The sequence below is a fragment of the Eupeodes corollae genome, chromosome 2 (assembly GCF_945859685.1).
Source record: "Eupeodes corollae chromosome 2, idEupCoro1.1, whole genome shotgun sequence".
NCBI classification, from domain to species: Eukaryota; Metazoa; Arthropoda; class Insecta; order Diptera; family Syrphidae; genus Eupeodes; species Eupeodes corollae.
The window spans coordinates 80,356,897-80,501,075 of NC_079148.1; the positions used below are offsets into that span (position 1 = coordinate 80,356,897).

A 144,179-nucleotide genomic window follows, 5' to 3' on the forward strand; every position below is an offset into this window, starting at 1 on the left:
GCCTAACACACGCACAAAATACAAAACATAATTAACATTAAACATGAATAAATTCATAACAACAAAAGATAAAATAAAGACGTTCACGATAGTAGAGCACTGGTTCTAAACAATTATTTTAATCCCACCTTATTTAAATTTAAATCTATCGATGAACAGTTTAAATTATACAAAATGCTCATTCGACTTAAATATTCATTTTTCCCATAGTTAGTTCTATGGAAGTCAATATGTATAAAATCAAATGTACACAAGATTATTTGCTATATGCATCAATCACCGTTAATGAGTTGATGAACAAATATTAAATCATTATTAACACGCCTTTGATGGAGAGATTGCAATTGAAGAAGCTGAATACGATGTTCATAGGGAAGCAGATCATAAGGATCTTCCCAAGGAAGACCCTTTAGGGCAAAGCGAATGAAATTATGTTGAATTTATTCAATATGTTTTCTATAAATATCGTAATAGGGAGTCCATTCTTGCGATGCATATTCAAAATGAGGACGGACATGGCAATTGTACAAAGAAAGAGTAACATAGGGATCATTGAACTCCTTTGCCAAGCGTTTTATAAAACTAAGCATAGAACTTGCATTGACAATAAAATTAATGTCATGTGTAAACTCTAAGTTGGAACAGAAATAAACACCTAAATCTTTAAATGTGGAGACGCTACAGAGTTTTTCCTGTGATATACAATAATCAAATATACTAACGATTCATTTTTTAGTCAAAGTTATCGTCTGGCATTTTAAAGGGTTGAATGCAAGTCTATTTTTTCCACATCAAAATGTGAAACCATCAATGTCGGCTTGTAAAAGGATACGATCATGGGTGGACTTTACAATCTTAAAAATGTCCATGTCATCAGCAAATATGAGAACTTCCCTTGAACGTAGACATGACGATACGTCGTTAATTGACAGGATGAACAGAAAATGGCCAATATGGCTTCCCTGGGGAACACCAGATTGAGCACCAAAATGTTCTGAAAGATAATTTCAAAATTTTACCTCATAGGATCTGTTTTCAAGGTATGATTTGATCCAATCTAAGAAAAATGGTGGAAAACCAAGAACTTTGAGTTTAAATAAAATAATTCCGTGGCTAAGTTGGTCAAAAGTCAGTTACACAAAGTCAACTTCATAACCTTGTTGTAAAGCGTTTGAATATAATGTTTGAGAATGTGAGGAGATTAGTAACGGTTGACCTTTTTTTCATAAAACCATGTTGCTGTTCGCAAATGAGATTTTTTACTAAAAAATGCTACACTTTCACAAACAACTTGTTCAAACAATTTAGAAATGCAAGAAAGCTTTGCAATGGGCCTGTAGTTTGTTATATCCGCCTTGTTACCTTTCTTGAAAATTGGTGTTAGAAATGACTTTTCCCATATCCTGGGAAATTTGCCTGTTTTTAGAGAAAGTTTAAATAAGAACGTAACTACACTTTTTCAATACTACCGGGGATGTGACAACAGCTAGTTTGCGAAAAGGAGTGAAGATTATGAAAATATACTTCATCAACTTCTTGAGGGATATTAACAATGACTCACGGAAATTTGTTGCGAAAGCGTTACAGATATCAACAGTTTTATCTAACGAAAAGTTCCTTCGATGATTTGTCAATTCCTCGTAAGAGGCAGTAGCCGTAAAAAAACATTAGTTGGCACAGGCAGAGATTGAACCCAAGAACTCTAGCATACAACCCTGTGCACTAATTATCACAACACGGGTATCACTTACCCATGAGAGTTAAATCACTTACTATTGAAAAATTGTTATGAGTCAGTTTCAGATCACATTTGTACGGTGATTTCAAAAAACGGTGATTATAAACATAGTAACCTTAGCCATCTTTTTAAAAAATCTAAAACAGTAGATATACATATTTTGATTTTGTAATGCTTAATGAAAGTTTTATGTTGCCTCTATTTAAAAGAATCGTTCAACTTGATAAATAATAAACAATTTGATAAATAATAAAGATTCCCAAACAGACAACATAAGTTTAAACTTTAAGGTGTGGCTACACTAAAAAAAACGAACATTTCGGTAGGGTTTTCCATTTGTTTCAAAAACATTTCAGACATTTTTTTTTCGCTTTCTGAAGCATTTCTGAAATGTTTCTTAGTTTCGAATTTTTGCATCTACATACACATGTTTTTTTTGTAATTTTGTCTCCTCCATCTCCTTTACAATTTGTATTTTGGAAATTTGAGACAAACCATAGACTTTTTTATTTTGTTTTTGAAATTTTTGTTGCTCCTCACTTCTGAAGACATTTTATATCCATATGTTTATAACCTGTCACCCTCTGTCTACATATGTAAATGCTTGGGAAACAAATAAAGTGCCCTATTAGGTATGGAAAACATTTCACAAACCATCAAATGAGAACAATTTAACCAAGTTCCAGATTCATTTACATTAAAAAAAAAATAAAACATGCAGTTTTTTTTTAATTGACACTTTGGACTGTTTTTGACATCACACCATTTAATCCTCCTGCTCATACTTTAAGGTTAAAAAGAGATAAAGTATTAGAAATCCATTTCAAAATAAATGTTGGGATGAGAAGGAGCGAGATAAAATGTTGAGAAATCATAGTATTTTCCATACAAACAAAAATGACATATGGGTACTACAGGTTCGAGATAGGTTCCACAAATATTTAGGCTGATACAGGATAGAGAGGTGACTCTTCTACAGTCGAGACATCCTCGCACCGAGAGCCTTCGTTTCAGTAGGACTGTTTCCGATATCGACCGAAGAGATAGGGTGAGGCAGGAGAACCAGTTTTGGTGGCTTCAAATTGAGGATATCATTTAAGGTTGTCTAGGGCGTTTGGTTTTGGCCGGCTTACAAAGGTTTAAGGATCTAGGTCTAGTTTTTAAGTAGTTTTAAGTAATTTTAAGTAGTATTATTGGTTTTGGTTATTTTTAAGTAGCTTTAGTAATATAATTGGCTTTGGGTTTTTTTATTTCGTTTTAAGTTTTATATAAAATAAAAAATAATGATAAAGATAAGGATACCAAGTTTATTGTTCATTAGTATTAAAATTGTTTCTTGACCAAAAGGCAGTAGTTATAAGATAATGAATTAACCTGGAGCACCCGCATAGGGCCATTAATACATTTTTAAGTTTTTGATATTTACGCTAGTTTTTTAAGAATGTTTGTCCAGCTTTAAGATAGTTTTAAGCTTTTGATACAAACAAAATAGGTTCCACATCAAAGCAAATTTTCAATTAAGTTTTCAACACTATGGTAGCTTGTCTTTATAAAATATAACAAATCAAACCTGGCAACTGGCAACCATGTGGTTATTACAAAAATTAAATTAACTGCTTCTAGCATCTTTTATACTCCTTGGTACATTACATATCTACCTCTGCTTATTTCTTATGAAAACCATCGGTTGGATCTTTATATTGTGTGTGTTGTACCAACTTTTTTCACCGTGCATATTCTTTTTGAAAGTTAAAAGCCGTTTTGAATATTACAGACTTTTAATTCAATTGTGAACATTTTTTCAGAAGCACGTTTTCCAATTAAGTTGCAGTGTATACACAGCTTCAAGGACCTTAGTTTTAAGGAATATTCATTGCTGTTAGCAAACATATAATGAATACTAAGTAGATGTTTTAAATTGATTGACAAAAAAAAATAAGATAGAAAGTTTGACGACTATACAAGGGATTTACCCTAAAACGAAATACATAAACTAAATAAAAACCCCAGAAAAATGCAGGCCAATGTACGTATATTTCCTCAGGGTTCCCGGAACAATGACATTTTTTTATTCTTATTTTCATATTCTTTATGTTTGCAAATAATTAATATGGTAAAAGGTTCAAGCTTTAATGGGCGGACAGCATGTCCTCAGTTCAAATAAAAAATTCTTTCTTTTGTTACAGAATTGTCAAATATATTTAATTTCATCCTAAAACATTAATTCTTGGTCACAAAAAAAAAATAACAAAAGGATTAAAATGTATATTGCATTTTAAATACATAACCTACCTAGTTAAAGGTATTTTTTAACTTTAGAGGATTTTTTCACTTAAACAGCTGCAATCTATCACTACAATAAGTTCTGTTCTAGATTTCATTGGACTTTAAATTATCTCATCATTTTTCACTTGTCAATCAATTTGATTGCACGAGCACTTTTCTTGCAATATACCGTTAACAATTGTAATGCCATATTTGTTTTAGTATTTCTAAAGCAAACCAATATAATAATCTAAGAAATACCGTCCTAAAGCACGAAGCTGCGAGTACTTGATAAAACTTAACTTTAAACAGAAACACTACGTCCTGACCGCGACGTACATACGTTTGATTTAGAAATTTCATACCATCAAAAAAGGACTCTCTTCACTGTCACCCGCTGCTTGCTGCCGTACGCTGTACCGATAGTAAAGGACCAAATCATACTACTACAACTTGTTGGCATGATGACATTTTAGATGTTTTGTTTTCGTATTTTTTAGTGGTTAGCAACCCTAAAGCCTCTTATATGCTAGTTTTGACTCATGGAAATCAGTTTGAAGTCAATGCCATCATGTTCGAAGAAAAAACAGACATGGAAACTGGACCGAAAACTGAAGTTCTTGTCAAAAAGCTTTTAGTGAAGCCAAAAATCTGCTGAAGATATCCAAAGCATCCTTTTGTTTGTAGTGTGTAAAATAAAGATTTAGGTTGAAGTAAGAGTATAAGAGAATTGTTAGGAATCTCTTCAAAGTAAGCCATACAAAAAATTCTTGGGCATCTCATTTTCATTCCGCTGCAAAGCATGCCTTGCGATGAACTTTGATGTTATTTGGTTTTGCGCAGAGTTACTGCTATTCCATTATAGGAGCAAATTATTATAAAAAAGAGGCTGGGATGCGACCCACACTGATAACTTCCCATCCCGTCTGTCGATTTGTCTTGCTTAAAAATTTGTCTATATGTACTCCTATCAATTTTTACCAAATTTACGTACTATTTTTTGTAGATTTTATTTTTTATGAAAAAACAGACTGTTTATATAAAAATTACTGAATATCGAAAACAATATTTTCTGTGAAATAAAATAAGTTTGAAGCCAATATTTTTAATTTTTGAAAAGCTGTTTGAGTCGAAAGTAAATTTTTACCAAGTTTTAGTATTGTTTTTTGTTTAGAGTTTTATTTTTTGTAAAGAAACTGTTAATTTGATTTTTTTCAAAATTTTATCGAATGTTGAAAACAATATTTCTTATAAAATAAAATTAGTTTAAAGCCAATATTTCAAATTTTTGAAAAGATATTTGAGTCGAAAATTTTTTGTAAAAAAATTGTAATTCGATTTTTTTCAAAATTTTACTGAATGTTGACAACAATATTTTTTGAAAGATAAAAGTAAATTAAAGCCAATATCTCAAAGTTTTGAAAAGATATTTGAGTCGAAAATCAAATTTAACCAACTTTTATTAATTTTTGTTTTAGGTTTTTATTTTTTGTAAAAAAACTGTCAATTCGATTTTTCTCAACATTTTTCAGAATGTTGAAAACAATATTTCTTATAAGATAAAATAAGTTTGAAGCCTAAATTTCAAGTTTTTGAAAAGACATTTGAATCGATATTCAACTTTTACCAACTTTGAGTAATGTTTTTTTCAGATTTTTATTTTTTATAAAAAAACTGTCAATTCGATTTTTCTTAAAACTTCATCAGATGTCAAAAACATTATTCTTTTTTGCACAAAATTGATTTGGAGATGATATTTTTGTCGAAAATTTTGGAGGTGACAAATTTTGTTCAGTTTTTTTGATTTATAAAATGGATTTTTTCAAAAAATATATTTCTTTGATATCACGTTACAATATATTATATAAAATTTAATTCAAGTCTCTAGCGTTTTTGGTTCATAAGATATTTAGGATTAACCAAAATGTTCACCTTTTTTCAAACTGCTATGGTAAAAAAAACCACCCACGCAATTTTCTTGAGAGACCTTTTTGCATCTTTCTGCCTTATTATCTTATAACAAAATTTATTTAAAATCGATATCTCTTCTGGTTCTTGAGCTATGGACGACGAAAAAAACGTCGCGAACGTACGGACGTACGAACGCACAGACATCTTTCTAAAATTCTTTTATTTCGACTATAGGGACCTTGAAACGTCGAGAAATATCAAAATTTTCAATTTGACAAATCGGATCCATTACAATAACTTCCTATGGGAAGTTAATAAGTTACTTAGATATTTAAAGTTGATGGACATTTTGCACACAAATTAAATACCTGTGCACTGCAATCTATTCACTTGGAATTGATAAAGAGATATTGCGAATTTTGATCAGTTAAGCACGCAAATGTCAAAGAAAAACCGGCATTTGCGTTAATTTATGTTACCGATAGGATTACTTTTTCTAGTGCTGATGAATTTGGTACTGGTTTTTAACTAACTTTAAATTAAGAAAATGCATAGGGCAACACTTAATCTGCATTTCAACAATTGTTATTTTTTATTTTCGAAAAAAAGCTCTTGCGAGCTCTCGAAAGAGACTTTTATATTTGAACTTGAGGGCGGATAGATACTGTATGGCTATATAAAAGTATGTATGTACATTTACAATACACAGCGAGAAGCCTTTGTCTCCAAGCTGATATGTTGAGAATAATATTCAACAAGTTTTCAATATTTAATATTTCTTTCTTCAAAACATAAAAATCGCATGTTAGTTTCTCCTAAGTAACAGAGCAAGGGTTGAGTTAATGTGCTTTTGTATTTATTGCTGCTTTATTTCTTCAAATTATCATAGATGCATGAGAAATAAAAAAATATAAGTACCACTCTGCACAAAGGATACAATATATAATTTAAAAATTGTGTATACGCCCTATTGTATTAAATGCCATTTTTTGGATATGACATTCTTTGTTAGAAATTATCTTAATTTGAAATTGAAATCATAAAGTTACAAATTAAAAGCAATTCTGACTCAAAACAGTATTTGTCTGTCTTAAGCGAACTCTATAAATATCCCTAAATTAAATTTTAAAGAAAAACATTTCTTACTTCTCTTGGTATACAATTTAATGTTAGGTTATTTTATCTTAATGTCATTTTCAGCGTAAAAAAAATAAACTAAAAAAAGTTTTAGGTGTGTTGCGGTGTTTGTTTTCACACGCTCCACGCCCCACGGACAGGGTGGTCAAAAGGCATAGAGCGACCGATTATTTTGTAGTTTGGTGCTAAGAACAAGGAACGCAATCTCAACCGGAACCGATCTTTCCGTGGTAACTTTCTTTTAAGCAAGCCACGGACACGATTTTTCGACGTGGGGCAAAGTTACAATCATCTTCTGGCATGCTATCAAGAGTACGAAGGGCAAGCGATATAAGTCCAGCATTCGGAATTTACTGAGGGGATATTAGAGCCGTACAAGTGGTATGGCGAGTGCGCACGGATAGCTAAAAAGAAAATTCTACTGTGGACATTTTAGTTTTGCTGCGATTTACGTTTCAATTCACTGCTATTTCCTTTTTGTCAAGACAGATCCCTGGTCCTGTTTATTTAACTATCCTCTTCTTCTAAGTGAGTGACTTACATATATTAATAATAACTTGTGGAGTATATGAAAATATGAAAAAAAATACCATGTTATAAGTCTAAGTATTTATTGATTACGATTTAAAGGAAATAATACTACGTTTCCACCGGGCACTAAACCGAGATTTAGCTAGATTTGTCACAAATCTCCTTGAAATCTCACAGATTTACAATAGAAATTTTAATCTCCTCAGATGAAGATTTCAAATAAAACTCATTGAAATCTACTTGGAAACATTAGTTTGTGAAATCAAACAAACTTTTGTTTCGGAGAATAATTGTTGAACCGACCCATTTAAATGCCAATTTTGTTTATTGACAGATGAAAATAACAACAAAAATTATCTGCCTCACCATATGATTCAAATTGAAAACAATAAACAATAAACAACTCAAAAACGAAAACGAAAGAAATCAAAAAGGAAATAAAATGTAAGTATACAAAAATAATAAATACATAGGTACAAGAATAAAATATAACTAATTACTTATAGATGATGAGTGAACAAAAACAAAAAAAACAGCGAAAAACCTGGGCAACAGAGGATGAAACGGTTTTGTTGGAGTTGTGGGCGGACAAACAGGCTGAATTGATCGACAAGAGAAAAAATTCTCACGTTTATAAGGAAATGGCAGAGATTTTGGTAGGATCACAACTTATCGAATCGGTATAGGTAAAGTTCTTTTTTGTTATTTTTTTAGATTTATTATTAACTTCTTTTCACTACCAGGAAGGAAGAGAAATTGGTTGGCCCTTCTGTAAATGCAATTCTGGAAAAAAGACCCCTAAGTAACATTGAAAATCTACAAGAGGACAGCTTTATGGGTAACACAAAATATCTACTTAAGAAATCATTTTGTTAAAATGTATTATTTATTTCAGAAACAATTTTCTCCTCTCAAGATTCATCTCAAAACTCATTGCCGGAGATGTTTTCCGCTCCTGCCACTGCATGCCGTTGTTCCGTCGGCTGCTCCGTCCGTTTCCAGATGAACCGGACCGTTCATCTTCATCAAATTCAACCGCTGGAAAAAAGAGGAAGAGAAATCAAAGAGATGAGGAATTTCAAAAGCAGGATGAAATAATATTAGAAAATTTCAAACTTATAAGAGAAACGGATGAGAAAATAATATTGATTGAGGAGAAAAGAAACCAAATACTAGAAAGAATTGCAAAATCTTGCGAATCTCTTCAACAAGATTTTGCACTTTCAACCCAGAGGAGTTTCTTGAGATAAAATTCAAAAAATAGTGCAGTACGCAACAAGATTTGATGATAAGGTTGGTGTTTTCGATTTGATTGTCTAGCCCTTTTCCGATTCTCCGAAACCTAGCCTTTAAATGACCAAAGGCATTCTCGACAACTCTTCTGCTCTTTGATAGATAGTAGTTGAAATTTTTTTCAACTGGAGTTAAGGCAATGCTAAAGGGATATGGTTTCATAAGAACATCGGAAAATTTAAATGCCGAATCTCCAATAAAAACGACAGGAACATTAAAATTGCAAAGGTTTCTTGACATGTTCTTTAGTATAGGATTCTCATGCTGTATTCTAACGGAAGAATTTTCAAAAATTTGGGAATCGTTGCACCGGCCTGGACTACCAACATTTATGTAAATGAATCTATATCTAAATTAATTGAACATAAGAATAAATGAAGGTTCTTTTATAAAATGTTTACATGAAATCGACAATGGCTAGCAGTACCGTCGAGTACCAACCCTTATAATTATAGTAATTCTAAATTCTAAAACATACACGGAAGACTTATTTTGAATGAAAACATTGTACAAAAAGGATTACCAGGGTTATATATCTTGAAGTTCTTCAAAAATAAAAATCTAAACTAATTTTTCAAAACAGTATTTTTATAAAAAAAAAAACCTAAATATGTATACAAAATTCTAAAAAAAAATTAATGAGCACGGGTTTTCGATACATTAATCTAAAGCAGTTATACTAGAAAGTATTTCAAATTTTGACGACAATCTTCATGCATAAGTCCTGGACCTGATTGCGTACCTTAATTTATGCTGAAAAATGTGCAAAACATTTAATATATCCGTTATTTGTCATGTTTAATAAATCTACTAAATGCTGTCACTTTATAATCTCATGGAAGTACGCCTTCCTCAAACGAACCCTAGAAAATGTGTCAAGCTCTTAAGGCCCAACTATAATAGGTATAAGCTAGCATATGCGCGCATAAGTAAACGTGCGAATACAAAGAATCTCAAAAGGAATGAACATAATGGAGTCTAGCTCCGTTTCGTTCAATTTTTCTCAGTTTCGTTAACCTTAGCACACTTAAGCAAGAGCGATCCCAGTCGCTCGCCGCATAAGTAAAATCTGACATTTAGATACGTGAGCAAAATTGCATTATAGCTATGCAGTAATTTCGCTAACTTAAGTGAATTATCGTTGGGTTTTTGACATAAGCTTATGTTTGCTTATGCCTATTATAGTTGGGCCTTTAGTCTCTAATTTTCGACCTATAATTAAACTGTCTGTCATTCCCAATTTGTTTGAGCCTCTTGTTTGTAATATTCTTTTCTGTATTTTCTCTTCTGTTTTTGTGATAATCAGCATGGTTTAATAAAAGACAAAATTGACTGTAACAAATCATCTTGGGTTAACCACATTTTTTTATTGACGTCTTCGAAATAAATCTACAAGATGACTACGTATTTACGGACTTCAGTGAGGCATTTATAAATGAAGCCATACTGTGCTTTTCAGAAAATTGAAAAAGATGGGATTATTTCTTGGATTTCATCATACTTAAGTGACAGATGTAACAATTTTGATTTTAAAAATAATAGTTTAAGTAAATTTTTAGTCAACTCTGGTGTTCCACAGTGATGCCATCTTAGTCCACTGCTATTCGTCTTATTTATAAATGGCCTTGCTTCCATTTTAAATAATTCAATGACGTTATAAATCGCGGTTGGCGTACAAATATTTTAAACTGACTATGAACTACCAGGGCGAGCTTAGAAAACTATGGGAGTTATGCAATACTAATCGTTTATTATTAAACATTGACAAGTGTAAAACGATGAGTTTAACAAGCAAATGTAACTCTATCAACCATGATTATCTTCTAAATTCGACAAAAATCTTACTACATCTAAAAAAGTCGAGAACTCAAAGATCCTTATGTTATAAAAATACTTAACGTATCATTTTTAGTTGATCCGTCTATGGTCCTTATAGTCCAATTATCCGGTTTATAAATATTTATAATGCCAAAAGCTTTGTTATTAATTCAGTTAATGAAAAATGAAAATATAAAATAATAAAGCTTTAAAATTATATTTTTTATATATGATAAAAGATTTTAAATGTGTTTGATCAAATTTAATGGTTTCTGACTATTATATATCATATACAAATACAATGTATATCATATTTAACAATCAAACTACAGATTTTCATTCAGTTTTCATCGATGTTTGTAATTTTGAGACTTCTTTCGTACGGTATCCACTTGTCTCTGACTTTAACTGTTAAAAAAATATAACAAACTTTAGTTCAGTAAACAAAAAATACAAAAAATACAATAATACAAAATTATTTTATATTATTACAAAAAAGAGATATGATATGATAAATAAGGAACACACATACATACATGTATGTGTCCAATGAACTAGATTATTTCACCACGTTTTTTCGTGCAACCAGTGAACATTTTCGTTTTCACCACAGACAATTTTTCAACACTGGAATTTATTCTTTTATCAAAATCCCAAATATCAATAATACAACTACTAAAAATACACAAATAAGATCTGAAATTGATCTTGTGCCATTTTTTATTCTTTGTGATCTCCTTAAGGGGACGTTGCAAGGGCAAATCCATTTAAGATTCAAATAAATGTTGGGATAAAATTAAAATTGAGGTTCTTTAGTAGGTCTTATTTAAATATTTTTTGAGTTTAAGGTGTTTTCTCGCCGGAATATTTGAAACATATTTATCTTACATACCTAGCTGTTAGTACGCCGCCGTACTACCAATTCAAAAAATACTTGTTTTAGGCTAAAAAAAAAACCAAATACAAAAAAATAAGGGTTCACCCCGAAAAACAAAATATTTATTTTTATAAGTAAAAGGTGTGTCTTCGCCTAAATATTTAAAACATGTTCTATTGATACCTTTAACTGTAATCAGAAGGAAATTCGTACTGCGGTAATGGAAAGTCGAGCCAAAAAGTTCCATCCGAAATGCAACAAAGTCATATTATCAAACTCCGCCAGAGATATTCCATTAGCCTCATTGTATCGTGTAGATACAGATGTTTAATTCCAGTAAAACTTCCTCTTGTCACCTGAACCTGAACATTGGCATCGAAGAACTGTCAAAAAACAACTTCATAACAGTAAACAAATACCTAATCTGAATCTTGTTATTTATTTAATCAAAAATCTGAAAATAAATATAAATTAAGTTCAGCTCGGCCTGTTTCTCCAGTAGGGTTCATCTCTAAAAAAATTAACATAATTAGAAAACATATTATTCTATCATTTAATCTGTGAAACAAGTTCTATGTTCACGAGCTCACTCCGACTCGATTCGTATGACTCAAGCTCAGCAGTTTGAAGGAGTGTTCATAGCTTTTGTTTATGTTTCGTTTTTATATCAATCAAATTTTTATCTGTCCATTAATTGTAATTCCATAAGTGCATTTACTCATAGAATTTTAGTATGATACGACTATACGAGTCTTTTTGAGTGTTAGAAAATTTCTAAAATGAATAACGAAATGGGGATATCAACAAGCGAACTCAAACGCAATAAACAATGGCAAGAAAATATACCAATTCGACAAAGAGGAGCCACTGTTATTGATGATTCTGATGATAAGTTTTTCGTTCAATACCAAGAGATAGCTTGGACAGGAGTTTCAATAATAATGCGAACTATCACTGTGATAATGAACATCAATTTGGCCTTAAGCTATTACCAAAATGGTAAAATCAACTGTTTCATTTTGACGACTGCCAGTATCGTTATACCAACTATTGTAACAACTCTAATTCATATCAATATGTAATTTGATTAAAGTTAACTTGCTTTGCTAAAATATACACATAATAATGAACATTTGTATTCGATGTTCATTGCAGGTATCTTCAAGATCGTGATTTAAATAAGGAAACCTACAAAGTCACCTGGATTACATTTCTTGGCTCGTTTTTATTTCGGTGAGTTTATTTAAAATCCAACTAAATATATACAGTTTGTTTTAAAAGTATACAATTATATGCATCCTTATAGGTATTGGGATTCGCTTATTTATGCTATACGCTGCAAAAAAGCCGAGTACAGATGTGACATGGAGTCGCAAAAAAAGTAAGAACCTACTTTTTAAAATGTGTTGATTTTATTCAAATCTTGGGTAAATAGAATGTTTTAAAATCGGTAAACTTTGTTCCAAAACATTATTGTTGCTACTTTTCATTTCATCATCCAATGCCATTTCTTCCAAACCCGACTGTTCCCTTTGTCAACAAAAAAAAACATCCTTCGTCCATACTTACATACATTCTACATTTCACTTTCACCTCAAATGAAATTGAAATCGATTCAAAATATAAAAGGAGTTCTGAGATTCACTTTTACCGATATTGATTTCATTTTTTTCAAACTCAAAACGAAGTGAATTTCTGTGGTGTTCTACATTTCGATATTTGCGATTTTCAAGTGATTTGAATTGGACCAGATTAAGTTGGTGTGATTTGAATTCGACAAGATTCAATAGTTTTAAAACTGTGATATTGTCACTAAAAGAAAATAAACCTTAAGTTTTTTATAGAATGCTCTTGGTTTGTGACAAATTGCAGATTCTACTATATGTTTGAGGAAAGGATTTTCCAACATATCAAATGTCTTCTCTATACTTTCTTTTGAAAACTTTCAAACACCCTCGATACATGAAAATTGCTTATCGCGAAGAACCACGATCCTACTGCAGTGTGCATCAATACAGTGCAAATAAAAAACAATATTCTAAATTTATTTTATTGAAAAACAACACAAATATAGACATAAGAAATTATTACTATTATGACAGTGAACAAAATTGTTTATTGACTGATTCGATATTTTATATCAGCTGCTTTATTTCACTTTAAGTTATTTCGATCCAATCATAGAACCTTGAAAATAATTTCACTCGATTTTTAATTTAGATTGGGAACCTACATATGTATGTAGGTGAATTTGTAAAAAAATACAAGTACTAATATATTACAATTCTCTTATTTGTTTGCATTCGAAAAACACCCATAATACGATTGCATCTTTACAGACTTTAACAAGGCATTTGACAAATGAAGTCATGAATTCTTCTTAATAAATTAAGTAAAATTGGGCTTAACAAACGTTTTGTTATGTATGTAGATGTCGTCATACCTTGAAGATAGATATTACAACGTCATGTTCAAGATTAATCCTTCATGTCTATTTAAAGTCAATTCTGGTGTACCTCAAGGGAGTCATCTTGGTTCAATGTTGTTTATTTTATTTATTAATGATTTGCCTTCTATTTTAATAATTCTATATCGCTATGTATGCAGATGATGTTAAAATTTTTCGAAATATAACCTTCATCCAGGATTCTTAAAAGCTATAAAAAGTGTTTGATTTTAAATAATGGAAAATGTAAGGCAATGTGTTTTACACGCAAGCGTAATAAAATAAATTATGACTATATGTTGAATTCGTCACATTTGAATAGAGAATTCAGTTTTTCTGTTACGTTGTTAAACTAGACTCAAAATTAACGTTTACTATAATTATATTAGATATAACAAACATAGCTAACAAAACAATTGGTTTTCGCAAAAGATTTCCCCGAGAGTTCCGTAATACATTTATTTAAATTATATATGTTTCTTTTGTCTGGCCAATTCTTGAATACGTTGGCGTTGTATGAATGCCATACTGTTCGGTTCATATTGATAGAATAGTGAGAATTCAACGTAGATTTTTAAGATTTTGTGTTCTTTTTTTTTCCACTGGTCTGATAGACTGTTATTACTGCCATATCCGTAGTATACGTGGAATGATGGTTAGTGCGTAGAAATGACATGCCAGAGGTCTTGGGTTCAATTCTTGCCTGTACCATCTAAAGTTGTTTTCACTATTACTGCCTCTTGCGAGGAAAAGAATTACGCAAGAGTAATTGTTGTCAGAAAAAGTGCTCTCTCAAATTACCTGTTCAAATTTGGCCCAAAACTTGGGGTTGCCTCCATTTCTGAAAACATTACTCGCACATAGGAATAGCTGAGAGCTATTATCCATAGTTCCCAACCTCCATACAATTAAAGGCTTCTCTTAGTAAGTCTTCCATCTTTTGCTGGTCACATACAATAGTTGCAGTTCTGGTTTGTAGCTGGTGTATTAAATAGAACGATTTCATGTCCCTCTCTTGCTTGTCGATTTTATTGCAATCTGAGTCGGGCTATCTTAAAGAGAAATTTAGCCCTTACAACGTTTTTTTAGAGAACAATGGCGCTTACACTCCTCTTAATAATTAATCATTAATAATTAATAATTAACAAATTGTTTATGCTATAGTTATAATTTATTTTTTTCCTATAAGTGGTTAAAATTATGTTAGTTTTAAGTTTAAGATTAAAGTAAATATTGTAAACTTAATGTTAGCATTTAACGTATTTAATAAATATATTAACAGCCAAATATTAGATACCAAAGCTTGAATTTAAATAATAAAAATATGATTTCTTAACTAAATAGCTGTCTAATCTTTATAGATTTTACAAACTTAAGATTCGAGAAGAAAGCGATGTCGCATTTATACGCATTTTCGATTGTTTCTTGGAAGCGGCTCCTCAGAAAATTTTACAAATAACAATCGTCCTCTCAATGCCAGACAAAATTTCCCGTAAGAATTGCAAAACGAAAAAATATCAATCAAATTATTAAATCTGCCTATACCTATTTACATATTTTTTCGCATAGCTTTACAAATTGCGGTAATTTGTGGGTATTTTGGAACCATGGCCTGGTGCTTGTCCGATTATCATCGTTGTAATCGATATGCTCAAATAGATAAACACAAAATGGAAACTAACGGGTTTGTTCTGCAGCTTTGCTGGCATTTTTGTGTTTCAGGTAATTGTGTTTTTTGTTTAAATTTGTGAGGAAATCTTATTATTTTTTTATTTATGAATATTTATTACAGTATCACGCATACTTTGTTTGTCATTAGTTGCTAGTTTATTTCCAATTTGGACCCTTTTTGGTTGCATAATGCATAGCATATTCTTTGGAATCCTAACTTACCTAATAGACCATCCACAGTTCTGCGCAGCTTCGTTTGGAAAATTTATGTTTTGCATGATTTTAGGCATCGTGTATTTGTTCACTTTTATAATGCCAAAAGATGGACGAACCAGAAATAAATATATCATTTATTATACAATGAATTCACTGGAAAATATTGCATGTGTTGCACTATTTATTTTGTTTTCACCGCAAAACATGCGTTCTTCGACTTTATTTTATCCTCTATGTATTCTTTCGGTTGCCTTTTATTACATTGGTATTTTGTGTATGGTTTTATATTATACACGATTTCATCCAAAAATTACAGCGCAATCATCCAGTAAAATGTGTTTAAGATAAATTATTATTTAGATCATAGAAAGTTAGATAATTATGTTTGTATGTAGTGAAAATAAGTGTAATATAATTTAAGTAAACTACCTCCCTTTGCTTTAAACATCTCTAGATCATTTTTTATGACCTGAACAAAATATTTTAATTTGTTTGTGTCAGGTATTGACTATGTCATACCAAAATTGGAGTAGAATAAAAAAATGTCTTTTTAAATGATCTAAAGTGTATCGCTTTTACAATTTATAATTTCCATAATATTGTTTTTATTTTTTTTAAATATATTTATACCTATGCATATTTGTTCTGTTAAATGATTATGTTTTGTTTAAAAATCATGTTGATATTCAAGTCTTAAATTAAAAAATCAGCATATTCCTGTCCATCGAATACATTTATAAATTGGTTGAAACTTTAAAGTTACTGAAAATTGATTTTTCTTAATGAATGGTCAATATCCGTTTGCAAAAGTAAGCATTGTGATGGAGCGGGATATTTTTGTAGTAAGTATCAACGACATTCATATATGTACATACATACATACATGCATACATACATACATACATATGTAACTATAACTGATTGTGCAATTATTATTAAAAATTTAAATAATTCCTCTATCCTCCTCTTGCAGTGGTTGCCAACATTTTTGGCTATACCATGTAAATTAAAAACATATTGGTTTAATATGCGAAGAGACATCTGTAGAATCTCTTATAAGTAAACAGATTTTAATGTCGCTCAATCGATAATTCTTAAATCTGTAAAAAAAAAAATGATTTGTTTTATTTTGAAGCATGTTTGACCTATATTTTTAAAAAATAAATGCAATAAGATCGATTTAATGTCAAGTATTTTTTCGAAAAGAAACAAGAAAAAGTATATTTATTCCTTATTGTTTTTGAGGTATGTATTTTTGTTAGAAGAAAAAAAATCCTTGCATAGATAATATTTTGAAGGGTCCAAGAAATACGATTTTAAAAATTCTTTCGCGGCGAGTAGAGCATGTCATAAATAGATTTGCGCATGAAAATCGTTTGACAGAGCGATGGGAATTTTTACGTGTGACGTAAGCCTAATAAAATAAATTGGTGGAGCAACAGTCCGTTGTGAACCAGGGCCTAGTGACTTACAACTCGCAACCATTCCTGTGTGCGAGTACTGTTTTCAGGAATGGAAGGGACCTACAATTTTAGGCCGAATCCGAACGGCTAATTTGAGAAAGCACTTTTTCATGACCAGAATTACTCTTGAAGGAATTGTCAATTCCTCGCAAGAGGCAGTAGGCAGTACCCGCGAAAATTATTTTTTTTAAATTAAGGTGGCACAGGCAGGGATTGAACCACTTTTTTTTCAAATTCATTTTTATTTATTCAATCTTAAACCTATCTTAAAGCTAGACAAAAATTCATAAAACTAGCCTAATTATCCATAACTTACAACTAACTTAATGGTCCCATACGGACACTCTAAGTTAAACTATGACACTAACTACTAATGCCTTTCGGCCCTAAGATCTATTTTACTTCAATTTAAGTTTTATTTATTTTGTATTTATTAGAAAATTATGGGAAAAAACTAATATCAAGGTCCTTTTTTATTTTTACTTAAAAACTACTTAAAAAAAGGTCCTTAATATAAAACTTAAAGCTAACTTAAACTACCTATTCTACCTATAAACTACTTAAAACTAGAACAACCACAGCAGCAAATCTAACTTTTTTTGTTTTTATATTTATTGTCTTTTTTTTGTTTTTTTTTTTAATTTTATTTTCCTTTTTTTTCTTTAGATTCCATGTTTTTTTTTATTTTTTTTTGTTTTTATATTTTTTAATTTGTTTGTATTTTTTTGTGGTACCATGCCTATTCTACTTAAAACTAAACCCTAAAACTATAAAACAAGTATGTAAGCCGGCCAAGGCTTAAAACCCCATCCCGACTACCCAATATCAAGTGCCGATTGAAGCCACGCTGCAAGAGAATTCTAATAACCTCAACCTTTCGGGCCGTTCTGTACTCAATTAGATCGTGCTTTGTAAGACTACCTATCAGATCGCTGGTGTAAATGCTGAAGAGAATCGGCGAATTCACCGCTCCCTGTTGAAGACCATTTTTAATTGAGAATGTTGTGGTAGAAGTTACCAAGCCTGCTCAGTTTTAGGTAAAGACCCTCTAACCATACGGTGTCAAAGGCCTTTTCCAAATCAACCAGAACAGCACCTGTGCATTGTTGTTTTGATTTATTCCATTGGATATCAGAAAGGAGTTAAGACGTAGCATGAATTGTGTCATGACCCGCCTTGAACCCGAACTGTTTATCCGGAATTATTTTGTTGTCCGCAGCCCACTTAATCAGAGCCCTATTAATGATCTTTTCGAAAACTTTGCTGATGCTCGGAAGAAGACTTATCGACCGAAGATTTGACGGGTTGGAGTTATCCTTTCCCTTTTTCGGGAGAGGATGAACCACAGCGGTCTTCTAATGTACTGGATAATATGCATTATTCAGTGCGTTGTTGAAGAGTGTAGTGTAAATGTCAATTGCTTCCATCGGTAAATGTCTTAGTACAATGTTGGTTACACCATCGACACCTGCTGACTTTTTATTTTTTATTGAATTGAAGATGTGCTGAAGCTCAACCTTCGTTTTTGAGTCTTGTCAGTAAGCCACTCATGTGCCTACGTAGTGCGTCAATAGTCGCGTTTCTGTAAGCGTCCATTTGGTCCCGTTCTTTGTACTTTGGGATTGTCCATTCGATCGTTCGTTTTATTGTTTCGTCCATCTGTTGTAAGTGTTGGTCAATTTCTGTATTTGTCAGGTTTCTGTTGTTTGGTGGGGCTATGTCACTCGAACGAAGTTCTCTCGCTAAGGCGTTGGTGAAACGAGGCCAACGCATCTTACTGTAATTATAAGAATGCGTTGCAACGTATTCCTCCAACTCCACGCGTTCGTTCGGAATCTGCATTACAGCAGCCAGTCCGCAGTGATCACTGTCGTACTCGACTGTCTGTAAGCAGTTTCGAGGGTGATTACCCACTTTGTCTGTTACTGTCAGTCTAGTGTCGTACAGCAAAAGATCCAGAAAGGAGCCGCTTCTTGGATACGATGGCTTTTCGGTAGCCAGCAGGTCGACGCCATATTCAACGCTGTAAAGATTCATCAAATTAAAAAGATGATTACCTCTGGGATAACTATGTTGATTTCCCCAATCTTCATGTTTTGCAATTCATTGTTGTATATGACTTTATAAGTCCAACGCACTAACCATCATCCCACGGGTAAGCCTAATACAGAGCTAAAAAAACATAACATTAAGCCTACAGTAAAGCAAGGGGCGGCAGCGTTAAATTTTAGCCTGTATGTCCGCTGTAGAAGTTGGGAATATAGAATTTATTTATTAATTTACTTATGTACAAAACTCTGTACTTGAACATTTTAATGAAAAGTTTGATTAAAAGCACGGAAAAGTTGGGCGTAAGCAAGCAATTGATTTGATAATGCCAAAACAACGATCCCAAGCACAAAGCAAGTATTATGCAGTTTTTGTTGATATGGAACTCATTGGCGTCAGGTAAAAAGTTCTTAAGTCAAAAAATTGCATTTTAGGTTTTTGATTGCTCTTTTCCTTTATACTAAAAGCTTGACTTTACAACAACTGCTTCAGACAAAAAAACAGACAAAATAAAAAAAAACTCATTCCACCGAAATTGTATTTACTCCTAGACGTTTGTATCTCTTTTATCTATCGATTGATAGACAATTAAATCTCTATCATATATGCAAATTGAGCTCAGTAACGATCGGTGCAAGTAACAAAATTAATTTCTAAATATGGACGTTTATTATTTTTTCCACCGAACCTACAAGAGGGAAAACATAGCTAAGTAAGTGGAAACACTTTTATAGCGGATTTTCTATATGAAAGAGTAACAGTTTATATCTAGTATTAATTAATTTTTAAGCTTGAAAATCTTTCTCCTGATATTTCCTTATTTAAATTTTTTGAGATTCAGATGATGCTGCTTAAATGGTTTTATGACAACAAAATGTATGTTCAGTATTACCCAAAAATAAAGCGTTAATTGAATATAGAAAAGTTTACATTTAACAATAATAATATTCAATATTAGTAAATTTCCTCTATTGAGGAAACCGGTCAAAGAACAATTTTCTCCGATTTGTACAAAATGTACGCATTTTATATCATCGTAACTGTTCAGGTACACAGAAATTTCCGAAACAAATTTTATGCACGTGTTGGTATGTATGTTTACATTATTTTAGTTCCGATTTCCTCCGACATGATGATGTAAAAATGTATTCCGTATGCAAATTTTTGTATGAACGACAAAAATCTTCCGATCGATTATTAGGTTAGGTTATAGTGGCTGTCCAAGATGGAAACGGACATACTTAGGCCAGTTTAATGGCCCATTGTGATACCACATGAATCTTGAGACTTCCTCCTAAGCTCAATGGAACCAGCTTGAGTCCCTTACGAAACGTGAGAGGCTGATTATACCGATTTAGATCGTTAAGATCGTTAAAGAAGAATTCTCCTAGGTAATTTTTGCGTTTTCGAGCTAGAGCAGGGCATGTGCAGACAAGATGAAGAACCGTTTCTTCCTCTTCCATACAGCTTCTGCAAAAGTCATTTGAGAATACGCCTAGTCTCGTGGCGTGCTTTCCTATTAGACAGTGTCCGCTTATGACTCCTATTATCGAGCTTATATGCGATCTGCTTAGAGAGAGCAAGCACCTTGCACGTTTTAAATCCAGTGTTGGCCAGATGTTTTTTGTGACTTGACACGTGTTGGTGTTGTTCCACCTGGTGCCTGCCCTCCTCACAGCGTCTGGCATTAGCAGCAGTTTACAAGTAGCGATTGGTATGCCAGTACTTGCCAAACGTGTGGTGCCTTACTATGGAATGGGCCTGGAATGTCTCTATGGCCCGGCACCCAGCAAAGGTGAATATTAAACTGTTGCGCCATCTTCATTAGAGATGATCAACAGTTATGGACTGTTATAGAGTTTGTAGAGACAGAGTTCAGATATTTGATAGCGGCCTGGCTATCAGAGAAAATACGGATATCAGATGTTGATATCACGTTTTCTTTGAGCCATGACAGGACTTCCTTTATCACCAAAAGTTCCGCCTGGAACACGCTGCAATGATTGGGAAGGCAGAATGAGAGACTTAATTTCAGTCGTTCAGAGTACACACCTCCACCAACCCCTTCTTTTGTTTTTGACCCATCTGTGTAATGGATTGACTCATCCTCCAAGAATGTCCTATCCTCCCAAAATGATCTGGTAGGTATAGAAATCTGGAAGTTTCTGTCGAATTGTAGTTGGGGGATGGTAAATTCTGTGTGCTTTGGAATTGATTCTACGTACCTTAGAATTATGGAGTGGCCAATGTTGTTGTTAGTCCATTGAGGCGAATAGCAGAGCTTGCAGATATTTATTTGCTAAATATGTCAAGAGGTGTAAGGTAGAGCAAGGTGTCCAGTGCGACAGACGGGGTCGTGCGAAGCGATCCGCTTATACATAGGCAGGCTGAACGTTGGACTTTATTTAACTTATCCCTGTTTATACCTTTATACCTACAGTAGCTTTTTTGACTCTTTCCTGTACGTTGCGTTTCTAATTTAGTTTTTTGTCTAAGACAAGACCCAGGTATTTAGCCTCGTCTGAGAATTTTAATTGGATTCCTTTAATTTATTTATTTATTTATTTACGTCTATAAGTAAAGGTAAAAAGTAGAAAACGCCGTTTTTAGTCTTTTGATAGTTATATTTTTATTGACTCGTAAAGTACATAGGATAGGGTTATGTATGGAATAACACATCGGACAAATGGCCTCCACGGCTTTGCATGCACATGCGCACTCTTTTGTTGAAATTTTCCATGACCATTCTGCATAAATGTGGCTGAATTTCGTTGATGCAGCGTTCAATCTCCTCCTTTAATGCACGGGTGGTTGTGGGCTTGTTGACATAGACTTGTGATTTCAAATAACCCCATAAAAAGAAGTCTAATGGTGTTAAATCACACGATCTAGGAGGCCAATTTTGATCACCGAAACGAGAGAGTACACGACCTGGAAATGTCTCATGCAGTAATTGAATTGTTTCACGGGCTGTATGACATGTGGCACCGTCTTGTTGAAACCACATATTGGACACATCAATATCTTCCAATTTTGGCAGGAAGAACTGTGGAATCATGTCGCGATATCGAGCACCAATAACAGTTACTGCTTGACAAGCATCATTTTCAAAAAAATATGACCCAATTATGCCTCCATCCCAAAATCCACACCATACAGTCACGCGTTGTGGATGCATTTGTTTTTCGACAATAACATGTGGGTTCTCCGAACCCCAAATGCGGCAATTTTGGCGATTGACAAAGCCATCAAGATGAAAATGTGCTTCATCGCTTCGGATTATTTTGCTCGAAAAATCAGGGTCCATTTGTTGATGTTCAATAATCCATTCAACGAACTCTCTTCTCTGTCCATGGTCATTAGGCTTCAATTGTTGTGTTAATTGAATTTTGTAAGCATGAAGACAAAGATCTTTGGTGAGTATACGCTGTAGAGAGGTTCTTGAAATTTGCAATTCTTGTCCACGACGTCGAATTGAGGTTCCTGGATTGTCAGCAACACTCTCACGCACTGCTTCGACATTCACATTTGAACGGCTTGTTTTTGGACGACCAGTATGTTTGGCGTCTCCAACGGATCCAGTCTCCATGAATTTTTCAATTAATCTCTTCACAGCTGACGAAGTTAAAACACTATTCCGACCATATTTTGTATGAAATTTTCGAACTGCAGCCGCCAAGCTTTCACTATTTTTGAAATATTCTTTAATAATGAAGACACGTTGTTCTATCGTGTAACTCTCCATTTTTAATAACCCTATACTGTTAGCTGTCAAATTGCTTTTTTTTCAGGGTTGCCAACACTTCACTGCACAAATGGCGGCAAATTCAAATCTTGCGTTAATTTTGGGACACCCTTTATTATGACTCTCTTAGACTAAGTACAATATTTCTTAAAAATAATAAACTATAATATATATATACAAGATAAAAATGTATACAAAAAAGAAAAAAGATTGACATACCTTTAGACAATGCCTTCCAAGGCATTTTGCAAGAGTTCTTTTAGGATGTTAAGATGCTTTTCTGAAACTGCTATAGCAATATATGAAACCCTCCACATCCAGACTAGTTAGGATTTCATTCACCACTAGGTTGCTGAGGAGAGGGGATAGAACACCACCTTGAGGTGTCCTTCTACTAACGAATCGTCTACTGGAAGAGTTGCCCAGTTTTGAGTTAATTATTCTGCTAGTAAGCATTAAATGAATTTACTCCCGAAGCAAACTCTCTACATTTAAAGATGTTAGTGCAGATGTGATTGCAGATGTGTACACGTTGTTAAAGGCACCTTCGATGTCAAGGAAAGCAACCATAGTGAACTCTTTATGATGGAGGATGATCGATAATTACTATAGGTGTGAATATTTGTCCCGTGGTTCGGAAATTCTTGCAGAATGACTTCAGTGTATTAACTTGATACGTTTGACACATGGTCAAATCTGGTGGAACACAATTTTCTGAAAAATGGATTTTAAGCAATTTAATACTTTGAACTCCACGAGTCTAAGAAAACTTTCCAACCTGTACTTTCGTAGTTCCAAATTTTCATAATTCCAAATACCAGTACTCAGAAATTAGATACCCAAATTAAAGCTGACTTGTTATCGATATACACTGTGTACAGCTCTCATCACTAGTTAAACTCCGAATCAAATTTTAAGAAGAAGAAAACAAAGCAAAACTGAATAAAAACGCTTGCGCGAATGATATAAACATCTACTAAAGAATGTAGAGATCTATAAAGAATGGAATCCTTCATACGTATCACCCTCCAACCCCCATTTGTTTACATTATTGTATTTTTAATTTTGACATTATTAGACATAAATAATGTGAAATGAAACAAAAAAAAACATGAAGCACTATTTTTTCAAAGCCAAACGCACATAACGGGTAATATGGTTTTGTTTTCACAGCAGATTTTTTCCAATTGGTGCTTTTCACAGATTGCAGCTTGTGGAAAAAGAAATGTTCGCTTAATGCCCTCATTATGAGTACCGAAGCGAATGTTCGCTTTGATTCGAATGTTAAGCAATTTTCTTTTTTTATAGTATTATAGTTCGCGAGCTAAGCCATTCGCCAATATCATTTTATTGAAATAAAAATGAATGGCTAAATAATGACTTTTAATTCAATTAGTATTATATTTCTCAGATTGTGTTTTTATCTTCCGACTTATTTATTAAAAAACAGTGGCATTGTTAAGCAACATTGATTTTTTTTGTGAAAATAACGATAATGACAGAAAGAGGGAAGAAAGGATAAAGATGGGCAGATTAAGGACAATCCCTTAGAACTCCCAGAACAATTGTTGGTACTCAATAAATATAATTTTCACAAAAAGATTAATCAGCCCTATCAGGAGTTTCGCCCGAATGTGATTCCAGCCGAAAAAAAATTCTCTTTTTATATTCCCTTACTCTGAGTTTCACCCGAAAAAGAAGTGATGTTCGAAAAATTCCCCTTATCAGGAGCATTCAATTCGGGCGAAATATAACACACTTGACAGCTAAAATGTTCACTTAAATTTTGGTGGCGAACAGGAAGGCAACAACGTTAAAATGTAAGTTTTTCGACGAAATTGTTTATTATTGCAAACATTTATTTATTTTTGTTTTATTTTCATGGATATATTTCTTGTTACGGCACTTACGGAGGATTGTGCTAGCCCAACTTGGTAATCATTAGCGACAACTTTTTGGCATCCACCCTCTGAAAAAAACCGCAAACAAGCGGCAAGTTTAACAATGGGTGGTATTCCAAAGGATTGTACATTTAAGGGCAATGCGTCTGTTAAGACCTCTAGAAAGTACGTAAAGGCTGCCTTATTAACTCTATAGAGCTTTTGAAATCTGAAGATTATTTATAATTAGAGATTAAATAAAGCTGAAAATGTAATTCCATTCTTACAATGGTTCAGGTAACTCCAACGGATTGGAATGATCTCTTAACTGCCTCCGAACAGTTCGACGCAGTGTTGCCTCTTCTTCTTTTTCTTCCTCAAGCAAAACGATATGCATGGCTATGCTCTGCATTTTTATATTTTTAAAATTATTGTTAAGAATTCACACTTTTTTGCTTTTTTGCAATACAAAACCCAATATTCGATTGATGTAATCCTTGTAAACAACAACTGTCAAAGCAAACATTCAGATGGTAGGTTTGTTCATTTTCTGAATACGAAAAGGCACCCTACTTAAAAACGGAGGGGATATTTTGTATGTCCGCTTACTCAGAAAGTTTTTTTTTTGAAGAAATCGATTGGAGAGGGATTAAAAATCGTAATTTTAACAGAAAATTACAACACCTCATTCGTTTTATACTTTTTTATATTCAAGAAAAAACTTAGGTCCAGATTTCATTCTCTGTTTCCATAACAGAGGTGGAAAATTTATTGAGAGCTCAGTTTTTTGAACTTACCTATTTTTCGAAGTGAAATTTTACTTAGGGAGAAGAAAAAGGGAATTTTTTCCGTGTGGAATCACATTCGGGCGAAATTCCTGATAGCGCTGATTGTTTTACAAAACTTTTCCGTTTAATGTAAGGTAAGCACTTTGAAATTTGTTGTTCTCTTTTTCATTTTCATACTTCGTGAACACTGTCATCAATTTGTGGAAAATTAATATTAGCTGTAAGCGTGTGTGGTATATTGATATTAGCTGTAGAAGTGTGCGTGTGAATCGCCATTTCAGCTTTTAGGCAAACCGGAATGACAGATGGATTCCGGTCTTCATATGGAGTGTCTTTTATTTAGAGTGTCTTTGACAAAAACCCATTTGACATTTCTTATTGTCTCATTTTCCTTACAGAAACAGAACTTCACTGTTTGTAAAAATGAAAACCCATCTACTCAAACTAAACTAGTTTTCTTTCTTCATCTCTTGAGTTGAGTTGTTTTGTCGTAGTCGTTCTCGTTCTCGTTGTCGGATTCGGAATCTGCGGAATGTTGTTTAGTAAATTATAAAGCCCATAACTTGACTACCATATTACACACGGAAAGTAAATTCAAGTATCTAAAAAGATTTCAACAAGATTTATCCGTGAATTTGTTAGCATTGAACATTAAATTCAAATTTTCCAATTGATTGTGAATTGAATTTATATTGTGCCCACCTACGCAATTTTTACCTAAGTCCCGAAGGTAAGTCTGATTAATTAATTTGTATTTATATTGCATCAACCTACAGTTAGTGTTAGTCAGTAGTAGGTATAGTATACATTATTCTTAGCTTCGTTCAAGGTTAATTTATTTAACTTGCGATTGATATACCTAGGTAACAAGATCAGTTTAGTAGAGAGACTACCTACTTCATCAAACAAAACGTTTGCGTTGTCAGGACATTCCTTTTACTTAGGTACTCCCATTGCCAGCAGTGCAGTTTGCACTCCTAAGAAGCCAAACGCAAACCTGTACATGACAAAAAGTTGATAGTCATCTTTCACTTAATCCCTGTTTGGTTTTGGGTTTATGTGGCGTGGGGGAAAGCAAAAACTTTTAAATTGTGTACATAATGTGCGAAAAGAGCTTGACTCCAAACAACAATATTTTCAGGCAATGGATGGTTCTGGTTCGTCTTCATTGTCGTTTGTTTTTATTTTTAAGTTTATTATTGTTTAAGTGGACGATTTTAAATAACGAATCTTTTCCGAGTATTTTGTACAGAATTAAAAAATGGAACAAAAGATATTTTTTAATTTCAAAATCAATGTTAATGGTTAATAAATTTTAAATTTAGAGATGGGTTATTGCAATTCAATATCTTTTCTTCCGCTGACCTACGTTATTTATATATCGGAAAATTTAGAGCAACCACACTCATGATACCTAAGTACTCTTTAGTAAATAAATAAAAAGTTAAAAAAAAGGTTTAAAAAATGCCGGTTGAGAAAAACAAAAACTAAACAACACTTGCTGTGTTTATGCTTCGACGCGAGAAAAGTCAGCATAAAATAATGTATACAAAACACATTGTACAGTTCACGTCATTTTTATATATGTGTTTATGTAATTTAAACCTTAATCGAGCTTCATGTGTGGCCAAAACGAGAATATGCAGTGTTTTAAATCCAATAACGTGTAAACTTTATTAGTCTGTTACATAAAGTTGTGGACATATAATTAAGCCACAAAACGAGCAAAAACATTTTTTTTGTTCAAATATTGAACCTCTGCACTATCTTAGATTTCTTTTCTGTAACGATCGTTGACAACTTTTCTTGGTAAGATCAGTCGAAAACATCATAAGGCCATCTAATTGATTCCAGCTCATTTTATTATTTTATTCATTGGTTTTAATTACAATGTTTTCAAACCATCTGTTTATTTATTTTAAGTGCATTTTAACTGAAATAGAAAATGTTTTAAATGGACAAAAGCTAAGCTTCATATTTTTTAAAAATATATGTAGGTACATAATTAGAAAATGTATGACGACGAAAATTTACTGTTTAGGATAGAAAAATTATTAAGTTCGGCAAAACAAATCGCTTCTCATCTTCGGTACAAATAAGAAGCCAAACCAAGATAAATTGACTTGTTGGAACATAGACGTAAAACAAATGTGTCGCAAAAAATATAAATCGAGAACATCGATTCACTCGAAGCATCTTCTCAAAAGTCCGTTTTTGTTTGGACTGAATCGTTTAAAGTGACGAATCTAAGTTGAAATAGTTTAGAAATGATGGAAGATGAGGTCAAGTGTCCTTCACTTAAACAATTTAAATGTACCAAAAAGAAGTCGGGTCATCACTTTTGGTTTTCGGATGTTTCACCTCATATGTAAAATAAAGGTATAAATATTTATAAAAAAAATACTGATTTTGTCGATGATATCAGAACGTCAAATCCTGGTTAGTATCTGATCTTATTAAAGTTCCACAGTAGCCTGCTCAAAGTTCTTTTAACTAAAAAAGATGTGTTTAATTTTAGTGGTTTAATTATATTACCACAACTGTACCTACCACATACAAGTAGGTAAGTAAATATCTCGAATGGAAAATCCTAAACAAGAATATCTATTTCGAACTACCACGTTATATTTTGTTGTTGAATCAAGAGCAAGGCCCTGTTATGAGGTTATAATATAAGTAAACAATTTTCTAGGACAATAATCCTACAATGAGGGACTTAATAATATTTTGTTTGTGTATATTGGAAATTTCATCATTTAAATTATCAAATAAAGAGTTTGATTACAAAAAAATAAATAAATAAATACTTATATGCCTTAACAATTACAAAGTTTATACCGGCTTACCTAAATTTACATTTGATCTTTTATTTTTGTTTTGTATGCAAATTGCTTACAAATACTGATCAGTACTCTCGTTAATCTTCTTAATTTACTCGGTTGAAATACTAACACAGATGTTTTCACACTCCTTTTTGCTTCACCAAATTTTGGGTTTTAATAAATACCTGTTACATTATAATTCACTTACTAAAAAGTTTTTGTTTTTCTAAGTTTGTCTTGCATAATTTTGTTAAAAAGTCTACTAAAAAAAACTTGCGAATGATAATTCTACAAAAAAAAAAGTAAAACAAATGTTTTCTTTTTTCTCGTATCTCATATGTATCTCCATATAGTTTTTTGTGAGCTTAGTTTGAATTAAAACGAATTGCGTTTGAACAATAAAATATAGTTTTAAATGATTTAAAAAAGAAGTTTTTTGTGTTGCCAATTTGCAACTATGTATGCATGTAAATTGTTCATGGTAGTCCTCTGTTTTTGTGATTAAAAAAAAAGTTACAATTTATTGTTTAAGTTCCTAATCGCCCCTTGTTTGGAAATATACGATAATTTATAATAAGTATATATGTACCTAATATACATCGTTTTTACAAGAAAAATCTGAACCATTGTTCAAAGCTTATCAATTAAATTAAAATTAAAACATTTTAATTATTGAATACTCTTTGCTATTCATAAAACATACATAAATAATTAATGTACTAATTAATAAAAATGAATTAAAAAAAAAAATGTGCGTTGGACTGTCATGCCAGAGGCATTGGGTTCGATCCCTGCCTGTGCTACCTAAAGTTTTTATTCGCGGATACTGCCTCTTGCAAGGAACTGACAAATTCTCCAAGGATAATTCTTGTAATAAAAAAGTGCTTTCTCAAATTAGCCGTTCGGACTCGGCATATAAACTTTAGGTCCCCTCCATCCCTGCAATTACTCGCACACAGCAATGGTTGAGAGTTGTAAGTCACTAGGCCCTGGTTCATTCATTCAATAACGTTTAGACTTTTACTGAAATGATGAAGAATTATAAATATTTCTTTAAACGTGTGTAATACATTTTATTGTATGACCTCATATTTACATATTTAAATTTAATTCTTTCAGAATGGTTGACAAACATAAAACTGGGTTTTATGTTTTTAGTATCCTACAAATGTCCTATTCTAAATGCATGCAAATGTGTTTTTTGGATAAAGTGCATCTGGTAAAGGTTTTTTAAAGCTAAAATTGCCAAATTGCATCAAGTTGACCAAACTTTTCTGCATTTACCTTCAGCTAATCGGTTAAGCACTCTAGAATTATATGCGTATGCCGATCCGTTATTTACAAAAAAAACGGAAACCAAATTACACAAGCAAAAACCTTAAACCCTCAATACCTTCCTACTGAATCAGTGTCTTTGAAAAGTATAGTTAACGCTCTCTATCTGATAAAATAGCCTGATTGCGAATTTGTCAAAAAATAAAAGGTATACCAAATACTTAAAAATTCATAAAAAGATTAGAAAACAAACAAACTCCAACAGGTTTTTCTTTCTTTAGCTTTGACATCTTCCGTCCTCCAAGTATTGTTAATATAGTTTGGTACAATTGTAAAGTTTTAAAATATTGGCTTAACCCCATGCATTGTCAACTCTAAGGCTATACCGCTAAAAGGTGTTCAATTTCTCTAACTCTTTTTGTAAATACTCTAATAACGTAATCAAAAAAAGCACACACCTAGATCAAAATAGCCTCAGATAAGCAGAACAAACACAAAATTAAAACACTTAACAATAATGAACTAAATATATTATAAATATCCCACTCCACCTACTACATACCAACAAGTACTCGTAAAACACCAACGCTGTCCTTTGCATTAATACTCAGCTTATATTAGGGAAAACTTTAATAGTTATTTTCATAATTTGCACGAACTGCAATTATTGTAAATCAATGACTACAATCCTTCAATAACAATGTACCTCAAACAATGTACAGCCTACTTCTACAACCTAGAAACTTACAACTTAGCAAAGCAAGGCTCTGCTCTACTAGTTCCCAATTCCATTCCCCAAAAACGATTGGCCATCAATTCCAACATGTTATTAAAAGCCACAGAAATCTTCCTAAACTTTTACACATGTAGATTTAACAGCTGTTTCTTGTAAAGCATCGTGGATAATCAGCGAGATGATCGCTTTGAAGCGATCATCTCGCTGATTTTATACAAAACCTAAGAAATTGCACGCCAGTTACATTTTAAACTGTCTACGCTAACTGAAATTATTCCAAAGGCTTCAATACTTGATCTTGTCCGTACGCAAAATGCGCCATAATTTGGTCTGTGCGACGCCCAATGTCCGTTTGATACGGACGGCTTAACCTCAGTGATATTTTTACTAAACTTGTTACTTTGTAAAAGTTGGATTTAACGCTTTTAAAGTTGCGCTCACAAACTGAATTTCGGTAAACTATTTTTGAAAACGTTACTCTTTCGTTCACGATTATGAAAATGTATAGTTTACTAAGTAAATTGACAGTGACAGTTCGATGAGAAGTGAAAACCTTCCAAAAATAAATTCAAAGTTATGAAGTCCTGAATGGAAAACCCAATATTATACTTTAAAATATCGTAAAACATAAATAATGTGTAGAATATTAACTATTTGAAAATCATATGAAACTTATTTTGATATTTACATACATTTTAATTACATAATTTTAAAAATACAACAGTTACTCATAGTTATGTTTATTTGAACAAAAAATATCAAAACATTTTTGAAATAAAAAATGTAAATAATAATAAAATGTTAACTATGTAAATGTATGCATATGTATCATTTCACTAGGTATTTTAAAAATCTAAAATAAATATGTCATTCTGTGTTTTTAAATCATGATAAGTACTGAATGTCTTATCTCTCGCAACAATGTTAAACTTGACTACAGTGAGAAAGTACTGAAAAATAAAATTTGTTCATATGAAATTACTCAAAAAGCAAACAATGATAACGAAATTACACCTGCTCTATAATATGTAAACATGTACATATGAACAATGAACATACATATGTATGTTAAAATTAAATATCCAACCTTTTATTACATTTCGCACAATAATTCGAGTAGAAAATAGAGATGCATTTCTTGGGCGAGAAATTGGTGATAAGAAGACGCAACCACCAGACCGTTAACCACAAGCTGACGCATTATTGAATGCAAATTGAGTTATAATAAGAATAACATTGATGTATACTAAACATTTGTAAACGTTATATTTGTATATTATTTACATTGTACTTTTCACACATCTAATTTATGTGTGTCAAGATACAATATTCAAAGCTAAAAAATGATTATTACACAATGAAAGATTTTGTTCACTTTTTCTTATTATGAATTCTCTTAACAGACCTTATACCCAAACAAAATGAACTTGTATGTACCTATAAAAAAGAATTCAAAGGAATCAGTTCATATGTAAATAAATAATTAAAAAAAATGCACTTTCACAAAAACACTGGATGCACAATAATATATTTATATATGTATAGTGGCTCATGGCTCATTTGATACATTTCCTGGGTTTAAAATTTATGTTCACAGTTGCTTTAAAGAGTTAATTTTTGATTTTTTTATTTGGTTTTCGCTCAACGAAGAACATCTAATTTTTCACAAAAATATTGATTGATTGATATTTTTTGGTTTTACTTTTTGTAAAGTGACTTACTAATAATTTGCATATTAAATAATTTCGTCCGTAATTCTAGTTTAACCAGTCTGCGGACAAAAATTGTTGTGCGACAACCTGTAGCTTAAAAAAGGAACGAATTGCTGTTTTTTTCTAATGCAATCACACTTGAGATTAAGACAAAACGGTTAAAAACCAATTTAAAAGGATACAAACAATTAAAAACAACAAGTTATCCGTATCATAAATAATCAGAAAGGTGTTTTTATGTTTTTCCAAAATTATTGCTTTCCACTATTTGGGTGAATAGGGCAATTTCACAAGTACTCAAATTACACATTAGACATTTTAAGATTGTTCTGCAAACCTTAGTACATTTAAATTTGAAAATAAACACTGCATGAACAAAGCTGTAAGCCACTATACAATATGTGCACATTCTCCTAATGCAACTTTCTTTCTATCAATATTACTCAATTCAATCATAGCTATTTATAATTTAGTATACCTACAAACATACAAAAATGTCTCGTAACAACAGCAAAACCAATGGATTACGATTCCTATGGATACCTGGAAGAAAATCGCATTCCAAAGGACGTTATAATGCAACGAAAAAACGTATTGATTATAGTTCAAGTCAAAAAAGAAACGAACAGTGGTCGCTCGGAGGCACCAAGAATCAACGAAATTTATTGTAAGTTTTTAACTTTAATTTTTTTACTACAAAAGTAAACATTAAATTCTAACTACTTAATCGTGCAAGGAATGCACGGATTTTATTTTCAAAATTTTGTAAATATAAACAAGACCTTATCATCAATCATGATTCACAAATAGTATATTGAAGGTTTTTTGAAATCTTATCGCCATCAATTACTTGTATGCATGCATCAAATCACAGCTCATTTAAAATGTTATAAATCCTGCGGTATTGAGAATTTGATAGTAACAAACATTGTCCATTCGTGCAGTTAACATTTTTTTCATGAAGTTAACAAATCGATAATGTGTAGATGTATGTACATAAATTAATAAAACATTAATAATAAAATTCATCTCTACATACCTATTTTCATTTATATTTTGTTATTATTTAAACCAGTTTGTGTCAATTACCATAAAAAAAAAAAATTTAATTTTTTTTGTTCTCAAATCGAACAAAACAATAATTTCTTTAATTATTTACATTGAACTTGCTTGCAGAAAAAATATGAGCATCTTTGGTATAACTTATTTAAACAAAAACTGAGATTGTTGAGTTTTGTTGGTTTTTATTTATATTTTAGTTATTTTTCTGTAATAACAAGTACTTATGTTGGCACCACATAAATCCGCTGCCCCGGATGGTATCCCTGCTATTGTTTTGAAGAGGTGCTCTTCAACGTTGGCTTCTTTATCCATCCTACTATTAGGGTCTCGTTCCGAGTAGATGGAAAACCGCATTCGTCCAGCAACTCCTCCTCCCTTTCTAATTATCGACCGATTGCACTTACATCCTTTCTTTCACGGAAACGCTGATTAATTATCACCTTATAAAATATCTCGAAAATCGAAGGCAGTACGGCTTTCGTAGCAATGTTAATTATTTTTTACCAATTTGACAAAGAAACCTTTTTTTCTTGACTAAATTTCCAGACAACTTTCCAATACAGTTGATTTAATTGCAATAAGTCAATATTTTGGCAGCTGGCCAATGAGATACTAGCAACTTGCCTTTCTTTTAAGTACCTTACTTCGTCTGAACCTGCCTATTTTCCTTGACTTACTTTCCAGTCAACTTCCATATTCGTTTTTAGACTCACATCCCTCTTCTTCACATGTGATATTGCAAAGACAAAATATGTTAAGCTAATTTAATTACAACCTATATTTTACAATAGGGAATAGGAAACCGATTGGAATTGTATCGTTGAATCACTACACTCCACTTGCCATTATCTATGGGTGGCAGTTGCATCAATACTCTCGGTATGTGTACCACCAACCACCTCTTGTGGAACGACCACATATGTCGCCAAAAGCGCCGCATTCATTGACGTAGAGTAAAAAGGTCTTAAGTCAAAAAATGCTATTTAGGTTCTCGATTAGGTATAACGGCCTTTTTCGTATCTTTCGTTTAATACTAAAAACGTAAGTCTAGAACAACTGCTAAATACCGTATTAATTTAGTCCTTAGATTATAGTGCATACAAATTCATATTTGTTTTGATATTAACCTCTTAAGTTAATTGAGTCTGTGTGATCAATTTCTGATTTTAGTCCTTTTTGCCAAACAGAGCTTTGAAACTGATTGGTGATAATAATAATATTATGATTACGATTAGTTTACCTTTCAACTTAGGTGGTGACGCGGACCGTGAAGTACAAAAATTCGTTCTTTATCCGAACTACCCGAATGGGCCGAATGGGGAATGCCTTACCACACTCCGTCTTTCAGAGTCATTGCAATGTTCAAGAATTCAAAACCAATGTACACTGACATCTCCTTTCCAAACCCCTCATTCTTTTTCTAATGCTCACACAAGCATGTGTGTTAAAAATGAGGAAATCAAACTTTAACTTAACTTTAAGAACGTATGGTATTTAATAAAAACTTAACTCTATAAATGCAACAGGCAATATTACAATACTGGAATTGTAAGGATTTGAACTAAGACTTTTGGTTGTTTTACCCAACTGAGTCGAATTGTATATTCTACTACCTATTAACCACTTATGGTATTTCTTATAAAAAGGATTAAACCTTACATAAAGCTATGTGAACAAATTACTTTCTGTATCACAAATTAAGTTTGTTGTTTCCGTGTACATTATGACCGAAGAGTTTTTATTGCTCTTCAATCACCATGCATTTCATTCTATTTAAATCTAACATCAAATTCACGTTTATTTCAGCAATTTTCACCTTATGTACTCTAAGGCCACGTTGCCACACAGCACACTTATATCAGTTTTTCCAGAATACTCAAATCCCATTCCATATTTGATTACTTAAAAATCAATTGAGTTGTTATTGTATTTTCTTGTTCTAGATTTAAAGTTCTGTCCAAGTGCATCAAATAAGTACTATTTCAAAAACTTCAACTTTTCATTCTTTATGTGTGAATTTTCGACATATCAGAAATTCATAGACTTGTTGAAAGTTAAAATGTAGAAACTAAAGAGTAAAAAAATGGTATTTCACTAGAAACGAAAATTCAACCCATCGAGAGTCGTGCTCGTGACTCGTTTTGACGATTGTTTGGCACAGTGAGAAAGAGTAAATTCCAATGTTTAATGTTCTACTTTATGCATTATCATACAGAAAATATATTTACGTACGACAATATACATACATTTAAATGTGTTTTCCTAATTAGTATTCAGAAACAGAATTACTAATTGTTGCTTGTGTGCAACTTTGATTTCTCACTTTATCATCTCGTTTTAATAATCATTCTTCAGTAATCGGTCAGTTAGTTGGAATATTCACTTAGGTGTGTGAGCGCATGTCAACACGTACCTAATTCTGAATTAAATAACAACATCAAGTCTTACTTGTTTTGTTTATTTTTTTGTTTGCAGGCAACCAGAAGGCTTAGAAAGTAGTCCATCAGTATCTGGACTATTACCAGTTTCATGTGCTGCAGTGCCAAGTATTGCTTCCACATCAGAAATGCCTGCGTTAACAGTAAAATTTACAATTCTTTTTCTGATAAATATATTTATTGATTTTATATCCTCAGGAAAATAAATTTAGTGTTTTGGCGAAGATTGATGACAGCTATGAGCTTCCGTCCCCACCTAATGAAAGTCAGAGTGGAAAACATAATGGAAGCAACAACCATGTTTCAACGAGTGATCTTATAAGCGATTCAACCTCGAATCACAATTTAAAGAAAATCGATGAAGATCTCGAAGATGATTTGCCATCTCCACCTAATTGCGAAGACCATCACAGTGATGTTGCAAGTGAAAACAGTCCCCATAAGAAACATTCGAGTATAAATAAAAGGAGATCATATAATAATTATCATCCAGAGGTAAGTACATAATTGGCCATTCGGATGCGGCTTAAAATTGTAGATCCCTTCCATCCCTGACATCAGTACTCGCAACAGGAATGATTCACTTTTTTTCTTCCGAAACTTGAGTATGATTCTTATATCTGGACTGGTGCCCCAATAATTCTTAATTCTCTTGGATAGAATTAAAAAAAAGAGCTCTTAATATGATCGTTCTGAGAAATTTGCTACTCTCGAATACCCCGGCCAAGATAAACAATACTCTGGATAAATAGCTTGTTCCGTTCCTCCCGGACTTCTAGGAAGGCTCAGTTATAAAAATAAATACAACTAAACCAACTTTATTGGAAAGTCTACTGTTTTTTCATTAATCTGAAAGCTACACTTTATTACTCTATGGTTTATTTATTTTCCATCAATTCCATCTAATGTTTGGTGTAATAGGATTCCTTTTGAAATTGAAAAAGAAATAAGTAATATTCCTTAACATTACAAAATACAAATCGTGATAAGCTTATAACTTGCCTAAGAAGTGTTTTGTAGGCAATAACGTTTTTAGTATTTTTATACGATGAACTGAAGGTAGAAGTTTGTAAAATATGACACTTGAAAACAAACTAGTTGCTTGGTCAAAATGTACGTTCAAAGAATGCAGTTGACTGCAAATAAAGTCCCTAATGTTATTTTATTTCCTTTGATAAGTCTCTACTAATTAATATTTATTCATGTATTTTATATTTGCAGGTTGACATCAATTCAATCGAAAGTGTGAGCGAGAGTAAACTTCAATATTCGGACTTAGACATTACAGATGGTGTTTACAGTAATTCACACAATAATAAAAACTCTAAACGAAAGAATAAAAAAAATAAACAAACGAAAAATAAAAATACTGGAGCAAATGAAGAAGAAGACGAAAAGATTGTCAAATGCTTGTATTACACTCTTATGTGTTGTGAATGTACAATATCATAAGAAAAAAAACTAAACGCACAACAAAATAACATATTAACATATTTTTTTACAAAATAGATTTAAATCTACATTTCCATGGCAATTAAAAAACAAAAAAATATCTCATATTATTCGTATATAAGAAATCTCCTAAACATGCCAAACTAAGATTCTAAACTCTATACATTACTTCTTAATATGTACACTTTTTTGAAATTAAATATTAACGCAACTATTATGCGTTAGCATATTTAATTAGACATAGAAGATATTTAATTAAAATAAAAAAAAAACTTATTTTATATACAAAATTATGTTTCACATGTTTCTTTTTTAGATTGACTATTTTACTTTCGACATTTTTTGAATTACAACGGCCTTAGAGAGTGTAGTAATATTTAATTCCATTTAAATAAAGTGCAATTCCAACCCAAAGCACGGTGTTCCATATACATTTCAAAAGCAGCATGAAGTGTGTATTCATTGGGCCGACTGTCCAGTGCCACGGTAGCATTTTGTGAAACACAGTGTGTCCTACGTACAAAACAATTGCATTCATCCCACACTCGGCGAATGGAAAGCCAGACCAAATTTCTCGTACATCGATTGTGTAGTAAAGTATTACTAACAGCAAAAATGCAAGCGAGGAAGTAACCAGGACGAAGGATAAGGACCTGAAAAATAGAGGTTTAATTATACATTTAACTCTGCAAATCTTAGTCGTAATACATATGTGCCTCAATTAAATATTTTCTTTGGAATCTCATCGAAGAGGATTCAAAATATTTATCAATTTAAATTTAAGCGTTTACCATAAGTTTTTGTTAATGGGTATCAATCCATTTTCTTTTGAAAACAAGCACAGAATTCCTCCTAAGAGACCCAGCAAGATACTCCAAACCAGCCAGCGTTTAATTCTTGCAATCCAATGAACATGTGTTGTTAAAATTGTACCACATATGACGCCAAAAAATACCTGAACTATAGTTAAAAGGCAACCTATGCACGAAATAAATATAAATAGAAACAAATACAATTAATTAATCATATTTAATTAAATACCAAAAACCCCCTCAGGATCGAATGCTTTAGAATCGTATAAATACTTTGCTGTTGGATGCTGATAAATATGAGATTCTCCAAGAATTTTTAAATCAATAAAACCAACTATTCCTCCAATACAATTTGGATTTGAAGCGTTCATGTATTTACCGCCCGGCCCAAGATATCCTCTAAAAGTAAACAACACTTGATATTTTTGTTGGCGTGAATTGAATTTAAATTATTACCTCGGGCAACCTGGAGCGTTTATGCCAAAAGTTATTCCTAAACTAATTACTATCAATACTACCGCAGAAATAAGTTGTTCTTTCAGCAATATTAAATCAAATATTGAGCGTTTTAATCCAGACTAAATGATAACACAGGATAAACAATTTTATTTCGTTTCATCCGTATAAGGAGAGCTTGAAATAAACTTACTTGAGGCATTACATTTTCTGTTTTAAAAAATATTGTGTGAAGAATTCCGACTACTAGAAACGCTATTCCAAACCTTTGCAGAACACCCATAATTCTTAAGTCCTCCAATTGAGGCCCATTTATGGAATTAAGGCATACACCAATTAGAAACATCTTTACCGATCTCTAAGATAGTATTTTTTTTATATGATAAGTAGGTGTAACATAACAGAAAACTTTCAAAGTGTAATACCCAAATTATTTTTTTACATATTGATAATTTAGTTGTTCCTCGAGATAGTTGAGATTTAATAGAAAAAGGTATACAAACGCCCATTATCCATAAAAAACATGGAAAAACGATATCTGCCAAATGTAATCCATTCCATGGTGCATGTTCTATCCACCAATAGCCACCCCCTCCACTGTTGACGAATATCATCAGAACCATCACCAATCTAAAATTTCCAAAAAAAAAAGTATACTTTAGAAATAGGATTATGCGGGTACTCAGTGATAAATTTTGAATTTGAATTTAAAATCAAATGACAAACAACATCGTATATAATCGGTTTAAATACACTGGTCGGCAAAATTATATTTTGTTTCTAAGGAACAAACAAAACAATACTTTGTTAAAGGATTAAGATGTCACATCAGGTCACATCCTTGGTTAGACCCTGATTAAAAACACGCTGATAGGTAAATTAAGATCTTATCCCTATTCATGTGACACAAAAAAACAAGTGCTTTTTATGACCTTCTTCGGAAAAACTGCCAAAGAACTTTGTATTTATAAACTTAATCCAACATTTTAGTTTGCAATATAAAATTAATACATACCTCATTCGTTCGACATTTGGGTTTTTCCAAAAAAAAAACCTAAGGGTATAAGAAATATGGGCAAATAAAAAACGAAAAAAGCTTGTCCCTATCCATGTGACACGTAGTGTATTGTTTTGATTTTAATTACTGCTAAGGAATGCAAACATTTTTATTTTGAATCAATACTCACCCTCGAAACGCATCTAAACTTCTCATCCTTTTCTTTTGAACAGGTTTTTCAACAACCGCTTCGTCTGCATTATTAACTACATCATCAGAAACGGTTGAAGATTGATATCTTCTCGTAATATAATTAGATAATTTGTATATTATTGCCAATATAATGGCTAATAATATAACCAAAAACAGTGCTATTTAAAATTTAAAAAAAAAATCATAAATAAGTTTTTTCAATAAATATCTTGCACAAAGCTGCTAACACTTGTTTACGTTGACACCGGCCTTGTCAGTTAGCACCACACAAGAATTATTAGGATAAATAGAAAAGTTGTAAACCCCGAATTCATTAAAGTCCAGGTTTTGTAAATTGCACATCGCAGAACTAAGAAAATTAGTTATGTTTATCAAGGTTATAAATATATGTAAATTAGTCTTACGCATTATTTGGAGCATATTTTCCAACATCATTATCAAATATCTTAAAGCTCAGAGGGTGAGCCACGTTCAGTTTAAATATCTCATTTGTTTGATTCGGTGAAATCACTTTCACTTTCGTATACGGACACTGTAGAAAATTTTAATGTAAATTATTATCTATTGCTTGCAAAGAAAAATTACAAAGTATCTTAAATGTGCATACCTCATAACATTCACTAGAGAGTGTGTAGATAAAGTTTCTTTCGATAGTTGACGATGAGTTTATTGAAAAATATGCTTCGTCTACTTTAAGCAGTCGCATTTGTAAATTGCGCCATGTTGGATCCGTATATTCTATCCAGCTAGACATCTTGTCTAAAATAAAATTATATCTTCATTTCTTGACAGACCAAACTTATCGTCTGCAACACTGCTTTATGATTTGATAAATATTGTCGCATTACGCTGATACCAACTGAAATTGAATCTGAAAACTTACTGTAGGTGGAATGTCGTCTAAATGAGCTTTAGCAGCTTTACGAGTATCTTGTTTTAAGTGGGCCAAGCTGTCCGATTTATCAGTATCGCCAGTCGCCACTTAATGCCAGCGAAATTGTTGCTTGTGGTTTAAATAGTAATATTTAATGTAAAATAATATAAAGTTTTATTTGTTGAGTGCAGTTTAAATCATTGTTTTTCGATTGTTCAATGTAGTATACTATAATAAGTAATAAATGGAAAATAACTGGTTGAAAAAAATTAATTTTTTCTGTTGCACAAAAAAAATAATACTTTTTTAAAGGATTGAATTCGAATCAGTTTTATAATTTTTTCGATCACATCGGATTTTTAAAATATGCTATTTTGAAAATACTTAAGACAACCAAAAACAAGATTTTAAGGCTAATTATAAATTAAAACAAAACATATCCCTTAACAATAAATTGTATGATGATTTTGCAAAGTAAACACATTTACCTTTTAGATACAGTTAAAATATTTTTGTATCTCACCCAGTTTTCGTAATTTGAAAAACTTTGAACGAAATTCCTTTGTTTTTGAATTACTCAAAATAAACGTTTTTATCATTTTTTTTTAATATGTTCCAAAAAGTTGATAATACATACCAATATTTTTTAATCTTCGTATTTTTAATAAGATTAAACATTCCTTTTATACCGTGTTGAGGTTTTCTGTTAAGAACCCTTTTAGTATAAATTCTTCAACTTGTTTTAAGGTTATAGAAGTGAAGGACTTACAACAAGTAAGAATACGGGTTTTTCCAATTATAAAAACATGTATCTCAAAAACTTGATAAGTTCATAAAACACCTTACAAAAAGTACAGATTGATTGGCACCTACATTACCCACCTTTTTGAGCAGTGGTAAAAAAAAGAAATCTGTTTTTGAACTTCAAATTGCATTCGAAAAAGTGAAAAATGAGTTGTTAATGGTCGCTACCGCAATATGCCGAAAATTGTAAGTCAATATACTTTATTTAAAATCAAAAACAAACCAAAACTAAAAGCGACAAATCAGATTCACCTTTAGAGATCATTCGTCAAATAAGCATTAAATTAATTTAAAAGCAAGTATTTGACCCAAATACAAATTTTATTAAAAATATGACAGCTACCATCGGCAAACGAAAGTCAATTAACATGTTGCATTCGCTACAAAAAAATCAATTTCGTTTATTGAACATTAACGGCTCCTTCCATTGGTAAAATAAATACATTTATTTTTGCTGTAAATTTATCAAAAATAAATAAATTGATTTATTTTTTATTTAGATCAAATATGCGGATCTAGATTTTTAGGGAGATGTCCCTTTCTTTTCATTAAAACAATTTTTAGCTATAAAGTTTTTATTTGTAATTTTATAATTTTATAGTAAAAACTCATTAAGAGAAGTGTCAAATTAGATTAATTTCTCTTAGAAATCTGACAACTCTACCGCACTCGTTAACACGTACACGAAGTATAAGTGGAATGAAATTTAAAAAAAACTAACAATTTAAACTGTGTCTAACAAAATTAATTTTGGCGGAAATCTAAATTTACACATGGAAAACTTTACATTATCTTTGAAAAAATTACTCCTCACACATTTTCAGATAAAACATCCCTGCATACCATTTCAATGCGCCGAATTGAGCAACAATAATATTAATATTAGATTGATTTTACTATCAAGTCAGGTAAACAAAGAAGTATCATATATGTATTTGAAGGCGTTGAAATTAATGAATATTAAACCTAAAGCTCACGTTTAACAATTCTTTCAGCCTATATTAAACCAATTTCAAATATCTGAAATTGGGTACCAAACAAAATTAAAATTCAACAACTTAAGAAATAAACACTTGCTATAAATGTATATATTTACATTAAAGATGCCACACTAAAAAATGATGCGATAAATCGCGTCATGTCATGAAAACCCAGTGATGTTATATGGTATTAATTTCGTTGATAAAAAATGTCTTTATTTTTTACTTTGCTCAAACTAGCCAAGAAAGAGGTAATGGGCAGGTTCAGGCTACATAAGTTACTTCATTTGCAGTCACTTAGCCAGCTACTTAGTTTTTCATGTCTCAGACATTTTAAGCTTGAAACTATACTACACTAACCGCTACATTGAGTTCATTGACCAAAAACTATAAAAAGAAAAACAATATTTTCTACAAAACACTACTTGGCAAGCTAAAAATTCATTACTATTTGTATTTTATGTTGTAAGGAAATATTACTTAAGCGGCATGGTTAGGTTAGGTTGGAGTGGCTGTCCAGATATCATTGACACACGTAGACCTCAAGGGTCCATTGTGATACCACTAATGAGGTTACTCATGGGAGAGTAATGAATTTAAACAAACCATTTTGTACTTTTAATAAAGTTAGAGAGACGTTTTGTGTCAATCGTTGCCAGTTCACTGGTATTATCGAAGAAGGGATTACCGAGAAAGTAATTCCTTCTAATGGAGAGTGCTGGACATGTACATAGAAGGTGTTGGACTGTTTCCTCTTCCTCCTCGTCCATGCAGCTTCTACAGAAGTCATTTGTGTAGACCCCTAGCCTCAGAGCATGTCTACCTATAAGGCAGTGTCCCGTTATTACTCCAATTGTAGAGCTTATACTTTGTCTGCTTAGTGATATCAAGCCTTTTGACCGTTTTAAGTCAATACTTGGCCATATTTGCTTGGTTGCCAGGCAGGTGGTACTTTGTGACCATCTAGTATTTGTTGTTTCTAAAACATATTGCTTGAGAAGATATTTGCAGGTAGAAAGTGGTGTTCCTATTTTATGTTTTTTTGTCTAACATAAGGCAGAAGTGTTCCGTTTTTGGCGAGCTCATCGGCTTTGCAATTTCCGGAATGTCTCTGTGGCCCGGCACCCAAATGAGGTGAATGTTAAACTGTTCCGTCATCTCCTTCAGAGATTATTGACAATCGTGGACTGTTCGAGAGTTTGTGGAGACAGACGAAAGATTTTTGAGCGGCTTGGCTGTCCGAGAAGATTCGTATATCCTTACAAGATATAACGTTTTCTTTGAGCCAGGATAGTGCTTCTTTAATCGCCATTACTTCTGCCTGGAATACACTACATTGATTGGGAAGTCTATAGGATAGACTGAGATTCAGTTGTTCTGAAAAGATACCACTTCCAACTCCGTGATCGGTCTTTGAACCGTCAGTATAGAAGTGTACCGCATCGTTGTTGTTGTATGTCCAGTATTGTTATTGGTCCATTGAGAGGTGGCTCTAAGCCTTACACATGAGTTGGCAGCCACCTTTTTAGAGAAGATGTCAAGTGGTGTTAGGTTTTAAAGCACTTCCAGTGCTGCGGTTGGTGTTGTGCGAAGTGCTCCTGTGATGCACATACCTGTTGACCGCTGGACTTTAATGAGTTTATTTAGATTTACCATCTTATCCAGTGCGGTCCACCATACGACGGCTCCATAAATGAGTATCGGCCTGATTACCGAAGTGTATAGCCAGTGGGTTATTTTTGGGGAGAAGCCCCATTTTGATCCTATGGCCTTTTTACAAGTAAAAATCGCTACAGTAGCCTTTTTGACTCTTTCATAAATATTTGCCTTCCAATTTAGTTTTTTGTCTAAAATGAGGCCCAAATATTTAGCTTGGTCGGAAAAGCTTAATAGTATTCCTTTAATCTTGGGTGGGCTAATCTGAGGAATTTTATATCTTCTCGAGAAGAGTATTAATTCTGTTTTGTGTGGGTTGACGTCCAATCCACATTGATTAGCCCATTTAGTTAGCCTGTTTAGGGCATTTTGTAGGAGTTCCGAGAGAACTTGGGGGTGCTTCCCAGATACGGATATCGCAACGTCGTCAGCGTAGGCAATCACCTTGAAACCTTCTGTTTCCAATGTTGTAAGTAAGTCGTTTACTACCATGTTCCATAAAAGAGGCGAAAGGACTCCACCTTGGGGAGTGCCTCGATTCACCGATCTGGTGGTAGTAAAACTTCTCATGTTAGAAATTATTGTCCTGCTTTTGAGCATTATAAGATCTATGAGTGGCTTCTCTAATTTCAGCTTATCCATTGCTGTTGTGATCGCCTGGTAACTGACGTTGTTGAAAGCTCCTTCAATATCTAGGAACGCTACCAGGTTATATTCTTTGTATTCGAGGGAATGTTCAATAGTACGTACCAGTGAGTGAAGTGCTGATTCTACTGATTTTCCCTTAGAGTAAGCATGTTGAGCTGTGGAAATGAGACATGGTTTTAAATTATGTCTGATATAAATTTCAATCAATCTTTCCAAGGTTTTAAGAAGGAAGGATGATAGGCTGATTGGTCGTAAATCTTTAGGGTTAACGTGTGAGGGTTTCCCTGCTTTGGGAATGAAGACTACTTTTGCCATTCTCCAGGCTTTGGGAATATATCTCAACCTTACACAGCTTGTCAGAATGATTTCCAATGGTGGAATAATCATGTCTGAGCATTTTTGTAGTTCGGCCGGAATGATTCCATCTGGTCCTGGAGATTTATATGGATCAAAGCTGTCTATGGCCCATTGCAGTTTTTCCCGCGTTATTAGATCAACTAAATCGCTTGTAGACGCTTGAGACTCTGATGTTAAGTCGTTGAGTATGTTAGAACTACCTGGAAAGTGGGTGTCTAATAACAGATTAAGAGATTCTTCATCTGTGATAGTCCACGTCCCTGCTTCTGTCTTTAAAGCACTAGGTATTGTTGGACTTTTTGAGAGAATTTTCCTGAGTCTTGAGGCTTCTGAAGTATTTTCTATTTTACCACAAAAATTTCTCCAAGAAGACCTCTTACTCTTTCTTAATTCTTTTTTATATTGCTTTAGAGCTTGTTTGTATAAGTCCCAGTCAGAAGGAGATCTAGTGTACTTAGATCTTTTGAAGAGTTTACGACAGCTCTTTCTGAATGGTTCTAATTCTTTATGCCACCAATGAGGTTTCTTTTTACCCTTTAAAATTGTTACAGGGCATGAAGATCTCATTGATTCATTTAAGGCTTCGGTGAGATGATTTACAGAAAGGTCTAGTTCATCTTTACTGGAGGAGCTTTTAAGAAAGTTGTGATTAAGCAGTTGTGCTAGTACCTCCCTATAACGCTCCCAGTTTGTATTCCGGTGATTTCGAAATCCCGTAGATGTATTTGCTACATCTTTGAGCTCAAACTGAATGTATTTGTGGTCAGAGAAGGAATTCTCTTTTGAGACATGCCAGTTTGAAATCATATTGTGGATCGAGTCAGAGGTAAGTGTAATATCAAGTACCTCTTTCCTATTTTTGGTTACAAAAGTGGGTTCATTACCAATATTACTTATGAGTAGGTTAGTGCTTAGTAAATAATCAAATAAGTACTCACCTCTCTCATTTATATCAGAGCTACCCCATACCGTATGATGGGCATTAGCGTCTGAACCAATTAGGAGACCAACTTTTTTCGATTGCGCGTCCGCAATTGCCTTCCTCAAGGTGTTTCCTGGAATTGGGCTGTCGTGGCCAAGGTAGGAGGATATGAGCCAGTAGGTGGCTTTATCCGTTGTTAGGACAGCGGTGGTGGTGTCCTTGTCGCTGTAATTGGGGAGTAAAAATATTGTTGGGGGGATTCCAATATAAATCCCAGGGTCAAACAATAAGCTGCAAATGTAAAAATCTTTGCAGTACCAAAGAAATAAAAAAGCCAATAACCAGTTTTTTACCTTTTAAAATATTATTTAATAAAGTCTTTATTCTTCCAAGATAAATTAAGAACTAACTTACAAAAGAAATTAAAATAAGAATATAGCTTAGTCAAAGCGACTATCACGGTGGTGAATACACAAACTTAGTTTGCGGAGAGGTGAATAACAAAAATAAGCTTACACATTACTCAACTTCATTAAAAACATATGATAACTTAATTAGCGTTACGTTATTAGAACAAAATGCCTAAAAGTATGCATTTTGTGTGCATTATTTGAATTTGAATATAAATTATTTGAATTTAATAAAACTGACGTCAACATTCCGGCCTCCCTTTGCAGGAATGCAAAGAGTAAAATCCGTGTATCCGAAATGCAGATTTTTTTTTTTTTTTTTTTTTTCAATTCTTTATAAAACTATTCCATCGGTGGAGGTATTTGTTATGGAAGCGCCTCGATTCGCTACCCAGGAAAAAAAATAAAGTTAGTAAATCCAACGTCGAGGGTTGTTTAAAGAGTGCCCTTACTCACTCAGACATGTTAATAGGAGTGTATAAATTCAATGTAAATAAGTAAATTTAAAGGTTTAAATTCGTAAGGTTTAAATTCAGAAATAAATTTAAAATTAAAATGTATAAAACTAAAATTCATAAGGTGCTGTGCATTCAGCAATATAAAAGTATTTATAAAAATATGAAATCTCAAAAACTAAATAAATTTCAATAAATTATTATTATTCTTTTCTTTGTATTGCATGATACACCTGAAACAATTCTTGATCGACGGGCAAAAGACACAATTTTACTACAGGTCGTAGAATGTCTCCTTGTTGAGTTTTAAGTGTAACAACGCGTACCTTTCCATCGTTCCCTGGGTGAACAGCCACAACTTTTCCAAGACGCCATTGAGTGGGTGGCAAATTTTCATTCCGCACAACCACAATGTCTCCAATTTCGAAATTACGTTTAGGAAATTTCCATTTTGTTCTTCGCTGAAGATCAGTTAAATATTCTTCCTTCCATCGCTTAGAAAAGGAGTGTAAAATTTGTTGAACTTTTTGCCAATTCTTTAGGGTGGTGTTTTCACCAATTTGTCTTTCAGGGAAGGAAAGCAAAGGCGAACCTTTCAAGAAATGACCTGGTGTCAAGGGTAAAGGTTCGAAAGGATTTTCACTTATTGGAGAAATAGGGCGTGAATTCATACAAGATTCAATTTTGACGAGCAGTGTAGAGAACTCTTCGAAAGTTAGCTTGGAGTTTCCAACAACTTTCTTAAAATGAGTTTTAAAGGACTTTATTCCGGCCTCCCAAAGGCCGCCCATATGAGGAGAACCTGGTGGGATAAAGTTCCATTTCAAATTCCTAGGCAAGTACGTTTTTTCAGCTTCCGAGGTTGAGTCTGCCAAAACCTTTCGAATTTCATTAGTAAGAACTTTATTAGCAGCGACAAAATTAGTCCCATTGTCGGAAAAAAGCTGTTGGGGCACACCCCTTCGTCCTACAAATCTATCGAGAGCTGCCAAAAACGAGTCAGTAGAGAGACTTCCAACTGCTTCTAAATGTACAGCTTTTGTACAAAAACAAATAAAAAGACAAGCATAACCTCTTATGGCTTGATAGAACCGACCCTTCTGAACCTTTAGTTCGAAGGGGCCAGCGAAATCCAATCCTACATGGGTGAAAGGAAACGAATAGTTTACCCTTTCTGGTGGGAGTGTTCCCATCAGCTGGGTTTGAAAATTCTTTTTGTGCAAGACACAAACTAAGCAATTATTTACACAGAATTTTACTAAGTTTTTTAATTTTGGTATCCAAAACTCTTTTCGCATTAAGTACAAAACTTGCTGGTTCCCTCCATGTAGGGAAATTTTATGGACAAATCCAACCAACAATTTTGATAATGGACATGAATATGGCAAAATAATGGGAAATTTTTCGTTATAACTCAAATTTGCATTTGTTAAACGACCGTTTACTCTAATTACAAAGTCAGGGTCTAGGGAGGGATTAAGAGTCAAAATTGTACTATATTTACTCAATGGTTTTAAGTTATAAAGAGCTTTGTATTCTTCACTAAAATAAAGGCGTTGTGCTAGTATAACTAGGCGGGTTTTAACAAAAACTATTTCATGATTTCTTAAATTTTTAGATAAGTATCTATAGGGATAGAACATTTTTCTTTTGGGGGAAGCGAGGTTGATAAATCTAAAGCAATAGGCTATTACTTTTACAGCACGAGCATAGCACGAAAATCTTTTCAAAATGTCATGGCTGACATCTTGATTCGCAACGAAGCTTTTTATTTGTTTTATTTCAAGATTCCATTCAGAGTCCTCTTGAATTTTTGTGACTGGCCAAGTTTCCTTTGAAGACTTTAACCAACTTGGACCGTGCCACCATTGGGTATTATTTATTAAGTTTTGAGGCATAACACCTCGAGAAGCGACGTCAGCGGGATATTGTTCTGAAGGAACATGTTTCCAAAGACTACCTGGAGGACATTCAGTTTGTACTTTAGACACCCGGTTACGGACAAAGGTTTCAAGCCGAGATGGACAGTCACGAATCCAATAAAGTACAATCATCGAGTCCGTCCAAAGATAGACAGGACAGTTTTCAAGGCGTAGACTGCTTTGTACAGCGTTTACTAACGTTAGCAAAAGAGCTCCACAAAGTTCTAGCCGAGGTATCGAAATAGCTTTCAGGGGAGCTACTTTTGTTTTTGAGGTAAGAAGGTAACTAAAAACGTTTCCAGATGAATCTGAGATCCTTGAGTAAACGGTGGCAGCATACGCACTGAGAGATGCATCACAAAAGCCGTGTATTTCTACGCTCATCTCTGGAGTATAATTAATCCATCTTTGGATTTTAATATCTTTTATAATTGGAAAAGATTTCACAAACTCTTTCCAAGTTTCTATACGGTTGGGTTTTATGGGAACATCCCACTCTGTTTTGTCCTTCCAGACATCTTGCATCAATATTTTTAATAAAATTGTTGTTGGTGCTAGCCAACCGATAGGGTCATATATTTTTGAAATATTTGAAAACAATTCACGTTTTGTTATACCAGAATCTGGCAGAGGAGATAGTTCACATCGAATATAAAATGAATCTTCCCTCGCATTCCACCCAACGCCCAGAACTTTCGAATGTGAAGACTCTTCGAACATAAGAAAGTGTTGATCTAAAACATCCCCCCTAGGGATGTTTTCCAACAAGCGAGGGTGGTTTGCGGTCCATTTCTTCAAACTAAATCCGCCAGCCAAAAGAAGTGATTTCAATTCTTCCTGAATCTTTAGGACTAGATCCAGACTGAAACCTCCAGAGAAAACATCATCAACGTAAAAATCCGAAAGCACCACTTCTTTTGCTAAGGGATATTTATTTGCTTCATCCAAAGCAAGTTGGTGCAACGTTCGGATTGCTAAGTATGGAGCACAGTTAACTCCAAACGTAACTCGGTTGATTTCAAAATCAGCTAAATCTGATTCTGAATCAAAAGATCGACATATAATCCGTTGGAATTTTCGATGACTCTGGTGAACATATATTTGGCGATACATCTTTTCAATATCGCTATTGAAAACATATGGATATAATCGCCATCTTAACAAAATAGTTTGCAAATCGTTTTGCAAAGCAGGGCCACTGTAAAGAATGTCGTTAAGACTTACTCCTTTGTGTGTAGATGCACTTGCATTAAATACAACTCTTACCTTTGTCGAAGCGCTATCTGGTTTTACCACAGCGTGGTGCGGTAGGTAAAAGTGCGGACTGGAAAGGTTTAAACTACATGGTGGCACAAAGGACATATGTTTTAACGAAGCATATTCCTTTAGAACTTTGTTGTATTCTTCTTTCAGACACATATCGTTAAGAAGACGTTTCTCTTGACGCAGATACTGAGAAACTGCACTCTTTCTGGAAAGACCCAAATCTAAAACGTTAAAGTTCGGCTTGAATGGAAGTTTCACTATGTAACGACCATCTTTATTTCGAATTGTGGTATCCACATAAAATTTTTCACAAAATTTATCTTCATCAGATAAGGGTTTGACATATGGAACCTCTTCGAGTTCCCAAAACTTTTGAATTTGTTTCAGAAGTAAAAGTCTAATAAAAAATGTATTAAGGGTTGTTTTGTTTGGATTTTCATTACATGGGCCTGAAATAATCCACCCAAACACCGTATTTTGTGCAATTGGAGAAAGGTCTTTTTCTCTCTTTATACCTTCACACAAAATAAGAGGGTAAATATCTGCTCCTATCAACATATCTATAGAAGCGGGTGTATCAAAATTAGGATCTGCCAATCGCAATCTTTTGAGCTCAACCAAGTTTGATGCGTCAACAGTCTGCGATGGCAAATTACCTGTCAGCTTTTTCAAAACTACAGCTGCAATGGGAATGTGTACATCAGGGTTGATGCGAGATTCGAGAGTGAGAGGACACATACTCGTTGAAAGTTCGCTTTGAACTCCTCCAATGCCACAAATAGACGCATTGGTTGAACGGGTGAAAAGCCTTAATCGGGTCACTACAGATTGCAATATGTATGTAGCTTCAGATCCAGGGTCGATCAAAGCTCTCAGGAGAAATGTTTGGTTATGAACAGTAATTTTAACCAAAGCTGTTGCTAACAAAATATTCCTTTTCTGGTTTACCAGAAAACTTTGAAGAGTTGAAGAATCGGATGAGACATCTTTTCCTGAACTAATTGATGGTTGTTGCTGAGCAATAGAAGTGGACTGTATGGGGGTGGTACTTAATGAAGTGTTGGGTTGCGAATAAGATCTTGTATCGGAAGGGGTGGGTTCTGGTGAAGTAAAGTGCAATAAGCTATGGTGTCGTCTACCACACTTGTCACAGGACACTTTACTTTTACATTCGTATACCGAATGTGTGAGCGCAAGACAGTTGTAACAGTACTTTTGGGATTGAGCCAGCTTACGTCGAGATGCAACATTCATGTCTAAAAATTTCTTACATAAACGCAAGGGATGATTACTGTTGCATAATTTACAACAAAAACTCTTTTCTGCAGAATGAAATGAGTTAACTTTCTTAAAATTGGAATTTGAATTTGAAATGTGATTAGCTTTTTTACGGGAGAATTGCGTTACTTCTTCCACAGATTCAAGAATTTTATATCTGGAAGCGAGAAAATCCTCCAAGGATTGCCAGGTTGGAACTTCTGTTTCTGTTTTCAAACTTTGTTCAAAAAGGAACAAAGTATTTTCAGGTATCTTTTGCGAAACAAGAAAAACTAAAATCGGATCCCAGTTTTCAGTCTTAACGTTAAAACTTGAAAGAATCCCTAAACAATCGCGCACGGCTCTATGTAATTTTCTTAAGGCAGATCCACTTTCAATAGTAATCGATGGAATTGAAAAAAGTGTTTTAAGTTGAGTATTTATTAAGATCCTTTTATTTTCATACTGGGATTTTAAAGCTTCCCACGCAAGAGTAAAATTATCTGCAGGCAGTAAAAACTTGTCGACAATATCATGAGCTTCTTTTTTGGTTTTTAAGCGTAGATGATACAGTTTTTCTACATCACTTAAACGGGGGTGGTTTGCATAAATACATGTCAACATGTCACGAAAGGTAGGCCAGGATTTGTAATCACCCTCAAAACATTCAACGTCACAAGGTGGGACTTTAATTCCAAAATCTGTTTTAGTGGACTCAGATATTTGAGAATGTTTTACATCTTCTTTAATTTCGGTTTCCTTGTTTTTACTACTTGTACCCATCTCAATTTTATCTATTAAACTGCCTACTGTACTGAAATAATTAAGTGATACTGAATTGTATTTTGCCTTTATTGTCGATAATTTTTCATCGTCTATGGTTTTATCCTCATTACTTAAACATTTTGCATACACTGTGCGAAAGTTATTCCATAAATCTTCGAATTCCTTTTTCCAAACCTTAAACATACCACAAGTCATTGTATCTTTATTTGGTACATTCCGAAAACTTTCAATTGTTTCGTTTATTTGCTTTACGCTCAGAAAAAAATCTTTAGATGTAGCCATTTTCAAAAAAACGATGAAAAAGAAAATCAACTTGTTCTCAAACGAAGAAAAAAAAGTGCACAAATTGCAATAAACTTCCAAAAAAATAGAAATAATTAAATTTCTGAACAAGTTTAAAAAAACCAAAAAAATTCTTTTAAAATAGAAGAACCGAAAATTATCTCAAAAAATAAATTGTTGTTCACCAAGAAAATAGCAGAAAATCAATTAATATAAAGATGTAAAAAACACCGTAAGAAAACTGTACTATATCACGAGATTAATAAGAAACCATAGGGAGACTGTACTTTAACACAAGACTAAAGTTAAACCGTAATGAAACTGTACTCAAACCTTTCGATCAAAAATCGTATCAAATATACCCACATTAAAATATTTTATATCACTTAAATCAAATTTTCATTAAATAAGTTTTTAACTAAAATGTCTTTAATTAAATTTGCATAAGCCAATAAAATTGATAAATTAATAAAATTATATTAATCACTGTCAAAAATAATTATTTTATATAACTATAATTATACCAAATAAATGTATAAAATCATCACCAAATTTGAATGCACAGCACCTACCTTGGGTAAAGGGATATAGGATTTCCAATAGGAGCGCACAATTTGCATAAAAAAGACTTTCTCGCAAAAGTCCAAAAGATTCCATCCAATGATCAAGATTCGCATCAATTAAATTTTTTCCAAAAAAATAACTCAAAGGGATATGAGTTGGGTTCACAAAATTAATTGTTGTCCAAAAATCAGCATCCGGCTCGAAGGACCAAAAAATGTTGGGGGGATTCCAATATAAATCCCAGGGTCAAACAATAAGCTGCAAATGTAAAAATCTTTGCAGTACCAAAGAAATAAAAAAGCCAATAACCAGTTTTTTACCTTTTAAAATATTATTTAATAAAGTCTTTATTCTTCCAAGATAAATTAAGAACTAACTTACAAAAGAAATTAAAATAAGAATATAGCTTAGTCAAAGCGACTATCACGGTGGTGAATACACAAACTTAGTTTGCGGAGAGGTGAATAACAAAAATAAGCTTACACATTACTCAACTTCATTAAAAACATATGATAACTTAATTAGCGTTACGTTATTAGAACAAAATGCCTAAAAGTATGCATTTTGTGTGCATTATTTGAATTTGAATATAAATTATTTGAATTTAATAAAACTGACGTCAACAAATATGTTTAAGTCATTTTTTACTAACATGCATGACCTTGGTTCACCTTTCTCCGATGCATACAATATTTTATAGCCAGGAGTCCTGAGACCTCTGATGATGGAGTTTGAGACCCACGGCTCCTGTATTAAGACGATGTCTTCCTTGTTCATATGCAGTCGGAGTATCAGGTTGTTCGTGGCCATGATGGCGTGATGGAGATTAATCTGTACTAATCGCAGCATTGCTACTATTAGTCAGATCAACCTCCACCACTGTTTTGTCGGCGTTTTCCTCGTCTGAGGAGGACCTAAGCAGGTCTTCCTCACTCTGGGTGATGCCTAAGGTGGCGTCTTCAATCTCCATGGCGGAGTTACTGTCGACTTTAGTTTTAGCCTCCACGTCGGATGGCTTATTTGGGGCAGTGGATGTCGATGGTTCCACTTTTGGTGTTGCATCGACCTCCATTTTCGTTGGCAATGAATCGCTTCCCTCCGCTGAAGAGGCTTCTGTGGGGGGCGTGTTTAGCGTATCTTCATCTTTTTTGTATATACGCATCATGATTTCATCGAAACCATACCTAATCACACCTTTGGTCGCGGCCAGTGGAGCCAGTGATTCCCTATTGATCAGCACGAGAGCCGATCTATAGTGACCCACTGTCTCCTTCTCAACCTTTGGTACTTTACTTACTTAAGCGGCATATACGTTGTTCAAATGCTTGTCAAGCATGTGAGAGTGTATTAGTAAATTTTGTTTGACGTGTCATATACACACATCATGCATAAGCTTTCAATCATTTATATTTATTTTAATTTTGAGGTGAATAGACGTGCGGTTGTTTTATCGGGAAAAATATTTTTTGCGAATTTGATCGTTTCATTTCATTTAAAAAATATAAAAGATAAAATATGAGTGACACTGATGACTGCTGCATTGCTGTGGGACTAGCTCTAGCGTTTAAAAAGAAAAGACAGGTTCGGAAGAAACGTGTGTGGATGAAGGAATGGTTGAAAAAAACGAAGCCAGTTTACTCACAAAAATCTTCTTAATGAGCTAAGATTAAGTTGTCAAAACGATTTCAAAAATTTCCTCCGCATGGATGAGGAGACTTATCATAAACTTCTTCAAATGATTAGGTACACCCAAAATCATAAAAAAAGATACTCAAATGCGTAAAGCTATACCAGTCAGTCAACGTCTATCGATAACTCTTCGTTTTCTGGCTACGGGTAATACGTTTGCGGATTTCAAATTCGTCAGTGCTATATCTGAGCATTCTATTGGTCGTATTGTCAACGAAACATGCGAAGCAATTATTGAGGTCCTAAATGATCAGATAAAAGTAAATAAGTAAAACAATTATTCCATACTATTTTTGTTTTATTGTAAGAAAAATACTTATGTATGTACATACATATTTTATAAGATTTTATTGAAATGTTGCAAAAAACCGGGCAGTGTCAGATATTTGTCTATCCGAATATATTAGGGTGCTGGTATGACCTGTGTTTGCGCTGATGATGATTGATATGATAAATCATTAATATTTGGTGAAGATACTCTTGGTTCATTTATTATAAAATTTCGAATTTTACTTGAGGTTGATGAGGAATTTTGAGCAGATATACTATCATTTGAAAAATCAGATACTGATGTATTATGCAGAGATGGAAACGATTTTTCGAAATTTGAAAAAATGCTTGCGCTTGACACAGGCGTGCATGTCCTGCTAACGACACTTAGATGCATTGAATTTCTGTGCAATCCACCCATTTGAGCTTCAAATAATATGTCGTTGATGAATTTTTCTGCAAATATTTTTAAGTTTTAATGCCCATGTATCTGCAACTGCTCGAAATTCATTCTTTGGTTCTGACAATCGCAAACAATGAAAACACCTTGAATTTGCCCGAACCTAGTCAGCTGCCAATGAGCGACAAGATGCTCCCATATGTTTTCGTTGGGGATGATGCATTTCAACTATCGGAACATCTAATGAAACCATATTCTCAGGCAGGACTAACCGAACAGCAACGAATATTTAACTATCGGTTAAGCCGCGCTCGTCGAATCGTAGAAAATGCTTTCGGTATACTGGTTTCACGATTCGGAGTGCTTCAAAGAACTATTCCACTTTCACCAGAAAAAGTTCAAACTGTCGTCCTCGCGTGTTGCTATTTATACAACTTTTTGCGAGCTAAAGCATCAAACCAGTATTTTCAATCACGCTCTGTTGATCAAGAACCGTTACACAATGGAACTATTAATCAAGAGGCGTGGAGAAGGCAATGTGATATAGCTTCTTTAGAAAATACATTATGTCGAAATTCAACAGCTAACTCAAAACTGATCAGAGAATCCTTTTGCGATTACTTCAACAATGAAGGTCAAGTCTCTTGGCAAAATAAATTCTTAAATGGCCAATAAACTGTGTTAAAGTTTATCTAAATTATAAATGCAAATTTCAATAAAATAATACTCACTTCTGCAATATTTTCTTTAAATTCTATACTGCTTCTTGAAGGGCCTCATTATCACGCAAAAAATCCATTGCATCAAAATAAAAAAGTGTTGGTTCATTTTCCTCGGTGAGTCCAGAGCCAGTCCTCTCCAATCCCGATATTCGTTTTAATTCCCTCCTATAATTTGTTCGCAGGGTATTAATTTTTTGAGATACTTTTTTTTTTTGTAGCTTCAGGATACTTCTCTTGATATTTTTTGAGAAGCTTTTCATATTGGTTATTTTTCAAGTCTCGATTGGCGTATTCTTTCCTTTTTATATTCCACAACGCTGGCAGCGAACGATAGACTTCAATAAACTCCAAAATGAAAGATTTGTTTTCCATAATTAGTTTTCCGATACCCGATGTTTCCTCTTCGACAAATATTAAAAAATAAGCTTGATTGATCAAGCAATCAATTTCGAATATACATTATGTCAATGTTGTCTATCTGATTGAAGAAAAATCAAAACATTTTGATTTTGCTTCAAGCATACACACATTGTATACGTGTTTCATTTTAACTAATACTCTCTCACATGCTTGACAAGCATTTGAACAATGTATATGCCGCATTATACATGAATCATTAAATGGAATTGCAAAAAATAGAAAAAAATCATAGAGTAAAAAGTTTAGTTTTCAGTTAAATAAAAAAACATCAGCTGTCATTTTGACATACTCGTATGTAAGTGGGCTTGACTTGATAGTTAGGGCGATTTTTCTTGACTAACTTACTAGTTGCCTTGGTCAAAATTTACGTTTAATCAATGCAGAAGCCCCTCATGTTGACTTAACCTGCCCTATTTTTAAATCAAGTCAAGTACCTTATTTATGTCGTGTGAACCTGCCCAATGCTATTCCGATACCACATTTATCAGAAGTAGATTCTTTAAGTTCTAACAAAAATATATGTAGGTAGGTAGTTACTTGATCAGAAAAAATTAATAATATTTCTAACAACATTAAATACATAACATAACACTTATGCTACAAAAGCATCCTAATTATTGGAGATTTAAATGCAAGTATCAGGAATTCAGAAGATTCAACAGTACGATAAGAAACACCCGTCAACCCTGTAATAAACCACAACCAAAGAACCTGAATGGATGTACCATTTCATAATGGAACAAATCTACTTGATCTAAAGCAAACGGTAACCATGAAGGGCACTTTACATTTATCGGTGGACGTGGTAAATCTCTCATAGACTATTGTGCGATTAAAAACGATTGGAATGATTTAGTGCGAAAATTTGAAATCCAATGTAAGAACTAGCCCGCTACGTCTTAGCCTCCAAAATAATTTTCTTTCATACTTATTCTCCTCCACAAATTAACTTATCACTTTTCTCATATCTCCCAAATCCTTGTGATTGAACGGAGTTACCGGAAAGTCTTTCTCCAGGTAGTAAGCGAAAGCTCCGAACATATTTGTGGCGACGAGTTCGAAGACGAATCCCTTGGAAACTTTATCACAAATAATGAGCAAGTCTTCCTCGTCCTTGGGGTCGTCATGCCAGTAGCCATTCACTATGGCCGCAAATAGTCACCGGAACTGTTATTCTCGACGTTGTCAAATTTTCCCGCAATTGTTTCCTTTTTTTGTTTTTTTTTCTCTTCCATATTCCGTAAATAAAAAACAAAAAGAAATAATTCTTATTTTCCAAGGATATTATGTATAATATAATTGTATAAATAATTTTAATTACCATGAACCAATTTATTTCAAAATGAAACATTTATTTTGACGCAGCCATCAGCTGTTTTGTTTACATTAATTTGAGCGCTCAATCTTTCGAAAGGTTTGTTTGTTTAGTTCAACTTTGAATTGCCACTAGTTTTCGAGAGGTTTTATATAAAACTTGTGGTTTACCAAAAATGTACCTATGAGAAAACTTGAGTTTTCGGTGTAGGTTTTCGGTGAAAACCGATAATTTCGTGAAAACCTGGTTCAAAAACTTGGTGTGAAAAGCCTATTACGCGGATGATTTATATTTATTTATTTTTAACAACATCATTATTCATAAATCTACTAATTTAAATATTCTTGGAGTAATATTCGGTTCCAAATAGACTTTTAAAAATAAAATTATTGCCTAGAATTAAAAAAAAAATAGTTCTATAGTGATGACTGAAGGAGTCTTCTTAACAATCAATGGACGAATAGACATCTTAACATCACTGCAGATTCCCAAAATGTGTGGATCATTTAGTCCTCCAATTCATAATGACGCAATTCATAAATACTGAAAAGAAAAAATACCTAAACAGTCCTCAACCTTGTTCAATGCTTTATCTTTTGCAATTATTTTGAACTCATCCCGAATGTAAAGAACATATCCATCGAATAATTCCCTTCTTAGCCTACCCAGATGATCAAAAGAAGTTAGCTCACATTGGGATGAAGGGTAACGTGATTGCTGTTCTTTAATCAATTAAGAATGTTCCCAAGATCCCACCTCCTACCACTTCCAACACTAAGATGAACAGATGTTTCTCAAGGCTTCGCCGTGGGCGCATAAAACTAACCCACAATCATTAAATCAGCAAGGATCAACCTCCAATATGCCACTTTTGACATTCAAATGAGATTGTGTCAATCGTCCATCTAACTTTAGGTTGTAGTAAAATCAACAATATTTCTCTATCATTATTTAATCATAAAATATCAAACCTACTTTCAATTTCTTCTGAACCAAACATTAAAAATGTATACAAAATTCTTGAAATACTGGAACTAGACAATAAAATTTAACTTAACTCCTTTTGTGGGAGAGGGGGTGGTGCACGTTGCATATAGTTATTACTGCTGTGCATCTTCGCTCACCCGCTTACAATTTTTTTTGTCATCATTTATACCTATTATTTTTAACCACATTGATCCCTTACATAATTATCCATAATTATACAAATTTATTTGCACATATCTTTATGATAATTAAAGTCTCTATAAACGCAATGCACGTAAAACCAAAGCTTAAAGCCTAAGATGCTCATCCTGTAATCTTAAGTTTAAGTATTACTTTGTAAAAAATATTAATAATTATTATTATCAGATATTAATAATAATTATCGTTGTTATTATTTTGTGGTATGCTTGTCAGCATGGGTCGTTTCTTAAAATACATTATCAGACTATCAGGTATTCATATTTTAACACTTACTTCAATTGAGTAAGCTTTTTAAGAAACAAAGAAGTCTATGCATTTTTTTGTTGACTTCAAGTCAGATAAATTTTGAAAGCGAGCATTAAAGTTGCAAGAAACAATCAACATTCTGCATTTCGGTTTCGACTTGAAAATATTTTCTACATTTTTGAAAGATACTTCGAAATATAGGACGTTTTTAGTAAACGAGTACATGTAACGCTTTTTTCTATAACTGATAGGGTGAAACAGGAGAACCAGTTTTGGTGGCTCCAATCGGCACTTGATAGTGGGTAGTCGGGATGGGGTTCTAAGTTTTGGCCGGCTTACTTACTTGTTTTATAGTTTTAGGGTTTAGTTTTAAGTAGAATAGGCAATGGTACAAAAAAAATATCATGAAATAAAAAAAAGACAACAAAATATGAAAAACAAAAAGCGTTAGATAGTTAGATTTGCTGCTTTGGTTGTTCTAGTTTTAAGTAGATTGTAGTTGGTTTTAGTTAGTTTTAGTTAGCTTTAAGTTTTATATTAAGGACCTTATTTTATGTAGTTTTTAAGTAAAAATAAAAAAGGATATTGATATTAGTTTGTTCTAAATTTTCTAATGAATAAAAAAATAAATAAAATGGAATTGAAGTTAAATAGATCTTAGGGTCGAAAGGCATTAGCATTAAGTATTATTGTTTAACTTAGAGTGTCCGTATGGCACCAGTAAATTAGTTGTAAGTTATGGTTAATTAGGCTAGCTTTAAGACAGGTTTAAGATTGAAGTAATAAAAATGAATTTGAAAAAAAAAGTTTTTTTCTACTATTTTGTTCAATATTAAATTAAATTAAATAATTAATAATGATTAATACTTTATGTTAAATAACTCATGTTTTCATTAAAACAAGTAGTTATGTATATACAGGATGACATTTTAATCGTAGATTGAACTGCATTCGCCGAAAAATGTTTTGAACAAGTTGATTGTTAACATTTACAATTTTTTACGATTTCGGTTTGGGAAAAAGAAGTGAAAACAAAATATTACTTTAACGCTTCAGTGTATTATTAATTATTACTTTCACTCACCTTTGTAAAGATAAAGATATTTAAAATCTCACAAATTGTTCAATTTACAATTGTGAATTATTGTAAATAACTAGAATCGCTTAATTAGCAGAAAGGGAACAATTGGATATATTTAAAATAACATTCTGTAGCCCTTTATTTAAGATATTGAGAATGTGATGAAGACACTCAAATAAAGCTTACAGTGAAACAGTGAAGTGAAAAATAATAAATTAAAATCCACTATGTCTGCTAACAATTCGCTTTTATAAAAAATATAAAACTTCAAAAATAAAAATACTTTAAATACATATATTTTATTTCAAATATTTATATAATACACATATTAGTATTGTACATTAAATATTGTTATAACATAAAATAAATAAGTAGATATTTCTAACACAGTTTTTTAGTTGTTCGAGAGATTAAAATAATTGATGTAAGAACTTATTCTTCAGAATGTAGTGGTAAAAATCATGAAAAAAACCTTTAACTTTGTTTCGCATATTTCAAACTTTTCGAGACCTTAAAGAATTTTAAAAAAAATACGTTGAAAAAATTGTAACATCATACAAAATCCTTTTAGATTTAAACCAGAAAGCCATTACAAAGGTGTCCTAATCCTTAAAACTCGACTTTAAAATATTGTTTTTTGTAAGTTACAGAATAAAGACTGACTTCTTGAATAACCTTTTAAGAATTTGAAATACATCTTCAAAGTTAACGTAAATCACGCTTTTAAAAAAGAAATACTTAAATTTTATTTAGTTAAAGTTAAACCTTTCACCAGATTACACGTTACCTATATAAATATGAAAATAAATAAGACTTAAAGGTATAAAATTACGTTCGCATATGCATAAAATATTAGAGGTTGACCAAAAAAATCAATTTAAAATCTGCATTGTTTGTTTTTAAAAGTAAAATAGAGAGATCGTTTTCGAGAGTAATTTTGTGATAGTTAATTTTGGAGTTTGGAATGATTAAGATAAATTATAAAAAATTTAAAACAATTGATTTCGAAAATAAAAATAAAATTTAACTAATATAACTATTTATTAGGTATTTAGCCCTGTACTTTAAGCTTTCGTTATTTTAGGTATAAAGTGAAGCAAATTTGTTCGAATTGGAATTTGAAAACTGGAAATAAGAACCCCTTTTGAAATAAACTATATTTTCCATAACTTTACCTTATACAACCATTTATTGTAGTTTAAAAATAAATTCAAGGTTTAAATAACTTCTTAAACCTTTTGTTGTTCGTTTAGTGTTTACTTAATTAATAATCTAAGCCTAACATTCCTGCAATTCGAAAGATTAAAGTACAAAGGTTCAAGACCTCTTATTTAAAATAAACTATTGAGAACTATTATTAAGATTTTCTAAGGAAGCCAATAGTTTTTGTTTAATGCGCTTGTTTCCAGAGCACACGCACATTATTAAATTGTTTAATTGCTTTTTCGAGTAGATGCCGAGATTTTTTTGTGATTCAATCCATTCTTCAAATTGTTCTACGGGAAAGTAATAAGCTTTAAGGTAAACATCTACATACGATCGATGTTCGATGAATTTAAGACCAGATATAAGTTCTATTATTGACATAAAGTTTGTAAAATCTAATTGCATCAAAGCTCTGCCACCGGCTGAACATTTTTTTGCATTGGAAAAACTATATTAAAAAAAATTGATTTAAAGTTTACAAATAAAACAATTTTATATAATAATTACCCTTCCACCAATAAATGAGTAGCAACGCGAGCTATTGTATTCCACACTGCAGCTGATGGTACAGGAACTTCTTTGGCAATCTCTTCTAAACGCATCGCAAAAGTTTGTACATTCTAATAGACCAACAATTATAACTTAATTTAATAGTTACAAATTAACGCATATTATATATTTTACCCGATTCATAACATCAATGTAACCGCTATGCTGAAAGCTCACATGATTGATATCCCATTTGACTTTAGACATGCTAGCAAGAATAGCTGGGAGGTCGATAATTTTTGAAGTAACACACGTATAAACAGGAAGTGATATATTATTCATCAAGTCTGAATGCTCGAAAAACGTTGAGAGGATAGTTCGTTCATGTACAGGCAGCAAGTGATTAAGATAATTTTTCAGTAGTTGAAATTGTTGGATCATGCAGGAGCCACTCTCAATGGCAACTATTCGTAATGATAGTCCATAAAGTGTATCGGGGTTAGCTAATTCATTATTTAACTATTAAAACAAAAGCATTGTAATAACATTTATTTATATAAAACAAATCTTTAAATAACTTTACCAACGAGGAAAAATTCAAAGGCCAAATTTTAATGTTCGGAATGACTTTCTCTTCTATTGTCTTCAGTTTAACTTCTATTTTATTTGTATAGAATTTATCCATTTGAACATTCTATTAATGAAACAAAAAATAAACAGCTTAAATAGATACATTGCACATCGCAGAAAGCAATAACTCTAATAACTATAAGAAAGACTAATTTTAAGAATTAAGTTAGCAAGAGCATCTTTCTGGTAGATATTTAGTGTTGAACTATAAAAATATAATAAAATAGAGCTCGAAAAAATGCCAAATATATAAACAAGGAATTAAGAAAGGCTACAAAAATAAATGCTTAAAATAATATAAACATATACAGTGCGACGAAAATACAAGTTACAGCTGTGTTCATAAAAATAGCAGTAACATTTTATTAGATTGTCAATTATTTAAATAATGGAAATTCCTACAAAAAAAATTACCATGTAACTTGCATCTAACGGTCTTTCGTATTCATTTTTCATATAAGAAACTTTTAGCATATAAAAAATGAAAAAATATTAGCTAAAAAATAAACAATGAGACGGTCAAGACACTGCACCGAAGAAATTCGAAAACTTATTAGAAAACTGCGTTTGGAGGGAAAAACTTACCAAAATATTCAAGACGGCCAAGGCTGCTCACCAAAAATGGTCAGTAACGCCTTAAAATGGAAAAATAAACCGAAAACGCTAGGCCCAAAAAGGATGACTACTGAGGAACTGACAAAAAAAATATTCAATTAGCAAAACAGAACCCTTTCATAGGCTCAATGGACTTCAACTGTCCGTTAACCCTTTCACAATACGAAGACGTCTTTTATAAGCGAAGTTACCAGCCCAAAGTCTACGCAAGGTACCATTCTTGACGAAACGGCATGTGGCCAAGATAATGGCGCATAGAGATTAGGCAAAAGAGAAATGGAGGAATGTTCTGTGGAGCGATGAAAGCAAAGTCGTCCTTTTTGGATCCAAGGGTCGTCGGGAATATGTGACAAGGCCCTAAAATGCAGAAATCGATCCACGGTACACTATAAAAACAGTGAAGCATGGTGGAGGAAAAATTATGATATGGGCTTGCTTTTAATATTACGGGGTAGGGCCTATTTATCTTATCGGGGGTATAAGGGATGCAACCGACTATGTGAAAATTCTCGAGGAGGTTATGTTACCCTATGCTGAAGACGAAATGCCGTTGGTTTGGGTATACCAACAACACTATGACCTAAAGCATACGTCAAAAAATGCAAAATCATGGTTTGCGCAGAAGAAGTTATCCGTTATGGAGTGGCCCGCTCAATCCCTTCCCTTCAAAAATTTGTGGAGGGATGTTAAGAACGCAGTTCATAAATTAAGACCCAAGAATTTGAAAAAATTGTGGGAAGCAGTGCGTGATTCGTGTAACGCAACACCAATCGACACGTGTCAGGTTTTAGTGGACTCGATGATGCGTAGATGCGAAGCAGTCATAAAAAACAATGGTTATTCAACAAAGTACTAATTGTAAGCTAACATTATTTTTATACTTTTATATAACTTATAACAGTTTTTCTTACTTAATACTTAATAGATCCAGTACTTTGTAATGCACTGCTATTTTTATGAACAGCCATATATTTAAAAAACGTTTTTTACTGTGACAAAGCTAACAGTATATGGATTTATAATTAAATTAAGCATTCGTTGAACAAGCGAAATTTTGTGTAAAGAAGACTTGTTACAATTGTAAAATTAAATAATATAATTTAAATTATTTAAATGCTATTTGAAAAATAATCTTTTAAAGATCTTTTAATTCATGTTGCATTTTTGATACACCTAATAGCGCGTAGGATAGAGTTCCACAATCGCACTCAGTTTATAAAAAATCGACTTTCGGATGTTAAACATGTATATATAGTATAAACATAGTACAGTTGCAATATAATTCACAACCATATTATAAGATTGGTATTAAAAAAGTCTTGGCAATCAACATGCGTGTGTTTACTGGTATTAAATAATGGGTTACCCATAAAGTACGTAGGGTAGCAGTTTCTAGATATTCAATCAGGGCATTACTTAACAAAATCAAAGAAAGTAAGAGAGATTAAGAATGCTTTTAGGAACAACTACTAATTTTTCTTTTTAAGGGTTCAAGAAAAGACAAGTTTGAAATTTTGTCAAAGTCTTCGTTGATATTAATGAATCCAAGAGGAAAACTGAAGTAAAGTTTAAAGTCGTCCGCGTAACGATGACAGCGATAGTTTTCGATCAAATTTGGAAGTATATTAACATCGATACAGAATAGAAGATCGACCTTTGACGAACACCGGACAAAGTGGGTAAAAAACTGGGAAACCATTCACCTATTTGAACTGATGGTTTTCAGTTTTTAAAGCCTTAGAAAAATCAAGCAAAACACTTCAAAGAATAACAAAAGAATAAATAATAAACCAATAAAAATGGAGCTGGGCAGGTCACATTTTAAAAATGCAAGATAGGAAGAGAGGAAGACCAAATAACAAACTGATAGACGGTCTTAGATATTTCTACGACAACTGGTAAAGCTTCTTATAATAATAATAATGAATAGTCAAAGAGCGAAAAAATAAGTCACACGCCTTCGGCACCACCAACAAAAAAAAAATAATTTAATAATTAAAACAAAACAAAAAACTTACAGAATCTTTAGCGAAAATCTCATGAACTGCAAAACAATAGAAGTCAATTAGTTCCAACATACTTCCGACAATTTTTGGCGATATACAGTGTAGTAACTTGCACATTTGCAAATATCTTCCAATGCATCGAAGTACATTTAATGATGTATTGTTGACTATAATATGTCTATTTAAAAAATAATTTGTTAAATAATAGTTGTTGTTGTACAACAAATACTTACTGCACAATACCATCTTCATCTTTGCTTTGTGTACTCTTATCATCGTCGCTCTCTTCAGAAAAGTAACAAGATGCTTCATCAACGATACCCGATAGAATATCTTCTTCAAGCATAGCTGCATCTAGGCCACCATCGAATGGTGAACTTTTTTCGGAAAATCTTAAAAAATATCCACAAGATCCGTATATTGAACTACCACCGTCATGGGAGTGTGCCGAAACTAATTCATCACAGTTATTGTTACTATTCGGGCTGTTATTAGGGTCTGTGGGTAGTATGGCAATGTGTGGAGACTTGTGTCGGCGCAGGGTATTACGAACCGAACGAAATTCCTTCCAATATTTTTTATTTGTCAATTAAAAAAAAAAAAAACTAAACAATAAATACCTGCAGTTGAAGAATATTACTAAATGAATCCACAACCGTCCACGATTCATTGTCAAGAAACAGGCATATTTCTTCCAAACAAGAGACATGGTATCTATTAAAGAACTCTTCACTTTGAGATTGCATTGTTGCGATCAATTTCTCCGAATACTCTCCACAGAATTCTATGCCAACTTTTTGAAGTCTTTGAATAACCGAGAGAACTTGAATAAATTGTTCGTGTTTGAGTGTTCTTAGCTTTGTGCTCGATAAATAGACACATATCTTTGATTGGATATCATTCCAAATTCGAGATTGGCCCTTTTTCAGTTTCTCTTGGATGTAATTGTCTGGTGAATCTTGTGCGTCTTCGGGATATAGTTTGTAGTTTTGATGCCACATTACAATTTGATAATAGGAAGCTAATATGGTCCAGCATGTTTTACATAAACTAATCAAACAGGGAATGTATTTATCGGTGGCAACTTGTTCACATAGTTGCTCAAATAAGTATTTGAGAGTCTCGTCCATGTTGGGATCATTGTAAGAACGTACGACCGAATTTACAGATGAATGAATCGATGAAATAAAATTTATGTGAAGCTTTGTTGTGAAAAAGGAAGAAAAGTATTAGCTTTGTTTGTTTGTCTTATTTACGTGCCAAAGTATTTACCTGATCCATAGCGAATAGTGATTTGTTTAATAGCTTGTACGATTCTTGAAGTTTTCCATACTTTTTTATTTCAAAATTAAGAATAATCTGTAGGAAACAAAAATATTGACATTACATCGTAAGAAATATGTTTGGTTTATTGAATTTCAAAATATTTACTTCATTTAAGACAGTGTCTAGCTGAAATTCAGTTAAAAGTAATGTCTCTTGGAGCTTTTTTGTTAGTGATTGAACACTGTCATACTGAGTGTATTCGGCAGCGTTGTCTTTGCATTTCAAAAGGAGTCCAATAGCTGTTGAGAAGTTGCCTTCTGCTAGGAGGTTTTGAACTTCAACGTCCGTTGATTTCTTGTTTAAATATAATACAAAAATATTTAAAACTAACATTAATTTGGGTCTTTCTTTGTAAGTTTTTATTTTGGTTTGATCTTTATCACAGGCATTTTTCAACTGTTTTTTTTTATTATTTTGAATTTAAAAAAAAAGGCAATTAAATCAATTTGGTTAGAATATTTGTTTTCCACATAATTATTACATTTTAATTTTATTTTTAATATCTTCAGTCTATTTGTATTTATTTTTGAATTTTATCAAGCAAACACCATATTTATTTAGTAAAATATTTACACTTAAGATATCAACACGTTTTATGGGCAAGGAAGAAATCATATTATTTTGCAATGATGATCACTGTGATCAATACTTCAAATATATTCAAATATTTGTACATTATATGGTGCTGGTCCTAAATTTTGGCACACAACGACTTTAATTATTTTCTTCGCACGCTCAAAGAATTATTAATACCCTTATAATGATTAAATACATTGCGAGAAACTAAAAAATGCGGATAGGGTAACAAAGTAGACATTTATGCATATTGGTTTTGAATATCTGTACATTGAAATGAGTGGTAATTATTGAACCTAGTAAAACATTCCACATTCGTGTAGTGCGGCTAAAGAAAGAATCTCTGTACTTAAGAGTACATCCGAAATCGGACTCGAGAGTAAACTGATGATTATCCTAGAAGTACGGGTATGAAGTTTCAATTGCTTCACTAAAGCATTGTTTATGAAGCGATAATGTAATGATAGCCATGAGACCTTGCGTGGCAACGCGGCGGCGTTTAAGAGTAGCAAATCATTTTGAAAGCTCTCCTTTCAATTTTATCCTACAGACTTGCGATAGTAGGCAGCATTGAGTTTTCAAAGCATTAAATTCTGGCAGGTTTTTGAACACAAGCATAATCTTGTTTTTATAACCCTTTTTCAAGAAAATAATATTTATTTATCTATCTATTTATCTAATTTTTTTTTTCTACAAAACGAAAGAAAGATTTGTTCCAATGTTATGTGAGATAAATTATCAGAGCACCAGTGGACTTATACCTACGAAAGCTATACTATCGGTCATTTAGAAGCTTTCGATCGAAAAGATATAGATATATATGTATACGTTAGTTCGATAGGATGAAAGTAAGAGAGGGAGGACAATTCGACTTCGACATGCTTGACAAATGCCTCTTTCCACTCGAAAAAATACCTGTAGAATAGGACACATGGAAAAGCTAACATATTGGTTTTGCCAGGGTAGAAAAAAAAAACCTGCCAAAACAATACTATCAGTCCACCGGATTAGTGCATGCCAAAATCTTTAAGGACTCTAGGAACTGTACCGAGAGCGAAAGAAGATTCGTCCCATAAAATCGTTTACTCTTTCAAGTACAGGGGAAGTCATTGAAAAAGAGCATAGCAATTGATGATGATTTTTAAACTTAAAGCACATTATTAAGACTTTACAAGCATGTTATGTTGTTCAATTTTTGTCAAGGGTGGTTTCATGTATTTTAACAAAAGCATTTTATTTTATCATCAAATGTTTTGATAAATTCAAGTTGAAAAAATTATTAATACAAAAATATAGATATTTTTATAAATGTTTTAAAAAATGCTAAAATTATAAGCCTGACAACAGTAATCGCACACATGAATGGTTGAGAGTTGTAAGGTACTAGGCCCTGGTTCACAACGGACTGTTGCGCCAACCAATTTATTTTTATTTATAAAATTATAAGCCTACAATTGCCCTTTTCTTTAATAACAGGTTAATTTTTTTTACTGACTTTTCATCCATTATTTTTCCGTTGAACGCCTGTATAAATTCAGTTTTATTGGAAATCACACGATTTTTTCCGCCTCATGAACATTCGATTGGATTTAGAACCAGACATTATGGTGCGTGTAAAAGTGGTTGTGTACTATTGTGCTAACCACATTCATACGTGTTGGGCCTTTTTTGAGGTCATTGTTGAACACGAATTTGAACGATTGCCAAAGATTTAGCTTTTTGAAACTTTTTCTATGTTCTTAATGCCGTAGGTGGAATCTAATTTTTCCACACCTCCAGTAGTCATGTAGCCCCACACCATAGCTTTGCGCTGCACCATGTTGCGCGGTAGGTGCCAGGATTATTTTGTATAGTTCTGTGTTAGTCTATCAGTCTAAAAAACATTGAATGTTCCTTCAACAGAAAAGACATTGTCACTCCAGAAACTCTTTGACTGGCCCCTGTATTCGATCAATAACTCGAATTGCTTTTTTGGTTCTTGGAACCAATCTCTTTGCCGTAATGAAATAAACTTTTTTACCAAACTGTTGTCCACTTCAGCATCAAAGATCTGAGGAAGAAATTTTTAGAGTAACTGTTTTTGGGTTAATTTTCCTATTTTTAAACAATTTGTTTGAAAAAAAGGGTTGATTCAATAACTGTTAACTAAAATTATTAAAATTCTTGACAGAACTGTTATATTTGAGGACATTTTTCATATAATAATCTAGACGTGCAAGTTTTGAGTTAATTATTCAATTTTTTTGCATATCCCCAAATAGGTAATGAGAAAAAAACTGAACAAAACCACATGTTTATAAATTGCTTACAATTACAAGTAAACTTTAAGTTTGAATATCACGGTGTACCAATATTTAATGTTGCACTGTTCATATATAAAAAAAAAATTGGGTGGCGCAACAGTCCGTTTGAGAACTAGGGCCTAGTGACTGACAACTCTCAGCCATTCATGTGTGGGAGTACTGTTTGCAGAGATGGAAGTTCATATATTTACAAAGGCCAATTTTCCACCGCTGGACGGTATAAGTATTCACAAAACTTTTTACCTATCATCAATACAAACTAAAAACTCAATTGAAAAAATGCATTAGTAGATGGAATTGTAATATTAACCATAGAATATGTTAACCTCATTGAATTATTAATTTCGCCTTTCACTTACAAGTTTCTTAATCGCTTTTAATGACTTAAGCAATTCATTGAGAACCTCTCTCTTTCGATATGCAGCTAAAATCTCAAGACTTGTTGTTGTTAGGTTTGTTTTTGCATAGTTTAAGTATGAGCGAGCCTTGCTACACGTCCAAAGAGATTCTTCAAGTTGTTTCTGAACATCATTTATAGCCGCTAGCTCAACATTGCATGCGCTCCGTTGCTCCAGAATGTTTTGTAATACTTGTTTGGATAATACTTTTTGCTGTTTTTTCAGTTTACTCATAGTTTGTTCGATTGTATCCAAATTGACTCCATCACTTAAAACTTTCTATGAACAAATTAACAATGACCATGAGTTTACAAATATATACCTCTAGATTAGATTGTTACAGAAACTTACTTCTAGCTCATATAAGCTGGGATTACTTTCCGGGTCAAAGTAAATATGTTCAGTGCCTTCGAGAATTTCCTGATCTGATTTTTGTTGGTTTTCATCGTCGTCTGTGTCGGTTGTTGCAGTCTGCTGCACATTTGCTTTAGCTTCTGGTTCTGTGGTAACATTTTGAATGAAATAATCAGAAAATCCCATAGCAGGAATTTTCATTTGTCTGTTCTGCAAGACGAATATTGTATATTTCTGAGTGCATTTTAATTTTCGAATGTGTTATTTACCTGCTTATTAAGCAAATCCAAGAACTTTGTTTTTATTTCATCCATTTCTATTTTGTTTCCATCAAGTCTTTTCCTTTTGTGCGATTTTGTTGGATTCCAAGTATTTCAAGTTTCGAGCTGACACTTTGACAGATGAGGATGACATTAACAGTGACTTACAAGACGAACTGAATAGATCTGTAGTTATGGCCTACGCCCATTAAGCAAAAATAGGAAAAACTTTCATGTAAATAGTTCGACACAAAATATTAGCTGCGTACCATGTAGTCCTGGATAAATAAATAAACAGCTATCAAAAGTAAAAGAATTTTCACTTGTTTACAAAAAGAAAACAATTATTTAAATTTAGTGATCCAAAATTATTCTTAAATAAAACTATTGACCTACTAGATATGGCCTGCTAGCAGCCAAACTCACGTTAAAATCGTCTATTGCTAGTAGCTCTACTGTAGGTGCAAATATTATGAAACTTTTGTGCATCATTTTTTTATTTTATCAAATTGTGTCTCGAATGTAAAAAATAAATTGGGTGGCGGAACAGTTTGTTGAGAACTAGGTCCTAGTGACCTACAACTCTTAATCATTCCTGTGTGAATGCTATTATCAGGGATGGAGGGGTCATACAGTTTTAAGCAGGGTATTGCCTCTTTTTTAGGAACTCAAAAATGCTACAAGAGTAGTTCTTGTCATGAAAAGTGCTTTTTCAAATATTTCGTTTTGATTCGGTATACAAAAAAACTATAGGTGCATGACAATACGCTCACACGAATGATTGAGAGTTGGAAGTCACTATGCCATGTTTCTCTACGAGTTATTGCGCCACCTAATTTATTTATTAAGAAGAAACAAAACCCGGGTATCTTCAAATAGTTACTTAAAAACATTAGGAAAGGTAAAGTATACTGTCTATTTAAAACAGTAGAATATTAAAACCATTGTTTTTTTTGTCAGGACATCTTCACAACAAATTTGATGGTTACATCTAGAACAGGCTATGTGCAATGGCCAAGAAAACTAGATCAACTGAAAACAGTAACAGGCAATAATGTCGAATGCATTGACCCTGTAGGCATCACTTAAGAATTATAACAATATAAAAGTAACTACATAGTTGCTTGCTTGTCAGTTTATTTTAGAGCATAATATTATATATATGCGAATATAATAACAAGAGATGCGAATCAAAAAAGTTCATTATTTGTTAAAAACAATTTGACTTGTTTCATCGATCGTAAGAACTCATCATTTTTCATTTCCATCATCATACTCAGAACCAACACAAGCATTTCAACCTTAAAGACTACTCAATAGGAGACATTTTAAATAGACGTGATCATTTTAAGTTTTTTTTAATGCGTTCAAAGTAAAATGTTCCGAACTACTTTTTCACGGAACGCTGTTTCCCATAAAGCAATAAAATGGCGTCACACAAGCCGATAAGGTAGTTCATAAGAAATTTGTTTGACATAAAAAGCGTACCGAAGCAAGTCGAAGAAAAAATTTTCTTCAAATTTATTATTGATTTGTTTGATACTTTTTCAACAAATATTCAATTTAAAGACCACCAAAAATAAAAGCTAACAAAACACGTTCATTATAGTAAATATTTGTGCTAGATTCTGTTAAGAAGGTGACTACATATAGTGAACATATTTTTTGTCGTCTGGTAACCGAAAAGTTTTTTTTTCCTTAGAAAATATTAAAGCGCCAACTAAGAAATGGCCACATCGCAGCAATATTCCCTGCGTTGGAATAACTATTTGCGGCATATCACTTACGCCTTTGATTCCCTGCGATTAAACGATGATTTTGTTGATGTTACACTGTGTTGTGATGGACAGAAGATCAAGGCGCATAAGGTGCTTCTATCGGCGTGCAGTGGATACTTCAAGGAAATATTCAAAGAGAATCCTCACCCGCATCCAGTGATAATATTCAAGTTTATTAAGTTTGAGGACTTGAATTCGATCATCGAGTTTATGTATCAGGTAAGGATATATTTTAGTTGCTATCCTAACGTTGAGTTGCTATTGCATTGCACTGCAGGGGTTCGATACTTATATAACTTAAACTACTCCAATTGGTTGTGGTTTTATTATTATAAAGCTAGTTGAAGCAGTTTTGTTTAATTAAAGCCCGTGTCTTCAAAAAGGAAAGCCTATATTTAATTCATCCATTAGCGAGACTTAGAACACAACCAATGTGTCCTGAATTTTTAAAGGTATCATGATAAAAGAAGCAGTAACAGTTCAAATTTGCTTATTTGAAATAAGCTCTGTCTGTTGAAAATGGTACAATTAAGTTCTTTCTTTCTTGTTCTTGTCTGTTCTTAAGCTCTCGTGTTCCTCAGTTCTTTAAGGCCACGTGATCTTATAAACTACTTAATTTTTAGTCTCTCTTTTGATTTTATTGCACTTGAAGTGGATCTTCCAAAAAAGGCTATTGTGAAAAAAATGGCGCGAAAGCTTTCTTCTTTCCTTATACTTTGCCATTTCCCATTAGTGTCAGGAATTAAAAAAAAAACTTACCAATAACTTTCGGCAATATTTGTAATCAGCCGAGCAACATTTTTTCAGGATAAGAAGCATTTTTGTGCTTGCTAAAAAAAGCTAGGTATAAATAAATAAGACTAGGTATATACAGTTAGTGGTACTGGTACCCGTGGCATGATGGTTAGTGCGTTGGACTGTCATGCTAGAGGTCTTGGGTTCGATCCCTGCCTATGCCATCTAAAGTCTTTTCACGGGTACTGCCACTTGGGAGGAATTGACAAATTCTCCAAGAGTAACTATTGTTATGAAAAAGTGCTTTCTTAAAATTAGCCGTTCGGAGTCGGCATATAAACTGTAGGTCCCCTCCATTCCTGACAACATTACTCGCACACAGGAATGGTTGAGAGTTGTAAGTCACTAGGTCTTGGTTCTCAACGGACTGTCGCGCCACCCAATTTATTTATTTATATACAGTTAGTGACTATTAGAAAAACTGATTCGCCTCCAATGTACATTTATTGCATATCAACCCTTCCTGCCTTGTAACTTTTTTCTTTAAGAAGTTTTTTTGCTTGGTGTATGGACTGGTTCTAATATTCAAGTTATTATATACAAAGCTTGTCATAGAGCACTTGTTTGTTTCGTAGATATTTCAACTCTCCAATTGAGTTAGATTGAGAAAATATATTAGAATATATTAATGAATAATTGGAGCGCAGTTTGCTGTCAATTTCATTCAAGTCTGTCTTTAAAAAAAGTCGAATCCTCCCCCTCTAACTATCGTCCAATTGATCAATTTTCAGTCTAAGAAATATCTTTAAGAACGAAAGCTTCTACTGGTGGTCTCATGGTTTATCTTACCGAACAATGGAACAAATCTTTACATCGTTTTGGAGAAAGTAAGATAATTCTTATTGGGGTTAGAAACAAGCTTCGGTCCGTTCAATTCAAGTAGTATTAGACAAGTTCGAGTCTGATATCCACAAAATAAATACTGGTGCGCCAAAGGGCTCTGTTTTGTCTCCGACACTTCCTTATTTTTTTAAATGATATTTGCCCGAATCTTTTAACCCACTTAATTGTTTCGCTAATGATAGAACACTTAGCTTTTTATATTCATTTTTAGATGCAAGCTTATTAAATTTTGATCTTGGCAAGGTTGTCCAAAAACCGTGTATAATTTAATGCTTCGAAAACTCAGTGCTGTCTACTGTAGCAAAGGCCTTAACTGCCGCAAAGGCCTTACCTATCTTAATGGCACTATCCATGGGTGAAACTTGAATCGATGAACTGAAAAGCTTTCAGTTCTAGGTATGTGCGTCACAAATTATCCTTTATGGAGTGATTGCATATTTGACATTGCCAAAAATGCTGCTAAGTGTTTAGGTTTTCTGCGACGATGGAAGAAGTTCTTTACCCGTTCTGATATGGCTATGATTAACAAAGCTTTTGTTAGTCCGGAACTGAAGTATAATTCTCATAATTGGGCTGGTGCCCCAATATCAAACTTGAGTCTTTGGAATAGAATTAAAAAGAGAGCTCAAAAAATGATAGGCGATGCATTGTTTTATCGCTATTTTCATGAATAATGCTCTAATGATAAGGTCAGTTGAATTCTTCCCCTTCGTAACACCCTACCTTATAGGAAGCTCATCAGTTTACCCTTAAGAACATTTTCTGACGTACTCTTAAGTACAGAGATTTTTTCTTTAGCCGCACTACAAGTACATATGTGGAATGCTTTACCAGAACTTATTGAAACTTTAAACAATATATTTAATTCAGAGTTTACGAAGAAGTGACATACCTTACTTACAATATCCTTCAGTATCTTTAAATATACTTCTTTTTAAAAATAAAGTCTGAATTGTTATTTTTTAAATAGAAATTAAACTAACTATTTTATCGTTAATCGACGAGTGTTTGGTTATTTTCAATGGTTATACAACTGCATTATTTTTCACCATATAATTATACAATCGAAAACTAAGAGATTCATTTTTTGTTTGTGTTTAAAATTTAAATAGTTTCGAATTCAAAATTGATCGTAAATCTATGTTTGTTTCATTTAAGGGCGAAGTAAACGTCCATCAAGAAGCTCTGCAATCATTTCTTCAAACAGCTGAATTACTTGCTGTGCAAGGGTTAACATCAGAAGATAAAGAAAAAAAAGAAACCCCCCGAACTCTTACCGAGGAACAAATCATTAAAACAATACCAAGTACAATACGTGCGGTAACAGAAAACGTTACACAATCGTCGCAAACAATTGAAATACCAGCAATTATAACCCAACACACTGCTCAGCAGACACAACAACAACAACATACGCAGCCACAGACAACGCAACAACAGCAACAAACAACAACTGTCATGAAAAAGCGTAAAATAACCTTTTCCGATGATGATGAACATATCTACACTACAGAGACCGTGGAATACAAAGAGGAACCTAATATTGTTAAAAGTAGGATTTTCATTATATACTGTTGACTTTCTCGAATGAATTAAAAACTAATTAAACTTGTTTTTGATTATTTCAGCAACTGAAATTAATTTCCTTCCGGCTACTGTAAAAATGGACATACCTGAGTACATTGACGTCTCTGATACAAATCAATTGCATGATTCTGTAACACAATCTCATCAGGCTTCTCAAGAATCAAGTGGCCAAAATGTAACGCAGTACACATCAGAATACGAAATCTTAACGGAATCAGAAATCGAGGAATCAAAGTATCAAACAGAATCGGGAGATAATACTGAAATAACAATTGAAATGGGTTAGATTTTATTTTGATATTAAGTCCGCAGGGATTAGTTTTTCATTGATGTAAATCTTATTTCACTGAAGAACTATGCCTACGCTTAAAACACTTTAAATGAACCAATTTATTTTTATTCTTTCCAAGGCCGATTAATATCGCAGCCAGAATGCACAGACAGTGGTGGAAAGGATGAAAAGGGAAATGCCATAGGACAAGGTAAGACATATTTTCTTTTGAATAATATCTAATAATATTAACCGCAACGGTATATTTTTTAAAACGATTTTGAAAAAGTCTTTTTTTGTATGAGAAAGATTGGCTACACATGTGATTCACGAAAACATATACCTATATCAATTATTTGCTATTGGCTTTAATTGACCCAGCCATCTGATTCGGGAACATTTTAAATTGACCGAAGGATATCTTTGTTCATAATGCAAATGGGACAAAAAATCATTTAGAACCTTTTGGGTTGTCATTGATGGCAGCACAGAAGGGTCGCGAGTGTTGACATGTATGTTTATATGAAATTTTTTTGAAACAGGAACCAATAAATACAGGTTCGTTATCATATCTGCCTTATGGCATTTCATATTATCATTCATGTAGATCTTCTATCTTTTTTACATAATATGTGAATTCTATTCTTAGCTTAAGACATGTTAGGCCGGCAAATATTGTTGTCTTTATTGACATTGTATTATTGTATATCTACATATATATACAAAATCAACTTATAATTGCTTGAGTTGTCTAATATTTGAATTTCGCAAATCGCTTCAGTAAATTAAAAAAGCAACTCAAATTGAATTATGATTCCTATTTTTGAACTTTATGAGAAAACCCTAAAAAACTATGAAACTTGCACGAGTTTATACAAATTTCCATGTAACGAATATATAAACGAAATCAGTATAAGTTTTAGCCCGATGCACACCTGGGCGCACGGAAAAAAAAACGAAGATATCCTTAAAATAATTGTTTTAATATCATATCAGCGTTATTATGTTATATAAGTTAAGTTCCACTTTTTAATATGTATTTATTTCCCTCTATTGTAAATATTTGTAGGAAAAATGTATATAAAATAAACAAGCGAATATGTCTCCAAATGATTTATTTATAAAAAAAACTACTATTTTTATTGAAAAACAAACACAAAAAAATCAAAATTTAATTTAAAACACCGATACTAACAAAATATTATTTTTGTTATACTTTTAGATTTGCCAAATAATAAATGGACTGAATGTCAATTTTGCAAAATGATTATAACAACCGTAAATCTTTGGAGACATATTCGAACTCAGCATACACCGCAACCACCTCGCAAGTGCGATCAGTGCCAAAAGAACTTCAAAAACAAATATAGTTTGCGCGAGCACATACGAATATCACATGAGCAAAAGACCTCGAATCGTCACGAAAGTCCATAGGTACCAAATGAAGTATCACAACCAGCCACCTGCGTCCAAACAATTTAAAAAAGAAAAAAAAAAAACTCTAAATACACACTTTCGATAGTAATTAAAGAAAATGTGTTTAAATAGAAAATAATATTGTAATTAAATTTAATATTTTACGATCTTTATAAATGTTATACTATAAGTTTGATTTAAAGCCCAGCTTGTAAGCAATGACAAATTTTCCGGCATTGGTAGTTTTTAATTTTCCCTTTTTATAAATAAAAAATGAATTCAGTATAGTTTTAGAATTATTCCGCCATGAAAACCTAACCCCCAGCATAATGCTAAAGAAATCTTAAAATTAACTACATATATAAAAAAGATTTCGATGCAAATAAATGCGTGGAGTTTGTACTTGTTAAAAATCAGCTGGAATATTTATTTTAAACACTAGTTTAAATAAAATTAAAGAAAAATGATTTATTAACATTTTTAATCTTAATGAAGCTCCGAGCAACATTGACTTGACACTTGAATCTTAGAAATTGTTGTGTTTCAAAGAGATTATTTATTTTGCATGTTATTATTTTTAAATGGCCTCTATAAATATTCTACACATGTATTCACAGAAATATCACTTCAGTGCACAGTGTGCAGCCGGAAACTGCAGTCAGTGTCAGCCCTGCGACGCCACATGGCATCGAAGCATTCAATAGCATCGAAAAAGCACGATTGTTCTATGTGCAACAAAAGCTTCAAAACGAAATGGTCTCTCTCAACACACAACTCGCGTTTCCACCGGACGCAAAGGCCGATAAAGGAATGTATAAAAATGGATTCAATATAAGAGAAGTTTTTATTTTATTTAACAGAGAGTTAAGCATAAGAGTTAGATAGGTATTTAGTTTTTAACATAGTTATGAGATTTTTATTAGGACATCAAGAACTTCAGTGATTGTCAGTAAAATGTTTTAATTTGTACAAAATAAAAAAAATATAAATATTTCCAGTGTATTTTATTTTTGTTGGCTCATACTTATAGCTCTCCAATACCAGGAATGGGGAATGTAGCGCTGAAAGTTTCCACCTCTGTAGATAAAGATTTGACTCTAGCAGCTAGATCTGAATTTTCGTGCAGGATTTTGTAGAAATCGGCTATTTTTGGGCCAGCACTGGTGGTTGCATCTTTGGCAATTTTGAGTGCACGATCAATGAAGTCAACAACTTTGTCCATGTCGGTTTCTGTTAGACCTCGAGTAGTAAGTGCCGGAGTACCAAGACGAATTCCAGAAGGGAACAATGCTGACTTATCTCCAGGAACTGTATTTTTATTGCAAGCGATGGCAACCTCTTCAAGAATGTGTTCACCACGAGCACCAGTCAAACCAGCACTCCGAAGGTCAACTAGAATCAAATGGACATCAGTTCCACCTGTAACAACAGTATATCCTCTTTGCTGTAATCCTTGTGCTAGGCGACTAGCATTGAGAACGACCTGTTTTTGATAAGCAACAAATTCGGGTGAATTGGCTTGCTTCATGGCGGTAGCAATTCCTGCTATTGTGTTGTTATGTGGACCTCCTTGGAGACCGGGGAAAACAGCTTGGTTAATACGATTTTCCAAATCATACATTATTTGTTCTCCATTGGGTTTGACTTCGCGTACACCTTTACGGAAGAAAATGATACCTGCACGTGGTCCACGAAGTGTCTTGTGAGTTGTGGTACTAACAACGTCAGCGTACTTAAATGGACTTGGGATAACTTTAGCTGCAACTAGCCCAGCAATATGTGCCATATCCGCAAACAAATAGGCTCCGTTATCGTTGGCAATCTTTCTGAAACGCTCATAGTCCAAACAACGGGAGTAGCAAGAAGTTCCAGCAATTATCATTTTGGGTTTGAATAACTTTGCATTGGCTTCAAGTTGATCGTAATCAATTAGGCCGGTTTGTGGACTAACTTTGTATGGCATACTTTCGAAGAATATTGATGTGGCAGATATTTTCTTGGTAGCTGTCATGAAGCCGTGCGTTAAATGGCCACCATCGGGCAAATCTAATCCCATAATTCTATCATGAGGGTTTAGTAGAGCCGTATAGACAGCCATGTTAGCTGGAGATCCGGAATACGGTTGAACATTAACACCCCATTCCTCAGGATTCAGACCAAAAGTTTCTAGGGCCCTATTTTGTGCCAGCACTTCAATTTGATCGATCAACTGATTTCCACCATAGTATCTTCAAAAATAGAGACATATGTATATTGTTGCTTATTGTACAAGCAAATAAAATTTTATTATAATCTTACCTTTTACCAGGAAGTCCTTCGGAATACTTGTTATGTGCACATGAACTAAGTGTTTGCAAAACGGCTACCGATGTGAAGTTCTCACTTGCGATCATTTCCAAACCACACCTTTGTCGTATTTTCTCTTCTTTAATCAATTTAGTAAGCTCTGGATCGCTTTCCTCGAGGCTATCGAAAAGGATCTTCGAATTTCCTGACATTTTCTATAAAAATACAAAACATGTACATTTTAGAATTAACAATTATATTACGTATATTATGTTACAAAATTATTTACAGAACGATTCATTTTGGATGTGTGTATTCAACGGCTGATTGTTTAAAATTAAATGAGACAATCTAAGTTAAACTTGTGGAAAGTTCAGTATTTCTAGACTGAGACGAACTGGCTAAAGGGTCAGAGGTTTATTATTTCTGATAATTTCAGATTCACGCAAATAAGTTATGTACGTATTTGAACGTAGGGAAGCAACATAAAAATAACACCAGCAAAGAGAGATAAGCATTTTATTTTGAAATAACAAATGTTGTTTTTGACAACAAATACGTCATGACTTGAACGATTCTTTTGATAGTTGCGGGCCTTATCGGATTCACAACCGTCTTGTGTTTTAACGTTTTTTTATTGACATTACAAAAACTTAGTTTTGTATATGTAAGGCCTCGGTACTCTTTATGGCATCAATGGTTCGTTCGAACTGTTCTTTTGTAGTTTGCCCCATCTGAAAACTTTTTCGACATCTTTATTCTTTTGTTAATGCATTAATCAATTAAATTTTATTTGACAAACTATGGAGACTTTTCTAGAATTAATATTTAATATGTGGGCGATAATTATGTGCAAATGTACATCGAGAAGGTGGAGATGAAATTTCTAAAGTTGTTTTTAGAAACACTACTCTTGATTATGATGATTGAATGATGATTTTAAACGATTACTAAGTTGAAACTTCAAGCTAAATTTAATTTTTCAAAGATTTAGGAATATGGTATGGAAGGTTTAAATTTATTATGTAAACATTCTTTGACCTAAAAGGCTAGCTACGCCACTGTATGTCGTCAAGATAAATACTGACAAGTACTTTTATGAGTCACATAAAAAACATAAACACACACTTAACAATACAGCTAATGTTGGCGGATGTTTATTGATTGGAGTAAAATCTTATTTGTTTACTGATTGACAATTTTTTGGAATCCTAGTTTGTTCTATGTAAAAATAAAAATAGTCATCATCTAAATGTATATAGAAACAATATTTTAAAGAATGATCTATCTGAGGAATTTATTATTAATGGAGACTTAGGATGATGCCGTTCTACAAATGATGATGTATTTTCCCCACTACGACTTCGAACACTAACGAGTTCGGTTTAAAAGATGGTATGGCATCTTTTGGCTTAAATCAGCCAACGCACTAGAATTACACACATATTAACTTACAGCCCTATTATAGTGTTTGATAAAATTAAAAACAAACGAAATCCTAATTATATAAATATTAAGATTTTTAAAGACATGATCAATTGGATTGGTCCTCCATTGGTGAAAATAATAAACCAGTCTTTTAGTGATGGTGAGTTTCCGAACTCTTGGAAAGTGTCTCAAATAACTCCAATCCCGAAAGTTAAGAATTCAAAAAAATGCGAAGACTTTAGACCAATTATTGCCCTCCCTCTTTATGAAAAAGTGCTCCAAAAAGTTTCATATATTCAACTGGAATCATTTTTCGAAAATAATAAGTTGATAATTGAAAACCAGTCCAGGTTCAGAAAACAACATTCATGTGAAAGTGCACTTAATATGGTAATCGCAAATTGGAAACAACAACTCGATACAAAAACGAAAATAATATGTGTTTTTCTTGATTTAAAACGAGCATTTGAGATAGTTGATAGAGCAATTTTATTCGAAAAATTGGAGTTCGTGCCGAATCATTAAATTGGATGACCTCGTATCTGTAAAATCGTAAACAACAAACTAAAGTGAACAATGTAATATCAGAAGAAGCTGCAATCAATATTGGCGTTCCCCAAGGTTCTATTTTAGGAACATTTTTATTTAACATCTATATAAATGATATTACAAAAGTTTTAAGAAATAGTGAATGTGCATTATTTGCAGATGATGGTTTATTGTTTTTAAAATGTGACGACTTAGAAGATGGTGTAATGAAAATGCAATCCGATTTAGATAGTCTTAGTTTTTGGCTCAGAGCAAATAGATTAAAGATTAATGTTGCTAAAACCAAAATTATGATTTTAAGTAATAATTTAAGAGATTCTGCTGTAAATATAAATCTTGAAATGGTAGCAGATATAAAATATCTTGGTGTTGTCATAGATAATAAGTTGACATTTAATAAACATATTGACTATATTGAAAAGAAAATTGTTAAAAAAATAAATCTACTTAAACGAATTCGTAAAAACATATCAACATTAAGTGCAATACAAATATTTAACGTAATTATAAAACCCCATTTTGAATATTGTTCATCTGTCCTTTTTTGTCGAATCAAAGTATGTTAAATAGACTCCAAAAACTTCAAAACAAAGCCATGAGAATTTTGTTAAAGTGCAATATTTATACACCTATATGTTATATGTTGGATGTGTTGATGTGGTTAAATGTTAGAGAAAGGATCCTTTTGAATGTTTTGCTATTTATTTTCAAAATAAAAAACAATCTCATGCCGATTTATTTGTCACGTTTGTTAAACTATGTTGGTAATGTGCAACCCTTTAATTTAAGAAACAATCAAGATTTTAGACTACCTATGGCAAGAACAACTGCGAGTCAGAACAGTATTTTTTACAAAGGACTTCAAGCTTTCAATGATTTACCAAGTGAATTAAAGACTGAATTAAATGTAAAAGTTTTCAAACGAAAAATTATAGTGCATATAAAAACTCAGCGCAATGTATCATTATAAATGTAAATTATAAACATTCATATACATAATTATATTATTAAGTTTATTTAAAAAATTGTTAAATTATTTATTTCTTTGATGTTAAGCTTTCTTATTTCACTCCATATAATATAAAATTAATGTAAATTTATATCATTTGTAATCAAATAGTTGAAAAGCTAAATAAACACACATACATACATAGTTATCAAATGCTGATAATTATCAACAAAATTAATGAATTGGTCTTATGGTGATCAATTATCAATATGTTTGATAAATAGTGAATTAAACGATCTATTGTGAATAGCTTTATTAATAAACTCGGTATTACGTCTATCAAACATATTGATACAAATCAAATATTTTATCAGCAACAAAATCTTTGTTGACAAATATTAACTTACAGCCCTATTATAGTTATCAAATATCAACACGATATTTGATAATAGTTGATAATTATCAACAAAATTAATGAATTGGTCTTATGGTGATCAATTATCAATATGTTTGATAAATAGTGAATTAAAAGATCTATTGTGAATAGCTTTATTGATAAACTCGGTATTACGTCTATCAAACTTATTGATACAAATCAAATATTCTATCAGCTACAAAATCTTTGTTGACAAATATCAATTCGTAAATGGTAAAGAATTGCAATTAAAATACGATTTATAAAAATGTTTTTGTAGTTTTTATTGAATATACAAATTGAAGAACGAAATGCCTTCACTAGAATTTTTGTTTGAAGGCAATTGTACTGAGGAACGAAGGTTAATCGTGCAAGCTAAAATAAACAGTACTACGAGATGCTTCAAACCCACTGGACAAATTATAAATTCATGAATTAAATTAAGCAAATTAAATTAAAAGTTTCACAAGCCTTTCTATTTGTTTTCTGTTGTTCTACATTATTCCGCCAAAATTATTTATAGACCAAGCCACAAGAACTCAACACAAATACAAACGTCAAACACCAAACAAAACCTATTCACAATCGTATATTGATTAGTATTCACAATGGGTGAAAAATTATCATTTGATACTCATAATACCAAATTATCAATAAATTGATAGAAGTTATCAAATAATTGATAGTGGATAACCATAATAGGGCTGTTAATTAATTTTTCGAGATCTGGGTGTGAAATAATTGTAAATATTTTAAAATTTAAGTAAAGCCTTGTGCTGGCCCTGATGATATACTATCAAACAATCGTCCTATAATGAAACTTTCTGATATTCGTAAACTGGTATAAATAAAAATCTACACTCGCTATTCTATTATAATTCACTTTCATTCGAAGAACACTCAGAAGTAGATTGCACCTTTACAGCTTTTACCAAAGCATTTGATAAGTTAAGTCATGAAATACTTCGGAGTTAATTCAACGACACTAGCCTATGTTAATGATGTACAAATATTTGGAAACAATGAACTGCATCACGGATTGCAAACAACTACAATATGATCTAAATGTTTTTTGGGAATGGTGCAACAACAATCTTTTGATTTTAAATAGTTATAGGAATGGTAAAAACTCAAAATTAACATTTATTTATATTATTAAAAAAACTAATAGAATTCTTAGTTTTGTGAATTGTGTGATCCTTATGTAAGAAGTTTTTTTATGTTTCGTTACTTGCAGTTCTGCTGGAGTAATAAATTAATCTATTTCATGTCCATCGTATCTTGGTCGAATAAGTTTTAATATGTGTCAGACTAGCTTAAGAAGGAATACACCATTTCAAACTATTTCCAGCAGTTGAAATTATGACGCCCTAGCTTAGCCCTAGAACAACATTTGTTTGTGTTAACACTGAGCTGTAAAATATTGGATTATGTCAGAATATGGCAACAAAGGTTGCAACTAGAGCTAAAATAATTGCAACAGTGTTCCATAGACAGTATTGCTTACTTTTGAACTTTTATACCAATGGCCAATCATAGCGAACAATTACTTAACAATAAAATGTTAACAATTAATAGAAGTAATTGTGATGTACAAGATTGAATTATTATTTTTGATTATAGACTTAGAGTTGAAATCCATCTTAGTTAGTATTAAATAAAAATAGATTCTTCCTTTTAACAGTATACAATTATTTCTTATTTTCCAGCCAAGCGAATTAATAGTTTACTTTAAGTATCTTAAAGAATATGAAATAAACTGAATTGTTCATTGGTTACTAACTTGAAGGCACTGGCTTATTGTCAAAGATAATTTTATTTTTAAGTTGCAAATAATGTTTTAGAACCAGATACGACACTTTGTACTTTTTGATTTCACTCCATAGCATTTGTATAGGTCCAATACAATTAAAATAAAATATCTTTTATTGTAATATAACATCCGTTGGTGCGCATAACCATAAATTATGCTCTTGAACTAAATTTTCCAAAGCTGTATGAGTTTGTTAGTGGGCACTAGACGCACAATCGTTTGGAATTCATATAATTCGCTATATAAAATAAAAAAGTAGACTGCTCATACTGTGTAAGCGAAGTAGTCTTTAAACATAATATAATTATATATTATGAACCAATTCGAAGCTATTGGCCAATAGAACACTATTGCAATTAATCCTTGCTCTGATTGCAATCTTTGCTGCCTAATACTGCCTAAGCCAATTGGTTTACTGCCTTGTGTGCACAAGAAACACACTTACTAGGGCTAAACATTTCAACGTTAAACACCTCATTCGTGTATACCATAAAGGCCAGAATGAGAATACTCTTTAGGTACATATATGTTCAATTCCTTGTTTTTCTGTCGAAAATAGGTAGTTAGTTCTTGTTTATCTTTTGGGAAAATAAAATTTCTTTCAAATCACAAATTTTGAACACAAACTAAAAAATTGTATTATTAAATTAATATTATAATTGGTAATTTTCTATAGGCCCTTCAGGTAGTTACTATTTTATAGTGGTATCAAACAAACACATAACTACATCTCTATGGGTATTCATTACCCACTCATATAATATAGAAAAATCATAAGATACACTAAAGCCAAACGAATTACATGATTTGATGAAATTATGGATTAAATCATGAGGCTGCGCCAAATACTTTTTAAATTAAACTCGACCTAAACATATCATACAAGGTAGGCTAAATGTGCTGTTATGTCAGCAATCAGCATGTACATAGTTATATACAATATGAACTCAATTACAAGAATTCTTTTCATTTCGTAGAATAGTTACACTTTAAGATACACTATGTAATTGGAACTAGTGAATGAAAAACACGTGTTTAGTATTTGGCTTTGTGCCTAGTTATAAATAAATAAACAAAAACACAATCAAACAATTCACCCAGAAAATATTTTAAATTAAATAAAACAATTTAAAAACTTTCATAAATAAAATTAACAAAACAATGCAATACAATTTATTTACATACCTGCAAACACGCCGAGCTCGAGGTTGAAAAAGTGAGAAAATTTGATTTGCTTCTGCTACTGCTTCTTCTACTTGTTGCTCTGAAGCTGAATGAATTTGAATTTGGACTTATTGACACCATCGTATTCGAAACATGGTTCTTCCACTGTTGGAGTAGAGTTTTAGTGTTGAGTGTGTAGATGGCACGTCGGGCTATCATGATGGTGGTAAATGTTTATTTTTGTTTGGGAAAAAAGGTAACTTCAGTTCTTTTTCACTTGCTGGCCTCAAACAAATTGTTTATAACTAAAATTAAAAAAAATATACAGGGGGTCTATTCGAATATTACTGGAGCAATGTTTGAGATAATAATGATCTGATGATAACCTTTTGGCAACAAATAATTCAAAGATAAGAATGGATGAGCGGTTTAGGTAGAAGGAATATATCAATTTTTCGACTTATGTATGTATGTATGTACCTATTTTGCATAGATTAATTTCGAGCAAATACTTATATTTATTTATGTATGTTATGTGATCCAGTATGGATGTTATCGATTAGGTATTTATTTGCCCAGGAAGGACCAATGGAATATTTCGCTGTTAAAACAGTGACAAAATGCATGTTTACAAGACTCTATTCATTGCTTTCCTTTGTTTGTCATTATTTCTAATTTATTTCCTTACCCGAAGACTTATTTCACCATAAGATGAGTTAAGGTTTATTTTATAGAAGGTATACACTAGAAAATACAAAACTAGAAAAAAAGTAAACTAGGCAGAAATATTCTTTGACAGTTTAAAGCACAGCTGATTGCTTTATAAATTCCACTAGTGATGCTATGTCAATCATCCTTAAAATCGATATGGTTCCGAAACTGAAAATAAGTGAAGAGTGAAGGTATTTACAACTTTAATTTTAGGAGTGCTTACATAATGTAAGTCTGATGAACAACCAAAAAATGTACCTATGTATGTATGTAGGTATTTTGTATGTAAAATTGGAATGTAAGAGCTCGGGAAGTCAGATAGTGTTGGGGTACGGATTTAGGAGATATGCTCTATAAGGACGTCTGATGGATACTTAGATCTGAACATTACTACACTTTTTTATAACCCTTTATAAGGGAATTTTGGCGAATAAGGCAGTCCTTCTTTTATTCCTTTGAAGTATGGGGTTTCGCCGACAATGAAGTTTGTTTTCGCTACATTTCTTTTGAATTTGTACATTTATTTATGTATTAAAAATTGTTTTCCACATATTTAAATTCCTACTAATTATATAATATAGGAATTTCCCTGTCAATAACGTTGCGTTTAATGTTTGCGTTCGGAGAGAGAGCGCTGAAATATTTATGTACATAAGCATAACAGGTAAAATTAAAAAAAGAATTGAAACACCATTTTTATCAAAATAAAAGATCCTTCTCAGAATAAAAAGAACACATGCAATTAAAACCATAGTTTATAAAAAATGCCTCTTGCCAAACGTATTATTTTATTATTATTTTTTCGAATTGCTTACTTAATAGTGTACTAATGGGGCCCGAGTCATTTTCATTGTTTATAGTATATTCTGCAGGAACATATTTGCCCAGCAGCTCTGGATGGTCTTTCCAAAATTTCTCTCTTATCATATCTTCATGGAAAGGAACGCATAATTGTCTTTTCTTTTCGCTTCCCGGCACTTGAACATACTTTCGAAGTAATATGGTGCCTTTACGGAAAATAGCAGGCAACTCGTTGTAATTGATTCCAAATTTTGAAAATAGTAATTCGTTCTTATCAGCGGAAAACGTTCCACGTAATTTTTCTTCTGCTTGCGTATTCGTCAAGCCCTCGTTAAGAACAAGATTCCAAAATGCTGTATTGTATAAGTTGTTCACATGAACGTCGGCTTGCCGCCAACTCAGGTAGTCCTTAAGGTTCTGATCTGATGGATAGAGAACGACTCTCCCATCAAAACAAGGAACAGACTTCAATTCCTTTTCAGGAAAATAGGTTTTCCAATTCATTATATACGCTGAGCTAAAAAGACTAGTAATATATGACAAGAGCTTTGAGGAACGCCGACTATAAACTTTGGTTTCCTTGCGTAGCACAAACGAGTATTCATCACTTTGGCCAAAACTTATTATTATATCTCGAAACTCTTCCATTACGGCAACTGCAGCACTGTTCATAATATTCAAAGCTAGAGAATTGAAACATTAGATTTGATGATGATGGAGTGGAATCATATATTCTTACCATTTATATCGTTAGGCTTCTCGAAGTCATGTGTTTTAGTGAATTTGTGGAAACCCTTTCCATCGAGACGAATAACAATCCATACGTTTGGCATTATTGTATCGTCTAATTCAAAATCTTTAACATACTCATATCTGCTACAAGCCATTGGAAATAAATGTAATTTACGCTTTAAAATATGAAAAACTGTTTTGAAATGTATGTTGAGTCGCATGGCAGGTAAACAACAAAAATATGATAAAGTTGTAAACAAAAAAGAAGAGCATGCAAACTGACGTTAGTGACGTTTTAGTTTCGTTTGTAAATGATGTCAAAAAGTCTTGAAACGAACAAATAGATGGCGCTAAATACAAGTATTGCCAGATAAAACTCTTTTTCAAGAAATTTGAACTTCACGATACTATGTAGCTAAATGATGGCCAGTTATAGCTTTCTATAGTTTTCATCATTGGACCCCATCAATAGAAATTTTTTGAAAGGTTATTGGGCGACTTTCTATTACAGCAGCACGAATTTCCTTCTGATTTTTTCTTACAGTTAGGTAGGGGTCTAGTGTCCGTTCAGGAAAATGAATTTCCGCCCGGAAAAGAGAAAAATATATTTTGAGCGAAACATAATCAATTAAACTTATTTTTTGAAAAAAAAATCTTTGTGTTATTTTCGATCGATTAGCAAAGGCTAACACACTCAAATATCTACTTAAAAAAAATGTCCGCATTGATTTCAACAATAGCTATAACTGGCTTTACAAGGATTAGACTTAGTAAAAGTAAGTGTACGTGATAAAACTCAGTTTATTGAAGGTACTGTCAAAAGTTGAGTATTGTCGCATTCTTCATTTTTAAGAGCATCTATGGTACCAAAGCTAAAGCATGTCAATGTCAGAATATTTTTTTTTAATTTTGTTGTCAGTTTTTATGGAATTTATCGCTAGCGAGTTTAAGAACATTTCTCGATTATTGGTTTATGTTCATTATTTCAGGAAAATTATGTGGAGTGGAGCAAAACACGTTTTGGCCGCCCTTTACTTAGCAGCCAGTTTCCACGGACTTCAGAAACGTTGGTACCCCGAATTACGTGAAGATTACGTGAAATTTGTTTAAACAATTTAAGAATTTGGTAAATCCTATTTTATAAATATTAAAAAATTTCAAATAACGTAAGGCGTTTAGTAAGCAGCACATAGTAACAGAATCAGGCTTTATTGTTATTGGTATTAATCGACATGAAGTGTTTTGATAACATTGAAACTAATGTATATATTGTATATACTCAAACAAAATCAATCTGATAACATTTGCTTCGTACAATATTTGACAAAAACTGGTCATTAAGATATAGCACAAAATGCAGAAAGAAAAATTTAAGAAAATCTTATTTTTAGGTGGAAACATATGTTTTTTGCGAAATATTGTTTATTTAAAAATCTTGCAAAAATTGTTTCCATTGATCTCATTACTCGTCCAAGTCATGCAGATCAAATCAATTGCAGCTTTTAAGGGGCGAACAGTTTTTTATTTCGAATGAAGTATGAAAGTAGAAGTCAAAGCTTCCAAACCAAACAAGTTGCAAAATGTAGAAACAAAATCATAACCAACAAAAAATAATGCTCCAATAAGTACAAGCTTCCACTTTTATAGTGATGCGTTTATAACTCCGTGTAAAAATAGAAAAAATATTTATACAAATATTCAAATGCAGTATATAACTTATTTTTAGTATTTCCGAGCATAATAGAATACAAAGGATCACGGCCGTCTTAAACCAATTTCTAGTCCAGGGCTCTTTATGATAATGAGCTTTTAAAATTGATTTTAAAGTGTCATATTATTCATAGTCAAGATAGAAACAGAGTGGTACTTTTATTTAAATCTCATAAAAAGTTATATACAATATTTTGATTGATATAATTATGTCTTTCAGAAATACCGTGCAGTTTGTTGGCACTGTTTTACTAACTCTTAGTATATAACACTGATAGACAATTCTTTGTTATTGGTAATAAAACTGTATTCTTGTAATAGGTTTTGATGGCTTTAATTAAAATCCGACTTCAAAAATAACTGTATCACGTCATATATTTGAGATATTACTTTTAACATTCATGAAGTAGTTTATTTATTATCAAATACATGATGGTTTTTCAAGCATTTAATTCCTTTTCTCAATATTCAGTTGAAATAATTATGGTATTTCATTCAATTTTCGAAAAATCTTCATAATTTTTTACATTTCAGCTGCTTTACAAAAATCTCTTTAAAAAAACGCAAAACCATTTGTGATAACGAGGTTTTCAACAGAAAAAGGCAAAACGGATTGAAAGTAAGTTCTGTTCTTCAATCCTTCTTCTAAATGATTCCAAGGGGTTTTTCAATTGGCGCAGGTAGATTTTTAGCGCCCGTGGCTGACATTTCGTTTTGGTGACATACGTATATCAAAATCTTCTGTTTATTATTCAGTTATTTATGCCAAATCATCATGGCAAATTGCACGATTGAACAGCACGTCAAATGATAAAACTTTATTATCGAAATGAGTGTTCGTGGCCCTTCACAGTCGACTCTTCAACGTTTGGTTGCTAAATTTGAGACGACCGGTTCAGTAAAGAATCAGCCAACACCCATACTTTCAAGGAAAGCAAAACAGAAACCCCCCTTTTAAGTTGTCTGGTATTTTTGGAGGAGCATATTTTAAAAAGCCTATTTTGATGAAAAATTCAAGGCAGGACTCAAGTTCAGGACATCTTAATCCCTTAAAAAACTATTGTTTTGTTCTGCTGCAGACAAGTGTAATCAGAAAGTTATTTTAAGTTGTATTGTACATATGCATGTCGTTGTTAAGTTCGGTTTTTGCAACATTCCCCGAAGAAATTCCTTCGTACAGCTTTAGATTCATCGAAAGTGCAAAATCCAAATGACTGCACTCGATAAACAAGAAAGGTGTTCACAGTAGCATTAATAACTTTGTACTTAGACCTGAGGTTTATTTTTCCCACATCATATATTGAGACTTGGCCCAATCCTTTTTAACTACTTCATCAATGATATAAATAAAACTATTTATATTGTCATTATTGTTTGTTGAAACGGCCAACAAGAATGTGAACAACTATTAGAAGAAGATCTTGAAATATATTGGTTAAGGCTAATAAAATAAAACATAATGTGTCAAAAACTAAGTGTATGGTTTTAAACTATAGTGCTGATGTTAACCAAGCTACAGATCAAAAAACTGTTGAACAAGTTTTACTAATAAATCACTTATGTAAGTGAATTAATTGATTACAAAATAAGTTTTGAGCAGTTGGTTTGCAAGACCTCAAAACAGTTTGATTTATAAAGCGTTTAAACTTTTCAATGATCTACAAATAATCTCAGACAACTTGATAATGGGTTTGAATTTGAAAATAATAAGTTTTGTTCAACAATCTATTTGATTGGAAATGCCATTGTTAATAGCTTATATCTTTTTCATAAGCATATTATAATATGTATTGTTATTTTTAATAGCAAAATGAATTCCTTGATCCTCCTTTAAAAGGACTCATCACTTTGAAGTCTTCACGTATTAACTTATTAAAAATAAGTAATACGCATTTTATTCCTTTACGGGCCCCGTTGGTACCATAGCCTGAACATTTTTCCCTCCTTGCCTATGGAAAAGGCGGTCATGAAAATATCGTGACAGCATACACAACAACGTAGTACACCTTGTACATATATGTGTTTATCATTTAGAGCACTCATATACCGCTTGTGAGTTTCAATAATAGTCTATTAATCAGTTCAATTTTGTCAGCTAGTCGTACAAGAAATCGGCTCTACGAGGTAGTCAGGAAATTAAGTTTAAAGAATGGCTTTTAAATCTCAACCCAAAGGTTTCGCCACAAAAGCTATTCACAGTGGACAGTCCCCAGAGCAATGGACCAGCATGTGTGTTATTCCACCTATCGTGACAAGTACAACATATAAGCATGACAATCCGGGAGAACACAGAGTAATTATTTAAACAATTATTATAATATTATAAATTCATTTTTTCCGCTCTTACTATAATATAACACAAAAAGTGATAACCACCCACACTAGAATGTACAGAAGACACAATTAGATAAAGCTTATGTGAATTTGTTGTGAACTACTTTTAATTAGTTCATATTTTGGCCAAACAATTATAATTTCAGATACATATATGTACATATGTTATTAATATCAAAATGGGAGTTGGTATATACCTACATGTACATACCTACAAAAAACATGGAAAGCATAATTATTTTATCTAAACATTTAATTTCGCCATTTATCTGACATGAGCACCATTGTACGTTTACTAAGAACATTGCAATATAAACAAATTAGTTTGCATATGAACTTGACATATCACATACATATGTAGTAAAAATCTTACAAAAAAGGGCTACAATCAAAAAACGTGTTATCCGTATCTATGTACATTGTACATACTTAGAAAGTTTGCTTACGACCAATGAAGGCCTAGTCAAACAGCACGGAGTCTGGTGGAACGGGAAACAATTTTACACGTCGCGGTCAAAAAAAAAACGGACGGATTTTTACAACAAAACGTCAAAATAGAAATGAAAAAAAAAAACAAGGAACAAAAATTACTAACTTTAGCTGTTTAAAAAGAATCCCGGAATTTTTTGGGCTTCGTTTGCTGAATTATTTCTTGTAGGAATTAATAACAAAAGCAAAGATAAAAAAGAGTTGGCTTGAATTTTAGAACTACGTCAATAGAACGCCAAAAGCTGACCGCATTCTGTTTGATATAACAGAATGCGAAGGGTCGTTTTTATTCTATTCATAATTCCAGTGCATATAACTTATAAATTAATATCGACTTCAAACACAAAAATCTGATAACATATTTAATAACAAAGGTTTTGTTAAGAGCAAATGCAGCTAAATATCAATGAAAATTATAATCCTCCTTTTGTCGCTGAAGTGTTTAATTGATAGGCGTGAACTTACGTCATTCAATAAAATGTATTTAGGGAAAGTTATAGTTGTCATCAAAACCAATGATTTTGACATGTCGTTTATAGTGATCATTGAAATTACTGTTTTTGAAAGAAATTTCATTTGGCGTCCTTGAACAATGAAAGTAAATGGACAATAGGAAGGAAGGAGAACAGCTTTCTAGAAACTGCCAAAATGAATAGTTTATCTTTTAATACGCCGGTTACATACAATACTCGTATTTAATATTTCTTATCATAATAAAACGCATTCAAATATACATTCAACCGGACTGATATCAATGAACGGTATAACAGGTCGCTAAATTTGTTGGGCAGTAACTTTTTTTGTATAATAAGTCTGCTATTACACGATGTCTCACGACTCACATGAGTGCGACAAAGAAAGCAGCTGTGAGAAAATGAGATGCAAATTTTCGGTGAGTCTCGGATAAATTTTTAGCAGACTCACTTTGACGTTTCTTTTTTCTCATATTCGTTTTATGCTGTTCTTTTTCATTCGATTTTCTTGTTGCTAGGATAAACAACATCGAAAATGTTTGAAAATCAGAAAAGTGTGTAACTCGAACAAGAAAAGTTTGCCAACGAGAAGGAACATTCAAAACAAAACAAACAATAATTGTCAAATTCGAGGCATGGACCACGACCACGAGTCAACTTGTAATAGCGCTTGCGAATACAAATTTATAAGGAAAGTCAAAAAAGAGTCATGAGCAAAAATACTTCCTTTAAAATGGGGAAATGGAGTATTTTTGGTCATGAGTCAACGTGTAATTGGCACTAGGAAAGGGAGCTATTGTCAGCTCTTTGGCAGTAATTGTCGGACTCCATATTGTAGGATCGAAAATCGTCTTTTCTTAGGTTTAGGCTCAAATGTATCTGATGATATCATTAGTTTATAATATTTTCACATCAGTATTATTATCAATTAAAGATAATTTTAATCGCTATAAACACTTTATTTGTGTAATGCACATAGTTGCTAGGCACCAAGTGAAATAATCAATTAAAAACCCAAATTGTTGTTTAGAATTTAAATAATTGATTTCAGAGCGGAAGATTTTAGAAGGTAGATGAACTGTGTGCATATAGTGTGTGTAATTTTAGTAAAATATTACACTGCCTATCCGCTGCCATAATAAAATAAATCTACCTTTATTACATTAAAACATTTTTTAATGACTAGCTAACTTCTCATTTAATTAGTGTTTTTATTCACTGTAGGGTTTTTACTATTCTCGAAGTGGAAATCCAACGAGAAATGTTCTTGAAACATGTCTTGCATCTTTGGACAATGCCAAACATGGTTTAGCCTTCTCTTCTGGACTGGGAGCAAATACAGCCATTTTAACAATGTTATCTAGTGGTGATCATGTTGTGATAAGTGACGATGTCTATGGAGGCACCAACCGTTTATTCCGGTAAGAATTAAAATCAATGATTATAAAAAATAAACAAGAAAAATGTAACACAACATTTGTTGGTATATAAGACAAGTTACAGCTAGATTAGGATTGGAAGCTACCTTTGTTGATCCAACTGATTTGGACGCACTCTCAGATGCTATAAAAAGCAACACCAAACTGCTGTGGATTGAAACACCAACCAATCCTTTGATAAAAGTAGTTGACATTACAGCCGTTGCAAAGTTGGCTCATGAGAAAAAAGAAGATATTATTGTCGCTGTCGACAATACATTTTTGACATCCTATTTTCAGAGGCCATTAGAGTTGGGAGCGGATATGGTTGTTTACTCTTTGACTAAGTACATGAACGGTCATGGTGATGTTGTTATGGGTGCAGTAACATTAAACGATGAAGGTTTGCACAATCGCCTTCGTTTCTTGCAAAGAGGTTGGTTGAATTTGTTTAAGGCGCTATCTTTGAAATCAATCCGTAAGCATTTTGAATGGATTCCTTTTGATTTGAAATGCAAATGAAGTACTGATCTATATACATATAAAAAATCACTTGAGAAAAGAAATTGTAATAATTGTAGCGATTAATAATTGCAAATTATTAATCGCTAAAAATGTATTTTTCTATTTTCCGGACGAAAATTTATTTTCCTCAACAGCTAATTCTTTTATGCCCAATTGAAACGAATCGTTCAAAAGATTTCACAGAATTCCAAAGACAGATTTATGTGAGACAAAATTTGTCGGTGGATTTCAATCAGAATTTTTTTTTCAATGATAGACATATTCAAAGATCGCTGTACTGATTAGTTTCAATGATAGCTATAACTAGCTCCTAAATGTCATACAAATCATCCTCAAATAATTTTTGTATTTATTTTTTAAGCAACTGGAATAGTTCCTTCTCCATTTGACTGTTACCAAGTGAATCGTAGTTTGAAAACACTAGCACTTCGCATGGAGCAACATCAAAAAAACGCATTGGCAGTTGCAAAATTCCTTGAATCAAATTCACGCGTTGAAAAAGTTTTGCATCCTGCACTTCCCTCTCATCCACAACACGAACTTGCTTTAAAACAAACCTACGGCTATAGTGGAGTATTTTCGTTTTACATAAAGGGTAAATTAGAAGAATCAAGGAAGTTCTTAAAAAGTTTGAAAATGTTCACTTTGGCTGAAAGTCTCGGTGGTTACGAGAGCTTAGCTGAATTACCGTAAGTTAATAACTACATACGCATAGTCCAAAAAGTCTCCGTACAGTAGTCTAATTTAAGTTGTTTTTCTTTTTTAAAAAAATTACCAGGAATAAATGTAAAAACCAAAGTGGTAACATTGAAGAAGAGTTAGTTTCCACCCTCACCATTTTACAAATTTTAAAAAATTGTAATTTTCAAAATTCTTGTTTTTAATGTATTGTTCTAGTAAATATTTTATCTCAGAATCAAAAAAAAAAATTTGCTGTACGGAGACTTTTTGGACTATGAGTACATCTAGCATTTAAAATACCATCATTTCTAGATCTGTGATGACACATGCTTCTGTTCCACTTGAGCAAAGGATAATGTTGGGAATAACCGATTCTCTGGTTAGAATATCGGTTGGCCTAGAGGACTCAGATGATTTAATTGAGGATTTACGTCAAGCTCTTGAAGCTATGTGAACAAAGATAAAAGATGTTAAATGAACATAGATGCATCCAAAGTTCAATTTAATGTAGTATCTATTCACATTTTGTTTTACTAATATTTCAATAAGATACATATGCTAATTATGAATTCCTATTAAAATAAACAATCAGTGCTTGTAATTTGTTTAAGGATGTTTAACACAAATTGTAATTTACATTTTTTAAAAAAGGTTTGAATATGTTTTATCATATTTCATTAGAAAAATTGATTTTTTTTTTAAGAAGACAACTGTACTCAGTGTAGTACCCGTGGCATGATGGTTAGTGCGTTGGACTGTAACGGTAGAAAGTTTGTTGTCAAAAGTGGCAATGTAACTTCTACCACAACATTCTCAATTAAAAATGGTCTTCAACAGGGAGCGGCGAATTCGCCGATTCTCTTCAGCATTTACACCAGCGATCTGATAGGTAGTCTTTTTTTTTTTTTTACGGTCACTTTGGCGTCTCGACACTATTTTATTAATTTGATAATTAGACACTGTGTGGTCCTTCAAGCAGATTTGCAGATTTCCCATGTTAGGGACAGACAACAGACTAATGCTGGGCAGAGACAGAGGCCCGTGTAAGCATTTACGAGTCAGGGTTGCGGGTTCATGAGGGGCTGGATAAGTTCCTCCTCTAGAATGACAGACAATGAGACATATTTAGGCACTGAAATATTCGTACATTGTATTGGGTGTACACAATTTAAGGGATGTGACCAACCTTGTTAGTGAGAGACAATAGACAGTCAAAGGCAATTGCGTACGCCGACGATCTAATTGCGTACAGAACGGCCCGAAAGGTTGAGGTTATTAAAATTCTCTTGCAGCGTGATTTCGACAAGATTCAGCGATATTGCGACGACTGGAAACTGAAAATAAATGTCCATGAAGTCAGAGACAATTCTGTTCCGGACCCCGTTGGCTGGGGCCACGAGGGATACGTGTAAGAATTGGCGCAAGATGGTCATCGTTGATTTTCACGGGCAGCCATTATCGAGCAAAAGTGTAGTGAAGTACCTCGGTATCTGGTTAGATCAGTATTTATATTTCGACAGACATATAAATGCTGCTCTGACCAGGGCCAGAGGAGCCTTCGCTCTGACGAAACGGCTGTTTTTTAGCAGTCGGCTTGACCCCAGAGTGAAGGTAATTTGCTACATGGCTCTCATACGGCCAATGATCGTTTATGGTTGTCCTGTGTGGTTCAACGTTGCCCCTTCCCAGATGGAGAAGTTTCGGGTGTTCGAGCGGCAGTGTTTACGACGCTGTACCGGCTTATATCGAACAGCCGAGTCTTCTTATGTGCATTACTTTTCCAAGGAGGTCCTATACAACGGGGCTCGAATCAACAGAATCGACAATTTCGTGATAAAACTCGTCACATTGCAAGAGCTATGTCTTCGACCAACAATTTAATTTTCGGGGCGTTCTATCCGAACGACGAGTATTTTGAGAGTGCACGCTTGAGCGGCTTCATTCCACCAGAGGCATTCCTCTTTTTAGACAAATGCGGTCTGATACAGGATAGATTGGCAGTTCCGTTAATCTACCACGTCAGACGAAGAACCGTGGATAGGCGACTCCTGTACAATCGGGACGTCATGGCACAAGGCGGAGCAGAGCTCCTTCGGTTCAGTAGGGCTGTGTCCGAACGGGACCGAACTGATAGGGTGAAGCAGGAGAACCAGTTTTGGTGGCTTTAATCGGCACTTGTGTAGTCGGGATGGGGTTTTAAGCCTTGGCCGGCTTACATACTTGTTTTATAGTTTTAGCACAGATAATAAATTTATACAGATGTCTCATCCCAGCAGGAAAAAATTAAACATTTTTTTCTCTTAACAGACAAGCCTTAACAGACAAGAGCTTTTAAAAATAAAGCTGAGAAAGCTCTTTTTGCCTTGCTATTTTTTTTTCGTTTTAGAAACTTTTCTCTTCTCATTTGTCATTTTGTTTGCCAACGAATACAAAAACAAAGTTTGGTCCGTTGCAAACAAATGTATATCTTTTATTATGCGCGTCTTGGTGCGTAAAAGAAGAAAGGGGTGATAAACTGATAATGTTGGATCTTTTTTTTGTTTATTTTTTTGTGAATGTCGATTGTTAGGTGTCCGGTAAGGAGAATAGAAGAAGTTGCTTTGAAACTATTGTGTGGGCAAGAAGGGGCAAGTGAACGTGCAGATGATTTGGTTTCTGTGTTTTACGTTCGTACGATCGTACGTTCTCGACGTTTTTCTCTTCGTCCATAGCTCAAAATCAGAAGAGATATCGACTTCAAATAAATTTTGTTATACAGATAAAAATATATTTTTTGAAAAAAATCCAATTAAAGGTTTTTTTTATAAATCAAACAAAAACTAAACAAAAATTTGTCACCTCGAAAATTTTACGAATACAAAATTATTTTATTTCCAGACCAATTTTGTGCAACGAAAAATAAAGTTTTTAACATCTGGTAAAGTTTTGAGAAAAATCTAATTGACAGTTTTTTTTTATAAAAAATAAAAACCTAAGAAAACATTACTCAAAGTTTTTAAAAATTGAATTTCGACTCAAATATCTTTTCAAAACTTTTAGATATTTGCTTTAAACTACTTTTTAATTTAAAAAAAATATTGTTGTCAACATTCAGTAAAATTTTGAGAAAAATCGAATTGACAGTTTTTTTTACAAAAAATAAAAACCTAAACAAGAATATTAATAAAATTTGGTAAAATTTGATTTTCGACTCAATACAATTTTGAGAAAAATAGAACTGAAAGTTTAAAAAAAATGTTAAAACCTAACAAAAAAACAATTTTAAAACTTCGTAAAAATTTACTTTCGACTCAAATAGCTTTTCAAAATTAAAAATATTGTCTTCAACTCTTTCTTATTTCACAGAAAATATTGTTTTCGATAATTAGCAGTTTTTTTTTATTATTAAAATCTAACAGTCCGTTTTTCATAAAAAAAAATCTGCAAGAAATAGTACGCAATTTTGGTAAAGATGGTGTTCGTTTCCTGATATCTCTCAAATTAATTTCATTCATCCAATTTGTAAAAATTTAAGATATGCTACTAAAATTGATAAAAACTTGTTTTCGACTAAAAATCTATTTAACAAAACTAGATTTTCAAACTAAACTATTTCCTTATATTAAATATTGTTGGTTATTTTAAAATTTGTAAAAATAAATAAACTAACGGGATGGGAAGTAATCAGTGTGGGCCGCATCCGAGCCTTTTTATTAATATCTGACAGGCAATAATGGTAGATTATAAGTTTGGGTTGCATCACAGTCTGATTCAAGAATGTCAAGACTAAGATACTTGAAAAAAGGCAAAAAAAAGTAGCGAACGTACGAACGTAGGTACACACGCACAGACATTTTCCCAAAATGCTTTTATTTCCACTATATGGACCTTAAAACGTCGAGAAATGCCAACATTTTCAATTCGACAAATCGGACTCATTACAATAATCAAAAAGGAACACTTTTTTTTTTATACAGTTATGTCAAGGAAACATACAAATCAGACAATACAAATCTACAGGAAGACCTTTATTTGAACTGAAAACAGTATAGGTATATTTTATTTTTTGCTGCACAAAATCTACTTGTCCATTTTTGAGGAACTTATCTTTTTGAATAAAAAAATAAGATCAGTTCTTTTTAAACTAGAAAAAAAATATTATTTTAATTGTTGACACATTATGTACAATGAGGTACATACATGTACATTGGACATATGTAGGTACCTCATCATCCAACTGACACCAGTCAACAACACTTCATTACGTTTAAAAACATATAAAACAGAAAAATGTATTTGTGGAGATTTTACAAAATTGAAGAAAAAGAAGAATTTATAATAAAAATCCACATGAATGCACGCAAGTAGCATTTCCGTATCCGATTATAAGAACTCGAGCTATAAAGACAACCTTGTCCTAGCTTTGTTTCTATTTCCAAAGACAACTGTACATATTTTTTTTTCTCGTCGTCGACAAGCGATCAACTCTCCTGCACCTATTTTCAACGCATCACCACCAGCCACAACACACCACAAAAAATCAAAATAAAACAGTTTTGTTTTCATTTCTGAAGAATGATCTTGGTGTATTATGTGTTACTGTGCATTAGGATTATGAGAGGAAAAGAACATACAAAAATGATTTCAGATTTTTCTTTGCCTTAGTTTTCATTCATAGGAAAGAAGACGAGCAACGTAGCTTTCGTGTATTCATTTAGTGAATGTGTTGAACTTTTTGAAAAAGCTCTTTTTTTGGTTGATTTCAGTTTCATATATCATTTCTCGCCATAAGGGTGAGACATCTGTATATTTATTATCTGTGGTTTTAGGGTTTAGTTTTAAGTAGAATAGGCATGGTGGCACAAAAAGAAATAGAAAAAAATAATAAAAAAAATCAAAAAAAAAAATTAAAAAAAAGAACATTTAAATAAAAAAAAAGAAAACATGAAAAAAAAAATTAAAAAAAAGACAACAAAATATGAAAAACAAAAATGTTAGATAGTTAGATTTGCTGCTGTGGTTGTTCTAGTTTTAAGTAGTTTATAGGTAGAATAGGTAGTTTAAGTTAGTTTTAAGTTTTATTTAAGGACCTTCTTTTAAGTAAACAGTTTGTAAGTAAAAATAAAAAAGGATATTGATATTAGTTTTTTTTTCAAATTTTCTAATAAATAAAAAGAATGAAGGAATTGACAAATCCTTCAAGAGTAAATCTTGTCATGAAAAAGTGCTTTCTCAAATTAGCCGTTCGGATTCGCCCTTAAATTGTAGGTCCCTTCCATTCCTGACAACGGTACTCGCACACAGGAATGGTTGAGAGTTGTAAGTCACTAGGCCATGGTTCACGACGGACTGTTGCGCCACCTAATTTATTTATTTTTTTAACTGTACTCAGTAAAATGCAAGAAAATTGATCCTAAGGATACTTAAATCATTAAAAAAAGTACAACTGTCCCGATTCCATCTGAATTTGCAGTATAGTAAAGGAAAATGGGATTGATTATGACTTTCAAGAAGCTATCTCTTTTTACTGGGCAATAACACAATAATTGGTATCCAGTTGGTATTATAGTTATATAGTCAACGTTGCTATTACCAAATCTGTTTTTCTATTTCTAAACTAAAAACAATTTTAGAAAGTTTTTTGTGCTGCAGACAATATTTTTAACATTTTCCGTGTTGTTTTTATCATTATCGGTACATTTGCTAGTAATGTCAACGCATCCTCTCTGCAAGTATGTATGTATGTACTTTATTGAAATTTTTTTTACACTTATAATTCTTAATTCTATGTATACATATGTAGTTATTTCAATAGCTTGTTATTAAGTTGCCGACTTACGAGTAGAAATTGGTCAGGCTACACAGTTTTTTTTTAAATTAATTTAGTTTATTTTTATAAAGCACATTAGTTGTTTATTAGACATAGTCTCTTAGTTTTATAAAATTACGTCCAAAATTATAACCTAACCTAAAAATAAAAAAAGAGCCTGGGATGCGACCAACACTGATAACTTCCCACCCGGTCTGTCGATTTGTCTTGCTTAAAAGTTTGTCTATACGTACTCGTATCAATTTTTACCAAATTTGCGTACTATTTTTTGTAGATTTTATTTTTTATGAAAAAACGGACTATTGAATTTTTATATACAAATTACTGAATATCGAAAACAATATTTTCTGTGAAATAAGTTTGAAGCGAATATTTTTAATTTTTGAAAAAAAGTCGAAAGTAAATTTTTACCAAGTTTTAGTATTGTTTTTTTAGAGTTTTATTTTTTGTAAAAAAACTCAATTCGATTTGTCTCAAAATTTGTCCTAATGTTGAAAGTTAGAAGTGAGAACGAGCGAGCAAGACAGACGTGTTTTAAATTTGTCTGGGAAAATAAATGTTTATTAAATTTAAAATTCGAAAAAAAGTAAATAATGAAAGAAAATTCTAAGAAGTTTGGTGATCGATTTGCGGGAAAAGCAATATGAAAGTTAAATGCAGTGGATTTTGTGAAGCTTTATTTCATGACAAATGTACGGGCTTGCCGGAATATGATTTAAATGCCATAAGATCAAAGAAAAATGTTGCATTCATTTGTGATGATTGTCTGGACAATAAAAGTGCAATTCAAAAATCGTTAGAAGATATTTTATAATCCGTAAATGCAAATAAAGAAAGTGCCGCGAAACAAGAAAAATTAGTTTATGATATAATTGAAAAATTAAATACACTAAACAATGGCGAATGTCAATAAAAAAGTGAAGAGAAAACGGGAACATAATTATGCAAGTCAATTGCAAAAGTGTCCACCCGTTATACTTAAGCCCAAAAGTAAAACAAAGTGAAAAAAAAAAACAAAGGAAGACTTGAAAAGTTATGTTGATCCCTCTAACTTAATTATCAGTGATATAGCCGAAAGAAACAACGGAGTAGTTGAAATCATCTGTGATAGTGAGGGAGAAAGAGATAAAGTGAAATGTGCATTTGAAAAAGAGCTTGGTAGTACATACGATGTCAAAGTTCCAGAAATAAGAAAACCAAAACTGTTTATTACAGGCTTAAGCGATGAAATGAGTGAAGAACAAGTTGAGAAAAGTCTAAAATCACAAAACAAATGATTGTTTTAATTGTTTATGATTCAATCATGAAACAAAAGATTGTACAAATAAGTCGGTCTGTAGGAACTGCTCTGATGAACATAACTCTCGAAATAGTGAAGAACTAGAAAAAATTGAATGTGTCAACTGAAAATTGGCTAATAATAGATTGAATCTAAATTTGGATATCAGTCATAAAACCTTAGACTATAATTGCCCGGTTTTCTTAAAAAAAACTCGATGCCAAGAGGAGCCGTACCTTTTATTAGCAATTAAATGATAAGTGTTTTGAAGATTCAGTTTCATTTTTAAATGGGATACTTTTAAATGTACAGGGGATAACTGGAAATTTTACATTAATTGAAGATATTGTTAACCAAAATAATCTTGACTTTATCTTAATAACTGAAACACATCTCACAGATGGTATAGCTAGTTGTGAAGTGTGCTTGCCTGGTTATAGGAGATATGATTGCCTGTCGGGTTCTCGACACACTGGTGGTCAGTGGCGAGGCGTCATATTGTTCAAGTCGTGCATGAACGACTAGCTTACAGGCGACATTATTTTAATTGCTATCTTATTAACCCACACCTCATATTCATATTGTTCCTTCATTCCTTATAGTTATATCTAATGTATACGTACATATTTTCCATTTTCCAACTCGCGCGTTCCTTCTGTGAACTACCCAAATAAAAAAAACGAACTAGCTACCTGCTACTGTTTTGTTTTACTCAACCGATCTGTACAGTGTATCTACCCAAGTCGTTCATACGATTTGGCAACGAGATGAACCCATAGAAAGCATAAAAGAAAAGAAAAAAACAATTCGCTCGTTGTAGGGAGCATTTCGTGCAAATCTGTTTTGAACGAGTAGAGCTTTTTTTAGTATATAGAATGATGGAAATAAGGAAAACGGATAGCTAGGGCGTAGGTAAGTAGTTTATTTACTTATTTGGGTACATATTCCAACATTTTATTTTTTTATTTTTTCGAATATGAGAAATGATACGCGCGTCGTTCCTAGGAACGATTTCGTTCAGATCAGTTTTGAACAAGGAAAGCTTCTTTTTACTGTGGAATGAAGGAAATGAGGAAAACGGCTAGCTGGGGCATAGATGATCTGGTTTCAGTTTTCCCTGAGATATACAAATTATGTGAACTTGTACTTACATTCCCTTTAACAACCTCGTCTGTTGAATGGTCGTTTTCAACCCTTAAAAGAATAAAAACCTATTCTGCAACAACTATGGGCCGAAATAGGTTATCAAATCTTTCAATGCTTACAATTGAACAATAAACAGCTAAAAGTACTAACGTAAAATGTCTATTGTTATTTACCTTAAAAAAAAAACTAAACTTTCAAATATATTTAATCATCACATACCTATTTATTATTAACATAAAAATTAAACCACATTATTATGTACTTTTATATAAAAAAAGACTTGTTTGACTTCTTGGCATCGCAAATAAGAATTTTGAAACTGAACGACTACATTTTTTAGCCACGCGTCGCCGCTGCTGGTGGTGTTTTAATTTACACTGACTGACAAAATTTATAGTACGATATGCTAAAGTACTATTCACATGAGCACGACCAACGACCAACGAATGAACGAATATTCGTCGATTGAGAGTTTTTAATTCGTCGCGAATGAAGCCACAGCCGAACACCATGCACCACAGAAACCAAAATAAGAATGATTTTTTAGGTTAAGTACGCGCGATTATTTTATTCGTTGCGAGTGTGGATAATGTGGAACGCGAATAAAGTTTGACAGCTCGTAGCAACTATATTTTTTTTCGCGACGAATAAATTTGTTTTCTTAAATTTATTAATATATTATATTGAAAAGTAAAAGTATGTATTATAAATCAAATAGAAATTATATTGCTATTGTTTTGTGAAGCATTTGTGTGGAAATATGTCTTCAAACGTATATAAACTCACATTTTGTAATTCATTCGTCGTTCGTTGGTCGCGCTCATGTGAATACTACTAAAGTTCTTATAGCATCTCTGCATTTAAAAAAAATGAATTTGTTATAGTGTCTTCATAAGACTGTTTCAATGACATAAAATTACCGTTATATTTTTTCTCTCTCCATATTTTACTACTCAAGTTATAAATAAAAAGAGTAAAATGTGGTCCAATCAAAGAGACAAAAATCATCGTACGATAATTATTCCCGTTAGTTTATATGCTTTTTTATGTTACAATCAGTGCGAAAATTACATCATTCGTTAGTCAGTACTTGTCGAGTTACAATCCATACTTGAAAAGGGATAATGTCAGCTTCTAGACAAAGAAAAGAAACAACTGAAAATTTTCGCCAAGTGGTTGTAAATTTGCATACCAAAGAAGGTAAATCATTGGCAGAAATTGGACGCATCGTTGAAAAACCCAAATCTACAATTCAACACATCATCGAAACGTACAAAAAAACCAAAAGTGTCAAATACTCGCGAAGGACAGGTCGCCCACGCAAACTTAACGAGAGGGATGAAAGGCTGATCATTAATACTATCCGGAAAAACCCAAAAACTAACTGTCCCACCATTCAAGAAGTAGTCTCGGAGAGATGTAGCACAAGCGTCTGCGCGCGAACAATTGGAAGAACTCTGAACAGATACGGTTATTTTGCAAGAATTCCAAGAAAAAAGCCTTTAATAAGTGAACCAACCAAAGAAAAACGTATAAACTTTGCCACTTTACGCCAAGACGAAGATTTAGAGTTCTGGAAAAAAGTGTTGTTCACTGATGAGAGCAAATTTAATATTTTTGGTCACGACGGTCCTTCAAAAGTTTGGCGAAAAAATGGCACCGCAATACAATAGAGGCTCAACATCTACGAAAAACTGTGAAACACGGTGGAGGACACGTTATGGTGTGGGGCAGTATGGCTTGGTCAGGAGTAGGAAAACTGGTGTTTATCGATGGAAACATGGACCAGCACATGTATCTGGACATACTTAAAGAAAACTTGCAACCTTCAGTCGAAGTTTTGAAACTGGGTCCCAGCTGGATTTTTCAACAGGATAATGATCCTAAACACACCGCACGAAAAGTAAAGGATTGGATGTTGTATTATGCTCCCAGACAATTATATTCTCCACCACAGAGCCCAGACTTGAACCCGATTGAGCATTTGTGGGATTATCTGGAAAAGCAATTGAAAAAACATTCGATAACGTCAAAACATGCTTTAAAGCAAGCTCTTCAAATAGAATGGGATCGTATACCTGTTGAGTACACCCGGAAGCTTGTCTTTTCTATGCCGCGTCGACTAGAAGCTGTCTTACGGTCGAATGGAGGCCTTACAAAATATTAAATCCTCGTTTTATTTCAAATGCAGCAGTGCAAAATAATTCGTACGATGAATTTTGTCGTTTTGTTAAATCACATTATTTTTGTTTTTGCAATTGTTTAAAAAAATAAAACAATTATTTTTGTATTTTAATATCTAAACATTGTTTTTCTACATGTTGTTTCCTAAATTAAAGTCATTACTTTTGCAGACCGACTTTACATGATAAAAACTAGTTTTTAAGTGTCGTACGATGAATTGTGTCGGTCTGTGTATATAAAAGAATGGACTCAAATCATTTTATAAGAACACTTTAGTGATTGAAAAAAAATATGGATTTTATCGGTGACAATAACATATAAATGTGAAGTATGGAATTTTATAACTGTTTATAGATCTGGAACTCTTAGTGTAATTGAATTTTTTGATATACTGAATGATTGGATCCCTAGAAATATTAATGAAAATGAATATGTTTTAATTGCAGGTGATTTCAATATAGATTATATTAGCGTCAACAATTATGAACTAAATCATGTTAAACAATTTGAATACATTAACGGGCTTCAACAAGTAGTTAAAGAACCAACAAGAATAACACCACTATCGAAAACCCTCATTGATTTATACAAAGCAGTTAGGTTCGTGTAAAGCAAAAACAATTAAATGTGTAAAATATGATCAACAGAGATTTATTAACGAGTTAATTAGCTGTTTCATTGAAAATACTGATGATAGTTTAAATGATTACACGGTAAATTTCGAAGGTGCAATAAAAAACTCTTTGCCTAAATTAACAAAAAATATAACAATTAATAAGAAATGCGCGGATTTAATGATTTAAATGATTTAATTCATTACAAATCAGAAAGAGAAACATTTACAAAAATCAGTGCGTTCAGGCGAAAAGAAACTATGTATATTGAATCCAAAATAATTTAAAAAGTGGGCGATCAAAAGGGTATGTGGAGAACATTGAAGAATCAGATATTTAAAGAACAAAAAAGTGCTTTAAATAATTTGGAAATTAACGGGAAAACTTTTAAAAAATGATCTTGAAATAGCAAATAGTTTGAATACCTTCTTTATTGAAAGTGTTTTAGAAATAAACAGTAATATCCAAGTTGTTCCGTATACTGATAATTTTCCATTTTATGAGGATGAGTTTAAGTTTCAGCAAATTGATTCTCAAATACTTGAAATGACAGTAAAATCGATGAACACAAAAAATGACAGCTTCGGTTTAAATTGTAAGATAATCCTTGATTGTAAAGACATACATTTTCCTTCACTTCTTAAAATAATTAATTTATCGCTACATAAAGGATCATTTCCCGAGAGTTGGAAGGTTGCAGATATTGTGCCAGTAGAAAAGGTAAAAACGCTAAAAATCCAGATCAATAAATATGTTACCTACATATGTATGTGAAGATACTGGAAGTCGTAGTCTGTAAACAGCTAACCACTTTTATTGAAGAAGAGGATATACTATGTGCGGAACAGTCTGGTTTTCGAAGGGTGCATTCATGTGAAACCTCTATTAGTTTCGTTATAGATGAATGGAAAAAGGAAATGGAGAAGGGAAGTACTATCTTGGCAGTTTTCTTATACCTCAAAGAGCGTTTGAAACCATAGACAGAGAAATATTAATAAAAAAGCTTTACAAATATGGAATCCGTGAAAAGGAGCTTTGTTGGTTTAAGAGTTACCTATTAGACAGGATGCAAAGTGTAAGAGTGAATGATGTCTATTCCAGCAGCAACAAAATTTCTATTGGTGTTCCTTAAGGATCAGTGCTGGGTGTTTTGTTAATTCTCCTTTATATCAATGATATTGGTAATGCCTTAACAAGTTCTAAAGTATCTTTACTTGATGATGATACTTTAATTTATACTAATGGTAGTTGTATTAGTGCTTGTGAAATTATACTTCAGCAAGAGCTTGATGCAATGTATAACTGCCTATGTATGAACAAACTTATGGTTAACGTTCGAAAGACTAAATATATGTGCATAAACGGGGACAGTTTGAGTTTGAACATCCAAATATACAATGAAGTACATCGATAACAAACTAAAATTTGATTTTCATGTATCAAAATTATGTTCAAAAATCTCAAAAAAGATTGAGGATAAGACAATATATTACAAGAAACTGTGCTTTAACAATGTATAACACTATAATATTTCCGCATTTCAATTATTGTTCATCTATAATGTATATGTGCACAATTCAAAACCAAAATAAACTTCAAATCCTTTAAAATCGAGCGATGAGGGTTATTTTAAAGTGTGGCAAATTAACTGCAATTGGAGATATGCTACAGTCTTTGAGGTGTTTGAATTTTACTCAACGTCTTAAATTTAATGTTTTAATAATGATTTTTAAAATAAAATTAAACCTTTATCCTGCTTAAGTAGAGAATAATGTTCAATATATTACCAGTGACAGATACGCACTTCGGAATCTTGCTGACTTTCGACTACCACTTTATAGGAGGGGTAATACTCAAAACAACGTATTTTTCAAAGGCCTGCAACTATTTAATCTACTTCCTAGTGAAATCAGAAATTTGACAAATTTAAATATTGTGAAATCATGTCTAAAATTAATACTGTATAATAGTTTATAATTAAATTTGTTTCTTTGAAACTAATAAATTCAAATAAAAAAAAAGAAGCTATTATCTCAAATTTTTGAAAAGATATTTGAGTCGAAAATCATTTTTTACCAACTTTTATTAATTTTTTTAGGTTTTTTATTTTTTGTAAAAAAAAACTGTCAATTCGATTTTTCTCAACATTTTTCAGAATGTTGAAAACAATCTTTCTTAAAAGATAAAATAAGTTTGAAGCCTAAATTTCAAGTTTTTGAAAAGATATTTGAATTGATATTCAATTTTTACCAACTTTTTTTTATAAAAAAACTGTCAATTCGATTTTTCCAAAATTTTATCAGATGTCAAAAACATTATTCTTCGTTGCACAAAATTGTTTTCGAGATGAAAACATATTTTAGTCGTAAAATTTTGGAGGTGAAACATTTTTTTTTCAGTTTTTTTTGATTTATAAAAAAAAAGTTAAACGGATCACGTTACAATATATTATATTAAATTTAATTCAAGTCTCTAGCGTTTTTGGTTCGTAAGATATTTAGGGTTAACCAAAATGTTCATCTTTTTTTCAAACTGCTATGGTAAAAAACCACCCACGCAATTTTCCAGAGAGCCCTTTCTGCATATTTCTGCCTTATTATTTGTATAACAAAATTTATTTGAAATCCAAATCTCTTCTGGTTCTTGAGCTATGGACGACGAAAAAAAAGTCGCGAACGCACGGACGTATGGACGTACGGACGTACGGACGTACGAACGTACGCATACACGCACGCGTAGACATCTTTCCAAAAATCTTTTACTCTCTTGAAACGTCGAAAAATGTCAAACTTTTCAATTTGAAAACTTCCTATGGGAAGTTAATAAATGAAAGATGGATAGAGAGAGAGAGAAAAGTAACATGAGATGAGGACACCAGATAGGTACACCTATATAGGCCTTTAATGCATTAGGATCAACTTATATACTTGACTATTAGTTTTTGATGTTCAAATGGTAGACATGTGCAAAAACAACAAAACCCACCTCTGTCTATTACCTCCTTCTCTTACTCCCCGTGGTGAACATCGGGTGCCTAGTACCTCAACTAGAGATTGGGTCCAACCCCAGTGGAGAGTTGTTGGGGGCAGCAAACGAGAGAGGGGGGAGAGGTGTTTCCACTAAGGTACCTCTCCTTATCCAGACGGCAGCGGAGGAAATCCCGAGATGGAACCAACGGTGGCGTCTACAGTTCCAGTAAGGTTGAACTACTTAGTGAACACCTTATAGGGCTTCTTTGACTTATTCGTAGCCCAAGCCTATAATTAGGGGTTTTATCCGGCTCCCCATCCTTGGAGTTATACTAAGGATCAAGCCGTCCAGGTTGAGGGTTGTGCCGTCGGGGTAACTTCCTGGCCACGTAAAAGATTTCATAGTTGCGAAGCACCAACAAGCCTCGGATACGGACGGATTTATTGTTGACAACCAACGCAAACGAATTAAGGACAACGAACTTCGGATATGCACGTGGAATGTTAGGTCCCTTAACAGACCAGGTGCTGCCGAAGAATTAGCAGAGGCCCTAGACTGCTATAAAGCAGACATAACCGCCATCCAGGAAATACGATGGGAAGGGCCGGGCAAAAAGAGGATGAAAAACTGCGATATTTACTATGGTGACTGCTACCACGAAAAACAACAGCGCTTATTTGGATACGGCTTCGTCATTGGAGCCAGACTTAGGCTAGAAGTCTTGAGATATAGGTGCATCAATGAGCGCCTTATGAGCATACGCATCAAGGCTAAATTCGGCAACATTAGCCTGATATGCGCGCACCCCCCCACAGAAGAGAAAGATGACAACACCAAAGATATATTCTTGGAGCTCCTAGACAAAAAATATGAGCAATGTCCTAGCTACGATATTAAAATGGTAGGGAGGTAGAAATGGCGATCTCAAGGCAACCTAGCCTGAGATCTAATTAGCGCTCTAGTGCGACGTTTTGATACCAAAAACTCGTTTGACTTTTGATTGAAAGGGATAGATTGATAAAGAAGCTTCATAGCGATTATGTTAGAGCCATTTTGTCGCATTGAGAAAAAAGATTAGGGAAGAAAAGGGAAGACATCTTTGGTGGAATAATCGGGAAGAACAGCCTTATAGATTTGCTGCCTGACGATATGTCATGGTAGCCAGTACGCGTTTTCCACACCCCAACATCCACATAGGAACTTGGACTTCTCCAGATCAATCTACCGTCAATCAGATTGACCATATTGCGATCGACGCCAGACACGCTTCCAGCATCATGGATGTACGAACTTTCCGAGGAGCTAGTATCGACTCGAACCACTACCTCGTTGTAGCCAAGGTAGCACTTCGGATTTCCATACCCAAGGCAAAACAGGGAGGTGCTGGGAGAAGGTACAACGTCGAACGGCTACAATCGCCAGAGATCGCCAAATACTTTTCCGACCTAGTTATAAGTAACCTCACGAAGTTCTCTGCCGCCAACACAATCAGCCTTATTGTGAATTTCACCCGGAAAATCGTTTGCCCGAAATATTTGTGTTCGCCCGGAAGTTAATAAGTTATTGCGAGTTTCGCCCGAATAAAATTTCACTTTGAATCAGGACTGACAGTTTGAATAATTGACATGTTCATAGAGCTGAGCTCGCAAAAAATTTCCCCATCTCTGATAAAAACAGAGAATGATATCCGAACCAACTTTCCCTGTTAAATATAAAAACCCAAATAAATGTATGTAGTGCTGCAATTTCCTGTTAAAATTGAGGACACTGATTGTGAAAACACGCTTTAAAATCCATTTCCAATCGATTTACCTGCAAAAAAAAACAACTTAATCTGTAAAAATACAAACTTTCCCTCTCTGTTTCTCAACATGTGAGTGTTCGTGTTTAGAAAATGAACGAACCTAGTGAAGTGTATTTTTGTTTTGACACCATCAAGAATTTATTAAAGTGACAAAAATTGTTTTGTGATTTATATTTTTTTTTTATTAAATAAAGATCCAAAAAATAAACAAATTATGATAAGCATTTCCCTTCAAATGTTGGTGGAGGAAGAAGAAAGGACTGAAGAAAGAGCTGTTCGAAGGTATTTAAGGGATAATTCCAATCCTTTGGAGTTACTTGAACCATTGTAAGAATTAAGGACATATGTATACATTTTTTTTGTTAATCGTATGCACATAATTTTCAGTTTCCAGCAGCATTATAGATTAAACAAACCGGCTTTTAAGCTTCTGCTGGACATCATAACAAATGCAGTACCTCCAACGAAACAGAAATTTGGTATTCCCCCCATTGTCAAGCTCGCCGCTTGTTTGCGATTTTTTGCATAGGGTGGATATCAGAAAGGAGTGGGTAAAGATTACAAAATTGAAATAGCGCAAATCACTTTCAGTCTGGTACTGTCCGAAGTTCTCGGAATACTTGAAGAGACTCTTTGTCCTCAGTGAATATCTTGGCCAATGCCAGATGAAGAAATGGAAATTGCTCAACATTTTTATGCAAAATACAACCTACCAGGTGTTATTGGATGTATTGATGGAACACATGTGAACATCATTTCACCGGCGGTATATAAACATCTATTTAACAGGAAAGGGATCTTGCAGTTTAATTGTTTTGCTTGTAAGTTAAAATGATTAAAACGTATATGTACAGGTATGTGATAACGCGCTCAGAATTCGTTTCATTGATGCTACGCACCCAGGAGCTTGTCACGATTCTTTTATTTGGAATGTGAGTGACCTTAGATCAAAAATGGAAAGTGACTATTTGCGGGACATCAAAAATGTTTGGCTGCTGGGTAATTGTTTAAAACTAACTTTGAACTTAAACCTTAATAAGTTCTTTTTGTTGAAGGAGATGCTGGGTATCCCTTAGAGCCGTGGCTTTTGACACCGTACAGAACACCTGAGAGTGGCTCACCTCAAGCTAAATTTAATGAAGTTCAATCACGTTGCCGAAATATAATTGAAAGAAGGAACGGCATTCTTAAAAACCGATGGAGATGTCTTCTCAGTGCAAGAGAATTGTACTATGCACCTGCTAAGGCCATTAAAATTGTCAACGTTTGTGCAGCTCTTCACAATATTTGCATCCACTTCAAAAGTGACTTAATTTTGCCTTATAACGAAGTAAATAACGTCTTCGAAATTGAAAGTACAGCAACCACCGAAGCCAGTTCTAGTTATCTTAATGCAGGACAACGCATTCGCTCAAATATTGCCAATACTTTACAATGATTCACAAGCAAAATAACAATCAAATATTTATGTATTTTTTATAAATAAATTATATTTAGGCTTATTTGTATTTCACAGTCTTATGTGGAACTTAAAATTAACAGACTTTTTTATCTAATTCACAGATTGAATAATTAACTTAAAAGAAATAAAAAAAAAAAACAACAAATAAATAAAATAAAAAAAGCAAGTAATTCTTAAGAACATAAACCAATTCACTTTTTTTTTATCTTTTCGCAAGATATCAACTTTCAACTCCTCCAGCTCAATCATCTTACGATTTTTGTTTATCAATTCTTCAATTTCCATCTTTCTGAAATTTTCCATTTCGTGATGGTGTCGCATCTCCTCTTTTAGTTGATCTTTTTTTTTGTCGTTTAGACTATCCAATGATCTATATAGCTTTTTTACACCAATTTCCATGTTCTTGTTATGTTCTTTCATAACAGATATGGCTTCACCTAATTTCCCACAAAGGTGTTTTTGAGTTTGAAGCTCCTCCATGACTACTTCTAGGGTACTCATTTTCCCAACCTTTTGTTTCCTGGCATTCCGGCTGGTCGAAGCAGTAGTGTTTGCTTCGTCGCTGCTATTTTTAGGTGCAATCTGAGTATCCGAAAGCGGTAACGGTGGTTGGTTTTGATCTTCATAACAAACAATCCTGAATTGGACTTCGATTTTCTTCATCGCCTTGTTGTTTTCTTTTTTGGGGTAGGTTCAATCCAAAAGATTGCGAAGTTCCAACACCCTTAACTGCTTCCTTCATTCTAACGAGTTGGAAAATAGCCTCTTCGCCAGGAGAGAATTTTTGGGTTCTTTTAGGTCCACCTCCTGTGCCTCTCTCATACATTTTGTTAGTAGCAGTCTTTTTTCGCACGTAGCGTTTTTGGTCATTCCAAACCTAATTAAAAAAACACATTTCTTTTTTTGAGTTAGCACAAAAAATAAAAGTGAGTCTTTACCTTTTTCCATTAAAACTCAGTTTTGATTGGAGGCCCTGCGCTGTTGAGTTCCAAAGTGATCCGCTTCCAAAATGCATAGATTTCGTCCTTGCTTTCTTTTGGAGTGCAATATTGGGTGTGATATGAAACCAGATAAGGAAGCCATAGGATAAGGGGACGGATTAGTGTTTTGTATATAAGTAACTTCGTTCTACTCTCAACATGTCTAGAGTTAAGTAATATTTTTAGCTTTGCTGCAGTGGCTCTACTATTGCTCAAGGCTTTTCTTGTGTGTGGATTCATTTTAAGTCTCTCATGAAAATTGATACCTAAATATTTGATTGAATTTCTTAAAGATGATAATATCATCTTAAGTTCATTTACTTCGATTGAACATCGTCGTAAGGTCTCTTGTCTGACCCTTTTTTACCTTTATTTTAACGGCTTATGCTCTAGCCAGTTGCATTCCTCCCCTTAAACATTTCAACCGTAATACTCGCGCTTCTAAGAATGCTCATCAGGATACCCTTGAGCCCAACTTCGGTCGTACTGTCAAATACAGATATTCGTTCTTAGCCGTACTGCGTGAATGTGGAATGCCTTACCACACTCTGTCTTTCCTAGTCATTGCAATATTCAGGAATTCAAAACCAATATGCACCGACATCTCCTTTTAAACCCTCTCTGCTCTTCCTACAAATAAATAAGTTTTTAAAAAAATCTTTCCGATCTTATTAAAACACGTCTTATTTCTTGTGACGATTGGAATCAACTCATCTCTTTATTCATACAATCATTTTAATTTCAAATATATTCTTAATATGCTAATCAGCAAAATAACTAAGAAAAACAAAAGATCATATTACACTGTCTGCTCCGTGAAGGAATGTGAAGATTGTTGCAGTTTAAATACATTTGATTTAAAAGTATCCGCTAACCGGATATCTAGATTAGATGGGAAAGAATCTGTTATATATTATGTAACTCGTGCGGTCTCTCGTTGGGACTAAAAACGATTGTGTCATCCGCATAGAGAATCTATAGCTTCAGAGTTTTGGTGGCGAATTGGAAAGTCATAAGGGTACAGATTGAACCAGAGGGGGCCAGAATAGATCCTTGGGGAACACCCGCGTGCTCAGTGGAATGGCCACGCTTTAAACCAAATTGTTGGTCCTGTACAAGATTATTTAATTAAAAAATATTAAGCATTTTTGATAGGATTACTTTTTTTTAGAATTTCTCCTAGGTTAGATAATAGAGATATTGGTCTATAGTTGTCAATTGTATTGGGAGTGTTGCTTTTTTTTATAGGGATTAGTATGGGTTTTTTTCCATTTCTCTGGGAAATAACAATTATTGAGACAATTGGTCAAAACTGGTGTTAAAAATGGTGCTAATGTTGGTTTAGCTTTGCGCAGGATAAAATTAGAAATAGATTATTGACTCGACAGCATTGTGTAACGACCTATTTGCCTTCCTTTGATCCTTGCTGACAATTTATTGAACCCTTAGCTCAGTGGTGGTTGTGGTTCTTGGACCCTTCAATGTCGTTACAAAAAATAATATTGCCAGACTCTGCATCTTGGTGTTGATGATGCGCGAGACATCGCCTCTACCCCCCCTACCTTGGTTAACTCCCTCGCTAGAGTAACCCCTTTGGATGGCTTCTTCCTCCCTTAAGCCATCACCCTTCTCATCATCATCCTCTCATCCTTTATATTAAAAAAAATTACTCCATGATTATGTACTTATCATTCAGAGAGAAAAAGATATGTACGTTTTCATTTCAGACATTTAAATATATTTTTAATTAGAAATTTGTTATTTTATAAAGCTACGTATATCATATTTTAACTAATCTATTTAAATTTAAGTTACAAATACTAATTTCATTAAATTGATTCAATTAGGTAAGTGCACTAATAAAGAAAAATAATTCAATCTATATTGGCAACGCAAAGCACAAAATCTTAAGATTTGAATTCAAAAGTATAACCGCGTCTTCGGCTTATTACAATTTTTTTTTTGGATTTGAATTCCTTTTTTTTTTCTTTTCTTTTTGATTACTTCACTTTAAGTCAAAAATCCCCTTTTCAAACCCACCCCACTAATTCGCGCAAGTGTTAAAACAATATATTTTTTATTATATATACATATAGGTACAAGTGCAGAATAAATAATTATCAAGTTAATCAAAAAGATATGTACAAACTTACCCCTTTATTCCTCGAGAAGTGGCCACTGCTGTTGGATAGAAGGTTTGTTGCACCCTGAGCAATCTTTCGATGCACTTGATGTTGTTTCCCTTTTTTTTTTTGTAGGTGTTTGTTCACTTATATTTAGATATGTATATATTTCACTTCCGCGATTAGCTTTTACTTTTAACTCGGTTCGCGTGGTGATACTTCGAATTAACACCTTATTTTTTTATACTCTGAATTACCAAGTTATAGACTTTTTAGAATATTAAATTGATGTTAAAAAAAAAATGAATTTACGAATAAAAAAAAATTTGAATATAAAAAAAAAATAATTTATGGTTTTGGCCGGGACTTGAACCGTGAACTTCTGCTTTGAGCCCTTGAAACGATCAACGGCTTAAACCTCTCAACTACGGCGGCTATATAAATTTCGGAAGCCAATCTTCGCACTTATGTGACCTTCCAAATTCCTATGGGTGTTGTATTAAAGGTGGATATGGAGCGAAGTTCCTGCACTGCTCAAACTATACTTAGGCTGCTTGCTTTTTCCTTGTTACCCTGGTAGTTTTTATAGGTTGGCTTTTTCTTTGGGGTGTATTTAATAATTATTCCGGGAACCGGGATGAATATATCGGGCAGCCGTTATTTCCGACTGCCAATTTAAATTCTATTAAACAAAGAAAGTTAATACCTATCACTTTCAAAAAAAAAATATATCAAAATATTCTTACCAAGAAATATAAAATTATTTTTATGTAAGTTTTGAAATTGCAACTCCTTCTTTGGTTCGGGTCTTTTTACCAAGGAAAATTTTTTTCAACGACAAAAAAAATCGAAAATTTCTTTGTCTCGACTGAAATGGTCGTTTAGACAATAACTATTCCGGTAACCGAACGTTTAATGGCTTTCACTGCTCAGAAGTTAGTAAATTACCTACCTACGCCTTTGTTCTTAATTTCTCTTTTTTTCTTTTTTAAAAGCTTTGCAGCTATCCAACGGCAGATAATCCTGCAAAACCCCTCTTTCCAGGATCATTGAACTCTATTGATATTGAAATTTTATATTTGAGCTTAAGCTTTTCAAAAACCACCTAACTCAAGTTTCTGCTTAATTAGGCCAGTCAAAAATTCTACACCCTACCCTCTCTTTGAGTTGCTGCTTGGAACGCACTCTTAAGCTTAGGAATGACAAATCTACTACAATATTAGATAATATTTCTTATATATTTTTCTTCTCAATCCTGTCATACCACTATCTCATTCGTTCTTATTTATCGATGTTTATAAACATATGGGTATATAGGAATAATTCAGTCATCCTAACCAACAAAACCAAACATAAACATACGTCTATCCGATCAAGTTGTCAGTGCCGTGCGCCGCCTTTTTCTTATAATAATAAAAAAAAATATTCAAATGAATATTTCGGTAACAGGGCTTTGCCTTTTCCAGGTATAACGATATCTGGAATAGGCAAATGAACCCACGGACTTTCGTCTCTGTCGGTAGTGAATAAGACTATTATATAGATGCACCTAAATAACCATCCTTGAGATAGTGCGAGGCTCGAGGCATCTAGTGCAAGGCCAAGTTTTAATTTAAGGTTCCGTTTGATCCGTTGTATATAAGAAAAATATCCCTCGACTACGGCAAGTCAACAAAAAAAATATGTAAACAAAAAAGTTTGTTTACCAATAAAAACAGGCATTTTACCGTCGGGTAAACGAGTTGTTTTGCCGTCGGCAAAACATTGATGCTACCTGTGTAGCTCGGAGTGCTTTATAACTAAGCATATTGTGCGGTTTTCATGTTTTGTTTTTGAAATTCTCTTAGGTAGTGAATTATGAAATAAATAAAATCTATTGTATAGAAAGATGTGACATTAATCCTTAATCATCGCCGGTGGAAATATGAAATGATTTTAAGGCAAATGGTCGTTGATCTTCATGAACGTGGGTCGCGAACCCATTTAACTAGCCGGGAGGCATACCAATTACATCAGATAAGTTAAACAAAATGTATGCAATTTGAAATCGTTGCTTTGTGGTTTGTTGTGTTTTATTTTTGCAGGGTAATTACTGCCGTATGTCTTTAGCATGGAAAATGCCTATGGATTTCCCTGCGCGTGTTTCTAATTCGTACATGCAGTTGCCAACTATTCTTCGTACTCGGGATTTAACGAACTTTGGCAGCAGTTTAGCATTAATTCCCTGGCCAAAATTGCTTTGGGAAAAATTTCGATGGAACACTTCTTGGCCTTCACGATACACCACCGGTTTTGACCGAGAATTGTAAGTATTTTTGGACTTAACGTATGCCCTTTGTAAATTTTCCGACAACTTCTGTCTGGCAAGCACGGTTTTCAGCTCTACAGGCGAAACTAACATTTCCGAATCTTGTAAGGCGTTCAAGTTTCGTAATATTCTATAAGCAGAACCATGTGAAATCATGTTTTGACCAAAAAGTGTAAAATACGGTTGGCAACCCAACGAATCGTGTGTATCGGAACGTATAGCACAAGCGATGCTTGATAAATGGACATCCCAATCATTTTGCTCTTTGGATATCAACACTCTTAGTTTACTTAAAACGCTTCGGTTAACCCTTTCGGAAATGTTAGCCTGTGGAGAATACAACGCCGTACGCACATGCTTTATGCCATAGTCCGCCAATAAGTTCTTAAACTCATTGGAAACGAACTGACGTCCGTTGTCGGAATGAATAAACTCCGGGGTCCCGAAAGTATGAAATATTTCTCCTTCTAAGAACTGCACTACTCTAGAAGCAGTAGCCTTAGGCATTGCCTTTAAAAAGGTGAATTTAGTGAAGTGGTCTACTACAATGAAAACGTACGCGTTTCCACGCTTTGTACGCGGATATGGTCCCAAGAAGTCGGCATAAAGTCGTTGAATAGGCCTTTCCGTCACAATCTGCTTGGTGATAGGTGGACGAAGAATCGCGTTAGGGGCCTTCACCATTTTACAGATTTCGCAATCACTCACAAATGTCTTGATGTCTTTTACCATTTTAGGCCAATAATACTTCTCTTTTATACGAGCATATGTCTTTGCAAAGCCACTATGACAGCTTAGCTTAGTATTATGAGATAATTCGATACACTTGCGAGTGAGTCCATCTGGTAACCAAAGACGCCACAACGAGTCTTCCTCGTTCACATCACCATTCCTGAACCTAACCCTTTTGTAAATAAATTTTTCCGATACAACTAGGTCAGGAAGCGCAGATTGATTAGAATCGATGTTCTTTCTTAATTGGGTATATTGCTCTGAATCAAATTCAACGGCGTCGAGATCGATCTCACCACATATAACTGTAGAAGAAACCTCATCAAGCCCATTTTCTCTCACTATAACTTTAGCAGAAATCTCTTCCATGTCCATACGAGATAGAGTATCAGGCACAACGTTGAGGGATCCCTTCCGATGCTCAATGGAAAAATCAAAACCTTGGAGTTCTAAACTCCAGCGAGCGAGTCTGCCACTCAACTCCTTCATCGACATCAACCATTTAAGGCTTGAATGATCAGTTATTACCTTGAAAGGTAATCCGTCAACGTACGGCCTAAATTTTCGTATACTCAGAACTGCAGCCAGACATTCCTGCTCAGTAACCGTGTAGTTTTTTTGAGATTTATTTAGTTTCTTTGACATATACGCTATTGGTCTCTCGTAGTTGTTCTCATCAAACTGAAAAAGAACACCTCCCACTCCTTCCGAAGAGGCATCACATTGGATAATAAACGGCTTGTTGAAATCAGGCTGTGTCAATACAGGCGCCGAGGAAAGCGCAGTCTTCAACCTATTAAACCCGTCCAAAGCTTCAGGTGTCAACTCAAATTTTTTTGACTTTTTAAGACAATCGGTAAGAGGTGCGGCTAAATCTGAATAGTTTCGAATAAACCTCCGATACCAGCCAGTTAATCCTAGAAATCTCCTAACTTGTCTTAAGGTCGTAGGAACGGGGAAATTAACCATCGCCTCGATTTTGTCAGGGTCGGTTTTCAAAGTACCTTGGCCGACAATGTACCCGAGATACTTAATTTCCCGCATGCAAAACTTGCTTTTATCGAGGTTAATCGTAAGGTTTGCCTTCCGAAGACAAGCAGCCACTTCGTTAAGGATTTTAATGTGCGACTCAAAATCAGCCGTACAAATAAGTAAATCATCTAGATAAACAAACACATTCTCACGAATCGAACTTGGCACTACTTGGTCGATGACTCTGCTCATGGTTTGGCCAGCATTGCTTAAGCCAAATGGCATTACCTTAAACTGGTAAAGTGGTCTACCAGGCACGGCAAAAGCAGTTTTCTCTCTCGATCTCTCATCTAGAGGTATTTGCCAATATGCATCTTTCAAGTCGATTCCTGTGATATAATGTGTGTCCTTGATCCGGCTTAGTAATCCCTCTATATGAGGCAAAGGGTAAGCATCCTTAACGGTGACTGCATTAACTTTTCGGAAATCGAGACATAAGCGAACCTTACCTGGCTTTCTTACTAACACTACCGGGCAACTCCAAGGTGAATTACTAACCTCGATAACCCCCAGTTCTAACATACGGTCCAACTCCTTATAAACCTCTTCCTGACGGACCGGAGACAATGGATAATGCCGGGATTTGATAGGGACAGCATTTCGTGTATCGATGACATGACAACCCAAAGTTGTCTTACCTAGCCCTAGCACGACAAAGTTAGGAAAAAGCCTCTTGACATTTTCAAGTTTTAGGTTTTGTGCGGGTGAAAGTTCTATCAGTTCAGCCCCATCCTTGAAGTTACCTTCTCCTTCGCTAGCATCGATGTTGGCTTGTATTTCGCTTATTTGAGGCGTCAAATTGAAATCTCGCCAAAAGTTCATCCCCAAATACAGTTTTTGAGTAAGGTTGGGAATCAAGTAGAAAGAAAGGGGTTTCGTGATACCATTGTACGTAGTCTGAATTTCGCAGTGACCAATTATATCATGCGACTTACCATCTGCAGTTCGTACGATATTTGTATATGGTTTCACGACGACTCCTATTCTTTTTGCCAACTCCCAACACTCCCTGCCTAGCGCAGATATGGATGCTCCACTATCCAATAAGCCAAAAATTGACTCATTGTTTAGCAAGACATTCGCATACATCCTGCCGTCTGCATTTGAGGAAATGATAGTTTCTACAATATGTTTTCGAAATTTCTTTCGATTGCGAAACCTACGCCGGCACTTTTGAATGTGAACGCTGGCTAAACTATTATTTTTCCCGAAAATTCGAGAACGAACTTTGTAATAGTTTAGCTTGCGCTCATGAAGAGATTTTAGATTAAGTGTCTCACAGGGATGAGACTGAGTAACTTGAGGAATGAAAGGTTCTGTTCGTTCCAAGATCTTAACAGGAATACTTTCTTGAGAAACTTTCGAACAGGCAATGACATTATTAGGGGTATTTACTTCTGAAGGTGTTCGGGGATATTTTTCGAGGAACGAATTTCCCCTTTCCGTTTTTCGTCCCTCGAAAAGTTTCCCGTATGCTTACCGCATTCAATAGTGGAGACCCCCTTTGCACCACATAAGAAACAGAATAAATTCCTTACCCGAGAAGGGCAAAAATGATAAGCGTGACCTTTTTCATCGCAGTTCCAGCACACATAATTAGCCACCGAAGTTAGTTTTCGAGCTGAAGAGATAGCTGCTATTTCCTCGCCATCTTCAGCGACTTCTTCCTTTTCAACATCGACTGCGATTTCGTGAACGCTCTTTTTTTTTTTTTTTTTTTTTTTTTTTTTTTATCCGATGGAAATCTTCAAAAGACACTCGGTAAGAATCGGTACCGAGTAGTGTGGGACTCTTACCGCACTAAAACCACCGGTGAATCAGGACCAATCTATGAAAGATCGACAAATGATTTTTATTTCTTAATTTTTAAAATCGCATTGGGGGAAGTTTAAGGTTATAACACTTTCCCGTAGCTTTTATCCCATTAGCTCATGAGGCTTGGTTCTTCTTAATCTCCGAACATTGTCTCGTACATTTAATACGGTCTCCATTTCAGAGTTAGTATGACTTTGCAGCCGCTTATTGTGTGATACAGCGTGTTTCTTAACCACTTCTGTAACCATTTCAATTTGAAGGTCACGATGTAGATCGCTATTTCTTATATACCAAGGGGCATTTATTATTCCACGAAGGACCTTGCTTTGGAATATTTGGATGGGTTCAGCATTTGTTTTCTTTGTACAGCCCCATAGTTGGATGCCATATGTCCAAACGGGTTTCAATACTTGCTTATATAACATTAGTTTGTTCTGGATAGATAGGTCAGAGTTCTTTCCTATTAACCAGTACATTTTTCTGTACTTCAAGTTTAGTTCTTCTCTTTTCTTTTTGATGTGTTCTTTCCATTTAAGCTTCTTTCCATTTACCATCTTGAGATTTTATCGGCGGGTTTTGTGTCTGAGGTCTTTTTAGGCGCTTAGTTGCTTTCCATAAGGAGTATTCTGTAGAAGCATCCGTCGTCAGACTTTTCAGGAATCTACTTAGTGAATCATTTTTAAACTCACAGATTCTTTTTTTTAATTCGTTGTTAAGACGGTTAAAAACTACCTTATCATCTGGGAATCTCGTGGATTGCCATTTTCTTCTAGCTCTTCTTTTTTCCAATATCAACTCCTTTATTTCGATGGGATATTTTATTTCTTTTTCTCTCGCATTCGAAATAGTTTGAGTACTTTCTTCTGCAGCCTGCTGCACATCAGCAATAAATTGTTCTACTTCATGATCAATTTGTTCAATTGTTTGCATAGGGGATCTTAGGTTTATAAAATTTTCAAGTTTGTCTCTGAATTCGTTCCAGTTTGTTCTGTTATTCACGAGCTTGGGATTACTTTTTTCTATTATTTCTGTTTCGCTCAGTGATAAAATTACTGGAGTATGATCTGATGATAAATCATAATTACCTTCGACACTTATATGATTTCGTTTAATACCTTTAACTACGAAAAAGTCTATAAGGTCTGGTATTTTGTTAGTATCAGATGGCCAATATGTTGGCGAACCAGAAGAATAAAATTCGCAGTTGTATTTTCGGCCTGCTTGGTATAGCCGTTTACCTTTTGTTGTTATGAGCCTAGATCCCCATTGGGTGTGTTTAGCATTGAAGTCGCCACCAACAAGGAAGTTATGTCCTAACAAATGTAGGAGTTCTGCATAGTCTTCTTCAGTTGGAGAGCGCCTCGGAGGGCAGTATATAGCTGCTATTTTGAATTCTTTCTTTTTTATACCAATACTAATTGTTGTTACTTGCATGTTTTCTTTAGTAAACTTTGGTTCTTCAAAGTGTGTTAAGCACTTTTTTATAAGTATTGCTGATCCTCCCCTAGCTTTGTCAGCTGGGTGCGGAGCGTGGTAACATGTATAGTTTGGTAATTTATTATCAAGATTTTGTTCAATAGCGAGGTGGGTTTCGGACACCAAACAAATGTCTATATGCTCTATGTCTAAAAAGATGTTTAGTTCTGATACATGCTGTAAGAGACCGTTTGCATTCCATGTTGCGATTTTGAGTGTTCTGTCCATCATTGTTTTTTAAGAGCGACTTCTTCGCTTAGCTGTTTTATGTTTAAATCTTGTTGGTCAATCCTTTTCAGGATGAGTTCCAGCATTTCTTTTATAGAAGTTTCCTCATTCTTCCGCACATTTTTTACAATCTGGGAATAGGATTTATTTTCATCACTTTTGCTTAGTGCAATTGCTTTTCCCGGTTGATTTTTAGTAATGTTATCGACCGTTACTTTTTTGCTTTCAACTACTGGTTTTGTGTTGGTTGAGTTTCTAAACTTGTTCCCAGTTTTGTTTTTTCTTTTTGTGTCTTGGAACTTTTTTGCTACTGGACATCCTCTGTAACTTGCAGGATGATTGCCTTGACAATTAACACATTTCGCTTTCTGTTCTCTGCCCATGGGACAGTTTTTGGTTGCATGTCTGCCTTCACATTTAACACAAGCGAACTCGCGATTGCAGTATTTTTGTGTATGCCCAAAGGCTTGACAGCGCTTACATTGTGGAACACTTTTCGACTTTCGCAGTGGTTCAATTTTGACAACTATGCCCATAATTGATTTAATACTGTAAATCTTATCGAGACTTTCTTTATTTTCAAACGTGAGCATAAATAAAGGTAGAGATCTCTTTTTTGTCGTTGATACCCCAGTGGAGTCTTTTACTATCTCATTTTTAATAAGATTATTGGCATCGAGAGCTTGAAAGCCTTTTTGTATAAGGTCTTCGACAATTTCTTTGGCAACACATGAAGAGTGAAGGCCTCTTGCTACTACTTTTATCGATCTTGTAGCTTTATTTTCGTACGAGTGCCACTGAATTTTCTTTTTGTTCAATTCTTCAGTGACAGATCTATACGCATCGGCGTCTTCAACAATGACTTTCCAATTGTCTTTATTGTATGATGTATATTTACATGCCTTATTCGTGCATTTTTCTACTATGCTCTTTAGCTCGCCAAACATAGCCAATCCGGAGATCATAATTGGGGGTGGGGCAATTTGCCTGGTACCTTTAACGTGAGACTTATTTTGGGGTAAATCTCTTATTTCTTTATTGGATGCTCTCATTTTTGTAGCAGTATCTGATTTTGAACCTGTTTGCTGACATTTTATAACAGCCTCTGGGCTACTCTCTGCTTTTCGTTTCTTTGACTTACGTTTATTTCGGTTTCCTTCAGTTTCAAGGAGGAGCTCTTCCTCATCAGTATGAAACTCATTAGCAGTTTTTTGTGGGCTTTTCACTACTGGTGACTTTTGACTTGATATATTGTCTTTCACGGACTTTTTATCGAGCAAGCTGACTTTTTCTTCGAGTCTCTTCACTTGTTGCTGAAGACTTTCAACAAGGGCTTCAAGTTGTTTTCTGGCTAAGATTTCTATTTGCCATTTATCGAAATAATTTTCGGATTCAACTTGGTGGATCTCGTTGTTTTTTGTGAAACACTGCTGATCTTTTGTTTCGATCTTTTCATGGATGGTTCCTTTTTCGTTAATGACTTCTATGTCATTTGATTTTTGCGTTGGGGGTTTCGATGGAGTAACCCTTGGTGATATTTTTGGTGGAGTTCTTAGTGTTTTTGAACTCCGTCTATTTCCTAGAAGCAATAATTGGTCCTCCCCAGAATCCATAGGACCGATCTCCGAAGAGAGTGGATTTACCAGTTTATCTGGATTGCCACCTGGGGTATTATATCTATTTGTTTTACTCATTGCCATATTTGTTTTTATTTTTGTAACTTTTGTTTAGTTCCATAAATAGCTCAGTTACCTCTTCTATTTAGGTTTCTTGCAGAACTGGTTCTTCAGAGCGATTATCTTATCTTTTGCTCCTATTTCCTGAGAAGGTAGCTCAGGTGTCTCAGCTCTTGGATTCAATAGATCCAACGCTCGTCGTTAGTTCACCTTACGGTTATCCAGCGGGCACCACTTGGAGGTGACGATGCGATTTTGCTCCGCCAACGCTCTTTTGAAAAGAAGTTCTCTTCGCTAGGAACCTCTCAGCCTCTCTTGCTTTGTTCCTGAGCTCCTCAATATTCTTTACATTTGACGACAACAGAATTTCCCCTAATTTGTCTCTCGAATTATTTCGGATTACATGCATAAGTTTTCGTTCGTCGAACGGCTCTTTTAAACGGTCGTTAAGACCTATAACAGAGTTGTAAAAATCATCAAACGACTCTTTCAAACCCTGCTTACGAATCAACAATTTCATATAAATTTCTACATCGTCCTCTAAACGCCCAAATTCTTTCTTCATCGCCATCTTTAGATCGGATAACTTAGCTGTTGGGTTTTTCCGCAAATATCTCCACAACCACTTATTCGCTCTCCCGCTCAACAAAATATGAAAATTTGCTGTAACCTGTTCATCGGAATACGATGACGATGAATGCATCAGTTCGACTTTAAAAAGAAAATCTGAAACACTATCGGTTCCGTCATACTTTATATTCCACCGATCAAGCCTACAAGATTCCGTTGCACTAAAATTTGATGGACTAGCGGAATTTCGGGGTGCAGGTGAAGGCTGGAACGGATTATTGTTTGCTTCCTCATTAGATGTACCTAAGGGGTTATGTGTAGCAGGGATGTTTTGTCCTTGAGTGGGAAAGTTCAAGGTCTCCAATTTTTGTATTACGTTCACCATGAAAACATCCATTTGCTGAAACAACCTGACTTGATTTTCTAGCATACCTTTCTCTATTCTCTTCGCTAACTCTTCCGTTGGATCTGCCCTTTGATTAACTACGGGATTTAAACTATTATTACCCGCCTCGTTGTCTTGAACTTCGTCAATGACCGCGGAATTATCATTGGACATGTTTGAGGTTGAGTTTGAAACGATTGAGTTTAAATTTTCAGAAAAAGAAAATGAATTATCTAAATCGAAACGATCGATACTATTTCTAAATCGTCGGTAAAATTCTTCAAACCTAGCTTCAGAGTGCGCCAAAATCACATTCAAATCGTCGTGAATTGAAACCCGACGACCTCTACTCATGCCGTTCTCAAAGACAACTTCTGCCAATCTTGGTTTCTTCAGATGTCACAAGAAAAATCCGTTGAAAATTTAAACCTTCAAAAAAAAATATCGAAAATTTCTCTGAACTCTAAATGTTCAGTTGGCTGCAAACCATAAAATAAAAAAAAACAAAATCCCTATTTGAAATTGACAACCTCAATTTGATTTCCCAAAGAACTCAAAACAAAACTCCAATCGATTACTTCTTTGGTTCAAATTCCACCAATACCACTTGTATTAAAAATTATAAACGGGTATTGAAAATAAAAAAAAATAAATTCAAAAAAATATAACAATAATGTTAAAAATTGTTGTTTAAAAATAAAGAAGAAAAAATATAATTTTTCAAAGTTTTCCAAAAAAAATAATGAAAACTTTTTATAATATGTTATATTTATATATGTATATCATGTAATGTACAAGGATGAGAAGATAAGATTTAAGAAGGGTGATTCCTGACCTTGAGGAAATAGCCGTAGTTCTGTGAGCCGAAAAATGAGCAAAAAAAATTTAAAATATTCTAATATAATTTGCTATTGAACTTATTGTAGTCTATTTCTATGTAAAGTTTTCTCCTCAGTTTTCAGGACATCAATTGACAATCCTTCATCAACGAAGACCTCTGAAAACCTCGGAGAAATGAAATGAAAATATGTTGAACGGACTTCCGAATGCGCATCTTGCACCTACGAGTCTCTTTCATACATTGTTTTATAATTGAAGTGTGTGCTACTGTGCCCTGCTATTTGGATACTTGCTATGCAATTACCCAAAGACTCGGACTATCTAGCACCCACTCCATCTATTGATTAAATGTAAGATTGCATTTCCCGTATGGCAACGCGGTACCAAATGCTATACACTCAGTCACCGGGACTCACAAGGAACGTGCAAACACATCAACCAACGGATGTCGAAAATGAATTTAAAAAAAAATATTGAAAAAAAACAAAATAAAATAAAATTTAAGTAAAAGTATTTAAAATTTTGTAAACAAAAATGAATTGGCTCAATTAAAATCTGTTGCCTCACCATCTTGCGATAGTGGGCTCCACGTTATGGGCGCCATTTGTAACGACCTATTTGCCTTCCTTTGATCCTTGCTGACAATTTATTGAACCCTTAGCTCAGTGGTGGTTGTGGTTCTTGGACCCTTCAATGTCGTTACAAAAAATAATATTGCCAGACTCTGCATCTTGGTGTTGATGATGCGCGAGACATCGCCTCTACCCCCCCTACCTTGGTTAACTCCCTCGCTAGAGTAACCCCTTTGGATGGCTTCTTCCTCCCTTAAGCCATCACCCTTCTCATCATCATCCTCTCATCCTTTATATTAAAAAAAATTACTCCATGATTATGTACTTATCATTCAGAGAGAAAAAGATATGTACGTTTTCATTTCAGACATTTAAATATATTTTTAATTAGAAATTTGTTATTTTATAAAGCTACGTATATCATATTTTAACTAATCTATTTAAATTTAAGTTACAAATACTAATTTCATTAAATTGATTCAATTAGGTAAGTGCACTAATAAAGAAAAATAATTCAATCTATATTGGCAACGCAAAGCACAAAATCTTAAGATTTGAATTCAAAAGTATAACCGCGTCTTCGGCTTATTACAATTTTTTTTTTGGATTTGAATTCCTTTTTTTTTTCTTTTCTTTTTGATTACTTCACTTTAAGTCAAAAATCCCCTTTTCAAACCCACCCCACTAATTCGCGCAAGTGTTAAAACAATATATTTTTTATTATATATACATATAGGTACAAGTGCAGAATAAATAATTATCAAGTTAATCAAAAAGATATGTACAAACTTACCCCTTTATTCCTCGAGAAGTGGCCACTGCTGTTGGATAGAAGGTTTGTTGCACCCTGAGCAATCTTTCGATGCACTTGATGTTGTTTCCCTTTTTTTTTTTGTAGGTGTTTGTTCACTTATATTTAGATATGTATATATTTCACTTCCGCGATTAGCTTTTACTTTTAACTCGGTTCGCGTGGTGATACTTCGAATTAACACCTTATTTTTTTATACTCTGAATTACCAAGTTATAGACTTTTTAGAATATTAAATTGATGTTAAAAAAAAAATGAATTTACGAATAAAAAAAAATTTGAATATAAAAAAAAAATAATTTATGGTTTTGGCCGGGACTTGAACCGTGAACTTCTGCTTTGAGCCCTTGAAACGATCAACGGCTTAAACCTCTCAACTACGGCGGCTATATAAATTTCGGAAGCCAATCTTCGCACTTATGTGACCTTCCAAATTCCTATGGGTGTTGTATTAAAGGTGGATATGGAGCGAAGTTCCTGCACTGCTCAAACTATACTTAGGCTGCTTGCTTTTTCCTTGTTACCCTGGTAGTTTTTATAGGTTGGCTTTTTCTTTGGGGTGTATTTAATAATTATTCCGGGAACCGGGATGAATATATCGGGCAGCCGTTATTTCCGACTGCCAATTTAAATTCTATTAAACAAAGAAAGTTAATACCTATCACTTTCAAAAAAAAAATATATCAAAATATTCTTACCAAGAAATATAAAATTATTTTTATGTAAGTTTTGAAATTGCAACTCCTTCTTTGGTTCGGGTCTTTTTACCAAGGAAAATTTTTTTCAACGACAAAAAAAATCGAAAATTTCTTTGTCTCGACTGAAATGGTCGTTTAGACAATAACTATTCCGGTAACCGAACGTTTAATGGCTTTCACTGCTCAGAAGTTAGTAAATTACCTACCTACGCCTTTGTTCTTAATTTCTCTTTTTTTCTTTTTTAAAAGCTTTGCAGCTATCCAACGGCAGATAATCCTGCAAAACCCCTCTTTCCAGGATCATTGAACTCTATTGATATTGAAATTTTATATTTGAGCTTAAGCTTTTCAAAAACCACCTAACTCAAGTTTCTGCTTAATTAGGCCAGTCAAAAATTCTACACCCTACCCTCTCTTTGAGTTGCTGCTTGGAACGCACTCTTAAGCTTAGGAATGACAAATCTACTACAATATTAGATAATATTTCTTATATATTTTTCTTCTCAATCCTGTCATACCACTATCTCATTCGTTCTTATTTATCGATGTTTATAAACATATGGGTATATAGGAATAATTCAGTCATCCTAACCAACAAAACCAAACATAAACATACGTCTATCCGATCAAGTTGTCAGTGCCGTGCGCCGCCTTTTTCTTATAATAATAAAAAAAAATATTCAAATGAATATTTCGGTAACAATTGGTAGAGGTAAAGCGATCGACACAAGTATCGTCAAATCTGTTTGAAGGAGTGAAATTAGTAATCTGGATATTTTCATTCCAACTGTTGAAGGAGCTGTAAAAGGTCATAATTTCCAGAGAAGATTCAGGGTTGTTAGGTGGAACTATAAGCGAGTACAAATCAGAGTAGAAGGAACTAAACGCTTCCACTTTTGCAGAGGGGAAGATGTAGGTTGTTTCCAAATGTTTCACAACTTTTTTGCTGTGATTGTCCATACAGGTGGTTATCGCATTGCCTCAATAATATAATCTACTTCAGTTAGGGCGATTAGGGCTCTAAGCCGCTAAAATATCTAGATTGAGAAAATGGCTATTCTGAAAACATGAGGTTAAATGGGAGCCATTTCGGTTTATGACCGTGTCACCCCATAGGGGATGTCTAGAGTTAAAGTCTCCACCGATTATGATGTCAGTAAAGGATTGTAAGGACAAGAGCAAGCTATCCAATGCAGCTGGCAACGTGGGGCCCGCGTTGCAGGGAATGTAAATAGAGACAAGTGCTAAGGATCCAGAAGAGCAATGTGAATTAAGGGGAATAGAGGCTATTGTTGCCGAAATAAGGTTGTTTGAATAGTACTTTTGGTGAAAACTTAAGAAATTTTTTAGAAGAATTCCAGTTCCTCGACCTTCATTGTTTCTTATAAAAACATTTATTGAGGCTTTTTGAAAGGCAGGTTTCTTGCAAAAGTATTGCAGTTCGGGGAGGTGTCTGTTAGTAAAATATCAATTTCTATTTCTTTTTCTTTGGATATGAAGTTGACATTGACACCATGAGGAGGGGGAAATGGATGCTATAAAGCACAGGTACGCACCTGTTTTTGAGAATCGTCCATTTTTTTATAATTAGGCCAGAAGTCTCTTATTTAAGCAATTAAGCTGGTGATCGGCAAGCCGAAAAGTCTATTGGATTTATTCATGAAATCTGAGACATCATTTTTTGGAAGTTCCGGATGAAAAACTGGAATTTGTTGCGAGTTGGGAGATTTCTTGTGGCCTCTTACAGCGTCTGCAAAAGATATTACATTTTCTTGATGGCTGCTAGCCAAATTCACAAAAGGACCAAAAATATTTGTTTTTTAGCCTTAGCTTCCACCAAGGCCTCCTTTTTTTTCTTAAGAAAAACAACTCTGTTTGGGCACCCTTTGTAGCTCGCAGGTAGGCCCTCTGATTGACGGTTGACGCAAGATGAGACAGATGTTTCTGTTTTTTGACTGAGTTCGGATGCTCAAAATGTCATATTCTTTAAGACATTTTGCGCAACGCATGTCAAAACTACAGTAAGCAAATATATCGCAAATATATAAGTTTTGTGAGGCTTTCCCTATCCTCCGCAGTACAGAGAAACAAGTCAAGAGGTATGTCATTTAATTTAGACCATTTTTTCTCGAAAGTTTTTACAGTCACCCGCAATGAAGGGTCCAACGAAAGCAATTCATTTTGGATTTCCTTAGGTGAAAAAACGCTGGAAATACCTTTTAAAATAGCATTATATTTTTTCAATTGTTTAGGGGTGAAAGAATAGACATACCGAGACCCTTGAATTCTTTAATGAAAAGGCTGTGCAGCTCAACATCCCTTACAAATTTTTTTAGTTTTGCAAAACCATTAGACATAAATTTAACATTATTAAGGTTATTCTTACTCATAAAATCCATAATGGTTTTTGCTGAGACTCCTTTGGTAAAGATGTTATTAACTCAATCGATTTTACTGCTGCCGTTGTTGTAATTATCTTAGTTGAGTCTTCCAATATTGTTTCCGCTTGTGGCACCTGGTTTGGTAACAGTGCTTTTTGGTGGAATAATTTCGTCATCCTTTTCAGCCAACGGGTGAAATCGGTTGTAGTTGTTGACTACTTCTCTGGCTATTCTTTTTGGCTTCTGCATTGTTGCGTGTTGACGCTTTTTTCTGGCAATAACTGCCGAAAACATTTTCTTGTCGATGTCGAGAAGATTCTCAAGAACATTTTCATTTACCGGTTGAGGATTAATTTCCATTATCCATTGCACTAACACTAGTGGAATTAGATTTTGGCTATGTATCCATCTCTTTTTCGCAGCCGGAGTACTGCGCGTCCTCGTCTGAAATCCACTCGTTGCTTACTGTTTCTATGATTCTTTTTTTTATCTATTTCACTCAGCAAACTGGATGGAAGATTGATTTTCTTATAAAATGAACGCTTATCTGGAGGCACCTATGGCCCTAATAAAGGAGGGTGATTATCACCATCCATCACTCGTAAATGAATTTCACACAAAAAAAAAAGAGAGGCTGGGATGCGACCCACACTGATAACTTCCCATTCCGTCTGTCGATTTGTCTTGCTTAAAAGCTTAAAAGTTTGTCTATATGTACTCGTATCAAATTTTACCAAATTTGTGTACTATTTTTTGTAGATTTTATTTTTTTTATGAAAAAACGGACTGTTGGATTTTTATATAAAAATTACTGAAAATCGGAAACAATACTTTCGGTGAAATAAAAAAATTTTGAAGACAATATTTTTAATTTTTGAAAAGCTATTTGAGTCGTAAGTAAATTTTTACCAAGTTTTAGTTTTGTTTTTTTTAGAGTTTTATATTTTGTAAAAAAAACTGTCAATTCGAATTTTTTAAAAATTTTACCAAATGTTGAAAACAATATTTCTTATAAGAAAAAATTAGTTTGAAGCCAATATTTAAAATTTTTCAAGAGATATTTGAGTCGAAAATCAATTTTTACCAACTTTTATACTTTTTTTTATGATTTTATTTTTTGTAAAAAAAATTTTCAATTCGATTTTTCTCAAAATCTGTCCTAATATTGAAAACAATATTCCTTATAAGAAAAAATTAATTACAAGCTATTATCTCAAAGTTTTTAAAAGATATTTGAGTCGAAAATCATTTTTTACCAACTTTTGTTAATTTTTTTTTGGTTTTTATTTTGTTGTAAAAAAACTGTCAGTTCGATTTTTTTCAAACTTTAACTGAAGGTTAAAAACAAGATTTTACGAAAGATAAAAGTAAATTAAAGCCAATATCTCAAAGTTTTAAAAAGATATTGGAGTCGAAAATCAATTTTTACCAACTTTTATACATTTTTTTTTTAGGTTTTTTATTTTTTGTAAAAAAACTGTCAATTCGATTTTTCTAAACATTTTCCAAAATGTTGAGAACAATATTTCTTATAAGATAATATAAGATTGAAGCCCAAATTTCAAGTTTTTGAAAAGATATTTGAATCGATATTCAATTTTTACGAACTTTGAGTAATGTTTTTTTTAGATTTTTATTTTTTATAAAAAAAACTGTCAATTCGATTTTTTTCAAAATTTTATCAGATGTCAAAAAAATTATTCTTTGTTGCACAAGTTTTAGAGATGAAATCATATTTCAGTCGTAAAATTTTAAAGGTGACAAATTTTTTGTTTCAGTTTTGATTGATTTATAAAAAACCGTTATATTGATTTTTTTCAAAAAATATACCTGTTTGGTATCACGTTACAATATATTATATAAAATTTAATTCAAGTCTCTAGCGTTTTTGGTTCGTAAGATATTTAGGGTTAACCAAAACTTTCACCTTTTTTTCAAACTGCTTTGGTAAAAAAACCACCCACGTAATTTTATTGAGAGCCCTTTCTGCATCTTTCTGCCTTATTATCTGTATAACAAAATTTATTTGAAGTCGATATCTCTTCTGGTTCTTGAGCTATGGAGGACGAAAAAACGTCGCGAACGTACGGACGTACGGACGTACAAACGTACGTACACACGCACGCACAGACATCTTTCTAAAAATCTTTTATTTCGACTCTAGGGACCTTGAAATGTCAAAATTTTCAATTTGACAAATCGGACCCATTACAATAACTTCCTATGGGAAGTTAACAAAACAAAAAACTTTGAATTTGGATCTATTGACAAAGAGCTGCTTGGAATAACAGAATCGAAACATGATGCAAGAAGCTAGCGTTATTTGACAAGGCAATAACTTAATTTTTGTCACCCCTTGCTTTCCGCTATATGTATCCGTTTTGATTTGTTGTTGTTGTCATGATGTTGATAATAAACAATTTATTGTTTGGTTATAAAAACAGTCTTTTGTGCCCGTGGCATGATGGTTAGTGGGTTGGCCTGTCATGCCAGAAGCCTTGGGTTCAATTCTTTCCATCTAAAGTTTTTATAACGGGAGGATTTGACAAATCCTCCAAGAGTAATTCTTGTCATCAAAAGTGCTTTCTCAGTGCAATCCCTGATAACAGTACTCAAACATAGGAATGGTTGAATCACTAGGCTCTAGTTCTCAACGGACTGTAGCGCCACCTAATTTATTTATTTTTATTAAAAAACCCTGCACAATATCAGTTTGAATTGAATTGGCATATCTTTGGGTATTCACCGTAATAATATATTTTGACCTCGGAATTTGCCATTTAAAAATTTAGGAGATCCAACCTTCAGTTGCAAATTATGAGGTTGCATGCCTGGTTAATCAAATGACACCAACCAACACCAAACACCAAGTCTCCTATTGACAAATGTTGTATCTTGAGATTTATTACAGCCACATATTTTGCTGCTAAGTTTACTCTTTCTGCAAGCCACTCATGATTTGTTTATTGTCGGTGTACATCGGAAAACATCTGGTCAATGAGAGCATCCTGTGAATCAGTAATCTTGCAGAAATCGACCGGTAATTTTATGCTTCCAGTTTCATCTGTAGTAACTTTTCCGTAGCCTATATAACAGTTGTTTTGAGAATGTTTCAGAGAATAGAACTTGAAGCATTTGAACACTTTTTACTTTAAGTTCTATTTTTTCAACATTACGCCACAGTGGCGATGATAGTGCAATCTCCCAGATGAAAATTTTGCACTGCTTCAGCACGGCCGCAGCAGTTAAATTACGGATGAGTTTTTTTGCCTCCATGCAATAATGTTGCCGCAATGCCATAAGATGCAGCTGCCAATGCGATACCAATATTTGATCGTATTTTAGAAAGAATAAGCGAAATAAGGAATGTTGTGCCACTTCTACCTGTTGCATCCAAAAAAGAATTTTTTCCTGCCGAAACTGCGAGCATGATGTGGTCATAAATAATTCTTTATTCTACATTTATTAGTGGGACATTGCGAGCAACAATCACTGTCATTTCTACAGTATTGTTCACGATTCCATTCAGTGTCTATTGAATCAGATGCATTTCGATTTGGTGAATGCATACCGAAATGACTAAGTGGTAAGTTGGCAATGATAATACAAAGATCTTCAATAGCAATCAATGTTTCATTGTAGGTACATAGCGTGACGGAATACTATCGAAAGATCGTTGCACAGTGTATGATGTTGATGCAATTAAACCATTGCACTTAAGAATATAAAAAATAGATACAAACCAATTCTCAGACCCACAGAATGTATATGAAAAATTTCATTGAAATTGATTAAGCCGTTTCAGAGGACTATGGCAACTAACACTGTGACAGGAGAATTTTATATATTAGATATATACTTTCTGTATTATTTTTTCTGTTTTTAGTGAAAATTTTCATAAAAATAATATAATTTGTATGCCAAAAGAGTAGTCAAATGTTATTTTTAGCAAAGTTTTCACTGAAAAGACCAATTTTAGAATACGGCTGTGTGGTATGGTCACCTTATTACTCAATACATGTTTCAAGAATTGAAGCGATCCAAAAAAGGTTTCTGCGTTTCTGTCTTCGGTCTCTTCCATGGGCAAGGGAAAATCTATTTCCTCCTTATTCTCAAAGACTAGCTTTGATCAGCCTCCCTTCTTTGACTAACCACAGAAAGTATTTACAATTTTGTTTTATTGTTGGGATTATTAATGGTTCGATATCATTACCATCAGTTCTAAGTAAATTAAATTTCAGTTTCAGTCGTGCAAGTTTAAGGCGACAGCAACCTATTATTCAAATATTTAGCAGATCAAACTATGGTGTATGTAGCCCTCTCAATCAGTTAATAACAATTTATAACGAATTTCATTTTTGTTTAGAATCTGTAAATGATAATATAAAATGTAAACAATTTAAACTTATGTTTTTCAACAATATTATATAATAAATATAAAATAAGTTATTAGATATTATTAGATTATAAGAATTTTTTTAAATATTGTTAACGTTAGATTTTAACGAATTAAAAAAAAAAAAAATAAAAAAATAAAAAAATAAAATAAAAAGAAGTATCACAATTAATTTTTCTTAAAATATTGAAATCATTCTTCAATTTTTGAATTCCACGGATCTATTTTTTGAACGGCTGAATTCACCTCACATTGTTTTCCCCCCAATTGTGCAAGCTTCACCAGAAGCCAATAACAACTACATAGAATCCGGATTTTCCCATAAGAAATGCACGGGAGAACTAACACATGCTTATGCTTGCGGGCAAAATTCTCTCAATTTAGTTTGTAGCATAGACACACCATATAAAGACCGGAAACAAATCTGTCAATCTGGTTTGCCTACAAGCTGAAACGTCTACTTGCACGCACCCTTAGGTCTAACATCAATTCACCACTGCTAACATCAATTCACCAACCTCTAAAGTCAATTCACCACGAAAATAAGGAATAGTGATGAGAAATTCTTTAGGGGTGGCACCTAGTGGCTACGGCGACATTAGCTATTGCATTTATTGGGAAGAGTACGATAACTCAGGCGAGAAAGTTTGATGACGGAATTGTATAGAACAGTTAAAAATAAGTATTTTTACTATGGGAGCGGGTCTGTTTCCCTCCATTTAGGAGGTAGGGACATTTTAAAAAAATATGTAAGTTAAATGGAAACAAAATAATTTTAATACTTACAACTAAGTTTTATAAATTTTTGAAAGCCAACACTTTTGTCTATTAGCTTTTTTTGAAATCAAGTCAAACTATACAAATTAGAATAGTTCGTTGAGATATTACATTTTTAAATAAATATTTATTAATCGATTGTGATTGTATTTAAATGTAACATAATATTTAATATCATATTTTATGATCGAGAGGATGGTGCTTAATGCTCGTTTTTATATTTTGGTTCATATTTTCTAATTACTAATGGAACAGACGTGTTATAATTTGCATAGTTTTTGAAAAAAAATTGTTTTAAGCTCAAAATTTGGGAAAAAAAGGTAAAAAAAAGTTTTGAAGTGTAATTTTTAAAACTAAAATTATATATTATTGTTTTTAGAATTCATTGTTCATATTTATTTTTGATCAAAAACTGAAAACTAGATGATTTTATGTCTTCTTGTTCTTGAGAAAATTACCAAAAAAATATATTTTAATTGAATTATTGTTTCCTTCCTTGAGTATTTACATACGTAGTCTTATTTTGATAGGAATAATCGAATATGGATTAAGGTATACCCTAGATAAATTTTTTTTTTTTAAATCCATCTTATTTAAATGCTAAAGAAACTTTTGTAAGAAGAAGTGGCAAGAAATTGTTAATTTTTAACTTTACTATATTTAAAAGTGTGTACTACGTATACCTACTACACTTTTTAATTCATTTGTTGTATTATGTAAAGAAAGCCTGAAATATGTTAGCGAAAATGTAAAACATTTTTTTTTTTAATTTTGAATCTAATATAGAGTTCTGATTCAGGTAAAATTAAACGTTCCAAAAATTATATTTATGAATGTTATAATAATTATAATAAATAATAATAATTATAATAAAAGTATTTTGATAATTACAAAATAGTGACCAAGTTTTAACAATTTCAATATAAGTTTAGTTTTTCAAATAAAAATAAATAATAAAAGTGTGACATCACCTCAACATCACACATAACTTAAATGTTTATTTCTTCGAGGTGAGTTTAAAAACGTCAACAAAAATTCCAATGTTCGCATTTTTACACATTTTCGATAGGAAAATACGAACTTTGAAATTCATTTGGTCGTGCCCTTGGAACAATAGTGTACCTACAGGAATGGTTTATACCTTCCTGGAATCCTTGAAGTGTGAGTAAAAACTTTGCATTCACACTTTTTAGTAAAAAAACAAAACAACTTAAAAAAGCACGTCCAAATGAGTTCCAACGTTCGCATTTTTACACATTTTCGATAGGAAAATACGAACTTTGAAATTCATTTGGTCGTGCCCTTGGAACAATAGTGTACCTACAGGAATGGTTTATACCTTCCTGGAATCCTTGAAGTGTGAGTAAAAACTTTGCTTTCACACTTCTTAGTAAAAAACAAAACAACTTAAAAAAGCACGTCCAAATGAGTTCCAATGTTTTTTTTCCTATTAAAATGTTTACGCATTTTTTCATTAATTTTTTTTTCGGTAGTGCAGGTAGTGGCTATCGACCACAGGAACTGTTGCATATGGTGGTGTATGACCGAACAGAGCGGCACACCGTTTGTGTACAAATGCAACACAACCCAGATACCTTCTCCAGCTTTGGTCACTTCGTTGACGTTATCTTGTCCGAAAATTGCCCACACTGAACCGAAAAGAGCCTCGTCTGCGAATGCTCGCATCTATGCCAATTGTTTATGACGATATTCTTCGCGAACACTTTCGTCTTGGGAGTCTTCATATTCGTCTATGTTCATGCCTTCGATATTTTTTTGCTATTCACCACCAGTTCGCTTCTCAATGGCATTCTCGGGCATGGGTGGAAGGATACCTTTTGCACGGAAGACATCATTCCATTCGGAATCTTCATTTGGATCCTGCATTTTTAAACAAATTAACAAAACAACAAATGTTTGATTTGACAGCTAAAATCAAATCTTAAATTCTCACCACAGCAATTTAATAAAAAAAAAAACTGTCAAAACAAGTTAATGCACCGCATCGAATTGTTGTTGGATTTCACATTTCAAAATGGACGTAATGTCAAAATTACAAATACAACAATGTAAACAAATGGGTGTTGGAGGGTAAAACGTACGAAAGATTCCGGTCTTTATATGGTGTGTCTATGGTTTGTAGGCCGAAAAAGAGCAAACCCATTAAGTCGGGACTCTAGATAATATATTTCCTCTATAATTGGGAAGAGGATATATTCCAACTAGTTCAAAAGGAAAGCAGGAGCTAAACAGAACTTGGGCAGAATTTGCTGCGAAAATAAACGCCGATGAACTTCCAACAAAGACCGTAATAACGTGGAGAAAAGTAAGTCGTATTATGAAGTGTAAGTACAAAACATTAGAAATAAAAAATATAATTTTAAGCGTATGGACTGACTGCAAATGTAGGGCTAAAAGAAAGTGTAGTCAGAACTTGCTGTAGTTGAAAAAAGACGGGGGGGTTGAAGAAGTTACAATTTTAGATATAGGTTAGCTGAAGCATGTTTGTGATTCAGCCATTAAAGTTTGTGAGAAAAAAAAAAACAAATACACTTTATATTTCAAAGATGCTTACATCCTTGTTGGGAGAGATAGGGATAGGGAATCCGATTCATCTCTTAATATTCTTTTCGTCGAAGCTTTGTAGTACTCAAATATTTCGGCGAAACTTTTTTATTAATTTATTAATTTTAAAAACAAAACTTAAGAAACACAATAATACAGTTCAATGACTGCGTTCAATCTCAGACAGATAGGTTATCGGGATAAGAAAACAGCTGTGATATCAAAAAAGGAATTCCAAGAACGTCTAGTATAGGAAGGTGTAATGTATGCATTTGGCAGCACTGTCCACCACTGTTCAAAATGACATTTGGATGAAGCTCTTTTATTTGTATATTATTTTCTTTTGTTGCAAAGCCACTTCTTATCCAGACGCCATCGAGTGCAGTAAGTTCTCTTTTATCTACTGTTATTATAGATAAATATAATAAAGTTGAATTAAGAGAACTCGGCCTTTTATTTCATTTGCAAACATAACAGTAGGTATCTGACAGAATAACTGATTCAACATTATGGTTATACCATTGAATAATTACAAATAGAAGGGACACCGGGCAAATCCTGCTCTAGATGGCGACACTTATTTCTCAAATGCTCATAAGTCGCTAGTATCGCCGGCGAGTTATTGTATCTCAGTCTATCAAATACAACACCCAATTTAACAGATTTGTTTCTTATGGGAAATTTAATCACAATTTGTTGTCGAGCATTGACATACTATACATGGACTGCTAGTGGTGTGAATTTTCCATACAAAATTTGAATAAAAATGGTTCCACTTCAAATTAGCTACACTAGCCCTTTCAGGCACAGTGGCAAAAAAAGTTATGAAATTTTTAGCGACATCTGTTTGTATTTAGTTGAGATAAGCTTTTTCTGACATAGAAAGTACTGACATCTAGTATAATTTGTTGAAGACAAACGATGCCATTTTTCTTTTGCTGTGCCAGTGTTGTCGTTTTGAAAATTTCAAGAGTAGTATTTTTCTATCATTTTGGGGAGCATTTTCTTAAATTGAGGAGTAAAACAAAAAAATAACAAACACATGCTTGGCCCATGAACAAAATTAAAAACTGAAAATAAAATTGTCCAAATTCGAAGTTAATTGGCCTATTACGAAGGTTATTGCTCCGAAAACAGACAAATAGAAGGATATAATGTCGTACCAAATTTTTGCTTTCACTGCTTAAAGGCCAACATTTTAAAATAATATAGTTCAAATAAATAATTTAAATTCATAACTTTTTTTATTAAATAAGAAATTGACAATTGAAATTATATTTTACATCAACATACATGTTGAATATTTAAGAATAAATTAAAGTCATTATTGTAAATTCGATTAGGGGTCAATTATAGCTACCATTGAAATCGATCAAGACGGTGTTTCCCTTTGATTAGAAATGAAAATTATATAATCATCCATCGGAAATCAAACAAAGAATTTGTTTTTTGAGAAAAAAGTGTAATTGCGCATTTATTTTTCTCTACAACGGACGGAAATTCATTTTCCTGGACAGCTGATACTTTATGTTCAAAGGTGAAACGAATCGTTCCACTGTGTTCCAATTTCACACAATTCCAATGATAGATTTCTGTCAGTAAAATTTTGCAGGTGGATTTCAATCGGAAAATTTTTTCAATGACAGAAATGTTTAAGGATAGCTATAAACGACCTGTCAAAAAAATTCTAATGTTTGTTTTCAATGATGAACACCAATGATAGCTACAACTGGCGCCTTATACAATGATATGTTATTCTCGATTAAAGTTTTCGATGGCTCCCATTTTTTGTGAAATTGTTTTTAAGGAGTTCCTTAGCAGGGCATTTACCGTTTCTACCTTGAGTGAATTTCTTTTTTTATCTTTTATAAGACTTATATCTAAAAAATTTATTTCTGCTGTTGCACTATTATTGGGGCATTATATTTTAAATTTTGGTTTTTATTGTAAACCAAATACAAATTTCTTTTCCGTTTTATTTTGGGGAGTAGTTTTCGTCCGTGGGTAGAGTAGCAGTTGACTCTGAAAATAGTAAAATACTACTATAGTAGCAAAAACGACAGCAGTGGATGTGAGTATTAAATGTTACACAATTTTTCCGCATAGCCCTCTTTGCGCTAGTGTTTTGTCCGTTAAAAGTGGAACCATCGTGAAGTTGGCTACTAGCAGTCCATGTATAGTATGTCAATGTGTGTGTGGCATTCAAGGCCAAATCACGTTCGCTGCCGAAAATGTATTTTGAAGGTTTGTTTTCCTTTTTTAAATTTCGTTCTCATTCATAAAACGAAAATGATGATGTTTTGTGAGTATTTCTTCAATTTCGTTGTTAGTTTGATATGGGTTGGGATGAGTTTATTTTTAAATTTCTTTTTTTTCTGAAAATAGGGATAGTGGACGAATCATACTTTCTACAATGTACATATACAAAGCATAGGTAGGTAGGTATATTGTTTACGCTAATGTTAGGTAGGTAATTGCACAAATGGAGGTTAGTAGGAACATACATATATATGGAGGTAAAAAAGGATTCTTAAAGCCATTTTGGATCATGTTACAATTTACTAGTGCACTGTGCGTACACAGTGCGTACACAATTTCATCTTGCATTGTTAAATTTGCTTATATACATTTTGTGGTAGGTACTTACATACCTACATGGCTTTAAGAATTAATTTTCTATTTTGTTTTTGTTTTTACGTATTTTTTTGTGATATTGTTTTGCTTTAGGGTGACGGTTGCATGGAAGTAGTTTTGACTTTAAGCAGTTTTTGTAGGTAGTCACATGTCAGTGGTAAAGAAGTTGTCTTCTTATTATACCTCGCTTTATACAGAGGTCATTTTCTTTGGTTTTGAATATATTACATAAGGACTGTAAAAGATTTTTTTGGAAACACAATGAATCAAAGTTTTCCTCAAAACATTGCAAAATACATTTAACATAATTTACAAATTCGGTGGTGGGAATCGTCAAGCCTCCAATAATTGTATTTTCAATTTTGACGAAATTTTATTAAATATTCCCTTGTTTCGTAGTTATGCTGAAATTTGCTTTTGACCATAAACAATTTACATAAATCACAGTCATTTTTCTTAAGCACACATTTTGCAATATATCCTGCAAAATATGTTGAGGACATTTCATTAATGCTGCTTTGAGTTGACTCTTCTTGACCTAATTCTTCGTTTTCAGAGTCATCAAGCTCACACGTGTTTTCTTCTTCATCATTTTCTTTCATTTCATTATTATTTTCAATGTCTCCTTAACAAAATTAATACAAAATAATTTATTTGATTTAAGTTAGGCATTGTATAAATAATTGTTAAAAAAGTTTCAAGAAATAGTGATGCATTATTTATGTGCATATATAAGTACTATAAAATAAATTATATGTATTCCGTTTTTGTTAAAGTTTATTTAAAAACCTTAAAATGCCTTTACTGAAGAAATTTATTTGCAAAGTCTTATCTTAATAAATAGACTAGGTAAATTATTTTTTAAAGCTTGCTTTAAAAACTTAGATTTAAGTTATTCCTTTTTTTATTTTGTTATAATTTTAAAAAAGGTTAGTATCATTTAATAAAATGAACAGGATAGCTTTACCTATCCGAAGATAAGGTTTTTTTTTAATTTGGTTTGCAAGCAATCTATCAGCTAAATACCTTCATTCTTATAATTTACACAAGTATTTTTTTCTGAATAAATTTCGTTCGTTTCACCCCTTTTAATTGAAAGCAAATAACATACCAAATCATTTTAACCATTTTTGATCTATTTTGTTTGATACCATTGTGGCTTCTATGATTTGTATTCAAATTTTATTTGAGCTAAAATAAGTATACGATCTACTACATCATTAGGAGAAACAAAATATATACCGATTAATAACGGTATCTCATACCTGCTGCACCGCTTTTCGTAAATTTTTTTAACAATAAATGAAAATAATTTGAAGTCAATGTCTTTTATTATTCACGAGATATCGAGAACAAAACATAAATTTTTTTATATTCATGGAAATATTTATTTTGTGATTTAAATTAACTTACGTTACATTCCTATTATAAACTTTCTTATTTTGTTGTATTGCCATCAAATTTGCGGTTTTGCAATTATAAGGAACTGCATCCATATTCAATCGCGATCTTATGCTGTTCAAACATATTTCACTTTTATATAAATGGTCTGCACAAATAAAAATTGGCTCATTGTTTATTAGATTTTCGGAATAGCTATTTCCGGAGTTTACTAGCCAAATTTTGGCTAGACCTTCGTTTTGTGGCAGTCGAAACTGTGGCACACCTGAACTTTTTTATTTAAACAATCCTTATAATCACAATACCATAATACCAATACCGCCATTCGGGCCAGACAACGCCCGAAGGAATGTGTGCTGAGTTTTTTGCTGAGTTTAACCATCTTACTCAGCTTGTCAATGAGCCCACTCGTATATCAGACGTTAACGGCCGAGCAGAAAACACTCTTGACTTGTTTCTCACTTCTGATCCTGATAAGTACACAATCAGTGTATTGACGCCTCTAAGCACATCGGACCATAGTTTTATATCTGCTAATTTCTCGTGTCAAACAAATCCAGTTAAAGAAAGAGCTCCAAAGAGAACCGTTTGGCAGTACGAGAAAGCCAACTGGGATAGTCTCAATAATTTCTTCATTATCTTTAACTGGTTGCTATGCTTCCTCGATAGCGACGTAGACTCCAGTGCAGATATGATTTCTAGTATGATTCATGTGGGAATGGAAACGTTTATCCCGAATAGGGTTAAAAGTATTAAACCCAAGGTTAAATCATGGTTCGATTCGAGCTGCAAAGAGGTTATCAAGGAGAAAGAGGTGAGCTTCCGGTGTTTTGAAGCCAACCCAACTAAGGAAAACCGGAAAA

The 144,179-nt window shown here is 33.1% G+C and overlaps 9 protein-coding genes and 2 long non-coding RNA genes across 21 annotated transcripts; 6 read left to right on the forward strand and 5 right to left on the reverse strand.

Annotated features, from left to right (window-relative positions):
• The first annotated feature begins 8,025 nt into the window (after positions 1–8,025).
• LOC129947592 (uncharacterized) lies at positions 8,026–9,394 on the forward strand. Its single transcript, XR_008781734.1, has 3 exons — positions 8,026–8,268; positions 8,326–8,420; positions 8,478–9,394. It is a non-coding gene; the product is annotated as an uncharacterized LOC129947592 (long non-coding RNA).
• Positions 9,395–11,948: 2,554 nt separating this feature from the next.
• On the forward strand, positions 11,949–16,782 carry LOC129947733 (XK-related protein 4). 2 transcript variants are annotated; one of them, XM_056058402.1, is made up of 6 exons: positions 11,949–12,648; positions 12,726–12,803; positions 12,877–12,951; positions 15,378–15,508; positions 15,586–15,738; positions 16,595–16,782. In XM_056058402.1, the coding sequence occupies exons 1-6, from the start codon at positions 12,350–12,352 to the stop codon at positions 16,603–16,605; spliced, it is 747 nt and encodes a 248-aa protein (XP_055914377.1). In that variant the 5' UTR covers positions 11,949–12,349; the 3' UTR covers positions 16,606–16,782. The 2 variants fall into 2 exon arrangements, with proteins under 2 accessions (XP_055914377.1, XP_055914376.1); XM_056058401.1 differs by lacking the exon at positions 16,595–16,782 and adding an exon at positions 15,809–16,540 and having other exon boundaries at positions 11,950–12,648.
• Positions 16,783–24,981: 8,199 nt separating this feature from the next.
• LOC129947710 (uncharacterized) lies at positions 24,982–25,650 on the reverse strand. Its single transcript, XM_056058371.1, has 2 exons — positions 25,328–25,650; positions 24,982–25,269 (listed from the first exon to the last, which is right to left on the reverse strand). Exons 1-2 carry the CDS (start codon positions 25,450–25,452, stop codon positions 25,023–25,025), a joined length of 372 nt encoding a protein of 123 aa, XP_055914346.1. The 5' UTR covers positions 25,453–25,650; the 3' UTR covers positions 24,982–25,022.
• A 595-nt stretch (positions 25,651–26,245) lies between these two features.
• LOC129948598 (uncharacterized) lies at positions 26,246–37,618 on the forward strand. 2 transcript variants are annotated; one of them, XM_056059737.1, is made up of 5 exons: positions 26,246–26,558; positions 32,832–33,040; positions 35,911–36,016; positions 36,072–36,368; positions 37,095–37,618. In XM_056059737.1, the coding sequence occupies exons 2-5, from the start codon at positions 32,868–32,870 to the stop codon at positions 37,323–37,325; spliced, it is 807 nt and encodes a 268-aa protein (XP_055915712.1). In that variant the 5' UTR covers positions 26,246–26,558; positions 32,832–32,867; the 3' UTR covers positions 37,326–37,618. The 2 variants fall into 2 exon arrangements, with proteins under 2 accessions (XP_055915712.1, XP_055915711.1); XM_056059736.1 differs by having other exon boundaries at positions 26,247–26,558; positions 32,847–33,040.
• Positions 37,253–42,581, reverse strand: LOC129948597 (heparan-alpha-glucosaminide N-acetyltransferase). 5 transcript variants are annotated; one of them, XM_056059731.1, is made up of 12 exons: positions 42,459–42,576; positions 40,687–40,905; positions 40,411–40,562; positions 40,208–40,335; positions 40,031–40,152; positions 39,781–39,961; positions 39,019–39,223; positions 38,787–38,951; positions 38,594–38,715; positions 38,367–38,536; positions 38,117–38,303; positions 37,253–37,978 (listed from the first exon to the last, which is right to left on the reverse strand). In XM_056059731.1, the coding sequence occupies exons 3-12, from the start codon at positions 40,555–40,557 to the stop codon at positions 37,684–37,686; spliced, it is 1,722 nt and encodes a 573-aa protein (XP_055915706.1). In that variant the 5' UTR covers positions 40,558–40,562; positions 40,687–40,905; positions 42,459–42,576; the 3' UTR covers positions 37,253–37,683. The 5 variants fall into 5 exon arrangements, with proteins under 5 accessions (XP_055915706.1, XP_055915709.1, XP_055915707.1 ...); XM_056059734.1 differs by having other exon boundaries at positions 40,687–40,806; positions 42,459–42,564; XM_056059732.1 differs by lacking the exon at positions 42,459–42,576 and adding an exon at positions 41,166–42,398.
• Positions 42,582–60,597: 18,016 nt separating this feature from the next.
• Positions 60,598–70,606, reverse strand: LOC129946189 (syndetin). Of its 2 annotated transcripts, none has more exons than XM_056056282.1 (12): positions 70,490–70,606; positions 70,218–70,430; positions 69,828–70,145; positions 66,695–66,883; positions 66,536–66,622; positions 65,884–66,465; positions 65,497–65,828; positions 65,276–65,441; positions 62,596–62,706; positions 62,208–62,531; positions 62,031–62,143; positions 60,598–61,971 (listed from the first exon to the last, which is right to left on the reverse strand). In XM_056056282.1, exons 1-12 carry the CDS (start codon positions 70,532–70,534, stop codon positions 61,659–61,661), a joined length of 2,793 nt encoding a protein of 930 aa, XP_055912257.1. In that variant the 5' UTR covers positions 70,535–70,606; the 3' UTR covers positions 60,598–61,658. The 2 variants fall into 2 exon arrangements, with proteins under 2 accessions (XP_055912257.1, XP_055912258.1); XM_056056283.1 differs by having other exon boundaries at positions 70,218–70,425; positions 70,490–70,604.
• Positions 70,607–71,940: 1,334 nt separating this feature from the next.
• LOC129948353 (modifier of mdg4) lies at positions 71,941–78,163 on the forward strand. Of its 2 annotated transcripts, none has more exons than XM_056059318.1 (6): positions 71,941–72,119; positions 72,183–72,477; positions 75,055–75,448; positions 75,525–75,764; positions 75,894–75,965; positions 77,788–78,163. In XM_056059318.1, exons 2-6 carry the CDS (start codon positions 72,208–72,210, stop codon positions 78,003–78,005), a joined length of 1,194 nt encoding a protein of 397 aa, XP_055915293.1. In that variant the 5' UTR covers positions 71,941–72,119; positions 72,183–72,207; the 3' UTR covers positions 78,006–78,163. The 2 variants fall into 2 exon arrangements, with proteins under 2 accessions (XP_055915293.1, XP_055915294.1); XM_056059319.1 differs by lacking the exon at positions 77,788–78,163 and adding an exon at positions 76,977–77,637.
• LOC129948351 (serine hydroxymethyltransferase) lies at positions 77,996–86,075 on the reverse strand. 3 transcript variants are annotated; one of them, XM_056059315.1, is made up of 3 exons: positions 85,796–86,075; positions 79,469–79,671; positions 77,996–79,398 (listed from the first exon to the last, which is right to left on the reverse strand). In XM_056059315.1, the coding sequence occupies exons 1-3, from the start codon at positions 85,991–85,993 to the stop codon at positions 78,195–78,197; spliced, it is 1,605 nt and encodes a 534-aa protein (XP_055915290.1). In that variant the 5' UTR covers positions 85,994–86,075; the 3' UTR covers positions 77,996–78,194. The 3 variants fall into 3 exon arrangements, with proteins under 3 accessions (XP_055915290.1, XP_055915292.1, XP_055915291.1); XM_056059317.1 differs by lacking the exon at positions 85,796–86,075 and adding an exon at positions 79,746–79,900; XM_056059316.1 differs by lacking the exon at positions 85,796–86,075 and adding an exon at positions 79,734–79,772.
• LOC129948355 (probable tRNA(His) guanylyltransferase) lies at positions 85,938–88,278 on the reverse strand. The gene is made up of 3 exons (XM_056059321.1): positions 88,026–88,278; positions 87,301–87,969; positions 85,938–86,079 (listed from the first exon to the last, which is right to left on the reverse strand). Exons 1-3 carry the CDS (start codon positions 88,237–88,239, stop codon positions 86,048–86,050), a joined length of 915 nt encoding a protein of 304 aa, XP_055915296.1. The 5' UTR covers positions 88,240–88,278; the 3' UTR covers positions 85,938–86,047.
• A 3,516-nt stretch (positions 88,279–91,794) lies between these two features.
• Positions 91,795–96,274, forward strand: LOC129948354 (cystathionine gamma-lyase-like). Its single transcript, XM_056059320.1, has 5 exons — positions 91,795–92,021; positions 94,249–94,445; positions 94,517–94,878; positions 95,329–95,656; positions 95,961–96,274. Exons 1-5 carry the CDS (start codon positions 91,878–91,880, stop codon positions 96,100–96,102), a joined length of 1,173 nt encoding a protein of 390 aa, XP_055915295.1. The 5' UTR covers positions 91,795–91,877; the 3' UTR covers positions 96,103–96,274.
• A 15,199-nt stretch (positions 96,275–111,473) lies between these two features.
• LOC129946947 (uncharacterized) lies at positions 111,474–112,602 on the forward strand. The gene is made up of 3 exons (XR_008781665.1): positions 111,474–111,781; positions 111,842–112,453; positions 112,510–112,602. It is a non-coding gene; the product is annotated as an uncharacterized LOC129946947 (long non-coding RNA).
• Positions 112,603–144,179: the final 31,577 nt, after the last annotated feature.

Excerpts from the sequence above, each read along its gene's own strand:
- LOC129948351 (XM_056059315.1), bottom strand. The coding sequence starts at position 85,993 with ATGATAGCCCGACGTGCCATCTACACACTCAACACTAAAACTCTACTC. Across the intron at positions 79,672-85,795 it reads CGAGCTCGGCGTGTTTGCAG|AAAATGTCAGGAAATTCGAA; the intron begins GTATGTAAATAA and ends GTATTTTTATAG. Across the intron at positions 79,399-79,468 it reads GAAGGACTTCCTGGTAAAAG|ATACTATGGTGGAAATCAGT; the intron begins GTAAGATTATAA and ends CTATTTTTGAAG.
- LOC129948598 (XM_056059737.1), top strand. The coding sequence starts at position 32,868 with ATGTCTCGTAACAACAGCAAAACCAATGGATTACGATTCCTATGGATA. Across the intron at positions 33,041-35,910 it reads AAGAATCAACGAAATTTATT|GCAACCAGAAGGCTTAGAAA; the intron begins GTAAGTTTTTAA and ends TTTTGTTTGCAG. Across the intron at positions 36,017-36,071 it reads CAGAAATGCCTGCGTTAACA|GAAAATAAATTTAGTGTTTT; the intron begins GTAAAATTTACA and ends TTATATCCTCAG.
- LOC129948597 (XM_056059735.1), bottom strand. The coding sequence starts at position 40,557 with ATGTCTAGCTGGATAGAATATACGGATCCAACATGGCGCAATTTACAA. Across the intron at positions 39,962-40,030 it reads CGGTGTCAACGTAAACAAGT|CACTGTTTTTGGTTATATTA; the intron begins GTTAGCAGCTTT and ends AATTTTAAATAG. Across the intron at positions 38,952-39,018 it reads TATGTAAAAAAATAATTTGG|AGATCGGTAAAGATGTTTCT; the intron begins GTATTACACTTT and ends ATACTATCTTAG.
- LOC129947710 (XM_056058371.1), bottom strand. The coding sequence starts at position 25,452 with ATGCAGAGCATAGCCATGCATATCGTTTTGCTTGAGGAAGAAAAAGAA. Across the intron at positions 25,270-25,327 it reads TTGGAGTTACCTGAACCATT|ATTTCAAAAGCTCTATAGAG; the intron begins GTAAGAATGGAA and ends AATAATCTTCAG.
- LOC129948354 (XM_056059320.1), top strand. The coding sequence starts at position 91,878 with ATGGCTTTTAAATCTCAACCCAAAGGTTTCGCCACAAAAGCTATTCAC. Across the intron at positions 94,879-95,328 it reads CCTTCGTTTCTTGCAAAGAG|CAACTGGAATAGTTCCTTCT; the intron begins GTTGGTTGAATT and ends TTATTTTTTAAG. Across the intron at positions 95,657-95,960 it reads GAGAGCTTAGCTGAATTACC|ATCTGTGATGACACATGCTT; the intron begins GTAAGTTAATAA and ends CATCATTTCTAG.
- LOC129947733 (XM_056058401.1), top strand. The coding sequence starts at position 12,350 with ATGAATAACGAAATGGGGATATCAACAAGCGAACTCAAACGCAATAAA. Across the intron at positions 12,649-12,725 it reads ACTCTAATTCATATCAATAT|GTATCTTCAAGATCGTGATT; the intron begins GTAATTTGATTA and ends TGTTCATTGCAG. Across the intron at positions 12,804-12,876 it reads CTTGGCTCGTTTTTATTTCG|GTATTGGGATTCGCTTATTT; the intron begins GTGAGTTTATTT and ends GCATCCTTATAG.
- LOC129948355 (XM_056059321.1), bottom strand. The coding sequence starts at position 88,239 with ATGCGACTCAACATACATTTCAAAACAGTTTTTCATATTTTAAAGCGT. Across the intron at positions 87,970-88,025 it reads GAAGCCTAACGATATAAATG|CTTTGAATATTATGAACAGT; the intron begins GTAAGAATATAT and ends TCAATTCTCTAG. Across the intron at positions 86,080-87,300 it reads CCCCATTAGTACACTATTAA|TTATAAACAATTTGTTTGAG; the intron begins GTAAGCAATTCG and ends TTTTAATTTTAG.
- LOC129948353 (XM_056059318.1), top strand. The coding sequence starts at position 72,208 with ATGGCCACATCGCAGCAATATTCCCTGCGTTGGAATAACTATTTGCGG. Across the intron at positions 72,478-75,054 it reads TCATCGAGTTTATGTATCAG|GGCGAAGTAAACGTCCATCA; the intron begins GTAAGGATATAT and ends GTTTCATTTAAG. Across the intron at positions 75,449-75,524 it reads GGAACCTAATATTGTTAAAA|CAACTGAAATTAATTTCCTT; the intron begins GTAGGATTTTCA and ends TGATTATTTCAG.
- LOC129946189 (XM_056056282.1), bottom strand. The coding sequence starts at position 70,534 with ATGGATGAAATAAAAACAAAGTTCTTGGATTTGCTTAATAAGCAG. Across the intron at positions 66,623-66,694 it reads TAGACACTGTCTTAAATGAA|ATTATTCTTAATTTTGAAAT; the intron begins GTAAATATTTTG and ends TGTTTCCTACAG. Across the intron at positions 62,532-62,595 it reads CTTTGAATTTTTCCTCGTTG|TTAAATAATGAATTAGCTAA; the intron begins GTAAAGTTATTT and ends TTGTTTTAATAG.